This window comes from Plectropomus leopardus, chromosome 3 (genome assembly GCF_026936395.1).
Source record: "Plectropomus leopardus strain MGB_pleo_1.0 chromosome 3, ASM2693639v1, whole genome shotgun sequence".
NCBI lineage: Eukaryota > Metazoa > Chordata > Actinopteri > Perciformes > Serranidae > Plectropomus > Plectropomus leopardus.
Genome location: NC_142178.1, coordinates 8,346,699 through 8,450,200, shown reverse-complemented (window position 1 = coordinate 8,450,200; position 103,502 = coordinate 8,346,699). Strand labels below are relative to the sequence as shown.

Sequence of the window (103,502 nt, the reverse complement as noted above, 5' to 3'; positions counted from 1 at the left end):
GCTAATGTTTTGAAGGTTAAGTTTATCACAATTTGTCAAGTGTGCTCTTACTGTGGATAAGACACGATGCAGTCCTGTAGGGTTGCATACATGCTAGAACATTTTCTGCATGCTGGTGTCCCAATGCATGCCAGTGGTTGTCTTTTTATTTTTATTATGCCTCTGCACCGGTGATAGCCAAAGCTGGAAGGATTATATTTTCGGGTCGTACGCTCGTCTGTTCGTCCGGCACATTCTTGTGAACACGATATCTCAAGAATGCCTCGAGGGGATTTCTTCAAATTTAACAAATACATTGAACTCTACGATGAGGTAATTAGATTATGGTGGCCATAGGTCAAAGGTCAAGGTTCCTATGACCTTGTCCTTCTCATTCTTGTGAACGCACTATCTCAAGTAAACCTCAAGATAATTTTTTCAGGCACAATTGTTCACTGTCACTCAAGGATGAACTTGATGAAATTAGATTTTTGTGGCAAGGTCACAGTGACCTTGCATTTGTCTCATTTTTGTGAAAGCGATATCTTAATAACACCTTGAGGGAATTTCTTGAAAATTTGACAAACATTCATTTAGACTCAACAATAAAGTGATAAGAACTTAATAAAACCTTACTATATAAAACACCTCCACACAACAGTCTGAAATCCTGCCTCCTAGCTCATTCATTGGTCAGAAGTGACAGGAGAAATCCTGGAGCACGTTCAATCTGAAAACAGTGTGCAACATTTTGCTATGGTTTTCGGATTGAGGAACATGTTCCCTCAAAACAGTGTGAAACGGCCCCATTGGTATGTTTTCTCCCGTGTGGTGGGTGTACTTCGTAATCAATAACACGTCAGCCACATTTTGTAAGACCTTTACTTATTGCACATAGATTTTTTTTTTTTATTTTACATTTGCTTTAGCAATGTAGACCTACGTTTTCCCGCGCCAACAAAACCTCTTTAATTAAATAGAATAAACTCTGCAGCAGGCAGTGGTCCTGCTTAACACAACAGGGTGGTGAATGCAACACCATTTCTATTTTAACCCAAAAAGAATGTCCTCCAAAAGTCATAAAAAATGGCATGGTATAGTATATCCTCCAAAAATCCTAGATGTCATAGTATATTATGTCCCATGACCCATATAGAATGTTGTCCAAAAATCATTAATGTAATAGTATCACATATTGTCCATAACTCAGTAGTCAAAATAGTGTAGTATGTCTTCCAAAAACCATAAAAAAACGTAATAGTATAGTATTTCTTTCAAAAATCATGTAATGTTGGGATCTGCAGCACTTTGTCTTTTTCCCCTCTTTTCTCAGGTGTTTTCCCCTCCCTTCTCGTTGAAGGTTTGTCCCTAGTTTGTTTCCCCTGTCTGTGTGCGTCTTAGGTTGGGAGGACTGACCTACCTTCGGCTCTGCAGCTGGACACCTCACATTTGCAGCTTATTACACACCTGCTGATCATCTACTCTGACTGCAATCAACCTGATATAAGCCTGGCGCTCCTCTCCAGTCTTCACCTCGTAGTTGTGAACCCTTTAGTGGTAACACCTCAGCCCTTTCTCTTGAGCCGTGTATTTTTGTGAAGATTGGAAAAACTGTGCCTTGTTGATTGAAACCCAGGCTTAACCAGTTTTTTCTTCTATATGCTTCAAGATCTGCCAGACCCACCAAGTGGGTCCAGCCTCATCCAGCCGTGTCCAACCTCGCTTTTTGTCACTGCAAAAACTCTGCCCAGCCGATCTCCTCCCTCCCAGATTCTCTGAACCCTCACTCTTGGAAGAAAAGAGACACTGTTGCAATAATTTTTTTTATATTATTATAACTTTTTTTAAAGATTTTTTTTTTTTGTTTGGCATTTTACCTTTATTTGACAGGATAGGACATTAGCATGAAAGGGGGCGGACAGAGAGAGAGGAGGACATCCAGCAAAAGGCCACAAGCTGTAAGCGAACTCATGGCCACTGCGGCTAGGACATTGGCCCTGCACATGGGGTACTCTATCCACTCAGCAAGCATGTGCCCCCACAATTTATTATACCAAAACTGAGCATTAATTGTGTAAATTAGCACCTGTCTCCCGTGTCAGCAGTGAGGGTCCTAAGAAAGACTGCTAGACTATAGCTTAGAAAACATCACAGTGTAGTATGTTGTCAAAAAAATAATTAAAAAAAAACAGTAGAGTATAATATGTCTTCCAAAAACCATGAAAACATCATAGTATATCATGTTGTGAAAAAATCATTAAGAAATTGTCATAGTAAAGTATGTCATCCAAAAATCCTAAAAAACATCACAGTATACTTTGAAAATCAAAAACTGAAGAAACGTTACATTATAAAATGTCATCCAAGGATCAGAAAAAAGCAACATAGTATAGTGTGTTGTCCAAAAATGATAAAAAATACCGTAATGGAATGTCGTCCAAATATGATCAAAAACATCATAGTATACATCATCCGAAAATCAAGAAAAATGTTATGATATTATGATATGATATTGAAATGTACCGAAAACAGCTGTAAACAACATAATATAGCATGTCAAAAAGTTGACAGCTCAAAAGGTAGGATATAGTATGGCAAAAATGTCCAAATTTGCCTGTCCCAAACACTGCTGAAATCACCTCAAAAGAGCAGAAAATAGCGCGCTGAGACATACCATAGTATTAACATGTGCAAATATGGCCAAAAACACAATAACATAGCATGTCGAAAAAATGACTAAAAAAGCAATGTAGTATATTGAAAAAATGACCACAGAGCAAGGCTATAGTATGGCAAAAATGTCAAAATTTGACATGTCCCTAAAACAGCTGAAAACGCCTCAAAAAAGCAGAAAGTAGCATGCTAAAAAAAACGCCATAGCATAATGTTTTGCAAAAACTGCCAGAAAAAGCAGAAAAACGCATGTCGAAAAAATGACCAAAAAAAGCAAAGCAAAAATGTCAAAATTTGACATGTCCTACAGCTGGAAACACATCAAAACAGTTTAAAATAGCACGCTGAGACACGCCACAGTGTTAAAAAGTGCAAATATGGTCAACGACACAATAATACAGCACGTCGAAAAAATGACCAAAAAAGCAAGGCTATAGTATGGCAAAATGTCAAAATTTGACATGTCCCAAAAACAGCTGAAAACACCTGAAAACAGTTTAAAATAGCGTGCTGAGACATACCATAGTATTAAAAAATGGAAATATGGCCAAAAACACCAAAATATAGCGCGTTGAAAAAATGACCAAAAAAGCAAGGCTATAGTATGGCAAAATGTCAAAATTTGACATGTCCCAAAACCAGCTGAAAACACCTCAAAACAGCAGAAACTAGCATGCTGAAACACGCCATAGCATAATGTTTTCCAAAGACCACCGAAAACACCATAAAAAACCATGTCAAAAAAATGACCAAAAAAGCAAAGCTATAGTATGGCAAAAAAGTCAAAATTTGACATGTCCCAAAAACAGCTGAAAACACCTCAAAACAGCAGAAACCAGCATGCTGAAACATGCCATAGCATAATGTTTTCCAAAGACCACCGAAAACACCATAAAAAAGCATGTCTAAAAAATGACCAAAAAAGCAAGGCTATAGTATGGCAAACTCTGACGTCCCAAAAACAGCTGAAAACACCTCAAAACAATTTAAAATAGCACGCTGAGACATGCCATAGCGTTAAAAAGTGCAAATATGGCCAAAAACACGATAATACAGCACATCAACAAAATGACCGAAAAAGCAAGGCTATAGTATGGCAAAAATGTCCAAATTTGACATGTCCCAAAAACAGCTGAAAACACCTCACAACAGCAGAAAATAGCATGCTAAGAAATGCAATAGCATAATGTTTTGTAAAAACTGAAGAAAACACCATAAAAAAGCATGTGGAAAAAATGACCAAAAGAGCAAGGCTATAGTACGGCAAAGTGTCGAAATCTGACATATCCCCAAAACAGCTGAAAAAACATCAAAACAGCAGAAAATAGCATGCTGAAACAAGCCATAGCACAATGTTTTGCAAAAACTGCCAAAAACATAATAAAAAAGCATGTCGAAAAAATGACCAATGAAGCAAGGCTATAGTATGGCAAAAACATCCAAATTTGACATGTCCCAAAAACAGCTGAAAACACCTCAAAACAGCAGAAACTAGCATGCTGAAACACGCCATAGCATAATGTTTTCCAAAGACCACAAAAAAACATCATAAAAAAGCATGTCGAAAAAATGACCAATTAAGCAAGGCTATAGTATGGCAAAAAAGTCCGAATTTGACGTGTCCCAAAAACAGCTGGAAACACCTCAAAACAGTTTAAAATAGTGTGCTGAGACACGCCATAGCGTCAAAAAGTGCAAATATGGCCAAAAACACCAAAATACAGCATGTCGAAAAATGACCGAAGAAGCAAGGCTATAGTATGGCAAAATTGTCAAAATTTGACAAGTCCCAAATACATCTGAAAACACCTCAAAACAGCAGAAACTAGCATGCTGAAACACGCCATAGCATAATGTTTTGCAAAGACCACCGAAAAACACCATAAAAAAGCATGCCGAAAAAATGACCAATTAGCAAGGCTATAGTATGGCAAAAATGTCCAAATTTGACATGTCCCAAAAACAGCTGAAAACACCTCAAAACAGCAGAAAATAGCATGCTAATTAATGCAATAGCATAATGTTTTGCAAAAACTGCCAAAAACGTAATAAAAAAGCATGTCGAAAAAATGACCAAAGAAGCAAGGCTATAGTATGGCAAAAAAGTCAAAATTTCACAGGTCCCAAAAACAGCTGAAAACACCTCAAAACAGTTTAAAATAGCGTGCTGAGAGATGCGATAGCGTTAAAAAGTGAAAATATGGTCAACGACACAATAATACAGCATGTCGGAAAAATGACCAAAGAGCAAGGCTATAGTATGGCAAAAATGTCCAAATTTGACAAGTCCCAAATACATCTGAAAACATCTCAAAACAGCAGAAACTAGCATGCTGAAACACGCCATAGCATAATGTTTTGCAAAGACCACCGAAAACACCATAAAAAAGCATGTTGAAAAAATGACCAAAGAAGCAAGGCTATAGTATGGCAAAATTGTCAAAATTTGACAAGTCCTAAAAACATCTGAAAACACCTCAAAACAGTTTAAAATAGTGTGCTGAGACACGCCATAGCGTCAAAAAGTGCAAATATGGCCAAAAACACCAAAATACAGCATGTCGAAAAATGACCAAAGAGTAAGGCAAAAAAAACACCATAAAAAAGCATGTCGAAAAAATCACCAATTAAGCAAGGCTATAGTATGGCAAAAATGTCAAAATTTGACATGTCCCAAAAACAGCTGAAAACACCTCAAAACAGCAGAAAATAGCATGCTAATTAATGCCATAGCACAATGTTTTGCAAAAACTGCCAAAAACATAATAAAAAAGCATGTCGAAAAAATGATCAAAGAAGCAAGGCTATAGTATGGCAAAAAAGTCAAAATTTCACAGGTCCCAAAAACAGCTGAAAACACCTCAAAACAGTTTAAAATAGCGTGCTGAGAGATGCGATAGTGTTAAAAAGTGAAAATATGGTCAACGACACAAGAATACAGCATGTCGAAAAAATGACCAATGAAGCAAGGCAAAAACGTCCGAATTTGACAAGTCCCAAAAACAGCTGGAAACACCTGAAAACAGTTTAAAATAGCGTGCTGAGACACGCCATAGCATTAAAAAGTGCAAATATGGCCAAAAACAACAAAACACAGCGCGTCGAAAAAATGACCAAAGAAGCAAGGCTATAGTATGGCAAAATTGTCAAAATTTGACAAGTCCCAAATACATCTGAAAACACCTCAAAACAGCAGAAACTAGCATGCTGAAACATGCCATAGCATAATGTTTTCCAAAGACCAATGAAAACACCATAAAAAAACTCGTCGAAAAAATGACCGAAAAAGCAAGGCTATAGTATGGCAAAAATGTCAAAATTTGAACATGTACCAAAAACAGCTGGAAACACCTCAAAACAGCAGAAAATAGCATGCTAATTAATGCCATAGCACAATGTTTTGCAAAAACTGCCAAAAACATAATAAAAAAGCATGTCGAAAAAATGACCAATGAAGCAAGGCTATAGTATGGCAAAAACGCCCAAATTTGACATGTCCCAAAAACAGCTGCAAACACCTCAAAACAGCAGAAAATAGCGTGTAAAGAAATGCAATAGCATAATGTTTTGTAAAAACTGCCAAAAACATCATAAAAAAGCATGTGGAAAAAATGACCAATGAAGCAAGGCTATAGTATGGCAAAAATGTCCAAATTTGACATGTCCCAAATACATGTGAAAACACCTCAAAACAGCAGAAACTAGAATGCTGAAACACGCCATAGCACAATGTTTTGCAAAAACTGCCAAAAACATAATAAAAAAGCATGTCGAAAAAATGACCAATTAAGCAAGGCTATAGTATGGCAAAAACGTCCAAATTTGACATGTCCCAAATACATCTGAAAACACCTCAAAACAGCAGAAACTAGCATGCTGAAACACGCCATAGCATAATGTTTTGCAAAGACCACCAAAAACACCATAAAAAAGCATGTCGAAAAAATCACCAATTAAGCAAGGCTATAGTATGGCAAAAATGTCCAAATTTGACATGTCCCAAAAACAGCTGAAAACACCTCAAAACAGCAGAAAATAGCATGCTAATTAATGCAATAGCATAATGTTTTGCAAAAACTGCCAAAAACATCATAAAAAAGCATGTGGAAAAAATGACCAATGAAGCAAGGCTATAGTATGGCAAAAATGTCCAAATTTGACATGTCCCAAAAACAGCTGAAAACACCTCATAACAGCAGAAACTAGCATGCTGAAACACGCCATAGCATAATGTTTTGCAAAGACCACCGAAAACACCATAAAAAAGCATGTTGAAAAAATGACCAAAGAAGCAAGGCTATAGTATGGCAAAAAAGTCAAAATTTCACAGGTCCCAAAAACAGCTGAAAACACCTCAAAACAGTTTAAAATAGCGTGCTGAGAGATAGCACAATAGTTTTAAAAACTGCCAAAAACATACACAAGAATACAGCATGTCGAAAAAATGACCAATGAAGCAAGGCAAAAACGTCCGAATTTGACAAGTCCCAAAAACAGCTGGAAACACCTCAAAACAGTTTAAAATAGTGTGCTGAGACACGCCATAGCGTCAAAAAGTGCAAATATGGCCAAAAACACCAAAATACAGCATGTCGAAAAATGACCAAAGAGCAAGGCAAAAAAACACCATAAAAAAGCATGTCGAAAAAATGACCAATTAAGCAAGGCTATAGTATAGCAAAAAAGTCCAAATTTGACATGTCCCCAAAACAGCTGAAAACACCTCAAAACAGCAGAAAACAGCATGCTAATTAATGCCATAGCACAATGTTTTGCAAAAACTGCCAAAACATAATAAAAAAGCATGTCGAAAAAATGACCAATGAAGCAAGGCTATAGTATGGCAAAAACGCCCAAATTTGACATGTCCCAAAAACAGCTGCAAACACCTCAAAACAGCAGAAAATAGCGTGTAAAGAAATGCAATAGCATAATGTTTTGTAAAAACTGCCAAAAACATAATAAAAAAGCATGTCGAAAAAATGATCAAAGAAGCAAGGCTACAGTATGGCAAAAAAGTCAAAATTTCACAGGTCCCAAAAACAGCTGAAAACACCTCAAAACAGTTTAAAATAGCGTGCTGAGAGATGCCATAGCGTTAAAAAGTGAAAATATGGTCAACGACACAATAATACAGCATGTCGAAAAAATGACCGAATAAGCAAGGTTATAGTATGGCAAAAATGTCCAAATTTGACATGTCCCAAATACATGTGAAAACACCTCAAAACAGCAGAAACTAGCATGCTGAAACACGCCATAGCATAATGTTTTCCAAAGACCACCGAAAACATCATAAAAAAGTATGTCGAAGAAATGACCAATGAAGTAAGGCTATAGTATGGCAAAAATGTCCAAATTTGACATGTCCCAAATACATGTGAAAACACCTCAAAACAGCAGAAACTAGCATGCTGAAACACACCATAGCACAATGTTTTGCAAAAACTGCCAAAAACATAATAAAAAAGCATGTCGACAAAATGACCAATTAAGCAAGGCTATAGTATGGCAAAAATGTCAAAATTTGACATGTCCCAAAAACAGCTGGAAACACCTCAAAACAGTTTAAAATAGTCTGCTGAGACACGCCATAGTGTTAAAAAGTGCAAATATGGCCAAAAACACCAAAATACAGTGCGTCGAAAAAATGACCAAAGAGCAAGGCGATAGTATGGCAAAAATGTCCAAATTTGACAAGTCCCAAATACATCTGAAAACACCTCAAAACAGCAGAAACTAGCATGCTGAAACACGCCATAGCATAATGTTTTCCAAAGACCACAAAAAACATCATAAAAAGCATGTCGAAAAAATGACCAAAGAAGCAAGGCTATAGTATGGCAAAAAAGTCCAAATTTGACATGTCCCAAATACATCTGAAAACACCTCAAAACAGCAGAAACTAGCATGCTGAAACAAGCCATAGCACAATGTTTTGCAAAAACTGCCAAAAACATAATAAAAAAGCATGTCGAAAAAATGACCAATGAAGCAAGGCTATAGTATGGCAAAAACGTCCAAATTTGACATGTCCCAAAAACAGCTGAAAACACCTCAAAACAGCAGAAACTAGCATGCTGAAACACGCCATAGCATAATGTTTTGCAAAGACCACCGAAAACACCATAAAAAGCATGTCGAAAAAATGACCAAAGAAGCAAGGCTTTCGTATGGCAAAAATGTCAAAATTTGACATGTCCCAAAAACAGCTGAAAACACCCCAAAACAGCAGAAAATAGCATACTAATTAATGCAATAGCATAATGTTTTACAAAAACTGCCAAAAACGTCATAAAAAAGCATGTCGAAAAAATGACCAAAGAAGCAAGGCTATAGTATGGCAAAAAAGTCAAAATTTCACAGGTCCCAAAAACAGCTGAAAACACCCCAAAACAGTTTAAAATAGCGTGCTGAGAGATGCCATAGCGTTAAAAAGTGAAAATATGGTCAACGACACAATAATACAGCATGTTGAAAAAATGACCAAAGAAGCAAGGCTATAGTATGGCAAAAAGGTCCAAATTTGACATGTCCCAAAAACAGCTTAAAACACCTCAAAACAGCAGAAAACAGCATGCTAATTAATGCCATAGCACAATGTTTTGCAAAAACTGCCAAAAACATAATAAAAAAGCATGTCGAAAAAATGACCAATGAAGCAAGGCTACAGTATGGCAAAAACGTCAAAATTTGACATGTCCCAAATACAGCTTAAAACACCTCAAAACAGCAGAAAACAGCATGCTAATTAATGCCATAGCACAATGTTTTGCAAAAACTGCCAAAAACATAATAAAAAAGCATGTCGAAAAAATGACCAATGAAGCAAGGCTATAGTATGGCAAAAACGTCCAAATTTGACATGTCCCAAAAACAGCTGCAAACACCTCAAAACAGTTTAAAATAGCGTGCTGAGACACGCCATAGCGTTAAAAAGTGAAAATATGGTCAACGACACAATAATACAACATATCGAAAAAATGACCGAAAAAGTAAGGCAAAAATGTCAAAATTTGACATGTACCAAAAACAGCTGGAAACACCTCAAAACAGCAGAAAATAGCATGCTAAGAAATGCAATAGCATAATGTTTTGCAAAAACTGATCAAAACGCCATAAAAAAGCATGTGGAAAAAATGACCAAAAGAGCAAGGCTATAGTATGGCAAAATTGTTGAATTTGGACAGGTCCGAAAAACATCTGGAAACACCTCAAAACAGTTTAAAAAAGCACGCTGAGACATGCGATAACGTTAAAAAGTGCAAATATGGCCAAAAACACCAAAATACAGCGCGTCGAAGAAATGACCAAAGAAGCAAGGCTATAGTGCGGCAAAATTGTCAAAATTTGACATGTCCCAAAAACAGCTGAAAACACCTAAAAACAGCAGAAACTAGCATGCTGAAACACGCCATACCATAATGTTTTCCAAAGGCCACCGAAAACACCATAAAAAATTATGTCGAAAAAATGACCAAATAAGCAAGGCTATAGTATGGCAAAATGTCAAAATTTGACATGTCCCAAAAACAGCTGGAAACACCTCAAAACAGTTTAAAATAGCGTGCTGAGACATGCCATAGTATTAAAAAGTGCAAATATGGCCAAAAACACCATAACATAGCATGTCGTAAAATGATCCAAAGAGCAAGGCTATATTATGGCAAAAATTTCAAAATATGACATTGTTACTCTACTCCCTTCCTCTTGTGGCATGTGGATGTAGGTATTTGTGTGTGTGTAATCAGCAAATTGAGTTACAGCTTTTCCAGAGGGTGTGTCCTTCCCAGTGGCTTGTGATTGGTGCAGCTGGTCAGTACAGGTCTCCACCAATCCAGGAGGGACGGCGGTTACAAGAGTCCGGCGTGCTCAACTGATGGCAGACACCACCCTTATCTCTTTATTGTTAAGTTGTTGCTTGAGTTTTGTGTAAATTGTAAGAGAACTTGCTTCCTGTGCTCCTCCCAGATTCTGGCCAGTGTCAGACAACCATACTGATTTCATACTTCACCACCATAGGTTTTGTCTCTGTTTAGTTTCACTAGGTTCAGGTGTGCTGGTCATTCGTCTTTCTGTTTTTGATTGAGTCACTAGAGTAGTTAGTAAGATTTTGTTTTTGATATTTGAGTTATTTGGCACTGTAATCTTTAGCTTTTTGTTTTTGATATTTGAGTTATTTGGCACTGTATAATTTAGCTTTAGATAGTCAGCTCCAGTTTTGTTTTAAGGAGTCCTCTTTTTGTGATATTTATTTCATTGTTTTGACAGCCCCTGGCGGCCCTTATCTGTTTTCCACATAATATCCACATGTCCTTTTTCTTACTAAATACACCTTAATTCAAAATCACCTCCAACGATTGTGTGTGTGTTACTTCCCTTTTTCCCATTGCGAGCTGTGTTTGTAACAGACATGTCCATAAAAAAGCTGTAAACCCTCAAAACAGCATAAATTAGCCTGCTGAGACAAGCCATAGCATAATGTTTTGCAAAAACTGCCAAAAACACCTTAAAAAAGCATATCGAAAAAATGAACAACAAAGCAAGGCTATAGTATGGCAAAAAAATCCAAATTTGACATGTCCCAAAAACAGCTGGAAACACCTCAAAATAGTTTAAAATAGCGTGTTGAGACATGCTATAGTATTAAAAAGTGCAAATATGGCCAAAAACACCAAAATACAGCACATCGAAAAAATGACCAAAAAAGCAAGGCTATAGTAAAGCAAAAAAATCCAAATTTGACATGTCCCAAAAACAGCTGAAAACACCTCAAAACAGCAGAAAATAGCATGCTAATTAATGCAATAGCATAATGTTTTGCAAAAACTGCCAAAAACGTAATAAAAAAGCATGTGGAAAAAATGATCAAAGAAGCAAGGCTATAGTATGGCAAAAAAGTCAAAATTTGACAAGTCCTAAAAACATCTGGAAACACCTCAAAACAGTTTAAAATAGCATGCTGGGACACGCCATAGCGTTAAAAAGTGCAAATATGGTCAACGACACAATAATACAGCATGTCGAAAAAATTACCAATGAAGCAAGGCTATAGTATGGCAAAAAAGTCCAAATTTGACATGTCCTAAAAACAGCTGAAAACACCTCAAAACAGTTTAAAATAGCGTGCTGGGACACGCCATAGCGTTAAAAAGTGCAAATATGGTCAACGACACAATAATACAGCATGTCGAAAAAATGACCAATGAAGCAAGGCTATAGTATGGCAAAAATGTCAAAATTTGACAAGTCCAAAATACATCTGAAAACACCTCAAAACAGCAGAAACTAGCATGCTGAAACACGCCACAGCATAATGTTTTGCAAAGACCACCGAAAACACCATGAAAAAGCATGTCGAAGAAATGACCAAAGAAGCAAGGCTATAGTATGGAAAAAAAGTCCAAATTTGACATGTCCTAAAAACAGCTGAAAACACCTCAAAACAGCAGAAAATAGCATGCTAATTAATGCAATAGCATAATGTTTTGCAAAAACTGCCAAAAACGTGATAATACAGCATGTCGAAAAAATGACCAATGAAGCAAGGCTATAGTATGGCAAAAAAGTCCAAATTTGACATGTCCCAAAAACAGCTGAAAACACCTCAAAACAGTTTAAAATAGCGTTCTAGGACACGCCATAGCGTTAAAAAGTGCAAATATGGTCAACGACACAATAATACAGCATGTCGAAAAAATGACAGAAGAAGCAAGGCTATAGTATGGCAAAATTGTCAAAATTTGACATGTCCCAAAAACAGCTGAAAACACCTCAAAACAGCAGAAAATAGCATGCTGAAACACGCCATAGCATAATGTTTTACAAAGACCACCGAAAACACCATAAAAAATTATGTCGAAAAAATGACCAATGAAGCAAGGCTATAGTATGGCAAAAATGTCAAAATTTGACATGTCCCAAAAACAGCTGAAAACACCTCAAAACAGCAGAAAATAGCATGCTAATTAATGCAATAGCATAATGTTTTGCAAAAACTGCCAAAAACGTAATAAAAAAGCATGTCGAAAAAATGATCAAAGAAGCAAGGCTATAGTATGGCAAAAAAGTCAAAATTTGACAAGTCCTAAAAACATCTGGAAACACCTCAAAACAGTTTAAAATATTGTGCTGGGACACGCCATAGCGTTAAAAAGTGCAAATATGGTCACCGACACAATAATACAGCATGTCGAAAAAATGACCAATGAAGCAAGGCTATAGTATGGCAAAATTGTCAAAATTTGACAAGTCCCAAATACATCTGAAAACACCTCAAAACAGCAGAAAGTAGCATGCTGAAACACGCCATAGCATAATGTTTTGCAAAGACCACTGAAAACACCATAAAAAAACAAGTCGAAAAAATGACCAATTAAGCAAGGCTATAGTATGGCAAAAATGTCAAAATTTGACATGTCCCAAAAACAGCTCAAAACACCTCAAAACAGTTTAAAATAGCGTGCTGGGACATGCCATAGCGTTAAAAAGTGCAAATATGGTCAACGACACAATAATACAGCATGTCGAAAAAATGACAGAAAAAGCAAGGCTATAGTATGGCAAAAAAGTCAAAATTTGACATGTCCCAAAAACAGCTGGAAACACCTCAAAACAGTTTAAAATAGCGTGCTGAGACACGCCACAGCATTAAAAAGTGCAAATATGGCCAAAAACACCAAAATACAGCGCGTCGAAAAAAAATGACCAAAGAAGCAAGGCTATAGTATGGCAAAATTGTCAAAATTTGACATGTCCCAAATACAGCTGAAAACACCTCAAAACAGCAGAAACTAGCATGCTGAAACACGCCATAGCATAATGTTTTACAAAGACCACCGAAAACACCATAAAAAAGCATGTCGAAAAAATCACCAATTAAGCAAGGCTATAGTATGGCAAAAATGTCAAAATTTGACATGTCCCAAAAACAGCTGAAAACACCTCAAAACAGCAGAAAATAGCATGCTAATTAATGCAATAGCATAATGTTTTGTTAAAACTGCCAAAAATGTAATAAAAAGTATGTCGAAAAAATTATCAAAGAAGCAAGGCTATAGTATGGCAAAAAAGTCCAAATTTGACATGTCCCAAAAACAGCTGAAAACACCTCAAAACAGTTTAAAATATTGTGCTGGGACACGCCATAGCGTTAAAAAGTGCAAATATGGTCACCGACACAATAATACAGCATGTCGAAAAAATGACCAATGAAGCAAGGCTATAGTATGGCAAAAAAGTCCAAATTTGACATGTCCTAAAAACAGCTGAAAACACCTCAAAACAGCAGAAACTAGCATGCTGAAACACGCCATAGCATAATGTTTTGCAAAGACCACTGAAAACACCATAAAAAAACAAGTCGAAAAAATGACCAATGAAGCAAGGCTATAGTATGGCAAAAATGTCAAAATTTGACATGTCCCAAAAACAGCTGAAAACACCTCAAAACAGTTTAAAATAGCGTGCTGAGACACGCCACAGCATTAAAAAGTGCAAATATGGCCAAAAACACCAAAATACAGCGCGTCGAAAAAATGACAGAAGAAGCAAGGCTATAGTATGGCAAAATTGTCAAAATTTGACAAGTCCCAAATACAGCTGAAAACACCTCAAAACAGCAGAAAGTAGCATGCCAATTAATGCAATAGCATAATGTTTTGCAAAAACTGCCAAAAACGTAATAAAAAAGCATGTCGAAAAAATGACCAAAGAAGCAAGGCTATAGTATGGCAAAAAAGTCAAAATTTGACATGTCCCAAAAACAGCTGAAAACACCTCAAAACAGTTTAAAATAGCGTGCTGAGTCACGCCATAGCGTTAAAAAGTGAAAATATGGTCAACGACACAATAATACAGCATGTCGAAAAAATGACCAATGAAGCAAGGCTATAGTATGGCAAAAAAGTCCAAATTTGACATGTCCCAAAAACAGCTGAAAACACCTCAAAACAGCAGAAAGTAGCATGCTGAAACACGCCATAGCATAATGTTTTGCAAAGACCACTGAAAACACCATAAAAAAACAAGTCGAAAAAATGACCAAAGAAGCAAGGCTATAGTATGGCAAAATTGTCAAAATTTGACATGTCCCAAATACAGCTGAAAACACCTAAAAACAGCAGAAACTAGCATGCTGAAACACGCCATAGCATAATGTTTTACAAAGACCACCAAAAACACCATAAAAAAGCATGTCGAAAAAATCACCAATTAAGCAAGGCTATAGTATGGCAAAAAAGTCCAAATTTGACGTGTCCCAAAAACAGCTGAAAACACCTCAAAACAGCAGAAAATAGCATGCTAATTAATGCAATAGCATAATGTTTTGCAAAAACTGCCAAAAACGTAATAAAAAGCATGTCGAAAAAATTATCAAAGAAGCAAGGCTATAGTATGGCAAAAATGTCAAAATTTGACATGTCCCAAAAACAGCTGAAAACACCTCAAAACAGCAGAAAATAGCATGCTAATTAATGCAATAGCATAATGTTTTGCAAAAACTGCCAAAAACGTAATAAAAAAGCATGTCGAAAAAATGATCAAAGAAGCAAGGCTATAGTATGGCAAAAAAGTCAAAATTTGACAAGTCCTAAAAACATCTGGAAACACCTCAAAACAGTTTAAAATATTGTGCTGGGACACGCCATAGCGTTAAAAAGTGCAAATATGGTCAACGACACAATAATACAGCATGTCGAAAAAATGACCAATGAAGCAAGGCTATAGTATGGCAAAAATGTCAAAATTTGACATGTCCCAAAAACAGCTCAAAACACCTCAAAACAGTTTAAAATAGCGTGCTGGGACACGCCATAGCGTTAAAAAGTGCAAATATGGTCAACGACACAATAATACAGCATGTCGAAAAAATGACAGAAAAAGCAAGGCTATAGTATGGCAAAAAAGTCCAAATTTGACATGTCCCAAAAACAGCTGAAAACACCTCAAAACAGCAGAAAATAGCATGCTAATTAATGCAATAGCATAATGTTTTGCAAAAACTGCCAAAAACGTAATAAAAAAGCATGTCGAAAAAATGACCAAAGAAGCAAGGCTATAGTATGGCAAAAAAGTCCAAATTTGACATGTCCCAAAAACAGCTGAAAACACCTCAAAACAGTTTAAAATATTGTGCTGGGACACGCCATAGCGTTAAAAAGTGAAAATATGGTCAACGACACAATAATACAGCATGTCGAAAAAATGACCAATGAAGCAAGGCTATAGTATGGCAAAAAAGTCCAAATTTGACATGTCCCAAAAACAGCTGAAAACACCTCAAAACAGTTTAAAATAGCGTGCTGAGACACGCCACAGCATTAAAAAGTGCAAATATGGCCAAAAACACCAAAATACAGCGCGTCGAAAAAATGACAGAAGAAGCAAGGCTATAGTATGGCAAAATTGTCAAAATTTGACAAGTCCCAAATACAGCTGAAAACACCTCAAAACAGCAGAAAATAGCATGCTAATTAATGCAATAGCATAATGTTTTGCAAAAATTGCCAAAAACGTAATAAAAAAGCATGTCGAAAAAATGATCAAAGAAGCAAGGCTATAGTATGGCAAAAAAGTCAAAATTTGACATGTCCCAAAAACAGCTGAAAACACCTCAAAACAGTTTAAAATAGCGTGCTGAGTCACGCCATAGCGTTAAAAAGTGAAAATATGGTCAACGACACAATAATACAGCATGTCGAAAAAATGACCAATGAAGCAAGGCTATAGTATGGCAAAAAAGTCCAAATTTGACATGTCCCAAATACATCTGAAAACACCTCAAAACAGCAGAAAGTAGCATGCTGAAACACGCCATAGCATAATGTTTTGCAAAGACCACTGAAAACACCATAAAAAAACAAGTCGAAAAAATGACCAAAGAAGCAAGGCCAAATTGTCAAAATTTGACAAGTCCTAAAAACATCTGGAAACACCTCAAAACAGTTTAAAATAGCGTGCTGAGACACGCCATAGCGTTAAAAAGTGCAAATATGGTCAACGACACAATAATACTGCATGTCGAAAAAATGACCAATGAAGCAAGGCTATAGTATGGCAAAAAAGTCCAAATTTGACGTGTCCCAAAAACAGCTGAAAACACCTCAAAACAGCAGAAAATAGCATGCTAATTAATGCAATAGCATAATGTTTTGCAAAAACTGCCAAAAACGTAATAAAAAGCATGTCGAAAAAATTATCAAAGAAGCAAGGCTATAGTATGGCAAAAATGTCAAAATTTGACATGTCCCAAAAACAGCTGAAAACACCTCAAAACAGCAGAAAATAGCATGCCAATTAATGCAATAGCATAATGTTTTGCAAAAACTGCCAAAAACGTAATAAAAAAGCATGTTGAAAAAATGACCAAAGAAGCAAGGCTATAGTATGGCAAAAAAGTCAAACAAAAAAAAAAACAGCTGAAAACACCTCAAAACAGTTTAAAATAGCGTGCTGAGTCACGCCATAGCGTTAAAAAGTGAAAATATGGTCAACGACACAATAATACAGCATGTCGAAAAAATGACCAATGAAGCAAGGCTATAGTATGGCAAAAAAGTCCAAATTTGACATGTCCCAAAAACAGCTGAAAACACCTCAAAACAGCAGAAACTAGCATGCTGAAACACGCCATAGTATAATGTTTTGCAAAGACCACTGAAAACACCATAAAAAAACAAGTCGAAAAAATGACCAAAGAAGCAAGGCTATAGTATGGCCAAATTGTCAAAATTTGACATGTCCCAAAAACAGCTGAAAACACCTCAAAACAGCAGAAAATAGCATGCTAATTAATGCAATAGCATAATGTTTTGCAAAAACTGCCAAAAACGTAATAAAAAGCATGTCGAAAAAATGATCAAAGAAGCAAGGCTATAGTATGGCAAAAAAGTCAAAATTTGACAAGTCCTAAAAACATCTGGAAACACCTCAAAACAGTTTAAAATAGCATGCTGGGACACGCCATAGCGTTAAAAAGTGCAAATATGGTCACCGACACAATAATACAGCATGTCGAAAAAATGACCAATGAAGCAAGGCTATAGTATGGCAAAAATGTCAAAATTTGACATGTCCTAAAAACAGCTGAAAACACCTCAAAACAGTTTAAAATAGCGTGCTGAGTCACGCCATAGCGTTAAAAAGTGAAAATATGGTCAACGACACAATAATACAGCATGTCGAAAAAATGACCAATGAAGCAAGGCTATAGTATGGCAAAAAAGTCCAAATTTGACATGTCCCAAAAACAGCTGAAAACACCTCAAAACAGCAGAAACTTGCATGCTGAAACACGCCATAGCATAATGTTTTGCAAAGACCACTGAAAACACCATAAAAAAACAAGTCGAAAAAATGACCAATTAAGCAAGGCTATAGTATGGCAAAAATGTCAAAATTTGACATGTCCCAAAAACAGCTGAAAACACCTCAAAACAGCAGAAAATAGCTTGCTAATTAATGCAATAGCATAATGTTTAGCAAAAACTGCCAAAAACGTAATAAAAAGCATGTCGAAAAAATTATCAAAGAAGCAAGGCTATAGTATGGCAAAAAAGTCAAAATTTGACAAGTCCCAAATACAGCTGAAAACACCTCAAAACAGCAGAAACTAGCATGCTGAAACACACCATAGCATAATGTTTTGCAAAGACCACCGAAAACACCATAAAAAAGCATGTCGAAAAAATCACCAATTAAGCAAGGCTATAGTATGGCAAAAATGTCAAAATTTGACATGTCCCAAAAACAGCTGAAAACACCTCAAAACAGTTTAAAATAGCATGCTGGGACATGCCATAGCGTTAAAAAGTGCAAATATGGTCAACGACACAATAATACAGCATGTCGAAAAAATGACCAATGAAGCAAGGCTATAGTATGGCAAAAATGTCAAAATTTGACATGTCCCAAAAACAGCTGAAAACACCTCAAAACAGCAGAAAATAGCATGCTAATTAATGCAATAGCATAATGTTTTGCAAAAACTGCCAAAAACGTAATAAAAAAGCATGTCGAAAAAATGATCAAAGAAGCAAGGCTATAGTATGGCAAAAAAGTCAAAATTTGACATGTCCCAAAAACAGCTGAAAACACCTCAAAACAGTTTAAAATAGCGTGCTGAGTCACGCCATAGCGTTAAAAAGTGAAAATATGGTCAACGACACAATAATACAGCATGTCGAAAAAATGACCAATGAAGCAAGGCTATAGTATGGCAAAAAAGTCCAAATTTGACATGTCCCAAAAACAGCTGGAAACACCTCAAAACAGTTTAAAATAGCGTGCTGAGACACGCCACAGCATTAAAAAGTGCAAATATGGCCAAAAACACCAAAATACAGCGCGTCGAAAAAATGACCAATGAAGCAAGGCTATAGTATGGCAAAAAAGTCAAAATTTGACAAGTCCTAAAAACATCTGGAAACACCTCAAAACAGTTTAAAATAGCGTGCTGGGACACGCCATAGTGTTAAAAAGTGCAAATATGGCCAAAAACACCAAAATACAGCGCGTCGAAAAAATGACCAATGAAGCAAGGCTATAGTATGGCAAAAAAGTCAAAATTTGACAAGTCCTAAAAACATCTGGAAACACCTCAAAACAGTTTAAAATAGCGTGCTGGGACACGCCATAGTGTTAAAAAGTGCAAATATGGCCAAAAACACCAAAATACAGCGCGTCGAAAAAATGACCAATGAAGCAAGGCTATAGTATGGCAAAAAAGTCAAAATTTGACAAGTCCCAAATACAGCTGAAAACACCTCAAAACAGCAGAAACTAGCATGCTGAAACACACCATAGCATAATGTTTTGCAAAGACCACCGAAAACACCATAAAAAAGCATGTCGAAAAAATCACCAATTAAGCAAGGCTATAGTATGGCAAAAATGTCAAAATTTGACATGTCCCAAAAACAGCTGAAAACACCTCAAAACAGTTTAAAATAGCACGCTGAGACATGCCATAGCGTGAAAAAGTGCAAATATGGTCACCGACACAATAATACAGCACGTCGAAAAAATGACCAAAGAAGCAAGGCTATAGTATGGCAAAAATGTCAAAATTTGACATGTCCCAAAAACAGCTGAAAACACCTCAAAACAGCAGAAAATAGCATGCTAATTAATGCAATAGCATAATGTTTTGCAAAAACTGCCAAAAACGTAATAAAAAAGCATGTCGAAAAAATGATCAAAGAAGCAAGGCTATAGTATGGCAAAAAAGTCAAAATTTGACAAGTCCTAAAAACATCTGGAAACACCTCAAAACAGTTTAAAATAGCGTGCTGGGACACGCCATAGTGTTAAAAAGTGCAAATATGGCCAAAAACACCAAAATACAGCGCGTCGAAAAAATGACCAATGAGGCAAGGCTATAGTATGGCAAAAAAGTCAAAATTTGACAAGTCCCAAATACAGCTGAAAACACCTCAAAACAGCAGAAACTAGCATGCTGAAACACACCATAGCATAATGTTTTGCAAAGACCACCGAAAACACCATAAAAAAGCATGTCGAAAAAATCACCAATTAAGCAAGGCTATAGTATGGCAAAAATGTCAAAATTTGACATGTCCCAAAAACAGCTGAAAACACCTCAAAACAGTTTAAAATAGCATGCTGGGACATGCCATAGCGTTAAAAAGTGCAAATATGGTCAACGACACAATAATACAGCATGTCGAAAAAATGACCAATGAAGCAAGGCTATAGTATGGCAAAATTGTCAAAATTTGACAAGTCCCAAATACAGCTGAAAACACCTCAAAACAGCAGAAACTAGCATGCTGAAACACATCATAGCATAATGTTTTGCAAAGACCACCGAAAACACCATAAAAAAGCATGTCGAAAAAATCACCAATTAAGCAAGGCTATAGTATGGCAAAAATGTCAAAATTTGACATGTCCCAAAAACAGCTGAAAACACCTCAAAACAGTTTAAAATAGCATGCTGGGACACGCCATAGCGTTAAAAAGTGCAAATATGGTCAACGACACAATAATACAGCATGTCGAAAAAATGACCAATGAAGCAAGGCTATAGTATGGCAAAAATGTCAAAATTTGACATGTCCCAAAAACAGCTGAAAACACCTCAAAACAGCAGAAAATAGCATGCTAATTAATGCAATAGCATAATGTTTTGCAAAAACTGCCAAAAACGTAATAAAAAAGCATGTCGAAAAAATGATCAAAGAAGCAAGGCTATAGTATGGCAAAAAAGTCAAAATTTGACAAGTCCTAAAAACATCTGGAAACACCTCAAAACAGTTTAAAATATTGTGCTGGGACACGCCATAGCGTTAAAAAGTGCAAATATGGTCAACGACACAATAATACAGCATGTCGAAAAAATGACCAATGAAGCAAGGCTATAGTATGGCAAAAAAGTCAAAATTTGACAAGTCCCAAATACAGCTGAAAACACCTCAAAACAGCAGAAACTAGCATGCTGAAACACACCATAGCATAATGTTTTGCAAAGACCACCGAAAACACCATAAAAAAGCATGTCGAAAAAATCACCAATTAAGCAAGGCTATAGTATGGCAAAAATGTCAAAATTTGACATGTCCCAAAAACAGCTGAAAACACCTCAAAACAGCAGAAAATAGCATGCTAATTAATGCAATAGCATAATGTTTTGCAAAAACTGCCAAAAACGTAATAAAAAAGCATGTCGAAAAAATCACCAAAGAAGCAAGGCTATAGTATGGCAAAAAAGTCAAAATTTGACAAGTCCTAAAAACATCTGGAAACACCTCAAAACAGTTTAAAATAGCGTGCTGAGACACGCCACAGCATTAAAAAGTGCAAATATGGCCAAAAACACCAAAATACAGTGCGTCGAAAAAATGACCAAAGAAGCAAGGCTATAGTATGGCAAAAAAGTCAAAATTTGACAAGTCCTAAAAACATCTGGAAACACCTCAAAACAGTTCAAAATAGCGTGCTGGGACACGCCATAGCGTTAAAAAGTGCAAATATGGTCACCGACACAATAATACAGCATGTCGAAAAAATGACAGAAAAAGCAAGGCTATAGTATGGCAAAAATGTCAAAATTTGACATGTCCCAAAAACAGCTGGAAACAACTCAAAACAGCAGAAAATAGCATGCTAATTAATGCAATAGCATAACGTTTTGCAAGAACTGCCAAAAACGTAATAAAAAAGCATGTCGAAAAAATGACCAAAGAAGCAAGGCTATAGTATGGCAAAAAAGTCAAAATTTCACAGGTCCCAAAAACAGCTGAAAACACCTCAAAACAGCAGAAACTAGCATGCTGAAACACGCCATAGCATAATGTTTTACAAAGACCACTGAAAACACCATAAAAAAGCATGTCAAAAAAAAATCACCAATTAAGCAAGGCTATAGTATGGCAAAAATGTCAAAATTTGACATGTCCCAGAAACAGCTGAAAACACCTCAAAACAGCAGAAAATAGCATGCTAATTAATGCAATAGCATAATGTTTTGCAAAAATTGCCAAAAACGTAATAAAAAGCATGTCGAAAAAATTATCAAAGAAGCAAGGCTATAGTATGGCAAAAAAGTCAAAATTTGACAAGTCCTAAAAACATCTGGAAACACCTCAAAACAGTTTAAAATAGTGTGCTGGGACACGCCATCGCGTTAAAAAGTGCAAATATGGTCAACGACACAATAATACAGCATGTCGAAAAAATGACAGAAAAAGCAAGGCTATAGTTTGCCAAAAACGTCCAAATTTGACATGTCCCAAAAACAGCTGGAAACACCTCAAAACAGTTTAAAATAGCGTGCTGAGATACGCCACAGCATTAAAAAGTGCAAATATGGCCAAAAACACCAAAATACAGCGCGTCGAAAAAATGACCAATTAAGCAAGGCTATAGTATGGCAAAAATTTCAAAATTTGACATGTCCCAAAAACAGCTGAAAACACCTCAAAGCAGCAGAAAATAGCATGCTAATTAATGCAAAAGCATAATGTTTTACAAAAACTGCCAAAAACGTAATAATACAGCACGTCGAAAAAATGACCAAAGAAGCAAGGCTATAGTATGGCAAAAAAGTCCAAATTTGACAAGTCCTAAAAACATCTGGAAACACCTCAAAACAGTTTAAAATAGCGTGCTGAGACATGCCATCGCGTTAAAAAGTGAAAATATGGTCAACGACACAATAATACAGCATGTCGAAAAAATGACCGAAGAAGCAAGGCTATAGTATGGCAAAAAAGTCCAAATTTGACATGTCCCAAAAACAGCTGAAAACACCTGAAAACAGCAGAAATTGGCATGCTGAAACACGCCATAGCATAATGTTTCCAAAAACCGCCCAAAACACCATAAAAAAGCATGTGGAAAAAATGACCAAAGAAGCAAGGCTATAGCATGGCAAAAAAGTCTAAATTTGACATGTCCCAAAAACAGCTGGAAACAGCATAAAATAGCGTGCTGAGACACGCCACAGCGTAGAATGTTGCAAAAACAGTCAAAAACATTATAATATAGCGTTTCGAAAAAGTAACAAGAAAAAAACATGGCTATGGTATCAAAAAATTGTCAAAATTTTTCTTGTCTCAAAAGCAGCTGAAAACACCTCAAAACAGCATAAAATAACTTGCTTAGAAACGCCATAGCATTAAAACATTCAAGAATTGTCCAAAACACCATAATATAGCATGTTGAAAAAATGATCGAAAAGGTAAGGCATGGTATGTCAAAAAATGTCAAATTATGACATGTCCCAAAAACGTCTGAAAACACCTCTAATCAGTATAAAATCGGGTGCTGAAATCCGCCAGAGCATAGAATGTTGCAAAAACAGCCGGCAACACCATGATATAGCATGTTGAAAAAAAAAGACCAAAAATGTAATACTATAGTATGACAAAAAATCTCATAAAATGACATGTCCCCAAGTCCATCCTGTGAGAGATGTGGACAAGACCCAGCTTCTCTAGCACATATGTTCTGGAAGTGCCCACAAATTGTTAATTATTGGAATAGGATATTCCAAACTCTATCTGAGGTTTCACAGAAACAGATCTTACCTGATCCCGTACAAGCATTGTTTGGAGTGAAACCTATTAATGTACGACTCTCAACTAACCAAGATAACATGATTCGGTTTGTAACATTATTAGCAAGGCGATTGATATTGCTTAATTGGAAACAGAGAAAACCCCCAACCCATGCAGCTTTACTAAATGATGTAATGCAATACTTGGAGTTAGAAAAAATAAGATACTCATTAAAGGAGAAAGAACACATGTTTTACTCTATATGGCAACCTTTCATGGATTATTTTAACAAGAAAGACCCATGTAGGAGAAAATGACTGAATGGAAAAAAAAATGGATGTAACATGACAATATTATTAGTATTACTTTGCTTTTTTTGTTTTTATTGTCCCAAAATGTTTATGTATGAAACCATGCATTTATATTTTATTTTTGTATGTTTTGGAAAGTGTAAAACCCCAATAAAAAGAAGTTTGAAAAAAAAAAAATGACATGTCCCCAAAACAGCTGAAAATTGCATAAAATAGTGTGCAGAGATATGCCATCGTAAAGGATTTTGAAAAAACATCCAAAAACACAACAATGTAGCATGTCAAAAAAAAAAGACAGAAAATGCCATTCTACAGTGTGTGTTGATTTTTGACAACCTACTACACTTTTTTTTTCAATGACGTCATAGTATGTATTAAAAAATACACACAAAAAAACAGTATAGTATATTTAAAATAGGTCATAGTAAGGTCATCGTAAAAATGCAAAAAAAAAAAAAAAAGGCAAGTCTAAAATCAGTGTGCTATGCTATAAACAAAGCAAAAACGTAATAGTGTAGAAATGCAAAAATGGTTATAGTGTAGTATATCATAAATACTGGAAAATGTCATAATATCTTTTAAAACAGAAAAAAATACATAGTATTATATGTAATTGAAAAAAAATCCTGCGTATTATGTCATAATAATACAATTAAGTCATAGTATAGTATTTCATCAAAATTCTAAAAAGTCATATTATAGTAAGTCATAAAAATCAGGAAAAATGTCAGACTATCACGTCATCAAAAGAAAACAAGTCATGGTATATTTCTTTAAATTGGAAGAAAAAGAGTCATGGTATTATTATATTTCTTATATATGCATACACAAAAACATCATAGTATAACATGCCACACTTTTTTAAGTCATAGTATAGAATGTCCTCAAAATGCCACAGAAAAATTACAGTCCTAAAACAAAGGGAAAAAAAGTAATAGTATAGTATATCATGAAAATACAAAAATGTTCATTTATTGTAAGTAATAATAATCAGCAGAAATGTAAATATAAAATAGTATATCATCAAAATGCCAAGTCAAATGCCAAAAAAGTCATAGTAATAGTGTATCTCAAAAATGCAAAAAAAAACAATAACAAAAAACGTTTGTGGTATAGATGTTTTTTCTGGATATCGTATGGATGTCTTTTCTGGATGTCGTATAGATGTCTTTTCTGAACATAGTATAGGTGTCTTTTCAGGACATCACATAGATGTAACTTCAGGACATAGTATTGATGTCTTTCCTGGAGTAAGTTTAGATGTCTATTCTGTACATCATACAAATGTCTTCTGGACATAGTGTAGATGTCTTTTCTGAATGTCTTTTCTGTACGAGAGATTTATTTTGGGGACATTTGAAATAAATTTGTAGTAGGCAACTGCTATTACATTTGTGGGAAAGTTATTAAGATTGTGGGATTAAAAGATTAAAGCTGCTGCTATTTATGACATTTGTGATTTATTACGTTTGTGGATATTACAGACTTTTCCTCATAAGAATGTAATTAAGCCTCTAACATCTGAACAGTGACATTTATTTATCAGTAAATAAGTGTGTGGTAACTGCAATGTAAATAAAAGTTCTATGAAAGTCCTGCATTAAAGACGTACATCTTTTTCAAGTGCAAGTACTGAGATATTTCATTATTTCATATATCAGCACTCAATGATGCCACTCAGATGTTATTGGTGTCACTTCCAAAACAAGGCTCCCGGGAAAGCCACTCATCTTTGCAGCTATTTTTTTTTCCCAGTGGCCACTTGTTGCAGTGTATGGAGAACAAAAAATGACACAAATAAGTACAAATAAATAAATAAATGTATAAATTAATAATTAAATACACGAATAAATGAAAAATCAAGGGCATTTTGGTAATAAAAAAGGCTATTTCTGTATTTTTACATTTATTTATTTATACATATATTTATTCTTTTATTTCTACCTTTATTTATTTATTTCTACATTTATTTATTTAAACTTATGTCATTTTTTGTTCTCCATAGCAGTGCAGTAAAGACCACCACAATAAAAACACACATCTGTAAAACAGTTGACAGGACACCTCGAAATGCAAAGAAGGTCAATTATGAATCTTTCTAATTTTAAATTTTTTAAACCATGGTGTTTTTAGATTTGTAAAACTTTGTACTTTTGTAAAGATGATAAAAAGTGGTTAACCCTTTGAAACCTGGATCAACATCAGTTTTCTTGTGCTACATCCAGACACCTTTCACAAGCATTTAAACCTTTCAAATATGAGTAAATTGTGTTGTTTTCAAAAACATGGAAATAAAGGCAATTTTCATGGAATGACATGTCCCACAAATTTAAAAAAATGAGCAAAAGTTAAGAAGAAATGACCTGAAAATTAGATTAAAAGAAAAATAGAAAAAATATTTTAAAAATATATAAAATTATCAGGGAAAAATGTTTAAAAATATATAGATTTTTCTTTATTTATAATAATTATATATCTAAAATTGAGTTACAGGAAAAAACTTTAGCAATTTGGGGGGTAATATTACCAATTGTTCTTTTGTCTGCTCATTTCTGGTAATTTTCTTCTATCATCGTATAATTTTGGGGTCAATTCTTATTTAAGATGCTCATTGCTATCTTTCCATGTTTTTGACAGAAATCAACATATGTGCTCAGGTTTCAAAAGGTTAAAAGATCTGTGACGTCTCAAAAATGTAAAGTCTATGAGCAGGCAGGGCCAGCAGGAGAAACACTACTGCACATATTCATCAGTGCTAAAGTAAAACCAGAAAACTTTACCAGGAGATGGGCTCCATCTTCGGTCTGTTGTCTAGGTATTATTAAAGGCTATGGTCAACAAATCTCAACATAGATTTTTCCTTTTTTTTTTTAATAATCAATCCGTCTATTATCCATTTTTGGCTCTCTCTCTCCAAGAACAAATGTACCCGTCGATTTTAAGTGGTAAAAACACTGAATAAAGCAGTTCCTGTGTTTTAAAGATGCTGCTCGTGGCAAAGGGGCACACAAAAACACAAGAACACAAGTGGCCCCATCTCAAGCCAATGTTTAGTTTGTCCATTCTGGGCAACTATAGAAACAGGGCGGTCCACCATGGTTGACTTTATGAACGAGGACCTGTCCCCTATTTAGATATAAACTCTTTATATAGGCTCATTGTAAGGTAACAAAAAAACGTTGGTTTTTTTTTCAGTTTCAGGTTATAATTCACTTACAAAAACCCAACATACTCACATTATATTCGATTTCTGCCAAAATATCCAATCAAGTCCCAAACATTGAACCTTTAATAGTTTCCTGTTGATGAATTAAACAAGTTGATCAGGGGACTGTTTTGGGGAGCTGGGATTGCAATTCCCAATATAATAAAAATATAGATTCTACATGTTAATTACAATACAGAAAAACAAAGAAATTGAAATTAGTTTGGTGACAAATACTCTTTAAAAAAAAAAAAAAAAGTAAAATACAGAACAACAACAGTCATACTTTGTATTCATTATTTTTATTGGCAGAGGGCCCTTTAGACAGCATGGTCTCTTTATTATGCAAGCATACTGTGACTTTATAGAACATTACATGTTAGTAGTCTAAATCTGAAAAGCTGCTGGTGACAATATCGGTTAGCATCTGCTTTCCACCTTCAGTGTCAGTAATTTGGTCAATTATTCTAAAAATATCAGAGCTCATGTGTTCCATGACACTGGTTATATCAATGGATTCTGTTTGTTGGGAGGTAGACTCATCTGGGCAAAAACCTGTGAGGCAGACATTTGGAAATTATTTTCTTTTACTCCAGGGAACAGAGAATTTCATGAATGCCTAACTGACCATGGTGGCTACTGAACAGAATAAAGGCGTAGAATAAGAATTTAGCTTAATGATTAGCTGTTAAACAATTAAACATTTAATTCTGAGAAAGTATTAACTGAGCATATTTACAACCTCAGGGGATGTGCTGCCGAAAAACAACATAACCCTTGCTTAAAAGCCTTGCAGCCGGATTACATGTGTTAAAGTTCTTACCTTTTACTGCGTCCAGGACTGCAGGTGCTGGTAAATTCAGACACTCTGCCTGCTTTTTATACTCGTCCAGCTCAGCAGGAGTCGTCTTGTTTCTCCTGGCTGAAAAACAAAACAAGTGTATGTCAAGGAGTTATACTACTGTGCATATGCATTGTCAGTCAAATAACTGACAATGCATATGCAAATAACAAATAACTAAGACCTAAGAAGATGTGCTAGATTTTTATTTTATTAATATTATGAAAAAAAATAATTTATATAATATAAAGTGTTGCTGTATCTACAGCATTACAGAGACACTAGCATGGCTGCTCACTCTTGGTCTTGTTTTTTTTATTAACCTTGCAATAATGTGGTGCCGCAATATTGAGTTCCTCTCTGCAAAAAAATTCACATTTCTAAATGGAGTGATTGCTGAAATTATTATTATAATTATCATCATTACTATTATTATCATTATTATTATTATTATTATTATTATTATTATTATTATTATTATCATTATCATTATTATTATTATTACATTAATTTCAGTGTGTATGTCAAGTCTTACTCAGGAGTTGGAGAGCGCTGTATGTTTTTTCTTCGATGGTGTAATTTGTGTAAACAACGAGGCAGTCAGGGCAGCCAGTATTCAGCAGGACCTCAGAGGCAGGATAAGGTTTCTCTGAGTACATTCATAAACACATTTTAAATCAAAATGCTGTTGCAATGTTGGATACAAAGTCTAAATTTGTTTTTGCAGGCACATGACCAGTCGATATGTTTGCACAGCATGTTATATCAACAATACTCACCCATAGACAGAGTGCTGTTAGCCACAGTCATCTTGGTTGTGAGAGAGTAGCAGCGGCCAAAACTGTCATATGAAGAAAAAGTGAAATTACAGACATGAATGTTTTACACCACTAGACAATCCATGCAAGACTTGGAAACTTCCAAAATAACCCAAATAAAACTCAGATGTGAAATTACACTTTTTGAGATTGAAAAAGTGTGACGGCGTCACTCTCTTCAGCAGCGGTGACTTTGATCCAACTGGTCTCCACGAACATGTTTGTCAGCAATTTGGATCCCGGCAGGTTTGAGGTTTCTGCTAAGAGTGTCCACCTGCCAAGCAGCTGAAACAGACGGTGTCCCCCTCAGTTACATAAGCTGACAAGAGGTTTTACGTTTTGTCTTTGTTTAAAAAAAAAAAAAATAAACACAACAAAAGATCTTGCATTCGCAAAGCAAGAGTAAGGTGATGAATGAGATGAGATGGTGTCTTACCTGATCTCTTCCCCTGATTTCAATCCGTTTGAGCAGACTCTCACAGCTGTCCACGGGAGCCGACTGCCCAAGGGACAGAAGACTGAGCACGGCTACAGCAACATGAATAAACTTCATCGTGGCTCTACTTTCACAAAGATCCTAAATGTGTGCCTTTGCGTATTGCAGTGATGGTAGCTTGAAGTATATTGTGACTGCTTCAAGCTACAACTACCGTATTTAAGGACTATTCCATGTGGACTCATGAACTGTTTACATGTGTTGAAATCTGGATAACAGGTGGACAAAGTTTTATTGGTTTTCGTATAAACAGCCAAATCCACGTTCCAAAATTGGAAAATTGTCAAAAGTGTAAATGTCCGGTGCCCTTCCTACAATAACCCCAAAATGTGCAGAAACTAAGGTTAAAAGAGGGTAATAACACACATCACATCAGTGCGAGACTGTAATAAAAAAAATTTAAAAAGTAGCAAGCATGAGGAAAAAAGGGAAACACCTGCACACTTTTCTTCATGCCACAAAGTCTATTCAAGACAATGTTCTGACACACTTGGACCTTGGACTACTTTGACCTGATGAAAATCCAAGTAGAATCAAAATGCTGTCTTGAATAGACTTGTGCGGCATGGAGTAAGTGTGCAGGCATTACCCTTTTATCCTCGAGACAAAAGTACCATTGTATTGTTGTACAATATAATAATTTGGTAAGGGTCTTCATTTAAGGGTAGAAGCTCTTCCTGAGTCTGTTAGTGTTGGCCTGGTATGACCCAATCTCAGCGGGGAGAAAAAGCAGTTATTGGGGTGGTTGGAATTTTCAACGATTGTCTTGGCCTTAGTGCCAATTGTTGTGTGACCATCCTTTATGCAGGGTAGAGCAGCACCTACAGTATGTTCAGCTGAACAAAATACTCTTTGCGGTCTTGTTTGGTAAAGTTTTAGTGATGTTCCTAGTCAGGACACTCGCTGGTGCAGGAGTAGAAATTTTCCAGTATTTGAAGGGATACCCACAATTTCCTCAAGCATCTAAGGTAAAACAGTCTCTGCCTTGCTCTACTCACCATTGAGTCAATTTGCAATGCCCAGGTCAGGCTCTCAGTGACAGGATTTGATTTACCCTAACCAATCACTAGACTCCAACATGTCCGCCTGAATCAAGAGTCATCTTAAATCCACACTGATAACTAGCAATGCTTGGACTTTTATTTTGCCCGATATTTCAGGAATGAAGCAAAACATTACAATGCCAGGTGATATGAAGTAGAAATGTCAATTAGAACAGCTTGATAGCAGCATCTATCCTGTCTGCTTGTGCTTGCTATTGTTATTAATTCTAACTGGCTGCGGCAAACCAACAGTTTGACAGCAATTCCCCACTTCCCAACAACATTGGTCTTGCACGAAACTTGCTGCCATGCCCATGTAACCAATACCATGAGCCCAGTGCTCATGGTCACCCTGTGAACAAAGCCCCAACAAAACCCCAGGAGGGGATTTCAGGAAAAAATCATTTTCTGCCATTCTCCAACCACAAGAGCAAAACACACTGTTGCCCGTGGTGAAAATCACCATTACACATTAGCACAGGAGTGTGCACACGGTCACATGCACATTTAAACAAATTCAGAGCAATTCCCTCTAACTGCCCAGCCAAGACCTAGCTGAACTCCTCCCTAGTCTTCAAGTAGCTCCTTGTGGTGGGTATTTATGCGCTAAAACCAGCTAACCCAGTGAAGCAACCTGCAGCTGGCAACCCACATCAGATGTGTTCCCAAGACAACTGCTCCAGCAACGTTTGCCACCACATTAATAAACCCCCAAACAAATTCCAAAGTGAGCCCGCTCTACAGCCTAACCAGGGAGTAAGCTCCGATAAAGTTAAAATGTGCAATGGACAGCATATACTTACCTGCACTACAAAAACAGACACTCCTATTCAAAATCCAAATAGAACACAGACAATACCTACTCAACAGAACATACTCGTCCAAAGGTGTCTCCCTTTAGCATTTTCTACAACAGCCTTCTAAAATTAGAAACTCTGGACATGTGGTCCCCACGGACCAGAGAGCACTTCCATTTAAACCACTACACAAATTACAAACTCCACGTACAGAAGCTATAAGAAAAGCAACGAAAACGTGTGGTACTCCAAATTACCTGAATCATTACCAAGGCCAAAAAAGACAAGCTTGTCACATGAGGTAACAACCACAACAAATCAAACCAAATCACCACAAAGAATAGACTTCATCTTACCAGAATGTTGAGTTTGCGCTTCAGACGAGCCCCCGTTTGTTACGACTTTGCTCTTAGGTTGGCTAAAAAGAGAGAGAAATTAAAAAATAACCAACAAAATGATTTGTTTAAACAAAAAATAATCAAAATAAGTTTGAAAAAAATGCATAAATAGGTAGGAGAGATCTGTAGACTCAGTAGTGTAGGGAGTGGATGAGTGAACATTTGCTGTAGAGATGTTATGCTGCAAAAGCAAAGGAATGGAGACATCTGCCAGCCAAAAACTGATTGCTGCTGCTTTTATATGCATGTGGCACACAGGGCACAGGTGTATCTCATGATGCTATTTGGACTCATCAAGTCTGCTGCTCTGCAGTCAGACAGCAAAGAACAAAAGCTGAGGAACCGAACAGAGGAAGAGGAACCTAGCAGAGAGGCTGTCACATAATAAGAAAACAAGGAAGTTTGTCCATCGTATTTTTATAACATTTTCTTTATTTATAACGTGCATCAGGGGGAAAAAATCCATGCTTTCTAATACAAATGGTAACACTTAATATGAATTAGTTCATAAACATGTCAACAAAAGAATCCAGGATTCTTGCAACTCGATGTGCTGCCTTGGCTTCTAAGAAGAAGCTGAAGAAGCCGATCCCCTCTGCAGGCGAGCTGTCAGCTGGGCAGAGTTCTGTGTACATGCACATTAAAAAGTCTTAAAAGAAACAGCTCTGTATGGCATTATGCAGACGCAGTATGTGGCGGTATTGTAAATAAGTTAAATTCTCACCGTTGCTTGTGTCCATCATTATGGGCGATGGCATCCGGAGACATTCTGCTTGTTTCTTGAACATCTCAACATCAGCAGGTGAGACACTCTGTCTCCTGCCTGGAAATGAATAAGAAAAATTGGAGACATTTCATCAGAAAACTCGTTATTTGCTTTGCTGTGTAACATAAGGGTTAATTCAGTGTTTTACGACTGCTAAGTGAGTATTTCTTACTAAAAAGCATAAGAGTTGTGAACGATTCCTCGCCGGAGACAATGTCCTCATAGACAACCAGACAGTCAGAGCAGTCGGTCTTCAGGTAGACTTCTTTGAGGTAAAAAGGTTGCTCTGTAAAAAATACACACACACACACACACACACACACACACACACACACACACACACACACACACACACACACAAATGGGATATGGTGGGAAATGATGCGAGTGTGTGATTGCAGGTTGCCACTTTAAAGGATCTCTAATACACTGTGACTCTTCTTCACTCACCAATTATTATCGTGCTGTTTTCAAAGGTCACATTGTACATTAAGCTGGAGCATTTGCCATATCTGCAAAGAACACAGTAAAAAGAGGGTTTATCAAGTTGTGAGTAGTGAACAAGTAGTGATGAACTCACAAAGTATTAACCACTCTGCAGCGTTTCTTGCGATTAGTGTCCTTCTGCTTTTTATGTTTGGAAGACCCACAACTGTACTGCGTTTTACCGCATTTACCAGCTGGCCAGAATCATGACTCCACATGAATGCTGCACCATATCGATTAGATGTGTAAATAATGAACCGTTTGCTAAGTTTGCAATAACTTTATTGGCTGACACTATGTCAAGGTTACAGCTTGTTTACACTGCCCCCAAGTGACCAAAAATGTCTTGCAGGGTTAGATACTGTATATCATCCCCATAAACTGTGTACAAGACATAGCTATAGGGACATAACCCACCGGTTTGTGGACTGCTATTTTGAAACTTCAAGTTTAGCATTTGGGCAGTCGCCATTTTGTTTTTTGTTTTTTGTTTTTTTGAGCTAGAAGTGAGCATATTTGGATGAAAGGCTGCTGCAAATTTCACTCTCAGACTGCAGCAATCAGGAGGCAGACAGCTGCCTGCCCTCAAATATGCATAACTTTGGGTCCTAATAAAATGTAAACAGGTGAGTTACAAAAATATGAACCTCCTGTGCAGCTCTCATGAATGTCAAAACTAACCATAGATACCAAAACCGTTTTTTGTACCAAGCTGTAAAGATATTTATTTCTGCTGTGCAGTTGGCTATTTTAACATGGTTGTCTATAGGGACTGACTCTGTTTTGTAGCCAGCCTCCAGTGGCTCTTTGATGAATTGCAGTTTTTGGCACTTCTGCGTTGGCTTTATTTTTCTGCCTTAGAGGTTGCTGCTTGATTATCTCTAGAGATTAGTAGAAAATGTGAAGTTATGGTCACACCATGTTAAATATTTTAGATGGGGGCACAATCTCTGTGAGGGTCATGCTTTGCTACCTGCTACAATGATCAAACTATGGGACCACAGACCTTGATGCGCTACCTCCACTCACATACTTGTACATTGTAATAAATGTTTAAAGCATACATTTAAAAGCTGCAAATCCATAGAAGCTCATAAACACTTAGAGCAGCAGGGAAACTGGCTTGTAAAAACACATTAACTGAAACCTGTGAGGCTCTTAAATGGGGAGCAGGTCATTCTGATAGGTACAGATATCTATTAGACCAAAACCTATGAAAATGTCTTTAAATGGGGAGTAGGTCATTCTGATAGGTGGAGAAGGTCATTTCGTCAGGTACAAATATCTTTCAGATTGGACTTCTTCCCGTATAAATGTAATTAAATGTAGAGTAGCTCATTCTATCAGGTACAAATATATATGAGTATAGACCTCAACCTGTATCAATGTAATAAAATGGTGAGTAGGTCATTCTATCAGGTAAAATATCAATGACCACAACCTGTATAAATGTAGTTAAGGTTTGCCGATCATCAGTTTCCCCTGAACAGCAGAAACATGTAGCTGTCAGCTCTGCGGTGTGATAGTGTGAGTGGGGACTTACGTGCTCTGAGCCTGGATGATATTGAGGATGTTGCTCTGGGAGGTTGCAGTGATGTCCACCCAGACACTGTTGAGCAGACGGCCAAGGGAGCGGCTACCTGGCAGGTCAGAGCTCCCCCCAATGTACAGCCATTTTCCCAATATCTGGAGCACACAAACAGAGGACAGACTATTAGCGTTCCTCAACCTTCAGGGGCCGGGACCTCTTAAGGGTTTGTAGAGGATTTCTGAGAAGTATATTTGTTTGATGTTTAAGACAATCAAGGTTGTTTTATTGTAGTGGATGATGAGGACAACTCTTGATAAGAAGATATTCAAATACCTACCCAAAACTGAAACTTCTTTTGGAGATTCCTTAGATGACCCTCAGGGTCAGCTAATGGACCTAACTGCCTTGTTGAACTTACGACTCCTGTAAGCAGAACTAAATTACGACAGATTTTACTGCCCGACCGACAGTTTGAGTTAACTTACGACTCATTTGTGGCAGGGAGCTGTCAACTGAGCTCCTGCAAAGACTCAAGGAGACATCAGGAGATCCCTACATTATAGAAATCGACAATTTATGTCTTTGTTGCACAATTAACATGTGACACACATCCACACATCTCCAGACTGTCAGAGAGGACCACAAACTGATTTTTGTATTCAAAGTAAAACGTACTTTGAAATGTTGTGTAGAGATTTCATACCTACAGAACTGGAACTTTGCTTACTTGCAGATTTTGAGGCCAAACTCACAAACGCAAGCTGTGCCTGTGTGTGTGTGTGTGTGTGTGTGTGTGTGTGTGTGTGTGTGTGTGTGTGTGTGTGTGTGTGTGTGTGTGTGTGTGTGTGTGTGTGTGTGTGTGTGTGTGTGTGTGAGGGTGTGACCTTTCGTAACCCCCTGCCAACAGCATGCTACACATTGAATGGAAAGACGCTTAGTTCAGACTTGCATTTTGATATGCATCTCCTCTCTCTGTATCTTAATTATCCTTCCTTTACACTGTTGTGTGCAGATGCTATATTGTTTTATAATCATGCAATTTGTGATTTACTAATTATAGGTTTTGTTAATCGACCTTTGGTCATATTAAGTACTTTCATACTTTGTACTTTTGTACTTTGTAGTACTTGTATACCTTTACTCAAATAGGATCTTTAACAACCTTTAATTATATCAGTGTTTTGACACCGTGGTATAACACTTTCTCATTTTCACACATATTTGTTATGTTTGTTAAACGTGATTAATATTGTTTTCCTTAGTTAATGATCTGCCAAATAATTATTTGGTTTTCTCATAAGTGTTTGGTATCGATCAGCAGAGGAGAGCATCATTTTTTCAAATATTGAAGATTTGAAGGCCTGTAGTGAACTTTATCAGCACTTTAGGAGGAAATTAGATCTAGACAGTTAAAACAGTAGAAGTGAGAAAAGGGAGGAGTGTATTTTTCCTGCTTTGACAGTCAAGCTCTTTTTTTCACAGGAGTTATAACCCCAGAGAAGTCGAAGGACTTTGATCTTCTGGGGTCTTTTGGCTCTTTTGGGTGACTTGTTTAATAAACTTTTCATTTATAAAGACACTTGATCTTGTGATGTGTGTGTGTGTATAATGCCAGGTCCCTGTACTCCTGGAAAAGAGAACTCTGTAGCAAACTTCAAATTATGAGACTAGATTAATTTATAAGGCAAAATGGGCTATCAACCTTACTATTTTAATGGGTGGTGCTCCCAGGTTTTTAAACTCTAATTTTTAATGTAAACTTATTGTTCCTGATAGCCAAAGTTGAGTCCCATTACTCCACTTCATCTTTATAGCAATTCACGTGTCTGAGTCATAATTTTGCATTATGAGTTATAGTTACGTATTTTGGTATTGATTAATTAATTAATTAATCATTTTAATTAATTGCTAATTAGGTAAAATTTCCCTTATTTAAAACGCTACATTATATAGTATGAAAATGTATCATTAAATTGTATCAAATCAGAGAGGTTCTTTTTTTTATTACAGACAAAAAAAAATAAAGGGTTGAATTTAAAAATAGATAGTTAAGATGCAAATTAAAGCAGAAAGCACTTACGTCTTCATGGCCCAGAGGTATGGGTTTTACCAGACTGTCACAGTTGTTCAGAGGAGCAGAGAGTCCCAGTGAGAAAAGACTCAGCAACACAACAACAGCAGCGCACTTCTTCATCCTGTAGATGGTTCTTATGTCGTTTCTCTCAAGCTTTCCAGCCTGCGCCTCCCAGTGTCGTCTTCCCCCGCTCAACTTTTCTCTCTAGGCGTATATTTTCACTGCCCGCCACAAACCTCATATCAAGCCTCCCTTCTGGATACATATATTCACTTTTCTGTGTGCTGATGTAACCAAAGCAAACAGCCGAGGGGAAAGAGAGAGGGGAGACTTTGACCTGTTGGGGCATCGGTGGAATCTTGATCCGATCACAAGGCTGTTACACAGCCTACAATATGTATGCTAATGCTTTCCTCTGATACCCTCTCTCTGATCGGACACTCATCAGCACTTAAAATCTGTACAAAAAGGTTTTATACTCTTGTGTCTTCATTCTGTCAACACATTTACAAATTTTGCTTGTTTCAGTTGTAGCTTTTATGTTAATGAAAGCCACCTAATACACCAGTATAGGCAGTATTTTTTCAGTCACTGTGAAAAACAGTGGTTAACAAAGTAAAATTAAAAGTAGATATCCTACCAGAAAATGACTTTGATAGAACTTAAAGTCACCTATTTAAAAAAATGGAGCAGAATTACATTTGAATATACACTTTTTTTTCTGCACAACTTATTAGATTTAAAGAACAAATTAGCTTTATCTTTCCCTCCCATTCCTTTACCCGTAGTTTGTCCCTTCCTTATTTTGTAGTAAGTAACATACTTGGGGAAAATCAATTGGATCAATACCACATAGCATGCAGCTCTTTGTGCTATCTTTTTTAATAAAAAAAAAATTAACCATTATTTAACCAGGTTGGTCCCTTTGCAATTAAGGGTTTCTTTTTTAAGGGAGACTTTCCCAAGACAGTCCGCAGTGAAAACACAACATTGTTTCAGAGACACAGACAGAGACACAAAGACAGAAAAAAAAAACAATTCACAAGTACTAAAATTTGCATTAAAAGAGAACCATCTATAAGTCAATAGAAAACTTTCTGGGAGTCAGTTGTACAAACAGGCAGGCTAAAAACATCTGAGTTTTCCTTGAGTTTCAAGTCATTCTGCAACAAATCCCAGGCTGAGGGTACAGAATACCCACAAGCCTTTTTCCCAGTTTATGTCTGAGCGTTTGGGACATAGAGCATAAAGAGGTCCTGAGAATGCAATGAGTACTGTGTGGTACTTTTCTGCAGGTTAAAAACAACAAAACACGAATTTCCTTATATATAAAGGTGTGCCAATGTCAGAGCCTACGGATCACCAGAGCAGGACATACTACCCCAGAGTACAGCTCTCGATGTCAGAGATGTACAATTTGTAATGAGCGTCAACGACACATGGTAAGCTGGAGCAACCGTACGGAGACACTAAGCAGAGGCGTGCATGTACAACAGATCACCATAGTCCAACACGGGTCAAAAAGTTCCAGAAATTGTGAGCCACTTACTCACACCATGTTGTGAGCAGTATCATGTAGGAACTATTTTCTTTCTACTGAAATCCACCCACCAACCATATCACCGAGCTGAAGACATTGTGCATGTACTGCTAGCTCACAGAGCACAACTGAACTGGCTAAAGTTACAGCTCATGAGGACGTCATTAATGATTACAGTCTCTCGTCCACGCGTAGATGCACGCTTTCGTCTGTGCAGTTGGTTGATGTAGCTGGTTAGAAAGTAAATAGTTCCTACATGAAACTGCTCACAACAAGGCAAGCGGACATTGTTGTTGAATTTTTCATTTGTTTTATTTTATTTTATTTATTTATTGCCGCTTTGAGTGCCACAAGCCGAGTGCCATTTAATTCCATCATATTCAAAGAAGGCAGATGTCTCCACGGCTGATGTCTCCAACACTGGGCAACACACACTAAAACAATCTAGACTGATAAAAAGCACTACAGGTGAGAGGGAAAATATGTAGTTTTGATTTTGGGGTGAACTGTCTCTTTAAGACAACAGAGACAGCAACACTGACACACTAAATTAGTTTCTGTACCTTTCAGTGATGGCTAGTTATTAGATTCCTGTTTTTACATACTTCCCATGTTTTTATAATGACTGTGGAGCTTGTTCATGCAGCACGAATATATATCTTGAATTGAATCAGATCAAACCAGAGAAGCTCTTTCTAATGGTGACAAGAAAATGGGCTGCAAGTAAACATAGGTATTTTAGATGCAAACTAAAGCAGACGTGCACTTACGTCGTCATGGCTGACAGCTGTGGGTTTCACCAGCCTGTCACAGCCTGTCACAGCTGCTCAGAGGAGCACAGAGTCCCAGAGAGAGAAGACCCAGCAACACAGCATCATTGTTCATCACAAACTCCGGACTTTGAGCCGGCAGCCCGCTGCTCGTTGTCCACGTTTAATCTAAAGTCATTGGTGCAAAACTATGTGATCAACGCTACGGTAGTGACTTATGTCACGTGACATGTATGACGTGTGTGACGTTATGTTACGTAAGTGACGTCGTCGAATTGCCTGAAATAGTTAATTGTGGTACAACCATGGATCGATTATAAATCAACACGTGCGCAGTAAAATCGGATCTGCACTCGTAGAAAGGCTAAAAAGACACATACAGTATATCTCTTTATTCCTCCAGTTGTTTTAATTATAACAACTATAATAATAATAATAATAATAATAATAATAATAATAATAATAATAATAATAATAATAATAACTGTTATTATTTATGTTATTTTTATTTATTTATTTTTTTAGTTTTTTATTATATATCAGTTTTCAAGCTTAAACACAGTGCTTTCCAGATGAAAGCTTTACAGAATAGGAATAAAACAGGCCTATCAGAAACCCATATATTACATTTATTAAACATTCTTTTTAAAGTCTTATTCTTACTCAAAGGGATAATTCAGTTTTTTTCTTTCAAATGGGGTTGTATGGGATACTTAACCATGGACAGTATATTACAAACAGTACATGTCAGTCAGCACGCCCCCTGTTTGAAGAAGCAGGCTGGAGTACAACACAGAGGCTTTCAATCCACTGCTGTGGATGGGGGCTGGCAACGAAACACATTTTATCCAGCTACAAAAGAAAATACACCTAAAGAAATCGAGATTATTTTAATTCTATGCTATGCTGAGGGTATTTTCACCTCTTTACCTCAATGTCAAATGGGAAAATGTAGCCATTGTACTGCTCTCCTCAAAGCTAGACATGTTTGTGAAAAAGTGATTTAACATTGTGAACACAGGAGCTGCTGGTCTACTGCTGTCTCGATCAGTTAATTTGTTGGTGTTATTGTGTGACTTTGGTGTTTAAGAGGGTATAATAAAAGTAAAAAAAACAACGTATTATCTGACAGCTGTCTATAGATGTCTTCATACAGGACAACAAACAAACAAACAAAGACATTATTGCGTTCATCTTCTCCCTCTCCTTCTTTCTCATGTTGCTGGGAGACACGGAGGGACAGACAGGAGCGGAGACAGACACACAGGAGGTGGCCATCACTACTCCATGGCCTCCTGGTTCTCTTGGTCTGCGCTGATGTCCTCGCTGGCCTCTTTGCCCTCCTTGCTCCTCTTGCTCTTCTTGTGTTTGTGCCTCCGGTGGCTGTCGCCCTCCTCGCTGTCGTGCCTCCTCCTGCTACTGCTGCTAATGGAAGGAGAAGGACGAGAGTGAGAAAAGGGCAGAGGAGGTGAGGAGAGGAAGAGGAAAGAGATAAGAGGAAGAGGAAAGTGCAGAAGAACGGGAGATAAAGAGGTTAGGCAGGAGAGAGAAAAGAGACGACAGGATCAATGGGTGAAAGAAAGAAAAGGTGAAGTGAAATGGAGACGGACAAAAGGGTGAAGAAAACAGAGAGGGAGCATGGTGCCAAATTACAACAAGGGAGGTGATTTTAGGTGAAAGACAGAGTTTGAGACAACAGAAATAAAACAAAACATTGTTTGGATGATTTCAGCCAGATATGAGAAGCTGCTTTTGTGCGCATCGTTGGCACATTTTGAAAACTGTAGAGCTAACCTCAGCTTTATGAGTTATTGATAACCGTCTCAAGCTTGTTAATGTTTCCAGCTGACTTGTTTTAAAACAAATATAATATAAAAACGTTTTAAGGTATTAAATGTTATTTACATAGGCTACATGATGTCATAAAGACTGAGTCTAAAGGTCATTCAAGTAAAAGACATGGAAACAAACAAACAAACAAAAAACAGCATTGTTCTTATTTTATTATTTTATTCATCTTTTCAAGCAGTATATTCTTACTTTTAGTGTTACAATCAGGCCTGTCACAATAACTACTTTGGTTGGACAATATATTGTTCCAGAAATAAACAATATTATTGTTGTCATTTTGAAATGTGAGATTTTATGCCAATGGCATCATGGTTATATAAGAGCATAATAATGCCAGTACACCCTTTCAAAGGTTTTACCAATTGTTGATATACAAAAGAAAGCACATATTGACTCAGCCACATTTACAGGAGCAACCTAAATCCCTTAATTTGAGACTTTATATAAAAATAAAAACAAAAATAAAAAACAAAAGCAAGTGATGCCTCTTGCAACTAATAAGCAAGCTGAACTCCAGCTTAACTTCCACTAAATGTCACTGTGTTTTTTGTTTGTTTGTTTGTTTTGTCAACAACATAGAGATGAGAGCATCATTGTTTCGTCATGGCAACCATCATCAGCATCATATAGATACACTTGCACTTCCACAAACTAACCAGGGGGTGTTGCTCTTTCTCTGTAATGTCTTATTACCAGCAGCAAACACAGAAACCCAGCATGTGGTGAAGTTCTGTTTGAAATCTCTCACACAGCCTAAGTCTAAGACAGAGACATGTAATGTCAGACATGTTGGTCTGCTGATACAGCTGCAATATGTCATTCCTTCAGCTGTTTGTCATGGTGCATAAGATCAAACTGCTGACAACCATAGCATGCATAACACAACAAACATCCCTTCAAATAATATGACATTTATCATGGCTGTTCCTTAGATGCATAAGTAATGTATAATCACTTCATATTCCAGCTATTTTTTTAAAAAACATGTTATTGATATCTGCTCGTAAAATTCGCGGGGGGGGTAATCTAATTACTAATCATAGTAATCTCACTGTCTGCCCATCGTGGTTTACTGGGACACTTGAGCACAACAGAAGCATTGTTTATGTTAATACTTGTTATTTTCCTTCTGTGATAATTCAAAATGTCCGCTGTGAAAAAGGTCTGTTTTCGCACAGCAGCCCAATCTGTCTGCCACAGGGGCTGATGGGAGGTCTGAGGACCTGTTAGAGACCACGTGGCCCTCGTCTGATCTCACAGCTCGTCCTCGTTTGGCCTCAGCTGCGTCAGAGCTCCACTTCTCCGCAGGTTGAGCAGAGGAAACACCACTGCACAACATGCTTTTCCTCCCAGCTGCTGCTCTGTGCTGTCTGTGTTCAGGTGAGTGTTTCCAGCCAATCAGGAGCCAACAAAGTCCACCTTTAACAGACACTGTCACACTCACCTTCATCTACCTGTCTGTGTCTCTGCAGCGCTGGTTGCCATGGCAGCAGATCAGCTGATTCAGGATGATTTAACACTGACCAGGAGAGTCGGTGATAACGTCTCCTTCAGCTGTCGAGGCGATGAGCAGTGTGTTGGAAGTAGTTGGATAGGCTGGTACCAGAAGAGAGACACAGAAACATTCACATGGATTCTGGGTATTGACAGAAGTGATGGTGAAGTTGGATATTCCAATCATCCTCAGAAAGATGATTTCTCAGCTGTGTATGAACAGAAAGTCTGTGAGATGAGGATCCAGAGAGTTGAACTCAGTCATTCAGCCACTTACTACTGCAACTGTGTGAGGTCCCACAGTGAGAAATGATCCCTGCAGCCCGTACAAAAACCAACAACAGATGTCACACAGTGTTTGTGACAGGAGGAGAGCAGCAAACCACAGCCCAGGTTCACACATTTCACCTCCAGCTCAGCCAGAGTCACAAGCACACTGAACTCATCTGAGGACATTTTTTTTCTAGGTAACATGGAGTCAAAATAAATAAAGATCTTAAATAGTAAACAATGAAAATAACATTAAGATAATAATAAATACATTAAAACAAAATTTACAAATTAATAACACAAAATCCCAAAAGCAACATCATTTTGATTAAGATCATCTCTCATTGAACTGCTGCAGGAATTATGCCCATTTCTCCTCAAAATGCTGATCTGATCTTATTGCAGACACTTCCTGTGTTTCCATCACAATAAAATCTTTTCAGACACATTTCTGATATCACATCTTTGAACAGATTTCAGCAGATAATTTCACCTCAATAGATACCACAACTGAATTATTGAATTTAATTTATAACAATTATACCTCAAATGATTTGGGAAATGTTTTTGGATTTGCATGTTTATGGTGCCCTGAGGACAAACTGTGTGAACCAACGATCCACAGTGACACACAGTGACATTTGTCGAAGAAGGAAATAAAATAAGAGACGGTCATGCTGAACATTAGAGAGCAGCATCATGGAGCTGAAATATGATACTGGTTAATACTGGGACTCGTTCACCTCAGCCGACACATTCAGCAGCAGACAGGTTTTTGTATTACTCTCTCTCACTGTGAGAAACATCAGGATCTTTGGCTCTGGAACTAAACTGTATGTAACAGGTACGAATAAACATTTATTTTCCTTCAGTTGTTTTATTGAACAATTTGAAAATGTTTTATTAACAAGTCTCTGCTGCTTCAAGCTTTACTTTTTTTTTTATCATCAGTTGAGTATTCTTGCAGCTATTGTTACGTAAACAGGTTCATAATTCCAACGATTAAAAAAAAAGATCAAAAGAAAAAATGTTTAAATCTCACTGCACAACTCAAGTTATTCTTTATTTCTCTTTTATTAATGAGTTATTAATTAGCTATTAATGAGTCTCTGCTGCTTTAAGCTTTACCTGTTATTATTTTCATAATTAGTAGAGAATTGTTGCAGCCATGCAGTTATTGTTACATAAAGAGATTCATAACTCCTACACAAAACAACAACAAAAAAGGATGTTAAAATCTCACTGCACAAATCAAGTTTTTCTCCATATCTTCGGGAGATTAAACAGATTCATATAGAGAAAGTATGATATTAGAAATGTTAAAATATATACAGTTTACGATTCTGTCAGTAATTCAGCACAGAAACATAGATATATATGTCAGAAAAGCATATGTTTAAAGAAAATTAAAAAAATGTCATGAATTTAGTATGCTGTATGATGATGCATATATCTTTTAGTCATTCAAACACTGAAAGAGATAATAAATATGATGTTACCATGAAAAGAATTATTCATATTAATTTATATATTTCTATGATAATATATGATAATGACACATATAAAGCCTATTTAATAGAAAACCTCTATTATACAAAATAATATTATATAATAGTATTTACTATGTTTGATGTATTGAGACATATCATTGTAGATGTGTACAAAAGTTTAAATTGTGGTAATGAAGTTATGAATGTCTTGTTTCTTTAGAAATGAGAGTTAATTGATGTTAAATAAAACATGTTATATAATTAAAGTTACAATTGTATTTAATGTAAAGTTAAATATTTAATTTGATATTTAATTTGTAGATTAACAACAGATTACGATTTAAATTAACACTTATCTTTTTGTGGAAGTAAATTCTATTAATGTGTTATGTTATGTCATTTTATTATTTTGTTTTATTATTTATTTTTATTTATGTTATCATATGTTATATTGTCATTAAATCTCCTCACGGCAATAAGTAAGGTTCTATCTTATCTCATCTAAATTATTCGTTTTATTGATATTTTAAATAAAATTATTCAATCACTGGGTATAAAAGTTAAAATTGTTATCAAAATGTGTAAGTAAGTAAATTCATGTATTTATTGATTATTTTACTAATCTATTGTATGTGACGGTAAATGTGTAATTTATTTATAATATGTATATCACCATTATTTAGAAAAAACAATTTCCATTTCATGAGGATAAATGTCAACATTGTATTGTATTATATTAGTAGCAATAATTATAGTGAAAGTATGACCATAGTATTTTGCTGCCTAAACACATTATTATTATTATTATTGGATGTTGATAAAATGAATTGCAAAGTTCGTAATATTTTTGTCCCTCTATAACTCATGCTGACAGTACATTTTCAGTGTGTTTATTATGACGGTGAAATCCAGTACATGTAGTGAACTTTGTGCTGTATTGATATCTAAACATAACACTGGGGTTTAAAAAATTAACTTATTTAGAATTTTCTTTGGAAATTCGAGTAAACTATATGCTGCATAAATAATATGTTACATATATTGTAATAACATGTATCGTAATTAAAGTAACAACTATTTTTATGCAATTGAAAATATGTGATTTATTAATAATTGGTATATTACCATTATGTAGAAAAACTAATTTAAGCCTGTATGATCATAAAATGTTTAATTTTAGAATAGAATAGAATAAAATTTTGTGTGACAGTAAATTCTGTTATTATAAATTATATTTTACTATATTATTACTCTTGCTAATACTACTACTAATAATAATAATGATAATAATTTGAATTTATTGTGATAAAGAATTGCTAACTCCATAATATTTTTGTCCCTCTATAACTCATGCTGACAGTATATTCTCAGTGTGTTTAGTATGACGGTGAATCCAGTACATGTAGTGAACTTTGTGCTGTACTGATGAGTACTTTAGTTTCCAGGATCAGACTGAATGCAGTGCAGAGCTGTAAGCTGCTGCTGACTGTGTGAATGTGTGTCTGTGCTGCTTGTTGCTGCTGTCAAACTTCAGATGAGCAGGTAGTGCAGCCCGTGGTGAGCGTGTACCCAGCAGCACCCACAGTCCACCTGGAGGGGCGGAGCTCCCTGCTGTGTCTGGCCTCAGCCATGTTTCCTCCTGAGGTCAAGTTCTCCTGGAAAAGAGGGAGGGAGAGTGGTACTCTGGTGGATCTGAGCCCTGATGACGGAGACCAGCTGGAGCTCAGAGAGTCGGGACGCACCGCCTCCATCTTGCTGATCCATCAGCCAGAGAACAGCACATATAAATATCACTGCTACGTGCAGCACGAGGGGGGCACAGTGAAGGCCCAAACAGAACAAGGTAATGAAGATTTGGTGACTGTGTTCAGCAGTGATTCAGCTTCATGTGGAGATGCTGTCAGAGAGAGCAGAGGACTGACATTTCTCACCAACAATCCAAACATTTTACTCCTTTTCTGTTTCAGAGGTTCAAGCTCCAGGAGCAGGTCCTGTCCTGTCTGTAGACCAAGTGAAACTTCTCTGTATGCTGTACACACTGCTGACAGTGAAGAGTCTGGTGTACTGCTGTGGACTCTCTCTGCTGCTCCTCCTCAGAAACAAGGGACCGTCCACCAACTGCACACATGCTGACTGACTGTTCTCCGCTCGCCTTTTCTCACCATCATGTCTCATCAGTTCATCTCATTTATCACTTTGTTCAGTATTCACAAATATCAGTTATGACGTGTTGTAGTTGGTAATAGATTTAAGAAAGATATTGATTTTGTAAACACATAAATACAAAAATACACAAATATATTTGTAAATAAAGCCTTAAATTTTACCAAGTGTTGATATTTTTGGACAACAATTGAGCTCTCTGAAGATTATTTTTGAAATGTAATAGGTTACAAGATTACTAGTTAACCTCTTAAAATTGTAATGACAAGTAATGTTACAATTTCAATTGCTCCATCAAAGTAATGTAACCACTCACATTTAATTGCTTTTCTAATAAGTGTGTTTAGCTGGGCAATACAGCTGAAAAATGTCCAGAAATAAGCAATGTCAACAGAAGACAGTCGTGCGTGGCAAAAAGTAAATACATTTTTTTTTAAAAATTAAAAATTAAAAAGCAATAGCAAGAATGTTAAAAACTTTTTTTTTTTTTACCAAAAAGAATATATTTGGGCATAATTACATTATTATCACCAACATTTTGAGAGGTAACTCTATTATAATTACATATTTTTGTCAGTGACTGTAACTGATTAAAATTACATTTATTTTGTAATGTAGGCTACCTTACTATCTAACTAAATAACTTGTGTTATTTTAACTTTTTTATTTTTTATCAACAAAATTACTGAATGTATTTTACTAACAAACATCTTTTAATACAATGTTAATGATATCTTAATGATCTCATTATCTGGAGAATGTGATACTATTAAGGATAACCATAAAAATATGATTACTAAACACTTACTAAAACCTCCTACAGCAACTTTCACTATTTTTTTATATTTACATAGTGCTTATTTTATACATGATATTAAATATTTGAATATTTTCTTCATGTAATCAGCTTTACTTACTTTACTTGTTTTTTTCTTCAAATGCGTTGAACTTTGCTGTATTTGTTTGAACGTTTAGTTGACTATTAATCACATATTTTAAAAGTGAATTTGATAAATAGAATTTGGTTTTGAAGGAGTTTTTCTCTTGGTTGCTGCAAATAGAAACAAACTCTCACCCTCCCAGGGTGAGCGCTATGTTCAGAATTCTTAAAAGCAACTCAATAAACAGCAAATGAGTAAATGTCCACACAGAATTTAGAATTTTAAGTTCAAACCTTTTAGTGAATTTTTTCAAGCAAGCAGTGGGCAGTTACAGAGCTCTGGATCAGAAATGCCTCTCCCTAGCCGATAACATCAGTGAGTCAGCCTGCATTCTGACAACCTGTCTTTCCCTGATCCAGTCTTTTATACTATTTACAATGAGGAAATGTGCATGAAGGTAGAATCATCTTCTGGTTGGCTCCCCTCGTTATCTGGCCCCCCTTCCGGCATGGCATCATCTTTGGATTGGTCAACCTCAAGGACAATCCCTTATTAGGAATTGTTTTTCCTTGCTGGGTGTCCTGTTGAACAACATCATAGATACCACACATCCACGCCTTTTTGACCCACATCCATCCGCACATCTCCTCTTCATATCTCCACATATCAAGTTCTCCTCACGTCATGCGTTCACTCACACCACTGGCACCAAAGGTTAGACTGTCATACAAAACATTAAACTGTCATCCAGAACATTGAGTTATTGCGATAATATATCTTGTCTTCTTGTAAGGAATAAACATGACCACATAAGGAATAAACAAGAAATAAGGAATGAACATGAACATGAACATTGCATCATATACTTACATACTCCAACAGTTTTCTCATTCTTAATTTTATTAGTATTAGCAGCAGTATTTTATTTTTGTTTGTCTACCAGTTTGTTTTATTCTCATTAAATGCAACAAAACATTTCACTTGAGATTATTTTGATTTTTCTTTCTACATAAACTATAAAATCATTTCATAAACATTGCTTAAACATATTTGATGTGTGTTTATGGAAGATGTATTTTTGCCTTCAAAATAGTATCTGTTTTGTCTGCACTTACTTTACAGGCTTTAGGGGGTTTTTTGGACTCTAAAGTGGAGACTGACGTGGGTAGGTATGTAAAAAAAAAGAGTTTATTGTACACAAGAAAAGCAAAGGAGCAGGCAGTGGAGGCAGGGAGCTGACTGACTCACAGAATCATCTCCAGCATAGACGCAGCACATGGACAAACTCAGGCACTGAGGACACTGAGGCGCAACAGCGAGGAACACAGGAGTACCTGAGCACACAGAAACGTAAAAACACCAGTAAGTACAAACAAAAATTCACGAGCAAACAACAAACACTGCAAAACTGGCAGCTTAAACCCTGAAGCCATTCAAAAACAAAACACTGAAGTCACAGAAACACTATCAGACTGTACAGAATTAAGCAGCAAAGCAGTGGAGTGACGTCAAGCTTTATAAAGGCAGGCTGATGAGCTGAGTGGACACAGGTGTGTCTTATCTGCTGCTGCAGGAGGAGCACGCCACACCTCCTGCCACACACAGGCCTGCAGGACAGAGAACACACAACAGAGAGAGAACACGTGCAAAAATACACTAAACCAAAACCAATGCAGATTGAAATATATCTAGAAATGGAAAATAAAATTAGTAAAATAAAAAATAATAACGTTCTGCTATCAACTTTTCTCATTTCAGAACATTTTGGAGTCAATTAATTTTGCTCTTGTAAAAAAATCACCATCAGAGTTGATTTTAGTGTTCTATCTTTTAGTTTACTGTCCTGGTTGATCTCTCTCAGTTTACTGCACTGGAACAAATAGTACTGAATGTACATGTTTTCATTATGCACAACTAATAATTCACTGCAAATAATGACATCACACCATAGCTTCTGCTTTGAAATATTTAATGTTTTATTGTTCTTTCTGCTGTAAAAAAAACAAAAAAAAACAACAAAAAAAAAAACAAACAAACACTTAAAGCTCTTAAAACTCAAAAACACTACGAGTTGCTGAATCTGTTTACATGACGACAGTCCTCCAGACCAATCCTCCAATCAGAAAACACTCATATGTATGTTTTGGAGGGCACTAATAAGAAAGCTGTTTGTCATGTTTGTATGAGGACTTGTTGTTACTCATCAGCACCAAGTGTAAACTGTGAAGTGCAGCTCCCATGAGTGTTGCCTCCAGTTGGATGGTCATTGTTGCTCTTTGGGGGCTCAGTTCAACTGTGTGGGTGGAGGCTCAGTGAAAAAAAAGCTTCCAACAAGAGAAATGACAAACAGCCACAGAGAGGAAGAGGATCTGATAAATGTGAAGAGCAGCAGATATGAATCTGCTCTCTGTGGTTATTAGAACTCAAAAAAAAATGTTGACATCGAGTCAACACTTCCTCTCCGGCAGTAGACGGGCTGTGTGGGTTTCTGCTCTGCAGCCTTTCTCACAGTAATAACACAGTGACAGTTACAACCGTGCACTCAGCATCGCTGTCTCAGCTTTGATCTGTGCTTTTAATCTGTAAGAGAAACATCTCAGAGCCTCAACTCAGAGCTGAGAAGCTGAAATAAAAGATCTGTTTAACCTGCTTAAATCTGCTCTGATCCCACTTTATTATCTCACACTAATTCTAGCAGAGCTGGCTCTCACTACAGTGTTCACATGGGAGGAATAACTCAATTACAATTAAAAATGGCAGCATGCTCTATGAAACTGGTGAATTTTAAAGTTTTTTAAGTTTTTCAGGGGGTTCAGCTTCCGGTCAGGGGTCCATTGATGGAAAACAGTGTCCTGGTTATTTTATTATTATTTATAGAGATTACAGAATAAAGATGCTGTATCCAGACTTTGTATGTCTGTATTGTAAAATTACAACATATGACTTGAGGGAGAGAAACTGTGCTTAAAATCTTAACATCAAAACAAAAAGTGTTTTATGTGTTTATATCATTTACAATGAATAAATTAATTGTATTTTTTCGACAATGTATACATTTTGTATGTCTTTGTGAAGCATTTTGTGATTCTGTCTTGAAATGTGTGCCACAACTAAAAATCATAATTTATATAATCAGCACCTGAACCAATCCATTTAGTCCTGATCAGGCTGTAATTGATGAGACATTTTATTCAGAAAAATCTGATCATTTCATAACAGCTGTTTCTGTCGTTGTTTCTTAAGTAGCAATGATGTGTAGTTGATGAAGGAACCGCCGCTGACACCGACTTGGTTGCATAAGAATTAATTTATTACAACAAAGTTCAGCATCCACCAGGCACCATGGTCTGCCTGGGAGAAGATTCAGGGACCAATGTGAATCTCTCTTACAACTCATGCATATCTTCTTATATAGGTACAAGCATCTATACATTCATCAGTAAACATTCCTCACCTATTGTATTTTAATCACAAAAATAACTCCCAAGGGCCACAGTCCATGTCATGTAAGCCTAGTATCAATATTTTACTCATCTGACTCCGAGACGTAATCATTCCTAGACCTCTGACCTCAAGATAAGCAAACAGAGCATAATACACCTCATTTCTTTAAAGCAACTCACTCTGCTGTTTGTCGATGTGTGTAAACAACAGTGTCATCAGTGTAGAGTTTTATATCGACACTGACACAAATATAAAAGGGGCTCAGGACCAAACCTGGTGGAACACCCGCACCTACTGACTTGTATATAACAGCTGTGTATATATTTGCTTATTTTTGTTTAGTTTTGTTATCCTTGTTAAGCTGTGTGCTTCTATTCTAATCTTCCTGTGTATTTGTACTTGGTGCTGTGTTTAAGTATATTTGCAGCGACTCAAAACCAGTCAAATGACTTGCAGTCGTCAACATACACGGCTAATGAAACTGATTCTGTTTCTGATTATTTGCTTTGAGGCCAAAAAAGTTCCATAAAAACAAGGATGTTTACACAAACACTTTATTTTTTCCGTTTATAAAGGATGTTATAGAAGGAATTTTACAAAGCTGTCACACTATGCATATTGTTTTACAAAGAAAAGCAAAAATACTATAAACAATAACACATCTACCAGACAGCCAATTATTCAGGTGGTTTTTTTTTTTATAATTATAAAAGTCACAACTAAAGTGGAAATAAACAAATGAATGAAAATAACACTGCAAAGAATTCACACTTAATTGCTTGTGCATAAAAGAGATATATTTATCAACCAACCACAACACATCATAACTGATATTTGTGAATACTGAACAAAGTGATAAATGAGATGAAGTGATGCGACGTGATGGTGAGAAAAGGCGAGCGGAGAACAGTCAGTCAGCATGTGTGCAGTTGGTGGACGGTCCCTTGTTTCTGAGGAGGAGCAGCAGAGAGAGTCCACAGCAGTACACCAGACTCTTCACTGTCAGCAGTGTGTATAGCACACACAGCAGCTTCACCCTGCACTGAGACTGGAGGGTCACTGACACACAGACACACAGACAGACAGGTCATTCCTCTCTCCATACTGTTTCGCTTTTTAAATTTCCTCACAACATCATCATATTTTCATCAGTATCACTTGGACTTTTCCAGACAGAACCACCAGCTTTAAATGAAGACAAGAACCAGCTTCAATCTGATCAGAAGTTCAAAGACTCTAATCAATTACAACAAGTCACAGCCCCATCAAGCATTTTAGGTATGGAGCCAGGACAGCAACTCTTAATGATGAGATAAGAAACAAAGGCTGCAGTTTAAAGGGAAACATTGGGCATTGAAGGAGAAGCAGCAGTTGATCTTACAGTCAGCTTGCTGCAGAGCTGGCAGGTCTGCTGGCTCTCTCTCTGCAGGACAGGAGGCTGCTGGAGCTGGAACCTCTGAAACAGAAAAGGAGTGAAATGTTTGGGTTTCCATTAACCCTCAAATGCACTAATTGAAACTGCAAATATAAAATACGCCTAATGGAAACACATTGATTTAAAAAAAAAACCCTAACATTTATCTTAAAAATAGTTTTTATGCTCTCATGAGCTGATATTTCAGGAGATTAAAACAAACATATGTCGCAAAACTGTGATGGAAACAATTATTGGCGTTTATAGGTCACATGATGCAGCCAGCGCTACAAGAGGTGTTATTACATCCCATAACTCTTTAAAAGTTGAGCAGCTGTAAAGTTTGAATTCACAATTCCTCTGTGTAATTTTGGACAATCACCTCTCAGAAATCCCTGGTGTAAGGGCTTGTCTCTCTATCATCGGTCACATAACACACCTACATCACCTTCGATTGGAAATAATGACGGCCAGTGTATTTCTAGATGACAGCTGGTGTGGTGGCTGCAATAGAAATAAACCTGCTGATGCTTTGAACATCCATCGCCATGCTTCTTGGAACGTTAATCGTGAGAGGAGAAGTCACATCACTCAATGGAAAGGCGGTCATCTGTTTTAATTGTGTTTATAGACATTTCTAAAATATTGCTTAATTTTTGTGCACATCTGTAATGGAAACCCGCCTAGTGAGAAATGTCAGTCCTCTGCTCTCTCTGACAGCGTCTCCACATGAAGCTGAATCACTGCTGAACACAGTCACCAAATCTTCATTACCTTGTTCTGTTTGGGCCTTCACTGTGCCCCCCTCGTGCTGCACGTAGCAGTGATATTTATATGTGCTGTTCTCTGGCTGATGGATCAGCAAGATGGAGGCGGTGCGTCCCGACTCTCTGAGCTCCAGCTGGTCTCCGTCATCAGGGCTCAGATCCACCAGAGTACCACTCTCCCTCCCTCTTTTCCAGGAGAACTTGACCTCAGGAGGAAACATGGCTGAGGCCAGACACAGCAGGGAGCTCCGCCCCTCCAGGTGGACTGTGGGTGCTGCTGGGTACACGCTCACCACGGGCTGCACTACCTGCTCATCTGAAGTTTGACAGCAGCAACAAGCAGCACAGACACACATTCACACAGTCAGCAGCAGCTTACAGCTCTGCACTGCATTCAGTCTGATCCTGGAAACTAAAGTACTCATCAGTACAGCACAAAGTTCACTACATGTACTGGATTCACCGTCATACTAAACACACTCAGAATATACTGTCAGCATGAGTTATAGAGGGACATAAATATTATGTATTCAGTAATTCTTTATCACAATGAAGTCAAATTTTTATAATTATTATTATTTTTATTAATAGTAGTAGTAGCAGCAGTATTAGTAGTAGTAATAATATAATAAAATATAATATATCATAACAGAATTTACTGTCACACAAAATTTTATTCTATTCTATTATGATGACATTTTATCTTCAGACAGTCAAACTAGTTTTTCTGGATAACGGTAATATACAAATTATTCAACAATCGCATATTTTCTATCACATAAAATAGAGTTGTAATCTAAAATGCATGTAAGTACAACACATTTACAACATATTTTAAAAAACTGTGGGATGTTTAGATATATCAAATGTAAATAGAAACTGTTTCTTAAAATAAGATTAAACCTGATCATCATGGGGGATTCTACATAATAATATTAACTGTCTAACATAATATGACTGCAGAATTTACTGTCCTACAAAAAAAGAGTCCCATTAAGATAAAATTTGAAATACAATTGTAATTTTATTCATTACAGTATAAGTTTATTATATTGTATTTACCATCAAGTAATTTCATCAGATTTGTTAAGATAAAAGTGACTACATCAATGATTTAAATATGATAATGTTAACTTTTGTACACAACTACATTTTAATTTGGATCCATAAAACATGAATAAGGACGTAATATAATATAATATAAATAATAAGGAAATTTTGCAAAGTAATATATAGCCTCTTTTTTATATTTAGGGTTAATTACAAGTTAGTTAAAATGCAGATATATACATGTGCCATTATTATACATCATCACAGAAATATATAAATTAGTTTAATTTACAGTTTAATTCTGTGAATTGTAATAACATATTATCTGATTAAATGTTTCAATGTCTTAAAGACATTTGTACCTCTATATTGTAAAATTCATGTGAGACATTTACCATTTAACATATATTTATTAAATTGCATTAATTTCATAAGCAAAATATTACAATTTCATGCTTTTTATAATACATTTTCTGACACATTTGAAATTTTATTTTTTATTTCTTATCATTTTAATTCATTATTTTGTATTAGATGGTATTGAGTCACTGAGGGGAACTCATTCTATATATTTTTATATTTCCATTATCATACTTTTTAATATATAAATCAGATTCATCTCCTTTAAAAATAAATAATTACTTGAGTTGCGCTTTGAAATCAAAATTAAAATTTCTTTTAGGAATTTTGAACCTGTTTATGTAACAATAGTTGCAAGAATACTCTACTGATGATGAAAAAAACTAACGTTAAGCCTGAAGCAGCAGAGAATCATTAATAAAAACATTTTCAACTTGTTTAATAAAACAATTGAAGGAAAATAAATGTTTATTCTTACCTGTTACATACAGTTTAGTTCCAGAGCCAAAGATGTCGTCACCTCTCACAGTGAGAGAGAGTAATACAAAAACCTGTCTGCTGCTGAATGTGTCGGCTGAGGTGAACGAGTCCCAAAAATTAACCAGTATAATATTTCAGCTCCATGATGTCGCTCTCTAATGTTCATATTAACACGACTGTCTCTTCTTTTTTTCCTTTATAGAAACATTAGCAGATTTTCTCTGTGGATCGCTGGTTCACACGTTCATGTTCCTCAGAGGATGAATCCTTCTGACTTTGGTAAGTTTGTATCCAGCACCATCATCAGCTCACATTTTTAAATTGTCCATTACTTTGATTTATGATGTATGTGTATCACATTAATGGATTCCTTTTGACAAAACCAGTGCTGCAACAGAAAGAGTTGAGATCCTCCTGCTTTCGAAATCAGTGCAACACATGAGATCAAAAAAAAGTTCAAACAAACAAATACTTAAGAGGGCTGCTAACCATGGTGGCTGATGGGAAAACAAAAATGGCCCTCTCTAGAGTAAGTGTTTGGTTTGTCCGTTCTGGGCTACTGTAGAAACATGGAGGTTCAACATGGCGGACTCTGAAGATATTCCCACTTCATTCGGATTTTCAGGTTGTTATCAATTAAAGAAAATATATTTATATTATATTCCATTTCTGGAATATTATTGCCTAAACTTAACCTCCCCAAATTTTTGCTAAAAACGTAACTCTACATTTAGAAAGTAATGTCATTTGTGGGGCACTTATTCGTAAGATATCATAAAAACATGTTTATGAGGATACTTTGATGATGAACATCCTCTGTGGATGTGACAGAAATCAGGCCAACAATTGTCTTGTTCTGGATCAAAGTTTTGGTTGGATGGAACGACTGAGCCAAACGTCCCACTGCTCACAGAGAAAACCTGGATTAATCCAAAAACATTTCCCAAATCTGCTGAGGGAGAATTATCATAAATCCAAGAAATCAGCTGTGTCATTTATTGAAATGAAAATATCTGCTAAAATCTGTAAAAAAAAGGAGTGTAACAAATGTTGTCTTTAAAGCTTTTATTGTGAAAGAAACACAGGAAGTTTACACATTAAGAGCAGATCAGTATTATGAGGAGGATCAGACTTTATTCCTGGAGCAGTCACAAAGAGGATTTTCATTTTCATCAAAATGTAAATGCTTGTTTTTGTATTTATAGTTATGGGAAATTTAGATCAGACACTGCTTATCAAAGATTACTTCTTTATGTTTTTATCTAATTTATTTGTGTTTTTCATTTAATTTAAAAATTCAGTTTTTGTTATATTTTAACATTATTTCACTACTGCTCTTCTGTGCTGCTCTAAACCTGCTGGAAAATATGATGAAAATATTTAAAAATATAATGCTGGATAAATCCTGATTCCAGTAAAGAAAATAAATTCCTTAGTTGAGTGTGCTTGTGACTCTGGCTGAGCTGGAGGTGAAATGTGTGAACCTGGGCTGTGGTTTGCTGCTCTCCTCCTGTCACAAACACTGTGTGACATCTGTTGTTGGTTTTTGTACGGGCTGCAGGGATCATTTCTCACTGTGGGACCTCCAACAGGAGCAGTAGTAAGTGGCTGAATGACTGAGTTCAACTCTCTGGATCCTCAACTCACAGACTTTCTGTTCATACACAGCTGAGAAATTATTTATCTGAGGATGATTGGAATAATCAACTCTACCATCACTTCTGCGAATACTCAGAATCCATGTGAATGTTTCTGTGTCTCTCTTCTGGTACCAGACTATCCAGCTTCCATCATCACACTGCTCATCGCCTCGACAGCTGAAGGAGACGTTATCACCGACTCTCCTGGTCAGTGTTAAATCATCCTGAATCAGCTGATCTGCTGCCATGGCAACCAGCGCTGCAGAGACACAGACAGGTAGATGAAGGTGAGTGTGACAGTGTCTGTTAAAGGTGGACTTTGTTGGCTCCTGATTGGCTGGAAACACTCACCTGAACACAGACAGCACAGAGCAGCAGCTGGGAGGAAAAGCATGTTGTGCAGTGGTGTTTCCTCTGCTCAACCTGCGGAGAAGTGGAGCTCTGACGCAGCTGAGGCCAAACGAGGACGAGCTGTGAGATCAGACGAGGGCCACGTGGTCTCTAACAGGTCCTCACACCTCCCATCAGCCCCTGCGGCGACATTAGAGAGACAAAAGATAAAAACTCAGGTGATTTTAACAGTGAAGATGATGAATTCAAGTATTACGTATAAAAAGCTTTTTTTATTTTTGTCAAAGTGAGAAATTCTGTTTGTGTTCAAACTTCAAATTTCATCTTTATATCAAGTTGAATAAAGTTTAGTACCACAGACTGTTATGTGTTGGCAGTTCAACATGGTGGACTCCTTAGTCATTAACATAGATATCAACAGTTCATTCTAATGCAAACAAAATAATTTGTGTCTCAGGTGATTATCTATTAAGAAAAACACACTTATATTCCATTTCTGCCAATATGATAAAATATACATAAGAATATAATAAATGTACCTTGTACCTTGTATATCCACCACAGTCCTTCACACTGAACCTTTAACTGGACCACAGAAGTGTTTTCTGATTGGCTGGATGAAATCATTAGTCTGTGAAACATAAATCTGTTTGATGACACGACTGAGTTTACAGTTTGTTTAGACAGAAACAAGACTTGGCCAGTTTTAGGGAAAGATTGTGCTTTGAGTTTTTGTTTTCTTAAAGCACTTTGTTAAGGTTTGGGGATGTTTCTCGTCATAGTTACAATAATAAACACGTGATAATTGAATGATATTTGACACTATTGTAAGACAACTTTATACATTATGAATTCTGTCTGTTTTTCCAAGATGATCCTACACTCAGGCCCTCACTTTAAACCTGTAGTTATCACCTCACACTACATTTGATATTTCCGTTTGTTCTGTGCTGCTGCAGTGAAAAATCAAACTTTTCCACTGCTGCCCTCTAGTGTCTGAACAGCACACTGTCTCTAACTGTACTGCTGCTTTCACTACAACTGACCCTGCTGTTAACATTAGTGCCTTCTGATTACATTATCATGCATTTGGTCCTGTGTGTGTCTGAGCATGAGAGTGTGTTTGTCTGTCAGCAGCTAATCTCACACACTACTGGACCAATCAGCCGTGTTACTACTGACTAAGATTATACACTTCTGTGACAGATTAATATGACTCACTGTTATCATGCAAAAATACTCTGCTATTAATTCTTAAAAATAAAATAAAATACTCCCCAAGCAACGTCTTATCAAAAGTGTTTTTTTAATTAAACTTAAACCGACAGCTGTCTATAGATGTCTTCATACAGGACAAGAACAAAGAAAGAAATGAGAGAAAAAAAGAGCTAAACATGTTGATCATCCTGACTATACAGAGAGATGTGTGAGCATGATATTACAGCAGAGCTCTGAGAGGAGCGTCGAGGAGCAGAGGGAGGTGAAGACAGACTGATGCCCCGTCTCATGTCAGCTACTGATGGAGAAACAGATCAAGTACCATCCTCCTTTACCACCTCCTCTGCTCCTGCACTCTCTGTGACGGTGAGGATGAGTGACAGCAGCGTGGAGGAGAACTCAGATAGATGGAGAGGGGAGTGACAGGACGCATCCATCACTTCCTGGTTTTGCTGGTCTGCGTTCATCTTCTCGCCCTCCTTCTTTCTCATGTTGCTGGGAGACACGGAGGGACAGACAGGAGCGGAGACAGACACACAGGAGGTGGCCATCACTACTCCATGGCCTCCTGGTTCTCTTGGTCTGCGCTGATGTCCTCGCTGGCCTCTTTGCCCTCCTTGCTCCTCTTGCTCTTCTTGTGTTTGTGCCTCCGGTGGCTGTCGCCCTCCTCGCTGTCGTGCCTCCTCCTGCTACTGCTGCTAATGGAAGGAGAAGGACGAGAGTGAGAAAAGGGCAGAGGAGGTGAGGAGAGGAAGAGGAAAGAGATGAGAGGAAGAGGAAAGTGCAGAAAGAAGGGGAGATAAAGAGGTTAGGCAGGAGAGAGAAAAGAGACGACAGGATCAATGGGTGAAAGAAAGAAAAGGTGAAGTGAAATGGAGACGGACAAAAGGGTGAAGAAAACAGAGAGGGAGCATGGTGCCAAATTACAACAAGGGAGGTGATTTTAGGTGAAAGACAGAGTTTGAGACAACAGAAATAAAACAAAACATTGTTTGGATGATTTCAGCCAGATATGAGAAGCTGCTTTTGTGCGCATCGCTGGCAGATTTTGAAAACTGTAGAGCTAACCTCAGCTTTATGAGTTATTGATAACTGTCTCAAGCTTGTTAATGTTTCCAGCTGACTTGTTTTAAAACAAATATAATATAAAAATGTTTTAAGGTATTAAATGTTATTTACATATAGGCTACATGATGTCAGAAAGACTGAGTCTAAAGGTCATTCAAGTAAAAGACATGGAAACAAACAAACAAACAAACAAAAAACAGCATTGTTCTTATTTTAATGTTTTATTCATTTTTTCAAGCAGTATATTCTTACTTTTAGTGTTACAATCAGGCCTGTCACAATAACTACTTTGGTTGGACGATATATTATTCCAGAAATAAACAATATAACAATATTATTATCATTCTGAAATGTGAGATTTTATGCCAGTGCCATCATGATTATATAAGAGCATAATAATGCCTGTAAGCTCTTTCAAACAGCAACATTATAATTATTAAGAATATTCAGACACTGGGATAGGAATATGAAAAAAATAAGATCAGTCATTGGATACACAGAAGCCGTAAATCAATGTAATGGATAATTTAAAAGTGCTACCTGATGATGGTGCTGGATAAAAACTTACCAAAGTCAGAAGGATTCATCCTCTGAGGAACATGAACGTGTTTACCAACAATCCACAGAGAAAATCTGCTAATGTTTCTATAAAGAAAAAAAAGAAGAGACAGTCGTGTTAATATGAACATTAGAGAGCGACATCATGGAGCTGAAATATGATACTGGTTCATTTTTGGGACTCGTTCACCTCAGCCGACACATTCAGCAGCAGACAGGTTTTTGTATTACTCTCTCTCACTGTGAGAAACGTGATCTTTGGCTCTGGAACTAAACTGTGTGTAACAGGTAAGAAAAAACATTTATTTTCCTTCAGTTTGTTTTATTTAACAAATTGAAAATGTTTTTTTTTTTTTAAATGAGTCTCTGCTGCTTCAGGCTTTACGTGTCATTTTTTTTCATAATTAGTAGAGAATTGTTGCAGCCGTGCAGTTACTGTTACATAAAGAGATTCATAATTCCCACACAAAACAACAACAAAAAAGGATGTTAAAATCTCACTGCACAACTCAAGTTTTTCTCTATTCCTTCAGGAGATCAAACCGATTCATATCGAAAAAGTATATTAGAAATCGTAAAATATATACAGTATTAGATTCTGTTGGTAATTCAGTGTAAAAAAAACGATATATATGTCAAAGAAACGTTTAAAAAAAGCATATTTTAAATATGTTTAAAGAAATTTAAAAATGTAAGTCATTCATTAAGTATGCTGTATGATGATGCATATATCTTTTAGACATTCAAACACTGAAAGAGATAATAAATATGATTTTACCATGAGAAGAATTTTGCATACTAATTTATACATTTCTATGATAATATATAATCATGACTTACATATAAAGCCTAGCTGTTACAGACTTTAAATACATATAAATGGGAGGCTTTATAATGATTTGCACAATCTCAAGTGTATTGTATTATATTATTAGATATAAAAAATTATACAAAATGATATCATATATATATTATATAAATGATATTATATAGAGTAAACAGTGTTTATTTATGTTTGATTTATTAAGAAGTATCATTGTAGTTGTATACAAAAGTTTAAGATGTGTAATTTATTTATAATATGTATATCACCATTATTTAGGAAAACCAGTTTCCATTGCATGAAGATAAATGTCATCATTGTATTGTATTATATTAGTAGCAATAATTATAGTGAAAGTATGAACATATTATTTTGCTGCCTAAACACTTTTACTTTTTACATTATTATTATTATTATTATTATTATTATTATTATTATTATTATTATTATTATTATTATTATTATTATTATTGGATGTTGCACATTGATATAATGAATTGCTGAATACATAGTGAATATTTTTGTCCCTCTATAACTCATGCTGACAGTATATTCTCAGCGTGTTTAGTATGACGGTGAATCCAGTACATGTAGTGAACTTTGTGCTGTACTGATGAGTACTTTAGTTTCCAGGATCAGACTGAATGCAGTGCAGAGCTGTAAGCTGCTGCTGACTGTGTGAATGTGTGTCTGTGCTGCTTGTTGCTGCTGTCAAACTTCAGATGAGCAGGTAGTGCAGCCCGTGGTGAGCGTGTACCCAGCAGCACCCACAGTCCACCTGGAGGGGCGGAGCTCCCTGCTGTGTCTGGCCTCAGCCATGTTTCCTCCTGAGGTCAAGTTCTCCTGGAAAAGACGGAGTTAATGCCAAGAAATTCCTGCATGGCAAAAAGTAAATAAATTACCAAATAAATGGTTTAAAAAATTTTTTTAAAAGAATTACCACCAACATTTTGATAAGTAACTGTATTATAATTACATATTTTTCTCAGTGACTGTAACTGATTTATTTATTTTGTAATGTAGGCTAACTTACTCCCTCAGTGTTTGTGTTATTTTAGCTTTTTTATTTAATATCAACAAAATCACAGAATGTATTTTACTAACAAACTTCTTCTAATACACTGTGTATGATATCTTAATGAGCTCATTATCTGGAAAATGGTGATACTAGAGAACTTTTTTATTCATGTTCTTATTTTAAATATAATGTTGAACATTTGAATATTTTCTTCATGTAATCAGCTTTACTTTTTGGTTTTAGTTGTTTTATTTTTTTCCTCTAAATGCTTTGTGCTTTGGTGTATTTGTTTCAACATTTACTTGACTTTTTGTTACATAAATAAAGGTAATAAACGAAATTTGGTTTTCTCATTCTTCATTCGTAATAGTATTAGCAGCAGTATTTTATTTTTGTATGTCTGCCAGTTTGTTTTATTCTCATTAAATGCAAAGTTTTAATAAATATAACAAAACATTTCACCTGAGATTTTTTTTACTTTTCTTTTGCACAATAAATCATTTCATTAAACATATTTGATATGGATTATTTTTATGGGAGATGTATTTTTCCCTTAAAAAAGTATCTGTTTTGTCTGCACTTAATTTACAGGCTTTATGGGGTTTTTTGGACTCTAAAGTGGAGACTGACGTGGGTAGGTATGTTAAAAAAAAAAAGAGTTTATTGTACACAAGAAAAGCAAAGGAGCAGGCAGTGGAGGCAGGGAGCTGACTGACTCACAGAATCATCTCCAGCATAGACGCAGCACATGGACAAACTCAGGCACTGAGGACACTGAGGCGCAACAGCGAGGAACACAGCAGTACCTGAGCACACAGAAACGTAAAAACACTAGTAAGTACAAATAAAATTCACGAGCAAACAACAAACACTGCAAAACTGGCAGCTTAAACCCTGAAGCCATTCAAAAACAAAACACTGAAGTCACAGAAACACTATCAGACTGTACAGAATTAAGCAGCAAAGCAGTGGAGTGACATCAAGCTTTATAAAGGCAGGCTGATGAGCTGAGTGGACACAGGTGTGTCTTATCTGCTGCTGCAGGAGGAGCACGCCACACCTCCTGCCACACACAGGCCTGCAGGAGAGAGAACACACAACAGAGAGAGAACACGTGCAAAAATACACTAAACCAAAACCAATGCAGAATGAAATATATCTAGAAATGGAAAATAAAATTAGTAAAATAAAAAATAATAACGTTCTGCTATCAACTTTTCTCATTTCAGAACATTTTGGAGTCAATTAATTTTGCTCTTGTAAAAAAATCACCATCAGAGTTGATTTTAGTGTTCTGTCTTTTAGTTTACTGTCCTGGTTGATCTCTCTCAGTTTACTGCACTGGAACAAATAGTACTGAATGTACATGTTTTCATTATGCACAACTAATAATTTACTGCAAATAATGACATCACACCATAGCTTCTGCTTTGAAATATTTAATGTTTTATAGTTCTTTCTGCTGTAAAAAAACAAAACAAAAAAAAAACAACAAAAAAAACCAAAAACTTCAAGCTCTTAAAACTCAAAAACACTACGAGTTGCTGAATCTGTTTACATGACGACAGTCCTCCAGACCAATCCTCCAATCAGAAAACACTCATATGTATGTTTTGGAGGGCACTAATAAGAAAGCTGTTTGTCATGTTTGTATGAGGACTTGTTGTTACTCATCAGCACCAAGTGTAAACTGTGAAGTGCAGCTCCCATGAGTGTTGCCTCCAGTTGGATGGTCATTGCTGCTCTTTGGGGGCTCAGTTCAACTGTGTGGGTGGAGGCTCAGTGAAAAAAAAGCTTCCAACAAGAGAAATGACAAACAGCCACAGAGAGGAAGAGGATCTGATAAATGTGTAGAGCAGCAGATATGAATCTGCTCTCTGTGGTTATGAGAACTCATAAAAAAATGTTGACATCGAGTCAACACTTCCTCTCCGGCAGCAGACGGGCTGTGTGGGTTTCTGCTCTGCAGCCTTTCTCACAGTAATAACACAGTGACAGTTACAACCGTGCACTCAGCATCACTGTCTCAGCTTTGATCTGTGCTTTTAATCTGTAAGAGAAACATCTCAGAGCCTCAACTCAGAGCTGAGAAGCTGAAATAAAAGATCTGTTTAACCTGCTTAAATCTGCTCTGATCCCACTTTATTATCTCACACTAATTCTAGCAGAGCTGGCTCTCACTACAGTGTTCACATGGGAGGAATAACTCAATTACAATTAAAAATGGCAGCATGCTCTATGAAACTGGTGAATTTTTAAGTTTTTTAAGTTTTTCAGGGGGTTCAGCTTCAGGTCAGGAGTCTATTGATGGAAAACAGTGTCCTGGTTTTTTTTATTATTATTTATAGAGATTACAGAATAAAGATGCTGTATCCAGACTTTGTATGTCTGTATTGTAAAATTACAACATATTACTTGAGGGAAAGAAATTGTGCATACAGTCTTAACATCAAAAGAAAAAGTGTTTATGTGTTTATATCATTTACAATGAATAAATTAATTGTATTTTTTCGACAATGTATACATTTTGTATGTCTTTATGAAGCATTTTGTGATTCTGTCTTGAAATGTGTGCCACAAATAAAAATCATAATTTATATAATCAGCACCTGAACCAATCCATTTAGTCCTGATCAGGCTGTAATTGATAATTCAGAAAAATCTGATCATTTCATAACAGCTGTTTCTTTAAAGCAACTCACTCTGCTGTTTGTCGATGTGTGTAAACAACAGTGTCATCAGTGTAGAGTTTTATATCGACACTGACACAAATATAAAAGGGGCTCAGGACCAAACCTGGTGGAACACCCGCACCTACTGACTTGTATATAACAGCTGTGTATATATTTGCTTATTTTTCTTTAGTTTTGTTATCCTTGTTAAGCTGTGTGCTTCTGTTCTAATCTTTCTGTGTATTTGTACTTGGTGCTGTGTTTAAGTATATTCGCAGCGACTCAAAACCAGAGTCAAATGACTTGCAGTTGTCAACATACGCGGCTAATGAAGCTGATTCTGTTTTTGATTATTTGCTTTGAGGCCAAAAAAGTTCCATAAAAACAAGGATGTTTACACAAACACTTTATTTTTTCCGTTTATAAAGGATGTTATAGAAGGAATTTTACAAAGCTGTCACACTATGCATATTGTTTTACAAAGAAAAGCAAAAATACTCTAAACAATTACACATCTACCAGACAGCCAATGATTCAACTTATTTTTTTTAATATACTAAAAGTGGAAATAAACAAATTAATGAAAATAACACTGCAGACAATTCACACTTAATTGCTTGTGCATAAAAGAGATATATTTAACAACCAACCACAACACGTCATGATTGATATTTGTGAATACTGAACAAAGTGATAAATGAGATGAACTGATGAGACGTGATGGTGAGAAAAGGCGAGCGGAGAACAGTCAGTCAGCATGTGTGCAGTTGGTGGACGGTCCCTTGTTTCTGAGGAGGAGCAGCAGAGAGAGTCCACAGCAGTACACCAGACTCTTCACTGTCAGCAGTGTGTACAGCACACACAGCAGCTTCACCCTGCACTGAGACTGGAGGGTCACTGACACACAGACACACAGACAGACAGGTCATTCCTCTCTCCGTACTGTTTCACTTTTTAAATTTCCTCACAACATCATCATATTTTCATCAGTATCACTTGGACTTTTCCAGACAGAACCACCAGCTTTAAATGAAGACAAGAACCAGCTTCAATCTGATCAGAAGTTCAAAGACTCTAATCAATTACAACAAGTCACAGCCCCATCAAGCATTTTAGGTATGGAGCCAGGACAGCAACTCTTAATGATGAGATAAGAAACAAAGGCTGCAGTTTAAAGGGAAACATTGGGCATTGAAGGAGAAGCAGCAGTTGATCTTACAGTCAGCTTGCTGCAGAGCTGGCAGGTCTGCTGGCTCTCTCTCTGCAGGACAGGAGGCTGCTGGAGCTGGAACCTCTGAAACAGAAAAGGAGTGAAATGTTTGGGTTTGCATTAACCCTCAAATGCACTAATTGAAACTGCGAATATAAAATACGCCTAATAGAAACACATTGATTTAAAAAAAACCTAACATTTATCTTAAAAATAGTTTTTATGCTCTCATGAGCTGATATTTCAGGAGATTAAAGAAACCATATGTCACAAAACTGTGATGGAAACAATTATTGGCTTTTATAGGTCACATGATGCTGTGGTTGTGCACTTGTTGGTAGGAACTGGCTCCCTCAGCCATGATGCAGCAGCCGCTACGAGAGGTGTTATTACATCCTATAACTCTTCAAAAGTTGAGCAGCTGTAAAGTTTGAATTCACAATTCCTCTGTGTAATGTTGGACAATCACCTCTCAGAAATCCCTCGTGTAAGGATATGTCTTTCCATCATTGCTCCATAACACACCTACATCACCTTCGATTGGAAATAATGACGGCCAGTGTATTTCTAGATGACAGCTGGTGTGGTGGCTGCAATAGAAATAAACCTGCTGATGCTTTGAACATCCATCGCCATGCTTCTTGGAACGTTAATCGCGAGAGGAGAAGTCACATCACTCAATGGAAAGGTGGTCATCTGTTTTAATTGTGTTTATAGACATTTCTAAAATATTGCTTAATTTTTGTGCACATCTGTAATGGAAACCCGCCTAGTGAGAAATGTCAGTCCTCTGCTCTCTCTGACAGCGTCTCCACATGAAGCTGAATCACTGCTGAACACAGTCACCAAATCTTCATTACCTTGTTCTGTTTGGGCCTTCACTGCGCCCCCCTCGTGCTGCACGTAGCAGTGATATTTATATGTGCTGTTCTCTGGCTGATGGATCAGCAAGATGGAGGCGGTGCGTCCCGACTCTCTGAGCTCCAGCTGCTCTCCGTCATCAGGGCTCAGATCCACCAGAGTACCACTCTCCCTCCATCTTTTCCAGGAGAACTTGACCTCAGGAGGAAACATGGCTGAGGCCAGACACAGCAGGGAGCTCCGCCCCTCCAGGTGGACTGTGGGTGCTGCTGGGTACACGCTCACCACGGGCTGCACTACCTGCTCATCTGAAGTTTGACAGCAGCAACAAGCAGCACAGACACACATTCACACAGTCAGCAGCAGCTTACAGCTCTGCACTGCATTCAGTCTGATCCTGGAAACTAAAGTACTCATCAGTACAGCACAAAGTTCACTACATGTACTGGATTCACCGTCATACTAAACACACTGAGAATATACTGTCAGCATGACTTATAGAGGGACAAAAATATTATGTAGTTATTATTTTATATTATATTATGATGACATTTATCTTCAGACAGTCAATCAACATAACAGTAATATACAAATTATTCAACAATCGCATATTTTCTATCACATAAAATAGAGTTGTAATCTAAAATACATGTAAGTACAACACATTTACAACATATTTTAAAAAACAGGGGGATGTTTAGATATATCAAATGTAAATAGAAACTGTTTCTTAAAATAAGATTAAACCTGATCACCATGGGGGATTCTACATAATAATATTAACTGTCTAACATAATATAACAGCAGAATTTACTGTCCTACAAAAAAAGAGTCCCATTAAGATAAAATTTGAAATACAATTGTAATTTTATTCATTACAGTATAAGTTTATTATATTTTTGTATTTACCATCAAGTAATTTCATCAGATTTGTTAAGATAAAAGTGACTACATCAATGATTTAAATATGATAATGTTAACTTTTGTACACAACTACATTTATTTGGATCCATAAAACATGAATAAGGACGTAATATAATATAATATAAATAATAAAGAAATTTTGCAAAGTAATATATAGCCTCTTTTTTAAATTTAGGGTTAATTAAAAGTTAGTTAAAATGCAGATATATACATGTGCCATTATTATACATCATCACAGAAATATATAAATAAATTTACAGAATTCTGGTAATTGTAATAACATATTATCTGATTAAATGTTTCAATGTCTTAAAGACATTTGTACCTCTATATTGTAAAATTCATGTGAGACATTTTACCATTTAACATATATTTATTAAATTGCATTAATTTCATAAGCAAAATATTACAATTTCATGCTTTTTATAATACATTTTCTGACACATCTTAAAATAATTTTAAAGTCGTATTTTGTATTAGATGGTATTGAGTCACTGAGGGGAACTTATTATATATATTTTTATATTTCCATTATCATACTTTTTAATATATAAATCAGATTCATCTCCTTTAAAAATAAATAATTACTTGAGTTGTGCTTTGAAATTCAAAAAAATCGTTTAGGAATTATGAACCTGTTAATGTAACAATAGCTGCAAGAATACTCTACTGATGATGAAAAAAACTAACGTTAAGCTTGAAGCAGCAGAGAATCATTAATAAAAACATTTTCAACTTGTTAAATAAAACAATTGAAGGAAAATAAATGTTTATTCTTACCTGTTACATACAGTTTAGTTCCAGAGCCAAAGATCCTGATGTTTCTCACAGTGAGAGAGAGTAATACAAAAACCTGTCTGCTGCTGAATGTGTCGGCTGAGGTGAACGAGTCCCAAAAATTAACCAGTATAATATTTCAGCTCCATGATGTCGCTCTCTAATGTTCATATTAACACGACTGTCTCTTCTTTTTTTTCCTTTATAGGAACATTAGCAGATTTTCTCTGTGGATCGCTGGTTCACACGTTCATGTTCCTCAGAGGATGAATCCTTCTGACTTTGGTAAGTTTGTATCCAGCACCATCATCAGCTCACATTTTTAAATTGTCCATTACTTTGATTTATGATGTATGTGTATCACATTAATGGATTCCTTTTGACAAAACCAGTGCTGCAACAGAAAGAGTTGAGATCCTCCTGCTTTCGAAATCAGTGCAACACATGAGATCAAAAAAAAGTTCAAACAAACAAATACTTAAGAGGGCTGCTAACCATGGTGGCTGATGGGAAAACAAAAATGGTCCTCTCTAGAGTAAGTGTTTGGTTTGTCCGTTCTGGGCTACTGTAGAAACATGGAGGTTCAACATGGCGGACTCTGAAGATATTCCTGCTTCATTCGGATTTTCAGGTTGTTATCAGTTAAAGAAAATATATTTATATTATATTCCATTTCTGGAATATTATTGCCTAAACTTAACCTCCCCAAATTTTTGCTACTTACTTACTTTGATGATAAACATCCTCTGTGGATGTGACAGAAATCAGGCCAACAATTGTCTTGTTCTGGATCAAAGTTTTGGTTGGATGGAACGACTGAGCCAAACGTCCCACTGCTCACAGAGAAAACCTGGATTAATCCAAAAACATTTCCCAAATCTGCTGGGGGAGAATTATCATAAATCCAAGAAATCAGCTGTGTCATTTATTGAAACGAAATTATCTGCTAAAATCTGTTAAAAAAGGAGTGTAAGAAATGTGTCTTTGAAGCTTTTATTGTGAAAGAAACGCAGGAAGTTTACACATTAAGAGCAGATCAGTATTATGAGGAGGAATCGACTTTATTCCTGCTGCAGGTCACACAAAGGATTTGTGTTTTTCATTTAATTTAAATGTTCAGTTTTTCTTATCTTTTGAAATTATTTCACCACTGCTCTTCTGTGCTGCTCTAAACCTGCTGGAAAATATAATGAAAATATTTAAAAATATAATGTTGGATAAATTCTGATTCCAGTAAAGAAAATAAATTCCTTAGTTCAGTGTGCTTGTGACTCTGGCTGAGCTGGAGGTGAAATGTGTGAACCTGGGCTGTGGTTTGCTGCTCTCCTCCTGTCACAAACACTGTGTGACATCTGTTGTTGGTTTTTGTACGGGCTGCAGGGATCATTTCTCTCTGTGGGACCTCACACAGTAGCAGTAGTAAGTGGCTGAATGACTGAGTTCAACTTTTTGGATCCTCAACTCACAGACTTTCTGTTCATACACAGCTGAGAAATTATTTTTCTGAGGATGATTGTAATATGTAACTTTACCATCACTTCTGTCAATACTCAGAATCCGTGTGAATGTTTCTGTGTCTCTCTTCTGGAACCAGACTATCCTACTTCTATCATGACACTGCTCATCGCCTCGACAGCTGAAGGAGACGTTATCACCGACTCTCCTGGTCAGTGTTAAATCATCCTGAATCAGCTGATCTGCTGCCATGGCAACCAGCGCTGCAGAGACACAGACAGGTAGATGAAGGTGAGTGTGACAGTGTCTGTTAAAGGTGGACTTTGTTGGCTCCTGATTGGCTGGAAACACTCACCTGAACACAGACAGCACAGAGCAGCAGCTGGGAGGAAAAGCATGTTGTGCAGTGGTGTTTCCTCTGCTCAACCTGCGGAGAAGTGGAGCTCTGACGCAGCTGAGGCCAAACGAGGACGAGCTGTGAGATCAGACGAGGGCCACGTGGTCTCTAACAGGTCCTCACACCTCCCATCAGCCCCTGCGGTGGAAAATTAGAGAGACAAAAGATACAAACTCAGGTGATTTTAACAGTGAAGATGATGAATTCAAGTATTATGAATAAAAAGTGTTTTTTATTTTTGTCAAAGTGAGAAATTCTGTTTGTGTTCAAACTTCAAATTTCTGTTGTTGCTAAAGAAAAATGTTACTATGAGCCAGCAGATGGGATTTATTTTTTATTTCATTTATCTTTGTTTTAATATCATTATTTTAATATTATTTTCTAAATAATGATTTATCTGTCTGAAATGATTTAGTGAGACGTTTATTCATCTTAATTTTAATCTGACAAAAGATAAAAAATCTGTATTACTATCAGAAATATATATATATTAGTGCTGGGCCGTTAACGGCTTTAACGTGCAAGCGTTAATCGCTGGATTCTTATCGCCCGATAAACAAATAATGATTTATCTGTCTGAACTGATTTAGTGAGACGTTTATTCATCGTGATTTTAATCACGATGAATAAAGTTTAGTACCACAGACTGTTATGTGTTGGCAGTTCAACATGGTGGACTCCTTAGTCATTAACATAGATATCAACAGTTCATTCTAATGCAAACAAAATAATTTGTGTTTCAGGTGATTATCTATTAAGAAAAACTCACTTATATTCCATTTCTGCCAATATGATAAAATATACATAAGAATATAATAAATGTACCTTGTACCTTGTATATCCACCACAGTCCTTCACACTGAACCTTTAACTGGACCACAGAAGTGTTTTCTGATTGGCTGGATGAAATCATTAGTCTGTGAAACATAAATGTGTTTGATGACACGACTGAGTTTATAGTTTGTTTAGACAGAAACAAGACTTGGCCAGTTTTAGGGAAAGATTGTGCTTTGAGTTTTTGTTTTCTTAAAGCACTTTGTTAAGGTTTGGGGACCTTTCTCGTCATAGTTACAATAATAAACACGTGATAATTGAATGATATTTGACACTATTGTAAGACAACTTTATACATTATGAATTCTGTCTGTTTTTCCAAGATGATCCTACACTCAGGCCCTCACTTTAAACCTGTAGTTATCACCTCACACTACATTTGATATTTCCGTTTGTTCTGTGCTGCTGCAGTGAAAAATCAAACTTTTCCACTGCTGCCCTCTAGTGTCTGAACAGCACACTGTCTCTAACTGTACTGCTGCTTTCACTACAACTGACCCTGCTGTTAACATTAGTGCCTTCTGATTACATTATCATGCATTTGGTCCTGTGTGTGTCTGAGCATGAGAGTGTGTTTGTCTGTCAGCAGCTAATCTCACACACTACTGGACCAATCAGCCGTGTTACTACTGACTAAGATTATACACTTCTGTGACAGATTAATATGACTCACTGTTATCATGCAAAAATACTCTGCTATTAATTCTCTGAAAATAAAATAAAATACTCCCCAAACAACGTCTTATCAAAAGTGTTTTTTAATTGAACTTAAACCGACAGCTGTCTATAGATGTCTTCATACAGGACAAGAACAAAGAAAGAAATGAGAGAAAAAAAGAGCTAAACATGTTGATCATCCTGACTATACAGAGAGATGTGTGAGCATGATGTTACAGCAGAGCTCTGAGAGGAGCGTCGAGGAGCAGAGGGAGGTGAAGACAGACTGATGCCCCGTCTCATGTCAGCTACTGATGGAGAAACAGATCAAGTACCATCCCTCCTTTACCACCTCCTCTGCTCCTGCACTCTCTGTGACGGTGAGGATGAGTGACAGCAGCGTGGAGGAGAACTCAGATAGATGGAGAGGGGAGTGACAGGACGCATCCATCACTTCCTGGTTTTGCTGGTCTGCGTTCATCTTCTCCCTCTCCTTCTTTCTCATGTTGCTGGGAGACACGGAGGGACAGACAGGAGCGGAGACAGACACACAGGAGGTGGCCATCACTACTCCATGGCCTCCTGGTTCTCTTGGTCTGCGCTGATGTCCTCGCTGGCCTCTTTGCCCTCCTTGCTCCTCTTGCTCTTCTTGTGTTTGTGCCTCCGGTGGCTGTCGCCCTCCTCGCTGTCGTGCCTCCTCCTGCTACTGCTGCTAATGGAAGGAGAAGGACGAGAGTGAGAAAAGGGCAGAGGAGGTGAGGAGAGGAAGAGGAAAGAGATGAGAGGAAGAGGAAAGTGCAGAAAGAAGGGGAGATAAAGAGGTTAGGCAGGAGAGAGAAAGAGACGACAGGATCAATGGGTGAAAGAAAGAAAAGGTGAAGTGAAATGGAGACGGACAAAAGGGTGAAGAAAACAGAGAGGGAGCATGGTGCCAAATTACAACAAGGGAGGTGATTTTAGGTGAAAGACAGAGTTTGAGACAACAGAAATAAAACAAAACATTGTTTGGATGATTTCAGCCAGATATGAGAAGCTGCTTTTGTGCGCATCGTTGGCACATTTTGAAAACTGGAGAGCTAACCTCAGCTTTATGAGTTATTGATAACCGTCTCAAGCTTGTTAATGTTTCCAGCTGACTTGTTTTAAAACAAATATAATATAAAACCGTTTTAAGGTATTAAATGTTATTTACATAGGCTACATGATGTCAGAAAAACTGAGTCTAAAGGTCATTCAAGTAAAAGACATGGAAACAAACAAACAAACAAAAAACAGCATTGTTCTTATTTTATTATTTTATTCATCTTTTCAAGCAGTATATTCTTACTTTTAGTGTTACAATCAGGCCTGTCACAATAACTTCTTTGGTTGGACAATATATTGTTCCAGAAATAAACAATATAACAATATTATTATCATTCTGAAATGTGAGATTTTATGCCAGTGCCATCATGATTATATAAGAGCATAATAATGCCTGTAAGCTCTTTCAAACAGCAACATTATAATTATTAAGAATATTCAGACACTGGGATAGGAATATGAAAAAAACAAGATCAGTCATTGGATGCACAGAAGCCGTAAATCAAAGTAATGGATAATTTAAAAGTGCTACCTGATGATGGTTCTGGATAAAAACTTACCAAAGTCAGAAGGATTCATCCTCTGAGGAACATGAACGTGTGAACCAACAATCCACAGAGAAAATCTGCTAATGTTTCTATAAAGAAAAAAAAGAAGAGACAGTCGTGTTAATATGAACATTAGAGAGCGACATCATGGAGCTGAAATATGATACTGGTTCATTTTTGGGACTCGTTCACCTCAGCCGACACATTCAGCAGCAGACAGGTGTTTGTATTACTCTCTCTCACTGTGAGAAACGTGATCTTTGGCTCTGGAACTAAACTTTATGTAACAGGTAAGAAAAAATATTTATTTTCCTTCAGTTTGTTTTATTGAACAAATTAAAAATGTTTTGTTTTTTTTAATGAGTCTCTGCTGCTTCAAGCTTTACATCTTAATTTTTTCATAATTAGTAGAGAATTGTTGCAGCCGTGCAGTTATTGTTACATAAAGAGATTCCTACACAAAACAACAAGAAAAAAGGATGTTAAAATCTGTGTAAAAAAAGATATATATGTCAAAGAAATGTTTAATAAAAAGCATATTTTAAATATGTTTAAAGAAATTTAAAAATGTAAGTCATTCATTTAGTATGCTGTATGATGATGCATATATCTTTTAGACTTTCAAACACTGAAAGAGATAATAAATATGATGTTACCATGAGAAGAATTTTGCATACTAATTTATACATTTCTATGATAATATATAATAATGACACATACAAAGCCTAGCTGTTAACTGACTTTAAATACATATAAATGGGAGGCTTTATAATGATTTGCACAATCTCAAATGTATTGTAATATATTATTAGATATAAAAAAAATACAAAATGATATCATATATATATTATAAAAATTATATTATATAGATTAAACAGTGTTTATTTATGTTTGATGTATTGAGAAATATCATTGTAGTTGTGTACAAAAGTTTAAATTGTGGTTATGAAGTTCTTAATGTCTTTATTTGTTTCTTTAGAAATTAGAGTTAATTGATATTAAATAAAACATGTTAGATAATTAAAGGTACAATTGTATTTCATGAATATTTAATTTAATATTCAATCTGTAGATTAACAACACATTATGTTATGTTATGTTATGTTATGTTATGTTATGTTATGTTATGTTATGTTATGTTATGTTATGTTATGTTATGTTATATTATGTTATATTATATTATATTATATTATATTATATTATATTATATTATATTATATTATATTATATTATATTATCATTAAATTTCCCCAAGGCAATAAGTAAGGTTCTATCTGGGTATAAAAGTTAAAATTGTTATGAAATGTATAAAAAACAAAGTAAATTCATGTATTTATAAATAATTTTACCAATCTATTTTATGTGATGGTAAATGTGTAATTTATTTATAATATGTAAATCACCATTATTTAGGAAAACCAGTTTTCATTGCACGAAGATAAATGTCATCATTGTATTGTATTATATTAGTAGCAATAATTATAGTGAAAGTATGACCATATTATTTTGCTGCCTAAACATGTTTACTTTTTACATTATTATTACTATTATTATTGGATGTTGCACATTGATATAATGAATTGCTGAACACATACTGAATATTTTTGTCCCTCTATAACTCATGCTGACAGTATATTCTCAGTGTGTTTAGTATGACGGTGAATCCAGTACATGTAGTGAACTTTGTGCTGTACTGATGAGTACTTTAGTTTCCAGGATCAGACTGAATGCAGTGCAGAGCTGTAAGCTGCTGCTGACTGTGTGAATGTGTGTCTGTGCTGCTTGTTGCTGCTGTCAAACTTCAGATGAGCAGGTAGTGCAGCCCGTGGTGAGCGTGTACCCAGCAGCACCCACAGTCCACCTGGAGGGGCGGAGCTCTCTGCTGTGTCTGGCCTCAGCCATGTTTCCTCCTGAGGTCAAGTTCTCCTGGAAAAGACGGAGTTAATGCCAAGAAATTCCTGCATGGCAAAAAGTAAATAAATTAACAAATAAATGGTTTAAAAAAAAATTTAAAAAGAAGTACCACCAACATTTTGATAAGTAACTGTATTATAATTACATATTTTTCTCAGTGACTGTAACTGATTTATTTATTTTGTAATGTAGGCTAACTTACTCCCTCAGTGTTTGTTATTTTAGCTTTTTTTATTTTATATCAACAAAATCACAGAATGTAATTTACTAACAAACATCTTCTAATACACTGTGTATGATATCTTAATGATCTCATTATCTGGAGAACGGTGATACTAGAGAACGGGAGAACTTTTTTTATTCATGTGGTGCTTATTTTAAACATAATATTGAATATTTCAATATTTTCTTCATGTAATCAGCTTTACTTTTTGGTTTTAGTTGTTTTGTTTTTTTTCTCTAAATGCTTTGTGCTTTGGTGTATTTGTTTCAACATTTACTTGACTTTTTGTCACATAAATAAATGTAATAAACGAAATTTGGTTTTCTCATTCTTAATTTTATTAGTATTAGCAGCAGTATTTTATTTTTGTATGTCTGCCAGTTTGTTTTATTCTGATTAAATGCAAAGTTTTAATAAATGTAACAAAACATTTCACTTGAGATTATTTTGACTTTTCTTTTCTACATAAAATATAAATCATTTCATTAAACATATTTGATGTGGATTTTTTTTTATGAAGATGTATTTTTGCCTTTAAAATACTCTCTGTTTTGTCTGCACTTACTTTACAGGCTTTATGGGGTTTTTTGGACCCTAAAGTGCAGACTGACGTGGGTAGGTATGTAAAAAAGAGTTTATTGTACTCCAGAAAAGCAAAGGAGCAGGCAGTGGAGGCAGGGAGCTGACTGACTCACAGAATCATCTCCAGCATAGACGCAGCACATGGACAAACTCAGGCACTGAGGACACTGAGGCGCAACAGCGAGGAACACAGGAGTACCTGAGCACACAGAAACGTAAAAACACTAGTAAGTAAAAAATAAAATTCACGAGCAAACAACAAACACTGCAAAACTGGCAGCTTAAACCCTGAAGCCATTCAAAAACAAAACACTGAAGTCACAGAAACACTATCAGACTGTACAGAATTAAGCAGCAAAGCAGTGGAGTGACGTCAAGCTTTATAAAGGCAGGCTGATGAGCTGAGTGGACACAGGTGTGTCTTATCTGCTGCTGCAGGAGGAGCACGCCACACCTCCTGCCACACACAGGCCTGCAGGACAGAGAACACACAACAGAGAGAGAACACGTGCAAAAATACACTAAACCAAAACCAATGCAGAATGAAGTATATATAGAAATGGAAAATAAAATGAGTAAAATAAGAAAACAATAACATTCTGCCATCAACTTTTCTCATTTCAGAATATTTTGGAGTCAATGAATTTTGCTCAAAAAAGCAGTTAAAGCTCCTAATTTGCCCCCCAAGTTAACTCCTGGAGCTGCTGACTTCATGAACTAATTTATTTGATCAAAAAACCTCCAGATCCTCCAGACCAATCCTCCAATCAGAAAACACTCATATGTATGTTTTGGAGGGCACTAATAAGAAAGCTGTTTGTCATGTTTGTATGAGGACTTGTTGTTACTCATCAGCACCAAGTGTAAACTGTGAAGTGCAGCTCCCATGAGTGTTGCCTCCAGTTGGATGGTCATTGCTGCTCTTTGGGGGCTCAGTTCAACTGTGTGGGTGGAGGGCTCAGTGAAAAAAAAGCTTCCAACAAGAGAAATGACAAACAGCCACAGAGAGGAAGAGGATCTGATAAATGTGAAGAGCAGCAGATATGAATCTGCTCTCTGTGGTTATTAGAACTCAAAAAAAAATGTTGACATCGAGTCAACACTTCCTCTCCGGCAGTAGACGGGCTGTGTGGGTTTCTGCTCTGCAGCCTTTCTCACAGTAATAACACAGTGACAGTTACAACCGTGCACTCAGCATCACTGTCTCAGCTTTGATCTGTGCTTTTAATCTGTAAGAGAAACATCTCAGAGCCTCAACTCAGAGCTGAGAAGTTAAAAAAATGGCAGCATGCTCTATGAAACTGGTGAATTTTAAAGTTTTTTAAGTTTTTTAGGGGGTTCAGCTTCTGGTCAGGGGTCTATTGATGGAAAACAGTGTCCTGGTTATTTTATTATTATTCATAGAGATTACAGAATAATGATGCTGTATCCAGACTTTGTATGTCTGTATTGTAAAATCACAACATATTACTTGAGGGAAAGAAATTGTGCTTAAAATCTTAACATCAAAACAAAAAGTGTTTTATGTGTTTATATCATTTACAATGAATAAATTAATTGTATTTTTTTGACAATGTATACATTTTATATTTCTTTGTGAAGCATTTTGTGATTCTGTCTTGAAATGTGTGCCACAAATAAAAATCATAATTTATATAATCAGCACCTGAACCAATCCATTTAGTCCTGATCAGGCTGTAATTGATAAGAGACATTTTATTCAGAAAAATCTGATCATGTCATAACAGCTGTTTCTTTAAAGCAACTCGCTCTGCTGTTTGTCGATGTGTGTAAACAATAGTGTCATCTGCGTAGAGTTTTATATCGACACTGACACAAATATAAAAGGGGCTCAGGACCAAACCTGGTGGAACACCCACACCTACTGACTTGTATATAACAGCTGTGTATATATTTGCTTATTTTTCTTTAGTTTTGTTATCCTTGTTAAGCTGTGTGCTTCTGTTCTAATCTTCCTGTGTATTTGTACTTGGTGCTGTGTTTAAGTATATTTGCAGGGACTCAAAACCAGTCAAATGACTTGCAGTCGTCAACATACGCGGCTAATGAAGCTGATTCTGTTTCTGATTATTTGCTTTGAGGCCAAAAAAAGTTCCATAAAAACAAGGATGTTTACACAAACACTTTATTTTTTCCGTTTATAAAGGATGTTATAGAAGGAATTTTACAAAGCTGTCACACTATGCATATTGTTTTACAAAGAAAAGCAAAAATACTATAAACAATAACACATCTACCAGACAGCCAATGATTCAGCTTATTTTTTTTATAATTATAAAAGTCACAACTAAAAGTGGAAATAAACAAATGAATGAAAATATCACTGCAAAGAATTTGCACTTAATTGCTTGTACATAAAAGAGATATATTTATCAACCAACCACAACACGTCATAACTGATATTTGTGAATACTGAACAAAGTGATTAATGATGAGATAAGAAACAAAGGCTGCAGTTTAAAGGGAAACATTGGGCATTGAAGGAGAAGCAGCAGTTGATCTTACAGTCAGCTTGCTGCAGAGCTGGCAGGTCTGCTGGCTCTCTCTCTGCAGGACAGGAGGCTGCTGGAGCTGGAACCTCTGAAACAGAAAAGGAGTGAAATGTTTGGGTTTGCATTAACCCTCAAATGCACTAATTGAAACTGCAAATATAAAAAAAAATTCAAATGGAAACACACTGATTTAATAAAAACATTTATCTCAAGAGTTTTTATGCTCTCATGAGCTGATATTTCAGGAGATTAAAGAAACCATATGTTGCAAAACTGTGGTGGAAACAATTATTGGCGTTTATAGGTCACATGATGCAGCCAGCACTACAAGAGGTGTTATTACATCTTATAACTCTTCAAAAGTTGAGCAGATCAGCTGTAAAGTTTGAATTCACAATTCCTCTGTGTAATGTTGGACAATCACCTCTCAGAAATCCCTCGTGAAAGGATATGTCTTTCCATCATTGCTCACATAACACACCTACATCACCTTCGATTGGAAATAATGACGGCCAGTGTATTTCTAGATGACAGCTGGTGTGGTGGCTGCAATAGAAATAAACCTGCTGATGCTTTGAACATCCATCGCCATGTTTCTTGGAACGTTAATCGCGAGAGGAGAAGTCACATCACTCAATGGAAAGGCAGTCGTCTTTTTTAATTGTGTTTATAGACATTTCTAAAATATTGCTTAATGTTTTGTGCACATCTGTAATGGAAACCCGCCTAGTGAGAAATGTCAGTCCTCTGCTCTCTCTGACAGCGTCTCCACATGAAGCTGAATCACTGCTGAACACAGTCACCAAATCTTCATTACCTTGTTCTGTTTGGGCCTTCACTGCGCCCCCCTCGTGCTGCACGTAGCAGTGATATTTATATGTGCTGTTCTCTGGCTGATGGATCAGCAAGATGGAGGCGGTGCGTCCCGACTCTCTGAGCTCCAGCTGCTCTCCGTCATCAGGGCTCAGATCCACCAGAGTACCACTCTCCCTCCCTCTTTTCCAGGAGAACTTGACCTCAGGAGGAAACATGGCTGAGGCCAGACACAGCAGGGAGCTCCGCCCCTCCAGGTGGACTGTGGGTGCTGCTGGGTACACGCTCACCACGGGCTGCACTACCTGCTCATCTGAAGTTTGACAGCAGCAACAAGCAGCACAGACACACATTCACACAGTCAGCAGCAGCTTACAGCTCTGCACTGCATTCAGTCTGATCCTGGAAACTAAAGTACTCATCAGTACAGCACAAAGTTCACTACATGTACTGGATTCACCGTCATACTAAACACACTGAGAATATACTGTCAGCATGAGTTATAGAGGGACAAAAATATTATGTATTCAGTAATTCTTTATCACAATAAAGTCAAATGTTTATAATTATTATTATTTTTATTAATAGTAGTAGTAGCAGCAGTATTAGTAGTAGTAATAATATAATAAAATATAATATATCATAAGAGAATTTACTGTCACACAAAATTTTATTCTATTCTATTCTAAAATGAAACATTTTATGATCATACAGTGGAAACTAGTTTTTCTAGATAACGGTAATATACGAATTATTAATAAATTACATATTTTCAATTGCATAAAAACAGTTACTTCAATTACATGTTACATGTTATTACAATACATGCAAATTATTAGTTATGTAGCATATAGCTTAACAAAATTTCCTCAGAAAACTATAAATACCTTCATTTTTTTAATCCCCAGTGGGATGTTTAGATATGTTAAATCTAAATAAAAACAGTTTGTTATAATTAGATTAAATCTGATCACAATTGGGGATTTTATATAATAATATAATCCTGTCTAACATAATACAATAGCAGAATTTACTGTCCCACAAAAGAGAAGATAAAGCTTGAAACACAATTATAATTTTATTTATAACAATATAAGTTTATCATATTACATTTACCATCATGTAATTTAATAAAATTTCTTGAGATACAACATCAATGATGTAATTATGATAATGTTAACTTTTGTATACAACTACAATTATTTGGATACATAAAACATGAATAAGGCCATAATACATTTAAAACTAATATAAAGCCTACTTTTTATATTTAGGTTTTATTAAAAGTCAGTTAAAATGCAGATATATACATGTACCATTATTATACATCATTACAGAAATATATAAATTAGTTTAATTATAGTTTAAATATATAAATTAGTTTAATTCTGTGAATTGTAAAAACATATTAAGTATCCGATTAAATGTTTCAATGTCTTAAAGACATTTGTACCTCCATATGAATTGTAATATTCATGTGATACCATTTAAAATGTTGATTAAGTTGTATTAATTTCATTAACAACATATTACAGTTTCATACTTTTTATCATACATTTTCTGACACATTTGAAATTTTATTTTTTTATTTCTTATCATTTTAATTCATTATTTTTTCGTATTAATATTAGATAGTGCTGAGTTACTGAGGGGATCACACAATGTATATTTTTACAATTCCAAATCAGATTCATCTCCTGGAGAAATAAAGAATAACTTGAGTTGTGCGGTGAGATTTAAACATTTTTCTTTTAGGAATTATAAACCTGTTTATGTAACAATAGCTGCAAGAATACTCTACTGATGATGAAAAAAACTAAAGTAAAGTTTGAAGCAGCAGAGAATCATTAATAAAAACATTTTCAATTTGTTTAATAAAACAATTGAAGGAAAATAAATGTTTATTCTTACCTGTTACATAAAGTTTAGTTCCAGAGCCAAAGATCCTGATGTTTCTCACAGTGAGAGAGAGTAATACAAAAACCTGTCTGCTGCTGAATGTGTCGGCTGAGGTGAACGAGTCCCAAAAATGAACCAGTATCATATTTCAGCTCCATGATGTCGCTCTCTAATGTTCATATTAACACGACTGTCTCTTCTTTTTTTCCTTTATAGGAACATTAGCAGATTGTCTCTGTGGATCGCTGGTTCACACGTTCATGTTCCTCAGAGGATGAATCCTTCTGACTTTGGTAAGTTTGTATCCAGCACCATCATCAGCTCACATTTTTAAATTGTCCATCACGCTGATTTATGATGTACAGGCATGACATTATAGGTCTCAGTGCTGCAACAGAAAGAGTTGTGATCCTACACATGAGACCAAACAAAAGTTCACACAAACAAACACTTAAGAACTAAAACTATATTTAGGACAAATATTGTGAACAGATTCTTAACATCATCAAATATTTTTGGTAAACTGAACTTCAAAAATATTAAAGATAAAATTAACAATATTGGTTCAATGGGTTAGTTGTAAATTTGAATATAACCACTTAAGAATGAAGTCTTTGGGTGTATGTACAGTATATTTCATATTGATATAATTAAACTTTGTTTTAAAATCTTCAAATATCTTGTATATCAACATTATGTCACATGTGGTCATGAGACATTTCTTTGTTGATGTCTAAAAATGTTACAGGTCATCATCTGGGGACCATAACCGGCAAAGGTACATTACTTTTCTTTCCTATGAAAAGTAATGTACCTTAATTCATACGTATCCCACACAATCATACGTCAGTTATTTGTGCATTAATCATGTACTTAGGAAGGCTGTGATCACATGATCAATGTGCTGATGGGAGAAATAAAGGAAATAAAAATAAAAATAAATATATCATATGAGCCAGCAGATTGGATTAATTCATTTTAACATCTTTTTCTAAATACTGATTTATCTGTCTTAAGTGATTCAGTGAGGCATTTATTCCTCTTGATTTAATCTGATGGAAGATAAAAAAAATCTGGGTCATGATGACGCGAAATACAACATCTAAAGAGCATTCTTGTCACCACAAAAATATTCAAGTTTGTGGTAAATTTAGTACCAAAAAATAACAAATCCACTACCTACCTCAGTCTTTTAAAGTAGCTGTCATCAAACCTCTTCTAAAGAAGCCCACTCTCGATCCTGAGATTTTAGCTAACTATAGACCGATATCTAATCTCCCCTTTATTTCTAAAATCATTGAGAGAGTGGTTGCTCATCAACTCTGTGACTTTTTCCAAGATAATAGTTTATTCGAGGACTTTCAGTCAGGCTTCAGAGTTCATCATAGTACAGAGACAGCACTTGCAAAAATTAATAACGACTTATTCATCACTTCTGACACGGGTCTGGTCTCTGTTTTAATCCTATTAGATCTCAGTGCCGCATTTGACACCATTGACCATCAAATCTTACTGCACAGACAGGAAAACTTAATTGGCCTTAAAAGAATGGCACTCGCCTGGTTTAAGTCATACTTATCAGATCGTTCCCAATTTGTTCACATCAATAATTAACCCTCCGCACATACTAAGGTCTGCTTTGGAGTGCCACAAGGTTCGATGCCTGGACCAATCCTTTTTACTTTATATATGCTTCCTCTAGGCAACATAATTAGAAAACACTCTATATACTCACTCACTCACCATAAATTTCCATTGTTATGCTGACGATACGCAATTATATCTATCTATGAAACCAGATTAAACTGATCAGCTATCTAGACTTCAAACATGTCTTATGGACATAAAAGCCTGGATGAGCCATAATTTCCTGATGATGTATTCAGACAAAACTGAAGTTATTGTTCTTGGCCCCAAACACCTCAGAAGCTCCCTTTCCAACAGTGTAATTTCTCTAGATGGCATTACCTTGGCCTCTAGCACAACTGTAAGGAACCTCTGAGTTTTATTTGATCAAGATTTATCTTTTGCCTCCCATATAAAACAAACTTCAAGGACGGCTTTCTTTCACTTGCGTAACATTGCAAAAATTAGACATATCCTGTCCCAAACAGATGCTGAAAAATTAGTACATGCATTTGTCACCTCTAGGCTGGATTACTGTAACTCCCTATGATTTGGTTGCCCCAACAAATCTCCTAGGTCTCTCCAACTGGTGCAGAACACTGCTGCTCGTGTTTTAACGGGAAGCAAGAAAAGGGATCATATTTCTCCTGTTTTAGCTTCTCTGCACTGGCTCCCTGTGAAATCCAGGATTGAATTTAAAATCCTCCTCCTTACTTACAAAGCTCTAAATGGTCAGGCTCCGTCCTATCTGTCACAGCTCATAGTTCCTTACCAACCCTCAAGATCACTGCGCTCAGAAAATGCAGGGTTACTTGTGGTTCCCAAAGTTTCCAAAAGTAGGTTAGGAACCAGAGCCTTCAGTTACCACGCTCCTCTCCTATGGAACCATCTTCCAGTTTCGGTCAGGGAGGCAGACACCGTTTCAGCTTTTAAGGGTAGACTTAAGACCTTCCTCTTTGATAAAGCTTATAATTAGGGCTGCCTCAGTTGCCTGGACCAGCCCATAGTTAGGCTGACATAGGTTTAACCTGCTGGGGGACTTCCCCTGATACACTGAGCTCCTTTCCTTCTCTCAATGCCGCCATCAGAAATCATGCATGTCTGTTAACTGCATTGCCGTTTGCAAGCTCAGCTTAGCCTCAGTAGTTTAGCTTAGCCTAACATCTGTGATAGCCATGTGGTACTCTCACTACCTGGGGCTCGCGATCACAGAGCCTGGGTCTGTTGAATTGCACGACGCTAATCCTGTTGCCTCTCGGGAAAATTCCTGCTCCCTTGTTTCCTTGTTTTCCTGGATCCTGGCCGTAACCTTGACTGTGCCTGACCGTGGTGATAGCTGTGCTGATGCTGTGACCCTGCCTTTGGTTGTGCTCGTGCTGTGGCTGTACTGATACCGTGCCCCCCGCTCGCCCTGATCGTGGTCTGGTCCTGGTTGCACCAATGCTGTGATCTTGCCTTTGGACACCTCCTTATCACCATATGCATGAGACTGTTATCATCATCCTCAACATCATCATAGAGTGTAATTAATAATTTCACACCTACCATTATTGTATTATGACATGCATCGGTTTCCATTATTGCCGTGCCTCTCTCCCCCTCTTTCCTTTTTTGCCATGATTGTATTTCATTTGTTATTTACAACATCTATTGCACGTTTGTCCGTCCTGGAAGAGGGATCCCTCATCACCCTCTACCGCTCTTCCTGAGGTTTCTTCCTTTTTTTCCCCGTTACAAGGGTCCTTTTTCGGGAGTTTTTCCTTGGGTGATGTGAGGGTCTAAGGGCAGAGGGATGTCGTACACTGTAAAGCCCTCTGAGGCAAACCATGTTTTGTGATAATGTGCTCTATAAATAAAATTGACTTGACTTGACTTGACTTACATGTCTGTTCAGCCACAAAGAGAAACACTGGTGAAGCCACTGCAGCTCCACTCATCCTGTAAAAACTCTTATTGTGTTTGACTCAGGGGCCAGAGGTTTGGGCCAAAAAGTCCTCCAAATGAAATAACAAAATATGCAGATTGTAAGTGACCTTTAAAGGAATTGCAGATTGCAAACTGCGACCAGCTGAAACTTCTCCTGATTAGAATTCCTTCAGTGTTCATAATTCAGGTTTTTATTGGATGCCGAGTTTCTCCAACACTGTTTGGCTCGTTGGAGACAGACCACTAGCCCAGCATCTGCTGGTGTGTATTCACACTTTTTTTCTGAGCTGGACATGATTGGATATTTAGGAAGTTTTAACCCTGAATCCACTTTTATAATTGTACTTTTGTCATTTATAAATTTTAAGGGACAGTGTGCACTGATCCACACTGAAACACATATAAATGCACCCAAGTTAGCTGGGGAGCTAGTTTTCACTGGTAGTCCCTTGGCTGATGGTAAAAACATCCTAAAATAACAGTATGTACAATGGTTAAGACAAACAACATTATGATAAAAAAGACACACAATATAGTTAAACATGTACAAGTTAAGAATACGCAACACAATTTAACAATATGAGAGGATAAAATCCAAATAGCAGATAATGCAGGCACAGAAAATTAGGTCAAATTAGCCAAAATCAGTGCTGACATTGTTGGTCAGCTTAAGTCTTTTCCTCTCCAAAACAAGTGGACCAGGATATTAAAACAGGTAAAAACACAGAATAGAGTAGTTTCATGTTACAAATCAGAGTTTCTTTAATGCTGTTTGGCATTTAAGAGACGGGATGTTAACTCACCTGTTAATGTGTGCTCACCTTTTCTCTGATCCAGACATTCAGGAGGTTTTTACTGGGAGCCGAATTACCAGCAGAGGTCTCTTCCTCTCCAGAACAAATGGACCCAGTGATCAAAAGCTGTAAAAACACTGAATGAAGCAGTTTTTCCTTTAAAAAATCTGTGTTTTTCTGATGCTGCTTGTTGCAGAGGGGCTGCTAACCATGGTGGCTGATGGGAAAACAAAAATGGCCCTCTCTAGAGTAAGTGTTTGGTTTGTCCGTTCTGGGCTACTGTAGAAACATGGAGGTTCAACATGGCGGACTCTGAAGATATTCCCACTTAATTTGGATTTTCAGGTTGTTATCAATCAAAGAAAATAGATTTATATAATATTCCATTTCTGCAATATTATTACTTAAACTTAACCTCCCCAACTTTTTGCTAAAAACGTAACTCTACATTTAGAAAGTAACATCATTTGTGGGGCACTTATTCGTAAGATATCATACAAACATGTTTCTGAGGATACTTTGATGATAAACATCCTCTGTGGATGTGACAGAAATCAGGCCAACAATTGTCTTGTTCTGGATCAAAGTTTTGGTTGGATGGAACGACTGAGCCAAACGTCCCACTGCTCACAGAGAAAACCTGGATTAATCCAAAAACATTTCCCAAATCTTCTGAGGGAGAATTATCATAAATCCAAGAAATCAGTTGTGTCATATTTCGAAATGAAATTATCTGCTAAAATCTTTCAAAAAAAGGAGTGCAAGAAATGTGTCTTTGAAGCTTTTATTGTGAAAGAAACACAGGAAGTTTACACATTAAGAGCAGATCAGTATTATGAGGACGATCAGACTTTATTCCTGCAGCAGTCACACAGAGGATTTTCATCTTTATCAAAATGTAAATGCTTGTTTTTGTATTTATTGTTATGAGAAATTTAGATCAGACACTGCTAATCAAAGATTACTTCTTTATGTTTTTATCTAATTTATTTGTGTTTTTCATTTAATTTAAATGTTCTGTTTTTGTTATCTTTTGAAATTATTTCACCACTGTTTGTCTGTGCTGCTCTAAACCTGCTGAAAAATATAATGAAAATATTTTAAAATATAATGTTAAATATATATATAAATAATATATATAAATAAAGATAAATAGATAAATTAAGATTCCAGTAAAGAAAATAAATTCCTTAGTTGAGTGTGCTTGTGACTCTGGCTGAGCTGGAGGTGAAATGTGTGAACCTGGGCTGTGGTTTGCTGCTCTCCTCCTGTCACAAACACTGTGTGACATCTGTTGTTGGTTTTTGTACGGGCTGCAGGGATCATTTCTCTCTGTGGGACCTCCAACAGTAGCAGTAGTAAGTGGCTGAATGACTGAGTTCAACTCTCTGGATCCTCAACTCACAGACTTTCTGTTCATACACAGCTGAGAAATCATCTTTCTGAGGATGATTGGAATATCCAACTTTACCATCACTTCTGTCAATACCCAGAATCCATGTGAATGTTTCTGAGTCTCTCTTCTGGAACCAGAATACAAAGGTGCCACACTGCTCATCGCCTCGACAGCTGAAGGAGACGTTATCACCGACTCTCCTGGTCAGTGTTAAATCATCCTGAATCAGCTGATCTGCTGCCATGGCAACCAGCGCTGCAGACACAGACAGGTACATGAAGGTGAGTGTGACAGTGTCTGTTAAAGGTGGACTTTGTTGGCTCCTGATTGGCTGGAAACACTCACCTGAACACAGACAGCACAGAGCAGCAGCTGGGAGGAAAAGCATGTTGTGCAGTGGTGTTTCCTCTGCTCAACCTGCGGAGAAGTGGAGCTCTGACGCAGCTGAGGCCAAACGAGGACGAGCTGTGAGATCAGACGAGGGCCACGTGGTCTCTAACAGGTCCTCACACCTCCCATCAGCCCCTGTGGCGAAACATTAGAGAGACAAAAGATACAAACTCAGGTGATTTTAACAGTGAAGATGATGAATTCAAGTATTACGTATAAAAAACTTTTTTTATTTTTGTCAAAGTGAGAAATTCTGTTTGTGTTCAAACTTCAAATTTCTGTTTCTGTTAAAGAAAAATGTTACTATGAGCCAGCAGATGGGATTCATTTGTTATTTCATTTATCTTTTGTAGCCCTGTGGCTCTTATTTCATTCTTTTATTTACAGAAATTAAAGTGTTTGAAGTTGATAATAAATAATAATCCATAAGGTGTAAATATGTTTTAAAAATGTTGTATTATAACATGTTAAAAAGTCATTCTATGTACAGTTAAAAAGTCAGAGGTTAAGGGGTGGTGTTAGTTTTAGAAAACAATTCATAGGGTGATAGGCACAAAGAGCAGGAGACAGTGTTAATTTTTGGTGCAGTGTAGCATCCTCTCATTCTCTCATCTTTGTACCATCAGTCCTGAGCCAATCCTGTCCTCACCTTGTTCAGGTAGGAGGTGCTTAGCGTCAACTATGGCGCATCAAAGATGATAGCAGCAGAGCTGTTTTATCGGTGTTGAGCACGAGAGCTGTAAGCTGTAAAGTAAAAACACTCTAAACTCCCAAGACTGATGAAGAGTCGTTACATGGTTGAAGTGTGTGTACTCTGAGAAGCTGCCAGAGGTAAATTGATGTGTCTTATGTACTTATTGTTATTTGAAATGTGTAAAAACGAGCTAAAATGCTAATCGCTGCTAGCCGTTAGCTCAGCATGCTCATAGCCTGTTCATACTGTTGATTTTGCATTGCGGCTAGCAATTGCTAATGGTGTCGTTTATATACTGTGGGTTTTCGCCACGAGCTGGCCTGTAGCGCTGATATTAAAAGGAGTTATTTGATTCAGGACTGGACATTTGCCATAAGGGTGAGAGTGAGGACCGGGAGAGCCCTGGACCGGGAGGGAGAGACTGTAGCTGCTGTACTGGAGAGCGTGTTTCCTGCCTCGTGGTGCTGCTCGCTTCACCCTGACCGCTGAAACTACATCATGCCCTCTGCCCTTTTTCCCCATCCCCCACATCTCTGACTGTTGGATTTGTAAGTACTTTTGCACGTGCTCTTTTAGTTTGCGCTGTTAACTCAGTGAAACGGCCTTTCGTTTTTGGCCTCACCGCTCACGAGCATCGACCGGGCCTGCAACGTTTTATTTTATTTTTCATTTTCGTTAATAGCCCGGTGTGAGTGTGTGTGTGAGTGTGGGCTATGGACATTTTAGCTTATGGTCATTTTCATTCATTTTCACCTTCCTTCACTGATCTAATGTGGGTCAAACTGCGAGATCCTTGTGTGGGTTTTGGACATTGTTCCCAGTACACATTTAAAGGTCAACAGTGAACCAGTTAACTAATTTGAATAACATTCCATAACTGTAATAAATAACTGTGACTGTTCAACTAATTCTGTGTTTTAATTATAAGGTTAATACTTTGTGGTTACTTAAAATACAGGTTAGTCAGAACACTTTAAAGGGGAAGTACCTAGATTTGTGCTGCTTCTTAGATATTATTGGAGGCACCGTCAAATTATTCCATATTCTTATTTAGGTCCTTACTGGCATATTGCGCCAAATCCAGACGAACTCAGGCCCCGTTCCAGTGTACTACAACACCCCAATCGATTGTCAATCACTGCTAATTAGCTACCTGGGGCAGAGGGAGGTGAAGACAGACTGATGCCCTGTCTCATGTCAGCTACTGATGGAGAAACAGATCAAGTACCATCCCTCCTTTACCACCTCCTCTGCTCCTGCACTCTCTGTGACGGTGAGGATGAGTGACAGCAGCGTGGAGGAGAACTCAGATAGATGGAGAGGGGAGTGACAGGACGCATCCATCACTTCCTGGTTTTGCTGGTCTGCGTTCATCTTCTCCCTCTCCTTCTTTCTCATGTTGCTGGGAGACACGGAGGGACAGACAGGAGCGGAGACAGACACACAGGAGGTGGCCATCACTACTCCATGGCCTCCTGGTTCTCTTGGTCTGCGCTGATGTCCTCGCTGGCCTCTTTGCCCTCCTTGCTCCTCTTGCTCTTCTTGTGTTTGTGCCTCCGGTGGCTGTCGCCCTCCTCGCTGTCGTGCCTCCTCCTGCTACTGCTGCTAATGGAAGGAGAAGGACGAGAGTGAGAAAAGGGCAGAGGAGGTGAGGAGAGGAAGAGGAAAGAGATGAGAGGAAGAGGAAAGTGCAGAAAGAAGGGGAGATAAAGAGGTTAGGCAGGAGAGAGAGACGAGACGACAGGATCAATGGGTGAAAGAAAGAAAAGGTGAAGTGAAATGGAGACGGACAAAAGGGTGAAGAAAACAGAGAGGGAGCATGGTGCCAAATTACAACAAGGGAGGTGATTTTAGGTGAAAGACAGAGTTTGAGACAACAGAAATAAAACAAAACATTGTTTGGATGATTTCAGCCAGATATGAGAAGCTGCTTTTGTGCGCATCGCTGGCACATTTTGAAAACTGTAGAGCTAACCTCAGCTTTATGAGTTATTGATAACCGTCTCAAGATTGTTGATGTTTCCAGCTGACTTGTTTTAAAACAAATATAATATAAAAAACGTTTTAAGGTATTACATGTTATTTACATAGGCTACATGATGTCAGAAAAACTGAGTCTAAAGGTCATTCAAGTAAAAGACATGGAAACAAACAAACAAACAAAAAACAGCATTGTTCTTATTTTATTATTTTATTCATCTTCTCAAGCAGTATATTCTTACTTTTAGTGTTACAATCAGGCCTGTCACAATAACTACTTTGGTTGGACGATATATTATTCCAGAAATAAACAATATAACAATATTATTATCATTCTGAAATGTGAGATTTTATGCCAGTGCCATCATGATTATATAAGAGCATAATAATGCCTGTAAGCTCTTTCAAACAGCAACATTATAATTATTAAGAATATTCAGACACTGGGATAGGAATATGAAAAAAACAAGATCAGTCATTGGATGCACAGAAGCCGTAAATCAAAGTAATGGATAATTTAAAAGTGCTACCTGATGATGGTTCTGGATAAAAACTTACCAAAGTCAGAAGGATTCATCCTCTGAGGAACATGAACGTGTTTACCAACAATCCACAGAGAAAATCTGCTAATGTTTCTATAAAGAAAAAAAAGAAGAGACAGTCGTGTTAATATGAACATTAGAGAGCGACATCATGGAGCTGAAATATGATACTGGTTCATTTTTGGGACTCGTTCACCTCAGCCGACACATTCAGCAGCAGACAGGTGTTTGTATTACTCTCTCTCACTGTGAGAAACGTGATCTTTGGCTCTGGAACTAAACTTTATGTAACAGGTAAGAAAAAACATTTATTTTCCTTCAGTTTGTTTTATTTAACAAATTGAAAATGTTTTGGTTTTTTTTAATGAGTCTCTGCTGCTTCAGGCTTTACGTGTTATTTTTTTTCATAATTAGTAGATAATTATTGTTACATAAAGAGATTCATAATTCCCACACAAAACAACAACAGAAAAGGATGTTAAAATCTCACTGCACAACTCAATTCATATCGAAAAAGTATTTTAGAAATCTTAAAATATATACAGTATTAGATTCTGTTGGTAATTCAGTGTAAAAAAAACGATATATATGTCAAAGAAATGTTTAATAAAAAGCATATATTAAATATGTTTAAAGAAATTTAAAAATGTAAGTCATTCATTTAGTATGCTGTATGATGATGCATATATCTTTTAGACTTTCAAACACTGAAAGAGATAATAAATATGATGTTACCATGAGAAGAATTTTGCATACTAATTTATACATTTCTATGATAATATATAATAATGACACATACAAAGCCTAGCTGTTAACTGACTTTAAATACATATAAATGGGAGGCTTTATGATTATTTGAACAATCTCAAGTGTATTGTATTATATTATTAGATATAAAAAATTATACAAAATGATATCATATATATATTATATAAATGATATTATGTAGATTAAACAGTGTTTATTTATGTTTGATTTATTAAGAAGTATCATTGTAGTTGTGTACAAAAGTTTAAATTGTGGTTATGAAGTTCTTAATGTCTTTATTTGTTTCTTTAGAAATTAGAGTTAATTGATATTAAATAAAACATGTTAGATAATTAAAGGTACAATTGTATTTCATGTGAAGATGAATATTTAATTTAATATTCAATTTTTAGATTAACAACAGATTATGTTATGTTATGTTATGTTATGTTATGTTATGTTATGTTATGTTATGTTATGTTATATCTGAACATATCAATCGATCACTGGGTATAAAAGTTAAAATTGTTATGAAATGTGTAAAAAAACAAAGTAAATTAATGTATTAATTGTATTATATTAGTAGCAATAATTATAGTGAAAGTATGAACATATTATTTTGCTGCCTAGACATGTTTACTTTTTGCATTATTATTATTATTATTATTATTATTGGATGTTGCACATTGATATAATGAATTGCTGAACACATACTGAATATTTTTGTCCCTCTATAACTCATGCTGACAGTATATTCTCAGTGTGTTTAGTATGACGGTGAATCCAGTACATGTAGTGAACTTTGTGCTGTACTGATGAGTACTTTAGTTTCCAGGATCAGACTGAATGCAGTGCAGAGCTGTAAGCTGCTGCTGACTGTGTGAATGTGTGTCTGTGCTGCTTGTTGCTGCTGTCAAACTTCAGATGAGCAGGTAGTGCAGCCCGTGGTGAGCGTGTACCCAGCAGCACCCACAGTCCACCTGGAGGGGCGGAGCTCCCTGCTGTGTCTGGCCTCAGCCATGTTTCCTCCTGAGGTCAAGTTCTCCTGGAAAAGACGGAGTTAATGCCAAGAAATTCCTGCACGGCAAAAAGTAAATAAATTAATAAATAAATGTTTTTTAAAAAATTTAAAAAAGAAGTACCACCAACATTTTGATAAGTAACTGTATTATAATTACATATTTTTTCTCAGTAACTGATTTATTTATTTTGTAATGTAGGCTAACTTACTCCCTCAATGTTTGTGTTATTTTAGCTTTTTTTATTTTATATCAACAAAATCACGGAATATATTTTACTAACAAACATCTTCTAATACACTGTGTATGATATCTTAATGATCTCATTATCTGGAAAATGGTGATACTAGAGAACTTTTTTTTATTCATGTGCTTATTTTAAATATAATATTGAACATTTGAATATTTTCTTCATGTAATCAGCTTTACTTTTTGGTTTTAGTTGTTTTGTTTTTTTATCTAAATGCTTTGTGCTTTGGTGTATTTGTTTCAACATTTACTTGACTTTTTATCACATAAATAAATTTCATAAATGAAATTTGGTTTTGTCATTCTCAATTTTATTAGTATTAGCAGCAGTATTTTATTTTTGTATTTTTTATTACTTACTTTACAGGCTTTAGGGGTTTTTTTGGACCCTAAAGTGGAGACTGACGTGGGTAGGTATGTAAAAGTGGAGGCAGGGAGCTGACTGACTCACAGAATCATCTCCAGCATAGACGCAGCACATGGACAAACTCAGGCACTGAGGACACTGAGGCGCAACAGCGAGGAACACAGGAGTACCTGAGCACACAGAAACGTAAAAACACTAGTAAGTAAAAAATAAAATTCACGAGCAAACAACAAACACTGCAAAACTGGCAGCTTAAACCCTGAAGCCATTCAAAAACAAAACACTGAAGTCACAGAAACACTATCAGACTGTACACAATTAAGCAGCAAAGCAGTGGAGTGACGTCAAGCTTTATAAAGGCAGGCTGATGAGCTGAGTGGACACAGGTGTGTCTTATCTGCTGCTGCAGGAGGAGCACGCCACACCTCCTGCCACACACAGGCCTGCAGGACAGAGAACACACAACAGAGAGAGAACACATGCAAAAATACACTAAACCAAAACCAATGCAGAATGAAGTATATCTAGAAATGGAATATTTTGGAGTCAATTAATTTTGCTCAAAAAAGCACTTAAAGCTCCTAATTTGCCTCCCAAGTTAACTCCTGGAGCTCCTTACTTCATGAACTAATTTATTTGATCAAAAAACCTCCAGATCCTCCAGACCAATCCTCCAATCAGAAAACACTCATATGTATGTTTTGGAGGGCACTAATAAGAAAGCTGTTTGTCATGTTTGTATGAGGACTTGTTGTTACTCATCAGCACCAAGTGTAAACTGTGAAGTGCAGCTCCCATGAGTGTTGCCTCCAGGTGGATGGTCATTGCTGCTCTTTGGGGGCTCAGTTCAACTGTGTGGGTGGAGGCTCAGTGAAAAAAAAGCTTCCAACAAGAGAAATGACAAACAGCCACAGAGAGGAAGAGGATCTGATAAATGTGAAGAGCAGCAGATATGAATCTGCTCTCTGTGGTTATTAGAACTCAAAAAAAAATGTTGACATCGAGTCAACACTTCCTCTCCGGCAGTAGACGGGCTGTGTGGGTTTCTGCTCTGCAGCCTTTCTCACAGTAATAACACAGTGACAGTTACAACCGTGCACTCAGCATCACTGTCTCAGCTTTGATCTGTGCTTTTAATCTGTAAGAGAAACATCTCAGAGCCTCAACTCAGAGCTGAGAAGCTGAAATAAAAGATCTGTTTAACCTGCTTAAATCTGCTCTGATCCCACTTTATTATCTCACACTAATTCTAGCAGAGCTGGCTCTCACTACAGCGTTCACATGGGAGGAATAACTCAATTACAATTAAAAATGGCAGCATGCTCTATGAAACTGGTGAATTTTAAAGTTTTTTAAGTTTTTCAGGGGGTTCAGCTTCCGGTCAGGGGTCTATTGATGGAAAACAGTGTCCTGGTTATTTTATTATTATTCATAGAGATTACAGAATAATGATGCTGTATCCAGACTTTGTATGTCTGTATTGTAAAATTACAACATATTACAGTACTTGAGGGAGAGAAACTGTGCTTAAAATCTTAACATCAAAAGAAAAAGTGTTTATGTGTTTATATCATTTACAATGAATAAATTAATTGTATTTTTTCGACAATGTATACATTTTATATTTCTTTGTGAAGCATTTCGTGATTCTGTCTTGAAATGTGTGCCACAGCTAAAAGTCATAATTTATATAATCAGCACCTGAACCAATCCATTTAGTCCTGATCAGGCTGTAATTGATAATTCAGAAAAATCTGATCATTTCATAACAGGTGTTTCTTTAAAGCAACTCGCTCTGCTGTTTGTCGATGTGTGTAAACAACAGTGTCATCAGCGTAGAGTTTTATATCGACACTGACACAAATATAAAAGGGGCTCAGGACCAAACCTGGTGGAACACCCACACCTACTGACTTGTATATAACAGCTGTGTATATATTTGCTTATTTTTGTTTAGTTTTGTTATCCTTGTTAAGCTGTGTGCTTCTGTTCTAATCTTCCTGTGTATTTGTACTTGGTGCTGTGTTTAACTATATTTGCAGCAACTCAAAACCAGAGTCAAATGACTTGCAGTCGTCAACATACACGGCTAATGAAGCTGATTCTGTTTCTGATTATTTGCTTTGAGGCCAAAAAAGTTCCATAAAAACAAGGATGTTTACACAAACACTTTATTTTTTCCGTTTATAAAGGATGTTATAGAAGGAATTTTACAAAGCTGTCACACTATGCATATTGTTTTACAAAGAAAAGCAAAAATACTATAAACAATTACACATCTACCAGGCAGCCAATAATTCAGCTTATTTTTTTATAATTATAAAAGTCACAACTAAAAGTGGAAAAAACAAATGAATGAAAATAACACTGCAAAGAATTTACACTTAATTGCTTGTACATAAAAGAGATATATTTAACAACCAACCACAACACGTCATGATTGATATTTGTGAATACTGAACAAAGTGATAAATGAGATGAAGTGATGAGACGTGATGGTGAGAAAAGGCGAGCGGAGAACAGTCAGTCAGCATGTGTGCAGTTGGTGGACGGTCCCTTGTTTCTGAGGAGGAGCAGCAGAGAGAGTCCACAGCAGTACACCAGACTCTTCACTGTCAGCAGTGTGTACAGCACACACAGCAGCTTCACCCTGCACTGAGACTGGAGGGTCACTGACACACAGACACACAGACAGACAGGTCATTCCTCTCTCCATACTGTTTCGCTTTTTAAATTTCCTCACAACATCATCATATTTTCATCAGTATCACTTGGACTTTTCCAGACAGAACCACCAGCTTTACATGAAGACAAGAACCAGCTTCAATCTGATCAGAAGTTCAAAGACTCTAATCAATTACAGCAAGTCACAGTCCCATCAAGCATTTTAGGTATGGAGCCAGGACAGCAACTCTTAATGATGAGATAAGAAACAAAGGCTGCAGTTTAAAGGGAAACATTGGGCATTGAAGGAGAAGCAGCAGTTGATCTTACAGTCAGCTTGCTGCAGAGCTGGCAGGTCTGCTGGCTCTCTCTCTGCAGGACAGGAGGCTGCTGGAGCTGGAACCTCTGAAACAGAAAAGGAGTGAAATGTTTGGGTTTCCATTAACCCTCAAATGCACTAACTGAAACTGTGAATATAAAATACGCCTAATGAAAACACATTGATTTAAAATAAAAAAAAAAAACTACCAACATTTTATCTTAACTTTTTATGCTCTCATGAGCTGATATTTCAGGAGATTAAAGAAACCATATGTCGCGTTTATAGGTCACATCTAGCAGCCAGCGCTACAAGAGGTGTTATTACATCCCATAACTCTTCAAAAGTTGAGCAGATCAGCTGTAAAGTTTGAATTCACAATTCCTCTGTGTAATTTTGGACAATCACCTCCCAGAAATCCCTGGTGTAAGGGCTTGTCTCTCTATCATTGCTCACATAACACACCTACATCACCTTCGATTGGAAATAATGACGGCCAGTGTATTTCTAGATGACAGCTGGTGTGGTGGCTGCAATAGAAATAAACCTGCTGATGCTTTGAACATCCATCGCCATGCTTCTTGGAACGTTAATCGCGAGAGGAGAAGTCACATCACTCAATGGAAAGGCAGTCATCTGTTTTAATTGTGTTTATAGACATTTCTAAAATATTGCTTAATTTTTGTGCACATCTGTAATGGAAACCCGCCTAGTGAGAAATGTCAGTCCTCTGCTCTCTCTGACAGCGTCTCCACATGAAGCTGAATCACTGCTGAACACAGTCACCAAATCTTCATTACCTTGTTCTGTTTGGGCCTTCACTGCGCCCCCCTCGTGCTGTACGTAGCAGTGATATTTATATGTGCTGTTCTCTGGCTGATGGATCAGCAAGATGGAGGCGGTGCGTCCCGACTCTCTGAGCTCCAGCTGCTCTCCGTCATCAGGGCTCAGATCCACCAGAGTACCACTCTCCCTCCGTCTTTTCCAGGAGAACTTGACCTCAGGAGGAAACATGGCTGAGGCCAGACACAGCAGGGAGCTCCGCCCCTCCAGGTGGACTGTGGGTGCTGCTGGGTACACGCTCACCACGGGCTGCACTACCTGCTCATCTGAAGTTTGACAGCAGCAACAAGCAGCACAGACACACATTCACACAGTCAGCAGCAGCTTACAGCTCTGCACTGCATTCAGTCTGATCCTGGAAACTAAAGTACTCATCAGTACAGCACAAAGTTCACTACATGTACTGGATTCACCGTCATACTAAACACACTGAGAATATACTGTCAGCATGAGTTATAGAGGGACAAAAATATTATGTAGTTATTATTTTATATTATATTATGATGACATTTATCTTCAGACAGTCAATCAACATAACAGTAATATACAAATTATTTAACAATCGCATGTTTTCTATCACATAAAATAGAGTTGTAATCTAAAATACATGTAAGTACAACACATTTACAACATATTTTAAAAAACGGGGATGTTTAGATATATCAAATGTAAATAGAAACTGTTTCTTAAAATAAGATTAAACCTGATCACCATGGGGGATTCTACATAATAATATTAACTGTCTAACATAATATAACAGCAGAATTTACTGTCCTACAAAAAAAGAGTCCCATTAAGATAAAATTTGAAATACAATTGTAATTTTATTCATTACAGTATAAGTTTATTATATTTTTGTATTTACCATCAAGTAATTTCATCAGATTTGTTAAGATAAAAGTGACTACATCAATGATTTAAATATGATAATGTTAACTTTTGTACACAACTACATTTATTTGGATCCATAAAACATGAATAAGGACGTAATATAATATAATATAAATAATAAAGAAATTTTGCAAAGTAATATATAGCCTCTTTTTTAAATTTAGGGTTAATTAAAAGTTAGTTAAAATGCAGATATATACATGTGCCATTATTATACATCATCACAGAAATATATAAATAAGTTAACAGAATTCTGGTAATTGTAATAACATATTAAGTATCTGATTAAATGTTTTAATATCTTAAATACATTTGTACTTCCATATGAATTGTAATATTCATGTGAGACATTTTACCATTTAAAATATGTTTATTAAATTGCATTAATTTCATAAGCAAAATATTACAATTTCATGCTTTTTATAATACATTTTCTGACACATCTTAAAATAATTTTAAAGTCGTATTTTGTATTAGATGGTATTGAGTCACTGAGGGGAACTTATTATATATATTTTTATATTTCCATTATCATACTTTTTAATATATAAATCAGATTCATCTCCTTTAAAAATAAATAATTACTTGAGTTGTGCTTTGAAATTAAAAAAAATCGTTTAGGAATTATGAACCTGTTAATGTAACAATAGCTGCAAGAATACTCTACTGATGATGAAAAAAACTAACGTTAAGCTTGAAGCAGCAGAGAATCATTAATAAAAACATTTTCAACTTGTTAAATAAAACAATTGAAGGAAAATAAATGTTTATTCTTACCTGTTACATACAGTTTAGTTCCAGAGCCAAAGACGTCGTCATTTCTCACAGTGAGAGAGAGTAATACAAAAACCTGTCTGCTGCTGAATGTGTCGGCTGAGGTGAACGAGTCCCAAAAATGAACCAGTATCATATTTCAGCTCCATGATGTCGCTCTCTAATGTTCATATTAACACGACTGTCTCTTCTTTTTTTTCCTTTATAGGAACATTAGCAGATTTTCTCTGTGGATCGCTGGTTCACACGTTCATGTTCCTCAGAGGATGAATCCTTCTGACTTTGGTAAGTTTGTATCCAGCACCATCATCAGCTCACATTTTTAAATTGTCCATTACTTTGATTTATGATGTATGTGTATCACATTAATGGATTCCTTTTGACAAAACCAGTGCTGCAACAGAAAGAGTTGAGATCCTCCTGCTTTCGAAATCAGTGCAACACATGAGATCAAAAAAAAGTTCAAACAAACAAATACTTAAGAGGGCTGCTAATCATGGTGGTTGATGGGAAAACAAAAATGGTCCTCTCTAGAGTAAGTGTTTGGTTTGTCCGTTCTGGGCTACTGTAGAAACATGGAGGTTCAACATGGCGGACTCTGAAGATATTCCTGCTTCATTCGGATTTTCAGGTTGTTATCAGTTAAAGAAAATATATTTATATTATATTCCATTTCTGGAATATTATTGCCTAAACTTAACCTCCCCAAATTTTTGCTACTTACTTACTTTGATGATAAACATCCTCTGTGGATGTGACAGAAATCAGGCCAACAATTGTCTTGTTCTGGGTCAAAGTTTTGGTTGGATGGAACGACTGAGCCAAACGTGCCACTGCTCACAGAGAAAACCTGGATTAATCCAAAAACATTTCCCAAATCTGCTGAGGGAGAATTATCATAAATCCAAGAAATCAGCTGTGTCATTTATTGAAACGAAATTATCTGCTAAAATCTGTTAAAAAAGGAGTGTAAGAAATGTGTCTTTGAAGCTTTTATTGTGAAAGAAACGCAGGAAGTTTACACATTAAGAGCAGATCAGTATTATGAGGAGGAATCGACTTTATTCCTGCTGCAGGTCACACAAAGGATTTGTGTTTTTCATTTAATTTAAATGTTCAGTTTTTCTTATCTTTTGAAATTATTTCACCACTGCTCTTCTGTGCTGCTCTAAACCTGCTGGAAAATATAATGAAAATATTTAAAAATATAATGTTGGATAAATTCTGATTCCAGTAAAGAAAATAAATTCCTTAGTTGAGTGTGCTTGTGACTCTGGCTGAGCTGGAGGTGAAATGTGTGAACCTGGGCTGTGGTTTGCTGCTCTCCTCCTGTCACAAACACTGTGTGACATCTGTTGTTGGTTTTTGTACGGGCTGCAGGGATCATTTCTCACTGTGGGACCTCCAACAGTAGCAGTAGTAAGTGGCTGAATGACTGAGTTCAACTCTCTGGATCCTCAACTCACAGACTTTCTGTTCATACACAGCTGAGAAATAATTTTTCTGAGGATGATTGGAATATTCAACTTTACCATCACTTCTGTCAATACCCAGAATCACTGTGAATGTTTCTGTGTCTCTCTTCTGGTACCAGACTATCCAGCTTCTATCATGACACTGCTCATCGCCTCGACAGCTGAAGGAGACGTTATCACCGACTCTCCTGGTCAGTGTTAAATCATCCTGAATCAGCTGATCTGCTGCCATGGCAACCAGCGCTGCAGAGACACAGACAGGTAGATGAAGGTGAGTGTGACAGTGTCTGTTAAAGGTGGACTTTGTTGGCTCCTGATTGGCTGGAAACACTCACCTGAACACAGACAGCACAGAGTAGCAGCTGGGAGGAAAAGCATGTTGTGCAGTGGTGTTTCCTCTGCTCAACCTGCGGAGAAGTGGAGCTCTGACGCAGCTGAGGCCAAACGAGGACGAGCTGTGAGATCAGACGAGGGCCACGTGGTCTCTAACAGGTCCTCAGACCTCCCATCAGCCCCTGCGGCGAAACATCAGAGAGACAAAAGATACAAACTCAGGTGATTTTAACAGTGAAGATGATGAATTCAAGTATTATGAATAAAAAGTGTTTTTTATTTTTGTCAAAGTGAGAAATTCTGTTTGTGTTCAAACTTCAAATTTCTGTTGTTGCTAAAGAAAAATGTTACTATGAGCCAGCAGATGGGATTTATTTTTTATTTCATTTATCTTTGTTTTAATATCATTATTTTAATATTATTTTCTAAATAATGATTTATCTGTCTGAAATGATTTAGTGAGACGTTTATTCATCTTAATTTTAATCTGACAAAAGATAAAAAATCTGTATTACTATCAGAAATATATATATATTAGTGCTGGGCCGTTAACGGCTTTAACGTGCTGCGTTAACGCGGGATTCTTATCGCGCGATAAGCAAATAATGATTTATCTGTCTGAACTGATTTAGTGAGACGTTTATTCATCGTGATTTTAATCACGATGAATAAAGTTTAGTACCACAGACTGTTATGTGTTGGCAGTTCAACATGGTGGACTCCTTAGTCATTAACATAGATATCAACAGTTCATTCTAATGCAAACAAAATAATTTGTGTTTCAGGTGATTATCTATTAAGAAAAACTCACTTATATTCCATTTCTGCCAATATGATAAAATATACATAAGAACATAATAAATGTACCTTGTACCTTGTATATCCACCACAGTCCTTCACACTGAACCTTTAACTGGACCACAGAAGTGTTTTCTGATTGGCTGGATGAAATCATTAGTCTGTGAAACATAAATGTGTTTGATGACACGACTGAGTTTATAGTTTGTTTAGACAGAAACAAGACTTGGCCAGTTTTAGGGAAAGATTGTGCTTTGAGTTTATGTTTTTTTAAAGCACTTTGTTAAGGTTTGGGGATGTTTCTCGTCATAGTTACAATAATAAACACGTGATAATTGAATGATATTTGACACTATTGTAAGACAACTTTATACATTATGAATTCTGTCTGTTTTTCCAAGATGATCCTACACTCAGGCCCTCACTTTAAACCTGTAGTTATCACCTCACACTACATTTGATATTTCCGTTTGTTCTGTGCTGCTGCAGTGAAAAATCAAACTTTTCCACTGCTGCCCTCTAGTGTCTGAACAGCACACTGTCTCTAACTGTACTGCTGCTTTCACTACAACTGACCCTGCTGTTAACATTAGTGCCTTCTGATTACATTATCATGCATTTGGTCCTGTGTGTGTCTGAGCATGAGAGTGTGTTTGTCTGTCAGCAGCTAATCTCACACACTACTGGACCAATCAGCCGTGTTACTACTGACTAAGATTATACACTTCTGTGACAGATTAATATGACTCACTGTTATCATGCAAAAATACTCTGCTATTAATTCTTAAAAAGTAAAATAAAATACTCCCCAAACAACGTCTTATCAAAAGTGTTTTTAATTGAACTTAAACCGACAGCTGTCTATAGATGTCTTCATACAGGACAAGAACAAAGAAAGAAATGAGAGAAAAAAAGAGCTAAACGTGTTGATCATCCTGACTATACAGAGAGATGTGTGAGCATGATGTTACAGCAGAGCTCTGAGAGGAGCGTCGAGGAGCAGAGGGAGGTGAAGACAGACTGATGCCCTGTCTCATGTCAGCTACTGATGGAGAAACAGATCAAGTACCATCCCTCCTTTACCACCTCCTCTGCTCCTGCACTCTCTGTGACGGTGAGGATGAGTGACAGCAGCGTGGAGGAGAACTCAGATAGATGGAGAGGGGAGTGACAGGACGCATCCATCACTTCCTGGTTTTGCTGGTCTGCGTTCATCTTCTCCCTCTCCTTCTTTCTCATGTTGCTGGGAGACACGGAGGGACAGACAGGAGCGGAGACAGACACACAGGAGGTGGCCATCACTACTCCATGGCCTCCTGGTTCTCTTGGTCTGCGCTGATGTCCTCGCTGGCCTCTTTGCCCTCCTTGCTCCTCTTGCTCTTCTTGTGTTTGTGCCTCCGGTGGCTGTCGCCCTCCTCGCTGTCGTGCCTCCTCCTGCTACTGCTGCTAATGGAAGGAGAAGGACGAGAGTGAGAAAAGGGCAGAGGAGGTGAGGAGAGGAAGAGGAAAGAGATGAGAGGAAGAGGAAAGTGCAGAAAGAAGGGGAGATAAAGAGGTTAGGCAGGAGAGAGAGACGAGACGACAGGATCAATGGGTGAAAGAAAGAAAAGGTGAAGTGAAATGGAGACGGACAAAAGGGTGAAGAAAACAGAGAGGGAGCATGGTGCCAAATTACAACAAGGGAGGTGATTTTAGGTGAAAGACAGAGTTTGAGACAACAGAAATAAAACAAAACATTGTTTGGATGATTTCAGCCAGATATGAGAAGCTGCTTTTGTGCGCATCACTGGCACATTTTGAAAACTGGAGAGCTAACCTCAGCTTTATGAGTTATTGATAACCGTCTCAAGCTTGTTGATGTTTCCAGCTGACTTGTTTTAAAACAAATATAATATAAAAACGTTTTAAGGTATTACATGTTATTTACATAGGCTACATGATGTCAGAAAAACTGAGTCTAAAGGTCATTCAAGTAAAAGACATGGAAACAAACAAACAAACAAAAAACAGCATTGTTCTTATTTTATTATTTTATTCATCTTTTCAAGCAGTATATTCTTACTTTTAGTGTTACAATCAGGCCTGTCACAATAACTACTTTGGTTGGACAATATATTGTTCCAGAAATAAACAATATAACAATATTATTATCATTCTGAAATGTGAGATTTTATGCCAGTGCCATCATGATTATATAAGAGCATAATAATGCCTGTAAGCTCTTTCAAACAGCAACATTATAATTATTAAGAATATTCAGACACTAGGATAGGAATATGAAAAAAACAAGATCAGTCATTGGATGCACAGAAGCCGTAAATCAAAGTAATGGATAATTTAAAAGTGCTACCTGATGATGGTTCTGGATAAAAACTTACCAAAGTCAGAAGGATCCATCCTCTGAGGAACATGAACGTGTTTACCAACAATCCACAGAGAAAATCTGCTAATGTTTCTATAAAGAAAAAAAAGAACAGACAGTCGTGTTAATATGAACATTAGAGAGCGACATCATGGAGCTGAAATATGATACTGGTTCATTTTTGGGACTCGTTCACCTCAGCCGACACATTCAGCAGCAGACAGGTGTTTGTATTACTCTCTCTCACTGTGAGAAACGTGATCTTTGGCTCTGGAACTAAACTGTGTGTAACAGGTAAGAAAAAATATTTATTTTCCTTCAGTTTGTTTTCTTGAACAAATTAAAAATGTTTTGTTTTTTTTAATGAGTCTCTGCTGCTTTAAGCTTTACATCTTAATTTTTTCATAATTAGTAGAGAATTGTTGCAGCCGTGCAGTTATTGTTACATAAAGAGATTCCTACACAAAACAACAAGAAAAAAGGATGTTAAAATCTGTGTAAAAAAAGATATATATGTCAAAGAAATGTTTAATAAAAAGCATATTTTAAATATGTTTAAAGAAATTTAAAAATGTAAGTCATTCATTTAGTATGCTGTATGATGATGCATATATCTTTTAGACTTTCAAACACTGAAAGAGATAATAAATATGTGTTACCAAGAAAAGAATTATGCATACTAATTTATATATTTCTATGATGATATATAATAATGACACATATAAAGCTGTTAACTGACTTTAAATACATATAAATGGGAGGCTTTATAATGATTTGCACAATCTCAAGTGTATTGTATTATATTATTAGATATAAAAAAATATACAAAATGATATCATATATATTATATAAATGATATT

General features: G+C 36.5%; 10 protein-coding genes and 1 long non-coding RNA gene across 18 annotated transcripts; 2 read left to right on the top strand and 9 right to left on the bottom strand.

The window, feature by feature from the left end:
- Nucleotides 1-27,474: 27,474 nt before the first annotated feature.
- LOC121964086 (uncharacterized) lies at nucleotides 27,475-29,486 on the bottom strand. The gene is made up of 6 exons (XM_088075490.1): nucleotides 29,287-29,486; nucleotides 28,990-29,135; nucleotides 28,812-28,873; nucleotides 28,568-28,681; nucleotides 28,015-28,113; nucleotides 27,475-27,746 (listed from the first exon to the last, which is right to left on the bottom strand). The coding sequence occupies exons 1-6, from the start codon at nucleotides 29,401-29,403 to the stop codon at nucleotides 27,571-27,573; spliced, it is 714 nt and encodes a 237-aa protein (XP_087931616.1). The 5' UTR covers nucleotides 29,404-29,486; the 3' UTR covers nucleotides 27,475-27,570.
- A 2,510-nt stretch (nucleotides 29,487-31,996) lies between these two features.
- LOC148189897 (epididymal-specific lipocalin-6-like) lies at nucleotides 31,997-36,842 on the bottom strand. Its single transcript, XM_088075491.1, has 6 exons — nucleotides 36,448-36,842; nucleotides 34,380-34,522; nucleotides 32,801-32,862; nucleotides 32,523-32,636; nucleotides 32,309-32,407; nucleotides 31,997-32,209 (listed from the first exon to the last, which is right to left on the bottom strand). Exons 1-6 carry the CDS (start codon nucleotides 36,559-36,561, stop codon nucleotides 32,085-32,087), a joined length of 657 nt encoding a protein of 218 aa, XP_087931617.1. The 5' UTR covers nucleotides 36,562-36,842; the 3' UTR covers nucleotides 31,997-32,084.
- A 5,082-nt stretch (nucleotides 36,843-41,924) lies between these two features.
- On the top strand, nucleotides 41,925-46,182 carry LOC148189896 (immunoglobulin lambda-1 light chain-like). Its single transcript, XM_088075489.1, has 6 exons — nucleotides 41,925-41,982; nucleotides 42,075-42,398; nucleotides 42,464-42,470; nucleotides 43,176-43,210; nucleotides 45,391-45,699; nucleotides 45,824-46,182. Exons 1-6 carry the CDS (start codon nucleotides 41,940-41,942, stop codon nucleotides 45,991-45,993), a joined length of 888 nt encoding a protein of 295 aa, XP_087931615.1. The 5' UTR covers nucleotides 41,925-41,939; the 3' UTR covers nucleotides 45,994-46,182.
- Nucleotides 46,183-50,882: 4,700 nt separating this feature from the next.
- LOC148189895 (immunoglobulin lambda-1 light chain-like) lies at nucleotides 50,883-56,464 on the bottom strand. Of its 2 annotated transcripts, none has more exons than XM_088075487.1 (6): nucleotides 56,407-56,464; nucleotides 55,991-56,314; nucleotides 54,414-54,455; nucleotides 52,533-52,841; nucleotides 51,726-51,800; nucleotides 50,883-51,403 (listed from the first exon to the last, which is right to left on the bottom strand). In XM_088075487.1, exons 1-6 carry the CDS (start codon nucleotides 56,447-56,449, stop codon nucleotides 51,255-51,257), a joined length of 942 nt encoding a protein of 313 aa, XP_087931613.1. In that variant the 5' UTR covers nucleotides 56,450-56,464; the 3' UTR covers nucleotides 50,883-51,254. The 2 variants fall into 2 exon arrangements, with proteins under 2 accessions (XP_087931613.1, XP_087931614.1); XM_088075488.1 differs by having other exon boundaries at nucleotides 54,414-54,457; nucleotides 55,999-56,314.
- A 1,222-nt stretch (nucleotides 56,465-57,686) lies between these two features.
- LOC148189894 (uncharacterized) lies at nucleotides 57,687-62,053 on the bottom strand. Of its 3 annotated transcripts, none has more exons than XM_088075485.1 (4): nucleotides 61,812-62,053; nucleotides 60,831-60,916; nucleotides 59,261-59,337; nucleotides 57,687-58,319 (listed from the first exon to the last, which is right to left on the bottom strand). In XM_088075485.1, the coding sequence occupies exons 1-4, from the start codon at nucleotides 61,839-61,841 to the stop codon at nucleotides 58,024-58,026; spliced, it is 489 nt and encodes a 162-aa protein (XP_087931611.1). In that variant the 5' UTR covers nucleotides 61,842-62,053; the 3' UTR covers nucleotides 57,687-58,023. The 3 variants fall into 3 exon arrangements, 2 of the variants coding, with proteins under 2 accessions (XP_087931611.1, XP_087931610.1); XM_088075484.1 differs by having other exon boundaries at nucleotides 57,688-58,322; nucleotides 61,812-62,052; XR_015776195.1 differs by lacking the exons at nucleotides 60,831-60,916; nucleotides 61,812-62,053 and adding an exon at nucleotides 59,441-59,510 and having other exon boundaries at nucleotides 57,690-58,322.
- A 2,112-nt stretch (nucleotides 62,054-64,165) lies between these two features.
- On the bottom strand, nucleotides 64,166-69,403 carry LOC148189893 (immunoglobulin lambda-1 light chain-like). The gene is made up of 6 exons (XM_088075114.1): nucleotides 69,346-69,403; nucleotides 68,922-69,253; nucleotides 67,539-67,671; nucleotides 65,834-66,142; nucleotides 64,983-65,057; nucleotides 64,166-64,660 (listed from the first exon to the last, which is right to left on the bottom strand). The coding sequence occupies exons 1-6, from the start codon at nucleotides 69,386-69,388 to the stop codon at nucleotides 64,512-64,514; spliced, it is 1,041 nt and encodes a 346-aa protein (XP_087931240.1). The 5' UTR covers nucleotides 69,389-69,403; the 3' UTR covers nucleotides 64,166-64,511.
- Nucleotides 69,404-70,961: 1,558 nt separating this feature from the next.
- On the bottom strand, nucleotides 70,962-75,555 carry LOC148189892 (uncharacterized). Of its 3 annotated transcripts, none has more exons than XM_088075482.1 (4): nucleotides 75,342-75,555; nucleotides 74,350-74,435; nucleotides 72,522-72,598; nucleotides 70,962-71,590 (listed from the first exon to the last, which is right to left on the bottom strand). In XM_088075482.1, the coding sequence occupies exons 1-4, from the start codon at nucleotides 75,369-75,371 to the stop codon at nucleotides 71,292-71,294; spliced, it is 492 nt and encodes a 163-aa protein (XP_087931608.1). In that variant the 5' UTR covers nucleotides 75,372-75,555; the 3' UTR covers nucleotides 70,962-71,291. The 3 variants fall into 3 exon arrangements, 2 of the variants coding, with proteins under 2 accessions (XP_087931608.1, XP_087931609.1); XM_088075483.1 differs by having other exon boundaries at nucleotides 70,962-71,587; XR_015776194.1 differs by lacking the exons at nucleotides 74,350-74,435; nucleotides 75,342-75,555 and adding an exon at nucleotides 72,702-72,787.
- A 1,803-nt stretch (nucleotides 75,556-77,358) lies between these two features.
- On the bottom strand, nucleotides 77,359-86,731 carry LOC148189891 (immunoglobulin kappa light chain-like). The gene is made up of 5 exons (XM_088075113.1): nucleotides 86,541-86,731; nucleotides 86,125-86,450; nucleotides 80,466-80,601; nucleotides 78,559-78,867; nucleotides 77,359-77,829 (listed from the first exon to the last, which is right to left on the bottom strand). Exons 1-5 carry the CDS (start codon nucleotides 86,581-86,583, stop codon nucleotides 77,675-77,677), a joined length of 969 nt encoding a protein of 322 aa, XP_087931239.1. The 5' UTR covers nucleotides 86,584-86,731; the 3' UTR covers nucleotides 77,359-77,674.
- A 1,685-nt stretch (nucleotides 86,732-88,416) lies between these two features.
- LOC148189889 (uncharacterized) lies at nucleotides 88,417-92,643 on the bottom strand. Of its 3 annotated transcripts, XR_015776192.1 has the most exons (5): nucleotides 92,268-92,643; nucleotides 91,508-91,593; nucleotides 89,998-90,082; nucleotides 89,818-89,894; nucleotides 88,417-88,884 (listed from the first exon to the last, which is right to left on the bottom strand). XR_015776192.1 is itself a non-coding variant. In XM_088075480.1 (4 exons), exons 1-4 carry the CDS (start codon nucleotides 92,295-92,297, stop codon nucleotides 88,586-88,588), a joined length of 492 nt encoding a protein of 163 aa, XP_087931606.1. In that variant the 5' UTR covers nucleotides 92,298-92,438; the 3' UTR covers nucleotides 88,418-88,585. The 3 variants fall into 3 exon arrangements, 2 of the variants coding, with proteins under 2 accessions (XP_087931606.1, XP_087931607.1); XM_088075480.1 differs by lacking the exon at nucleotides 89,998-90,082 and having other exon boundaries at nucleotides 88,418-88,884; nucleotides 92,268-92,438; XM_088075481.1 differs by lacking the exon at nucleotides 89,998-90,082 and having other exon boundaries at nucleotides 88,418-88,881; nucleotides 92,268-92,438.
- LOC148189890 (uncharacterized) lies at nucleotides 89,808-91,665 on the top strand. The gene is made up of 2 exons (XR_015776193.1): nucleotides 89,808-90,095; nucleotides 91,473-91,665. It is a non-coding gene; the product is annotated as an uncharacterized LOC148189890 (long non-coding RNA).
- A 1,693-nt stretch (nucleotides 92,644-94,336) lies between the features above and the next one.
- Nucleotides 94,337-99,542, bottom strand: LOC148189888 (immunoglobulin kappa light chain-like). Its single transcript, XM_088075476.1, has 6 exons — nucleotides 99,485-99,542; nucleotides 99,077-99,392; nucleotides 97,678-97,721; nucleotides 95,967-96,275; nucleotides 95,178-95,252; nucleotides 94,337-94,855 (listed from the first exon to the last, which is right to left on the bottom strand). The coding sequence occupies exons 1-6, from the start codon at nucleotides 99,525-99,527 to the stop codon at nucleotides 94,707-94,709; spliced, it is 936 nt and encodes a 311-aa protein (XP_087931602.1). The 5' UTR covers nucleotides 99,528-99,542; the 3' UTR covers nucleotides 94,337-94,706.
- Nucleotides 99,543-103,502: the final 3,960 nt, after the last annotated feature.

Coding starts and splice junctions, on each gene's coding strand:
- LOC121964086 (XM_088075490.1), bottom strand. CDS start 29,403: ATGAAGTTTATTCATGTTGCTGTAGCCGTGCTCAGTCTTCTGTCCCTT. Junction 28,682..28,811: donor TAACAGCACTCTGTCTATGG/GTGAGTATTGTT, acceptor GAATGTACTCAG/AGAAACCTTATCCTGCCTCT. Junction 27,747..28,014: donor AGTCCTGGACGCAGTAAAAG/GTAAGAACTTTA, acceptor TCTGCCTCACAG/GTTTTTGCCCAGATGAGTCT.
- LOC148189897 (XM_088075491.1), bottom strand. CDS start 36,561: ATGAAGAAGTGCGCTGCTGTTGTTGTGTTGCTGAGTCTTTTCTCACTG. Junction 32,863..34,379: donor ATCATCCAGGCTCAGAGCAC/GTAAGTCCCCAC, acceptor TGTTCTTTGCAG/ATATGGCAAATGCTCCAGCT. Junction 32,637..32,800: donor AAACAGCACGATAATAATTG/GTGAGTGAAGAA, acceptor TATTTTTTACAG/AGCAACCTTTTTACCTCAAA.
- LOC148189896 (XM_088075489.1), top strand. CDS start 41,940: ATGCTTTTCCTCCCAGCTGCTGCTCTGTGCTGTCTGTGTTCAG. Junction 43,211..45,390: donor AACTAAACTGTATGTAACAG/GTACGAATAAAC, acceptor GTCAAACTTCAG/ATGAGCAGGTAGTGCAGCCC. Junction 45,700..45,823: donor GAAGGCCCAAACAGAACAAG/GTAATGAAGATT, acceptor TTTCTGTTTCAG/AGGTTCAAGCTCCAGGAGCA.
- LOC148189895 (XM_088075487.1), bottom strand. CDS start 56,449: ATGCTTTTCCTCCCAGCTGCTGCTCTGTGCTGTCTGTGTTCAG. Junction 56,315..56,406: donor TCTGTGCTGTCTGTGTTCAG/GTGAGTGTTTCC, acceptor GTGTCTCTGCAG/CGCTGGTTGCCATGGCAGCA. Junction 51,801..52,532: donor GAAGGCCCAAACAGAACAAG/GTAATGAAGATT, acceptor TTTCTGTTTCAG/AGGTTCCAGCTCCAGCAGCC.
- LOC148189894 (XM_088075484.1), bottom strand. CDS start 61,841: ATGTGCTGCGTCTATGCTGGAGATGATTCT. Junction 60,917..61,811: donor TCTATGCTGGAGATGATTCT/GTGAGTCAGTCA, acceptor CGTCTTTTCCAG/GAGAACTTGACCTCAGGAGG. Junction 58,323..59,260: donor GATGAATCCTTCTGACTTTG/GTAAGTTTTTAT, acceptor TCCTTCCATTAG/CAGCAGTAGCAGGAGGAGGC.
- LOC148189893 (XM_088075114.1), bottom strand. CDS start 69,388: ATGCTTTTCCTCCCAGCTGCTGCTCTGTGCTGTCTGTGTTCAG. Junction 65,058..65,833: donor GAAGGCCCAAACAGAACAAG/GTAATGAAGATT, acceptor TTTCTGTTTCAG/AGGTTCCAGCTCCAGCAGCC. Junction 64,661..64,982: donor AGCTCTGCAGCAAGCTGACT/GTAAGATCAACT, acceptor TCTGTGTGTCAG/TGACCCTCCAGTCTCAGTGC.
- LOC148189892 (XM_088075482.1), bottom strand. CDS start 75,371: ATGTGCTGCGTCTATGCTGGAGATGATTCT. Junction 74,436..75,341: donor TCTATGCTGGAGATGATTCT/GTGAGTCAGTCA, acceptor CGTCTTTTCCAG/GAGAACTTGACCTCAGGAGG. Junction 72,599..74,349: donor TGGACTGTGGGTGCTGCTGG/GTACACGCTCAC, acceptor TTTTCTTTATAG/AAACATTAGCAGATTTTCTC.
- LOC148189891 (XM_088075113.1), bottom strand. CDS start 86,583: ATGCTTTTCCTCCCAGCTGCTGCTCTGTGCTGTCTGTGTTCAG. Junction 80,602..86,124: donor GGAGGTCCCACAGAGAGAAA/TGATCCCTGCAG, acceptor TCATGGAGCTGA/AATATGATACTGGTTCATTT. Junction 78,868..80,465: donor AACTAAACTTTATGTAACAG/GTAAGAATAAAC, acceptor GTCAAACTTCAG/ATGAGCAGGTAGTGCAGCCC.
- LOC148189889 (XM_088075480.1), bottom strand. CDS start 92,297: ATGTGCTGCGTCTATGCTGGAGATGATTCT. Junction 91,594..92,267: donor TCTATGCTGGAGATGATTCT/GTGAGTCAGTCA, acceptor CGTCTTTTCCAG/GAGAACTTGACCTCAGGAGG. Junction 88,885..89,817: donor GATGAATCCTTCTGACTTTG/GTAAGTTTTTAT, acceptor TCCTTCCATTAG/CAGCAGTAGCAGGAGGAGGC.
- LOC148189888 (XM_088075476.1), bottom strand. CDS start 99,527: ATGCTTTTCCTCCCAGCTGCTACTCTGTGCTGTCTGTGTTCAG. Junction 97,722..99,076: donor TACTACTGCTACTGTTGGAG/GTCCCACAGTGA, acceptor TCTCACTGTGAG/AAATGACGACGTCTTTGGCT. Junction 95,253..95,966: donor GAAGGCCCAAACAGAACAAG/GTAATGAAGATT, acceptor TTTCTGTTTCAG/AGGTTCCAGCTCCAGCAGCC.